We start from the raw sequence: 144,179 nt of genomic DNA, 5'->3' as shown, positions 1-144,179 counted from the left end.
ATGGGAATATAAAGTAGTCACTGCAGAAGGAGTCATTAGGTACCATGATATTGGCATATGTTAGCTAAGTGATTAGCAATGGTGAGGTTCAGCTGCAATGAAACCTAAACCCAGCTGATGCCATTAACACGGTGGATCTAATGAACCCCACAGACCACATTAAAGCAGAGAAAGCAAAACGACAATTGGAGAATGGCTTTTAATGAAATCATCAATCCAAAAAAGGAGGGGGATAGATGTCATTTAAGAAGGCTTTGTGGAACCACCGGACAATCACTTACTCAAGCACTAGTTTTTAAAGGACAGGCAGGTAACTTCCCTTCATTGTTTAGGAGACACTTTGGACGTTGTTTTTAAACAATTGGTCCATCTTTTTAGCTTTGCATTAGCATGCAGAAAATGAATTGCCCAGCTGATTGAGATTTTTCCACACCGTCGCCATAATGTGCAAACGCCCATAAGTCATAAAGAAAAGATCCTTTGTTACAAGTTCTTAATTGTATTGTACATGTTTAAGGGAATCCATAATTCACAGCCACTTGAACATTGGATCTTATCCTGTAAACATGTACTTCTTTGAAAACTGGGACCTACAATTCCATCTATACGTAGTTCTGCCCGGAAAAGATTCATTCATTCATCTTCAAGCTAACCACTTTTTCAGTCTGCCTCACACGTATAAAAGCTTCTAGCCTAATAACTACCAAAGCAATTAAGAGGGAAAGTTTTGAAGTTTCCCAACAGAAAGTAACTCTTAGGTTCACAAGCAGTATAGTGAGTAGCAAGGAATGTGGGTGCCAAAGCCACACCGCCTGGATTTAACTCTCAGCTCTGCTACTTACTAATTCGAAGGTTGTAATTTCTGCGGCAACATTGGGCCAGCAAAAAAAAAAAAAAAAAAGAAAAACTATAAGGAATTAGGGCAGACAAGGAACAACTGAAAGCAGCAAAAAGTGGTTTTTCTTCCTCTTTTGAGCATCAACCCTATGATTTCCACAATGCTGAAGTTAATATTGTTAGTTATTTACTTAGTGAGTTTATGAGTTGAGTTTTACCCATGGCCTTCTATGGATGTACACGGTTTGTCCTCTGCCTGAACCATCTAACAACAAATCTGAATCACTGTCCCTCGGGGCCAGCAAGATCCAGAAGGCTATGAATTCAAACTTTCAGAAACTGTGTTCAAAGCATGTATATCAACAAACAGAAACAATTAGCAAAGATAAACCATTACTCTTTAAAGCAGAAACACTCCACATCTAGAAAGGTTGCAATTTTATAAGCCACTTATAATGTTTCGGGGCAGCATGACCCAAGCTCAGAAAACTCCAGGTTCCTATTTAAGGATCCAAATTACAATAGATAGTTGCATTGTAAATTTTCAAATAGGCAAAGTAATCATCATTTTGCAACAAAGGGCATAAGCCCATTGCGGCACGTGTGGTTTCAAGGTTACTCTGTGTTCTATGAAAATATAAGCCTATTTCTCTAGGCTTAGGGGTTCAAGCTGTGATTCAGATTCCTGTGTTCTAATTCTATTTGGCCACTGACTAGCTATATACCTCCTTAGTTAATCTCTCTCTGCTTGATTTTTTTTTTTTCATGTAAAGTCAGAACAATAATCATGGCTACCTCATGGGGTGGTCGGAAGAACCGAATGAAATCATGCACACTGAACACTTAAAACACTGCCTAGTATGCAGAGACCCCACAGTAAGCATCAGCTGTTGTAATTTATTATGCTAGATATCATTGTACATGTTTATCACGTTATGTGAAACCCTCTCAATTCCAGACTCCTGGGAATCAATTCTCCTTCCTTTGTGTCTATATGCACATCAACTAACCTCTGTTGCAACTTCCAGCATGAAAAAGTCTTCTCCCAAGACCCTTCCCAATTCCTCCACATCGGTAATGGCCCTGAATCTTAGGAAGCCAATGAAAGCATCACCTCTTCTTTTTGCTACTTGCTCTGTCCTGCTTCTCTTCTAATTTCTTTGGTGACTGACTATGATTCTTAGTGATCCCTAAACTCAATAGTCATGCCTTGAAACCGAGGAGAACCTTTCCCACAGCATAAACATGTCTAGCTTTTTTTTAGCCAGCTAAGGCCATCAACAGATGATTCCAATGGCACACTTACTTTACAAGTTTGCTTTTGTGTTGGCTTCTCCACAAACCCAGTACCGCGGCCTAATCCCAGATTGCTGAAGAATGCCCGTAGGGGAATAGTCACCAAAGATGACTCTGATGAACAGCTTGCTGCAGCTCTAATGGTGAGACATATAAAATGCATCATACATTAAATTTAATGTTGCCTCATTAGTCTTAATTAGATTCCTACATTACACCAGGATTATGGTTTCTCCGTGTTTATGTTTTCTCCTAAAATTGAGTCTACCCCAGATAATACTTCAGTGTACTTTTTAAACCTTTGAATAAAAATGGCCAGTGATGGCTTAATATCAATAATATCCTCGATCTGATGAAAATAATATCAAAAGACAGGCAAACTAAATTATTATATGTCTAAGGAGTTTCATGTCATTCATAAAGCCCATAAAAGAAGTCTTGTTACTCAGAAATAAACCTAAAAACTGCAAACATTTGCTCACTAAGAAAAGTAATTGGTCTATTATTTCCTTTATTCCCCTTTCTATCGTTATGCATAATATGGAATATGTTTTTTTCAATAAAAGAATAGTTGTTTCCCTCCTCCTCTTCTCCCATTTCATAGTTTAGCCTCTCCTTTTATTGGCATCTACTATGAAGCCTTAGCACATTTGGTATTATCATGAAAGATAATTTGGTATTAGCTATGAAAGAAGAAAGGGACCTGAGAAACCACAGAGCACAACCATTTTTTTATAGTAAAGGAGTCATGGCCTAGAAGTTGTGGACACTTGTGGTGGCTTGGAGATCATGGGGGATCCATGACCAGAAGTCAGGTTTCCTGGCCCACAACTCATCATATTTCTGATCAGCTCCATAACGCATCGGAGAAAATAGTCTGCTTCCATTGTTCAAAAACACCCTGTAGTGCAAGGCTCTCAATTCCTAACTCTGAGTTCACATGCTCATGTCGCTGCACACCTGAACAGTTTCTGAAGTACCTGTTGTTTGGCTGCATTTTTGCCAGTAGTCACAAACTCATAAAATGAAAAGCCAAGGAAAATACAATGCAAATCAGGTCTGCCGAGAATTCTACAATTCCCTGTCACTGGATAACGAAGTGGTTGGTGGTATGGAAGTCTTTAGAGATTACATCTCATTGACATCTATGTATGAGTAATTTATTGATTTTAACCGACATTAAACAATGGATTAAGAAATTCAGTCCTGCTATAGTTGGGATGGACATCATTAGGTCTGATCTTATTCTCCCTCTTGTGTCCCTGGGTTACCCACTACCCTCCAGCAATTGCTGAGATAGGGTCAATGCCACTGCACAGTAACGTTTCATCTGGCAGGAAAAGATCAAGCAAGGAAGTTATCAAGATTAGGGGCTGAAGAAGGGAATGAGAGAGTGAAGAGAAGAATTCAGAACCAAACAATATTCATGTGCAATTTGCGAGCATTAGTTTAGCATGGAAAAAATTTAAAATTTGCCAACCCCGTGGGGCGCCTGGGTGGCTCAGTCAGCTAAGCATCCAACTTCAGCTCAGGTCATGATCTTCCAGTTCACAAGTTGGAGCCCCGCGTCGGGCTCTGTGCTGACAGCTCAGAGCCTGGAGCCTGCTTCAGATTCTGTGTCTCCCTCTCTCTCTATCTCTCCCCAACTCATGCTCTGTCTCTCTCTCTCTCTCCCACAAATAAACAAACTTTTTAAAACACTAAAAAAGAAGAAAAGAAAAGAAAAGAAAAGAAAAGAAAAGAAAAGAAAAGAAAAGAAAAGAAAAAAAAAGAAAAAAATTTTCTAGCACCTTGAAGCTGTGAGCATGAAGAACAGATAGCCATGGGGAGAGCTGGGAGGCTTGGAAAGAACCAGTGAGCACAAGAGATCAAAGCACATTTTAGGACATATAGCTTTCAGATAATATCATTACATTCATTTCTGTAATCTACAAAATTTGGAAATAAAGACCTATGTGCAAAACTAGCAAAGTTACCTATATGTTTGTTGAGGAATTATACCTATCATGAGTCACTTTCCATCCCTCAATTTAGGTAACTAGTTCTTCATTTAATGACCCCTTATAACAGCACCCTGGATACATATTCTAAATCCCGGAGTTCCTAAAAAGTGTTTAAAACTACCTCTAAAGCAATGTTAACCTTTGCAGGTTAAATAAAAACAAATTATATTCGGTGAATAAAAATGTTGCTTAGATAGTGGAATATGTAGGGAAAGGTTATATGACAGTTTTCCGAACTACAGAAAAACATTTAAAGAAGATGAAGACATATGTGGTATAACTGCTCATGGCTTAAAATTATGTAATTCAATATATAGTCATAGCATTTTTAGTTTTCATATTCTAGAAGAATGTAAGCTTTAAAAAGTGATTCATTAAATACCCCAGAAAAAAAAAAATCTCATGAACTTTTAACAAACTTATACCGTGAGAGCCGATTCTATAGGCATGTAATGGAAATGGACAGTAGCTCTGCTATTAAACTTTTGGTTTAGTAGCAAGCTATCAAACCACCCGCAAAACGTCAAAATATTCCATCCACCTCAGAGTTAGAGATGTCTGACTCTCTATGATTTATGGAAACATTATTTAAAACGTATTTTCTGTTCATTTCTGTCCAGTGCTGCACCTTTTATAAACCTACTGATTAATATCAAACAGTGGACAAATCTGACAAGCAGGATTACCAATCTAACAAAACTGTTTATAGTGTGAATGAAAAAAGCACACCATTTCCAGGCAGTGTACTTAATAATACAATCCTGTTGTACTTAAGTGGTGAAGGGATTACTTAACTGTCAGAGTTTCTTTAACTGTTAAGAGTTGCCACATTAAAGACAGGCTATTCAAAAGCACCAGAAGAATGTGTCATGCCACTTTATTCATCATTATCATAGTTTTATATTTAAATATAACATAATTGATGTGTATGGAAATAAAATAAATTCAACTGTTTGAAATTAAATTAGCTTCCCCTAAGGCATTTTTATGGTAGAGAATAAAGAATTTTCATACACAGATTTAAACTCCTTTTTTATAAATATTATATAATTTTGGTTAAATTATATGATATCAATATATATTATAGTTTATATTGAACATTTTTCTTTAGAAAAGGACCTTTGGTGCCTGGGTGACTCATTTGGTGAAGCGTCCCACTCTTGTTTTTGGCTCAGGTCATGATGTTACCACTCAGGAATTTGATGGCCGCCTTGGGTTCTGTGGTGACAGCATGGAGCCTGCTTTGTATTCTCTGTCTTCCTCTCTATCTGCCCCTCCCCTGCCTGCTTTCTCTCTCTCTCTCTCTCTCTCTCTCTCTCTCTCTCTCTCTCAAAATAAATAGCCCAAAGTGCTATTTCCATGATAATTTCAAATTGTGTTTTTGTTAGTATAAGGACACAAAATCTAATTTTAAGATGACAATTTCTGTTAAATTAGTTTAATGAGCTTAAACGTTAAGTCTATAGAAGCAAAAGAAGCTATAGAAGTTTTACAGAGTTTAAAGTATTGACTATTCTTTCACATCTACATGTTGTTCTTGAGTTTATGTGCATGGAAATCATAAGAGAAAAGATTTCTGTAAATTTACACAGTAAGAAACAAGAAGGATGTGGGGAAATAAAATCCCAGGGCCTAATTCATTTTCCCTCAGAATGAATAAAATAACTCCTGGCAAAGAGGACATCACCAAAAATGGTAGATTAAGGAGCTCCATAGATCCATCCCTCTGTGAAAGCCACCAGTAAGCTGGCAAAAATTTTCAGAATCAAATCTTTTAAAACTCTGGATACTAATACAAAATCCTACAACAACCAGAGAGTGCTTAATGAACAAAGAAGTTGCTAAATTTTGGCATTTAAGGAAATCCCTGTTAAGTCACTAGCTGATTGCTGAGATAGTGGGAGAAAGACTTCAATGACCACACATGACAAAGGATACAGTCTTTGCAAGAGTCATTTGGAAATGTTACTACACAAATGGACAATTGTAGTCCCCAAAAAGTCACAACAGCAAAACTCTGGAGAGGGAGTAAAATCTGATTTCCAGAGTTGCCAAATTTTAATATGCAAATGTCCAGTTTTCAACCAAAAATTATGAAACATGCAAAGAAATAGGAAAGAATGGCTTACTCACAGGATAAAAAGAATTATGCAGAAACCATAATTGAAGACGTCCAAAGATTAAACATACTAGACAAAGACTTTAAATCAACTGTCTTCAATATGCTCAAAGAATTAAAGAAGCCTATACACAAACAACTAAAGGAAACCAGGAGAATGATGTCTCAACAAATAGAAAATATCAACAAAGAGATAAACATAAATAGAATTAAATAGAAATTCTGAAATTGTGCAGTATAATAGCTGAAATGGAAAATTTACTACAGGGATTCAACACAGATTTGAGCAGGCAGAAGAAAATCATCTAATGTGATGAACAGAAAGAAAAAAATAATGAATACCAGTGGGGTGTCAATATACACAATATGGGATTCCCAGAAGAAGAAAAGAGAAAGGGAAAGAAAAAATGTTTGAAGAAATAATGGCTGAAAACACTCGCAATGTGGTGAAAGAAATGAATTTATACATCTACCGATTCTAAGTAGGATAAATGCAAAGAGATCCACACCGAAATATGTTACAATCAACTGTTGAAAGACAGAGACTCTTGAAAGCATCAAGGGAAAGATATGACTTGTCATGTACAAGGGATCCTCAATAAGACTAGAAGCCAGTTTCTCATCAGAAACCATGGTGGCCAGAAGGCAGAGGAATGACTGTTAAAGGGTTGAAAGGGAAAAAAAACCCTGCCAATCAAGAATTCTATGTCTGGCAAAACTATTTTTGAAAAATCAAGTAGAAATTAATACAATTCCCAGATAAACAGGTCAAGAGAGTTCATCACTGATAAATGTTTCCTGTAAGAAATATTAAAGGGAGATTTTCAGGCTGAAATTAAAAACATTAGATAGTAACTGAAAGCCATACAAAGAATTTTTTTAAATTAGTCATGATAACAACATAGGAAAATATAAAAATTAACATTATTATATTTTCATTTTACAATGCCTTTTTTCCCTATATAATTTAAAAGACACATATATAAAATAATAATTTCACATCCATTTTAATGGGCACACTGTATGTAAAAAGATGTGATTTGTGACAATAACAACATAAAATGGTAGGAATAGAACAATAAAGGAGCAGAGTTTTTGTATGCTATTGAAGCTATTGTAGCTTTGGTTGCTATTGGTATCAATGCAAACTGAATTATCATATATTTAGGATGTAATTATATTCTCAAGCATAACCACTAAGAAAATAACAAAAAGAAACTCAGAAAAGAAAGTGAGAAGAAAATCAAAACAGGACACTAGAAAAAAATTAACCAAACAGGGAAAAAAGGCAATAATAGAGATATTGGGGAACAAAGAATATATAAGATATGTAAAAATCAACTTAAAAATGGCAGAATGAAGTCCTTCCTTATAAGTAATCACTTTAAATGTAAATGGATGAAACTCATCAATTAAAAGGCAGAGATTGGCATAATGAATGTTTTTAAAAAGAAAGCATGATTGGCCTATCTGCTACTTACAAGAGACTCACTTTAAATATAAAGAGACAAATGTTTTGAAAGTGAAAGGATAGAAAAAGATATTCCATACAAATAGTAACCAAAGGAAAGCAGGGATGGCTGGAGCAATATCAGACAAAGTAGATTTTAAGTCAACTATTGCTACAAGAGACAAAGAATTTTACATATTCATAACAATTCTAATACATCAGGATATAAGACAACTTGGGCATTGCTAAAATATAGCAGAATTTATGAGACCCACATTCCTCTATTTAAAATGCAACATTAGCTACCATTTCCTTTATGGTAGTCCCTAAACTGCCAATGTAAACCACTTTGGAATATTTTTTATTGGTGTATTTCTGAAAGAGGAAGATAATTGATGGAAGTAGCATTTCTCTGGTTTCTTTTATTTTTTTTTTTGTTTTTTTTTTTTTTGGTTTGTTTGTCTATCAATCTTCATACCCCAATTTTCTCCCAGAGGCATCACCTGGCCCTATATAATCCTCTAGTCTAAATTTCCTTGGTAAATCCACCCAAAGAGAAGACTGATTTTCACAATTGAGTCTTTTTCTTTTATTTATGATTTTTATGATTTTTTTAAAAAACTGTTCTACTTGTGAAATATACCATAATATTTGTCATCTTTACTAATTGAGATCTTTGTACACTTATATTGCATTGATAACCACAGAACTAACCTACATACAATTTTTAGCATAATTAGTCTACTAAGTCATTTTATATTTATTAGTAGAATATTCACAAGGGGATTAATCTGAATCAAATATATATAAAGTAGCAGATAAAATTAAGTTGTTGATGAAATATTCTATCTCAGTTGAATTACCAATTAAAAGAATAACTACGTAAAAATTACTTTCAGTGAAGTTTATCTTCAGTTAAATTTTGAAGTTTGCTTCATTGTTCCTTGTCATTTCATAATAGATTCATGAAAAATATATTACTTGATTTTCTTCAAATTTCTTGGACAAGAAATTTCTTACCTTACATTTTGTTTCATTTTTTATTCATTTTAAGCAAAGTCATTAAAGCAAACTCATCTTGTAGATGACTAAAAGAATAATAAAATCAACTTCCCCAAAAAAAGAAATGTATTGCTTTAGGAAATGTTAAAATTTAAATTTTAAAGAAAGCCTAAATTTTTCTGTATTAATTCTCAAATGTTTGGACTCCCTTCTCCATTTTGATGGAATATATATTTAAGATTTATAGTTTGCCAGGTACAGGGGTTGGCAAATTACATATGTTGACTAGTTCTTATGTTTGTCTTGAATACTCTTACTATTAGAGGTGCCTGGGTGGCTCACTCAGTTAAGTCTCCAACTTCAGCTCAGGTCATGATCTCATGGTTTGTGAGTTCAAGCCCTGCATCAGGCTTTGTGCTGTGTCTGCCGCTCTGTCTGTCCCTCCCCTGCTCATGCTCTATCTCTTTCTCTCTCTCACTCAAAAATAAATAAAACATTAAAATTTTTAATAAAAAAATAATAATCTCAATTTTATAACCTTGAACACCTCAGTAATATAGACTATATTACTCAGTAATATATTCACAGTAATACAGAGTAGCCAAAACCACTTGAAAATCATATCATGTGAGTTAGTATTAGAAAGAGAAGCTGTGAAGAAGCTTTTTTCTATGCAGTTTTTTTTGTGGTCTTTCTCCAACTATAATCAAACTACTTCTCTAGAGCCCAGGAGCTTCTGGGCCCTTCAGGATGTTGCTTCTGTAGGTATAATATATCTGGGAGATACAGGGAGAAGAATTGGTCATGGCAAAGTCGTTTCCTAGAAGAGAAGCCAAGAGTTGCTAAACTTAGTTCTCTCTACCACTGTAGAGAAGACTAGAAATGGAATGGCCTCCATTTATTGCCCTAAAAGAGACCAGAATTCACCAGCAGAACACCACAAACTTGCAGATGTGAACTACACACCTTTCCATCATGTGAGGAATTGCCACTGTACAAGGCAACCAGAAGTCAAGCTGGCACCAAAGGGTAAGGAGAGTAATAACCTGGCAAATAAAAATTACAGTGTTCCTCAGGGACCATCTAAGCAAACACAGGAAGCAGTTTCTAGTAAAGGATAATCACAAAGGATTGATGAATTTATCCACCACAAAATAAACTGTAACCGCACACAAAATGATCCAGTTACATTAGGAACAAACAATCTAACTAGGAAACGAGGTTATTGAATTTTAAAGTTCAACACAAAAATTTAAGGTGAGTATGTTACTGAAACTTGAAAAACTTTCATGAGAGTGCAGAAAACAATTCAAAAAAAACAGAACAAAAACCAAAGACATGGAAATCATAAAGAAAAAGCTAACAAACTTAGAGGACTTCCCCAGGAGATATACAGATAATGCTATATAAAATATTTTCCATATGAATTATAGAATTGAGTATAAATATAAAACAGTAAAAATAATAGAAAAATTTAGGATATCACGTATTTTACACAGTGTTAGGCCAAATGGTTGAAAAGGGGGGAGAGAGGAAGGAAGTATTTGACTATGCAAGCTTATCTTAGGTTATACAGCAAAAAATAGCATAAATAAAGCCAATTGTCACATGTTAGAGCTGGAAAATGATCTGCAAATAATATGAAAGTTTATAAATAAAAACCATAATGTAGCAGTTACAAACCGATGCGAAAAATATAAGTACCCTATACATAGTGCTTATTTATTGCTGTAAAACAAATCGCCCCCCCCCCAATTTAGAAGCTTAAAATAACAACATTCATTTTGTCACAGTTTCTGTGGGTCAAGTATCAAGGAGTGCCTTAGATAATTCCTCTTGCTCTAGGTCTCATAAAGTTATAACAAAGCTGTTGTCCATTACAGACTCATGATGTCTCAATTAGGGAGGAGAGGTCTGCTTTCAAAATCACTCATATGGCTTTTGGCAGGTTTCATTCCCTTGCCACATGGGCTACTCCATAGAGCTGCTTCATGACAGTACAGCTGACTTCTCACAGGGTAAACAATGCAAACTGAGCAAGAGAGAGCACTCAGGAAGAAGTCTGCAGCCTTTTTGTAACCCAATCCCAGAAGTGACATGCCATGGTTTTTTCTGCATTCTATTTGTTAGAAGCTAGTGACTAAATCCAGCCCATATTTAAAGGGCAGAGTTGACATGAGGGTGTAAATATCATGAGGCAGAGATCATGAAGCCACATTAGAGGATACCTCCTACACTGGGAGGTGGATTAATAGGCAAAGGATTCATAGGATGAGCTAAGGATTCATAGGCAATTGACAGAAGAGTGAATCTAAATTGGAAAAAAAGTAATAAATATATTAATATATATATATATATATATATATATAAAGACTTTTAAAGTGCTAATTGAGGAAAGACATATTAAAGTAATTAATAATGAGTTATCACTTTATACCTATAGAATGACAAACTTTGTATAAATTTTTTAACGTTTCTTTATTATTGAGAGACATTGAGACACAGAACGTGAACAGAGGAGGGGAAGAGAGAGGGGGAGACACAGAATCTGAAGCAGGCTCCAGGCTCTGAGCTGTCAACACAGAGCCATATCATGAGGCTCAAACTCACAAACCACGAGATCATGACCTGAGCCGAAGTCAGACGCTTAACCAACCGAGCTACTCAGGCACCCCGAGAATGGCACTTATTTTTAAAAATAAGTGTAGTTCCTACTAGAAATTTGAATTTTTATAACTAAAAGTTTCTAAAATCTGTATCTATATATCCATATTTCAAACAGAAATTCTACTTCTCTTATTCCATCTTATAAAAATAAAACCAACGGTATTTAGAGGAATGTGTGCAAAGACATTATTTGTAATAGTTCAAACCTGAGGGAAGGTAGGGAGTAGGATGAATGATTATTTATTAGGAGCAATGGCTAAATAAATTATGATTCATCTTTATCATAGAATATTAGGTAGTCTTTAAAAATAATTAGTTAGATCTGTACCAGCTGTCTTAGAGGGATTTCTGATGAAATGTTATACAAACAAGTAAACATAATGTGATTTCATGGTGATAAAATAATTGCAATATCTAATTATCAATCAATTATATAATTGCATATATTTATATATAAATTTACTATATGAGAAGGGGAAAATAAAGAGGGATAAATACCAGGTTGTTTACATTGGTACTCCTGGCAAAAGGAAAAAAAAAAAGGTTGATTTGGAAAAGAGAATGGGGTAAAAGCCAAAAAAATAGCTGCATTTATATGTATATTTAAAGTCAACAGGAATTTTATATGCATACAAGTATATATTTATATATTTAGCTGAATATATATTTATTTATTTTAAAGTTTGTTTATTTATTTTGAGAAAAAGAGAGAATGGTGGAGGTGCAGAGAGAGGGAACGAGAAATTTCCAAGCAGTCTCCATATCCAACACAGGGCTCAATCTCATCACCAATCATGACCTGAGCCAAAATCAAGAGTCCGACACTTAATTGACTGATCCACCCAGGTGCCCCTAACTGTATATATTTAAAGTCAACAGAAATTTTTAAAGTATGTCTGTGGTTACATTTATATAAAAATAGAGATATAGATAGATAAATAGATGATAGATAGATAGATAGATAGATAGATGTCTATGTACCTATGCATATATTTGAGCGTGTACCTGTACATATAGAAATAAAGGAAAGGATGGACAAAAATGAAACAAGAACGTGTCACTCTTACAAGCTCCTGAGAACCTAAAAAAGAAACAAGCAAAAAAAGTTGCTGTGTCTACCACATTTTCAGTCCAGCAGCTCTTTCTTGTGAGTAATTGTCTTAAGCAGGAGAGTTCGACCATAAATCACACATGCATACGCCATCAGAGCATATTGAGTGGGAGAATCATCTCCAAATAATATAGGTGAGAGGCCTGTAGCACAGATTTGAGCACATTGCCCTTTTACCGGAAAACAGTTCCCCTCGGTTTTATGCATTCTTTTATGCTAAAGCACTCCAATGTGGTTTGGCTTATGAGCTGATGGATGATATGATTTTTAGAGTAAACTACAATTGATAAACAGGAAAATTGTAACAGCTAGAAAGGGTACGACTTTACTAGGCAAACAAGAAAAGACAACACAAAACAAAGATATTTAAAATCTGTGATTATTGCTTTTCTTGTAGAAAAGTAAAGCGTTTTTAAATCACAGGTAAGAGGAGCCAAGATTATCCACACTATAGAGCATAGAGCTTCACATCCCAGCCATAAATAAAGAAAGAGGTAATATCTTGTGTTTCATACCAATCCAAAAATAAATTTAATTCCCACAGTTAAGGTATAATGCCAAAGTTTATTTACAAAGCATGTGAAAGTTTAAAAATAAGTAAGTAGAGGTGAAAGGATATTCCTAAATTGCAATCTAACCTCAGAAAACTTTCCCTGACCACATCACATTCAGATCATCTTAGCCATCTTTGGAGAGAGGCTTTGAAAACCACCAGTTCCCACAATGCTGTAAAACACCAAGAAACAAATAATATTTTATTATCCAACTTGCCATTAAAAAAGATTTCTGTCTTAACATATTTCAAGCTCTCATTGACTCAAATGAAAAGGGCCTTTTTACTGGTGCTATTGTGGAAGCAATTCCTCAGTCTCAATTCACTCTTGAGCAGTCTGCTCTTAAATGCTTTTACATTATGCTATCTCCTTTCAATATGGTCTATTTACAATAGAAACAGAGCATGGTAACCAATTCCTGAATCTTTCTCAGAGACAAAACATTCTCTCTACACAGTTTCCCTTACACTTGACGCTACATCATACCGCCTCCATTAATGACAGGCCACACCTAACACTTTCCCATAGACTGCAATTCCACTCTAATTATGTTACTTCACATCGCGGGTGAATGGAACAACTAAAATTTATATGCATACTAGACACTACTTCCTATGTATCCATTCTTCAGAAAGGTTTTCAGAGTTGTTAAGAAAGAGTAAAATGAGTAAGTATTGACCATGTAAAAAACTTCATTACGTAGGTCACACACTAATAAAAGAAAAGTTCTAGGAGATAAGTGTAACCCAAAGAAAAACATTTCCTAAGTAAATGGAAAGATGAGTAATTCATAAAGACCTTGCAAACTCAGAAAAATATTCATCCATGATTAGGATATTCAGAAGCAAAGCCTCAGTAATAGAAGGAAGAAACCTGTAAACTTTATATTTACAAAAGTATGGTTAAGCACAAGTATTTACAGGAAAAATAATTTGTGGTACATCAAAATTGAAGATGAACTTTTAAATAATGTTTTATTTATAATATTGTCTAGATTTTTTTAATACAGTAATAAGAATACAAGATCCAGATATGAAACAATTATAACATACACGGAGAAAATTCCTTATAGAGGAAAAAAAAAACTACAAAATGTTAATTCTTAGGTTTGAAGAAATTCCTGGAAAGTGCTGAGAATTGAGCCTTGGAAATGACAAAGGTATGAAAAGTGTCACACAGCTAGCAAATCACAGAACTAAGATTCAAGGCTGGCTCTGCCTTCCATGCTCTTAACTACTCTTCCATGTGCTCTGACCCTTGGATCCTGCCAAAAAATAACTTGAGATAGAGTAGGAAGATAAAATATGGCTATTAATTTGGATCTATAAATAAAGGAGGAATGACAGTTTAGGAGAGTTTTAGGATTTTGAATCTGTATAACTGGGAGAATTATAATGCCATTAAAGGATAATAGAGAAAAAGAGGTGATTTGAGTAAAATGACCAACTGCTTTTTTCCTTTGTATAGGCCCTCTGCTCTCTCAAATGCTGCCAGTCACTTTCATACTCTCCATTCAGGCAAATAGAAGTTATCTCCCTGGGAAACATACCAAACCCACAGAAGACCCAAGGGTCTGGGGTCCGCAGACCCAAGGATTCTGGGGTCCCCTCATATTCCCCAAAGAAATGTCCCAGCCAGATAAACTTATAGAGGGAACCACAGTCAACAAACCCCATCCACATGCTCAGAACTTTCTAGAAACCTGAGTGCCCCATTCTAAATATTAGCAGATAATTAAAAATATCTGAGCATCTAAAGAAATAGTCTAACATGAGAAAGACTGAAATAATAACAAGAAAAGTGGAAGCACTTGAGGATACACATTTTATGCACAAGGAAAATTTGTTTAAAGTTTTAATTAATATTCTCACAGAGATAGAAAGAGATACTGCATTCATGAAACAACAGTAAGTAGCTATTAAAAAGGAATATTCAGGGGCGCCTGGGTGGCGCAGTCGGTTAAGCGTCCGACTTCAGCCAGGTCACGATCTCACGGTCCGTGAGTTCGAGCCCCGCGTCGGGCTCTGGGCTGATGGCTCGGAGCCTGGAGCCTGCTTCCGATTCTGTGTCTCCCTCTCTCTCTGCCCCTCCCCCATTCATGCTCTGTCTCTCTCTGTCCCCAAAATAAATAAACGTTGAAAAAAAAATTTAAAAAAAAGAAAATTAAAAAATACAATAGTAGAAATTAAAACAAAAAAGTGTAGAAGATAAGGTTAAAGAAATCTCTCAGGAAATACAAAAAGACAGAAATTAGGGGAGAAAAGTAAGAAAGCTAGAGGGTCTGTCCCAGTGATCCACTATTATTATATATATTTTTTATCCAAATAACTGGAGTTTGCAAAGAAATCATCTTCAAGAAAATATTCATAAGTAGATGACATGACTCTCCAAGTTGAAAGAACCTACTACATGCCCACCATACTGGATGCCATTAAATACACAGCAAGGCAAACCACTATTAAATATCAGAATATGGAAAGCAAAGGAAAACTGTTACAGTGTCTAAAAGAAACACAAAGAAGCAAATAAAAGTAAGACTTTGAATTTATAGCGATGTTGGAAGATAAAAGAAAGCAAAATGATACTGTCCAAATCCTAAAAGAAAGTGATTTTCCCAACCTAGAATTTTATAGAAAAATATTACTCACATAAACAAATGTTTATATGTGAATATTCTCAGAAACCATTCTCTCTCATGTATTTCTTCTCAGAAAGCTCTTAGAGGATGTCCTTCAACACAAGGAGGGAAAAGTTGGCAGAGAAAGACATTGAACTGAAAACAGAATTAACACAACAAGAGAGCAAAGGGCACCAGGTACATAAGTAACCTCCTCAGATGGGAAGGGGTTAGAAGCCACTGAGAGAGTGGGGAGGAGGGAGGGAAGCATGGAGGGAGGGAGATGCCACTAATAATATTACTGATGCCCTCAATGATATGGGAGGAGATTTCATCAAATGGAGTTAAATTTGGGATTGAAATAATGGTAAGTACTTACTAGCAAAAAACTAAGCAGAAGGAAAAAAGGGGAAAGAAAAATTGGCATATATACATTATCATATATATTACATATATACACACACACACACACACACACATAAAATAAGGTCAGATGTGGATAGGATTTACATAGCCATAATAATATAAATACTATGTACTGATCTAACTCAAAATATTACAAGATTGAGAGTAGGATAGGAAGAACCAAGGTATTGGTGTGGGAGGAGAGGAATGATAGGAAAGAGAGAGCTAAATCCTATTTCCCAGAGTTAATTTCAGAGCTAGTACCTAGAGCTAAATGTATGAGAAATAAAACTATGTACATATTGTTCATACAGAGATAATAGAGTTGGGATTCATTGCTTTCAGGGGAAGAAAGTCAAAATGGATAATCTGACTCTTAACAAACATGAATTATTTGATGCTTTAAAGTATATACACCAATCTAGCACCAACAGAAATAAAAACTTCAGAGCAAGAGACAGAAATGCCAAGCCTTCTCCCTGGAAGAAGTCAATGATGTTGACTTGGATTTTCAAGGAAGGCAAAGATGAGATCCAAGAAAAAGGAAAAAGGAAGGCATTCTAGTGGAGCAGCCCAGATCCAACTGCCAAAATGCTAATCTAAGTACTTTGCTAATATCTACTCTTCTTGGTTTGCTTTTGTATTTTTTAAAGCTGATTTTTATTTATTTTGAGAGAGAAGCAGAGCATGCAGGCAGAGGGAGAGGGAGGCAAAATCTCAAGCAGGTTTCTCATTGTCAGCACAGAGCCCAATGTGGGGCTCGAACTCACAAACTGTGAGATCATGACCTGAGCTGAAATCAAGAGTCAGATGCTTAACTGATTAAGCCAACCAGGCACCACTGCTTTTATATTTTTTATGTTTGTGTGTGTGTGTGTGTGTGTGTGTGTGTGATTCTTATTTTTCTCAGTTTGAATCTTTTCACTGACCCAAATTTACTTCCAGTTCATTTTCCAAATCACTTAACAACATAACTTTACCACCAGAAATCACTGCCACGTACCACGAAGTACTGCAGTGGGAACCAAGATTAGGTTCTAACGCACCCACTTAAAAATTCTATCCATCATTAAACTCCTCATTGAATTTTCTTCCCTGAAACTTCATACAAGGGGTAACTAATTGGTTAAACTAATAGTACAAATAAGTGAAATATAAGGCCAGTTTCTTACCACTTCTACTTATATGAGCTTCAAACCAAAAACCTTGAGGAGTCAAAGACCTCAAATATTTCAGACACTGGAATAGGTATGTACATAATCTTTATTTTAAAACCTTCTAGGAAATTAAGACTAACAGCATTATCTCAAGAGGGTAATTAGGAAGATATTATAAAATTTTATTTATTTGAGTAAAAAAGAAATACATGTTCTTAATATCACTCATAATATGTTTGTAGACTCTTGATGGATTCTAAAGGCAGTCCTTTCAAGATAGAGGACGCAAGACAGACATCCCTTTACCCTCTTAGAAAAGGTGTCCCCTCCTTGCCTGAGGTCCTTGGCTGGTCATCAGAACCAGAAGAAGAACAAATGGTCTGATTTCCAGCCCAGAGCTGATACCTCTGATTAAAAAATAGACTTTTCTCCAACTCTCTAACCAAGATGCTTTCTCTGTTCTCTAAAATATGCTATACATTCAGAAAAAAAGAAATATAAAATCCATGTGGAGGGCACCTATTTTATTTTATGAAAAGCTATTATAACATGAATACAATAATAATAAGAATTTAATAAAATAAACATAAATTAGAAATTAACAAAAAAAACTGTCGAGTCCAGTGATTTCATTCTGAGTAATATCAAAGAACAAAAAAGATACAAAGAACACAAAAGATACAGATTAAGTAGGCCCAATATTTTACTACATGTACTTAGTAAAGTCATGAGAGTTTAAATACACCCAAAACTAAACATTCTCCACTTTTCTAATTATTGAATCTCAGAATGACCTATTTTTTTTCCGGATAATAAATCTTCATATTGAGAACTGTATTACTTTAAAGGAACTTAGTATTATATGTAAAGATAGAAAGCCACCAAAGCATGTAAGTCATTGATTTTAGTATATTTGTGTCTTTCAGAAAAACTATAATTCACCATAAACATTTTTAACGCAAACTGGTTTAGTATTCTTTACTTTACCATATGCTTTATTAAATTAGTAAAATGAATGCATAAGAAAAAGATTGATATGGTTAAGTATTTTAAAAGTAATAGTGTTGATCATTTAGCAATTAATAGCCTAGATTTCAACTTATACTATCATATTGTGCTTTCCAGAAGCAATGCAAACTCTAGATACTTAGAATGTAAAGGACATTGAGGAATTAAACTATAGTATAAAACAAAAAAATGTTTCAAGAGTACATTTAAAATGTGTTTGAGGGGTTTGATAACTAATTAATACTGCTAATTCCCCGCATTTGGAATTTTCCCCATAAATACACACATGTCTACACATCTTTGATAAGTCTTCACTATGATTATTGCACAATAGAAATTGTAAGAAATAAAACAGTAATACCAGTGAGAAAGAATTTCACAGAAAATACTGATTACATTTGATATGGTTTGAAAACTGGCTTTGAGTGAGTATCTGCTTAGAGAAATGCTTGGAGAAAGAATGTCCTTGGGAACAATCATAAACAGAAAACTCTATAGACTGGATTTACAAAGAAATAAATATATACATAGTCTATAAAGGCAATGTCTTGAGAGCTATGCTGGCAATTTTCCAGGAGCCCTGGGAACATGCCTAATTTCCATCTAAATTTGCACACATCTTTATTGCAATCTCATACCCTGTGAAGATTTACTCACTCTCATGTCCTTTGGCACAAGGGGAGAAATGAGATGTTTCTCTCTCTCTCTGTCTCTCTCTCTCTCTTTCTCAGAACAGTCAAATCAGTGATGTCCTTGTAGACCATCAGGAGTCTAAATTGCATTCCTTAAGACCTCTCTTCAGCATCACTGATATTTAAAAAATGGAAAAAATGCAGTCACTTCACAATTGGGAATAACAACAAATAATTTCCATGCTGGGAATTGAACTATGCAAATGAATCACTGAATGAGGCTACATCCCATTGTAATCTCTCTGTAACTCATCCCACCTGTGCATGAAAACCCCATATTATCAAATAATTTTGTTATGAGATTTCTAAACTTGACACCCCTTCAAAAGGACCACGTCTTGGGGCGCCTGGGTGGCGCAGTCGGTTAAGCGTCTGACTTCAGCCAGGTCATGATCTCGCGGTCCGTGAGTTCGAGCCCGGCGTCAGGCTCTGGGCTGATGGCTCGGAGCCTGGAGCCTGTTTCCGATTCTGTGTCTCCCTCTCTCTCTGCCCCTCCCCCGTTCATGCTCTGTCTCTCTCTGTCCCAAAAATAAATAAACGTTGAAAAAAAAAATAAAAAAAAAAAAGGACCACGTCTTGAATGTCCATTTGAGAGAGTATTCCTCTCGGTTTTTTCCTATCTTCTCTTCTGTTGCCTTCTTCCTCTCAGAGTCAACTGCTCAATCCTGGAAAAACCCTTCTGGATTAGCCACTATTGTTTCATGGCCTTCTACCCGCACATTTACTGTGAAGCTTTTTGAGAAATACTTCAGGGTTTCTTTATCGACTTCTTTGACTCCTCCCACTCTTTTGTTATCTGTTCCTGCTCCCACAAAGTATGGAAAATATTTACTTAAATGTCACCAAAACTTGTAAGTCATCAAATCCAAGTGTGTCCTTCAATGCTTATCAACAATGATGTCAAAGGGTGTCTATTTCAGCCCAGATCATGCATGATCTCACAGTTCATGGGAGATGAGCCCAGGCCGGGCTCTGCACTGACATCACAGATCCTGCTTGGAATTCTCTCTCTCCCTCTCTCTCTCTACCCTCCCCCCCTCCCCCCCCACACACAAATTTACAAAATTAAAAACAAATTGATGATGGTGAAGATAATTATGATGCTGCTAACAACGATCCTGATAGCTGGCCTCACTGAAGGAAGGCAATGCCTGGTGCTGCACTCAGCATTTTCCACATGTTAGCACATTCATTCCACCACAACCTTTCCTTTAACAACAACTTGTAAACAGTCTTGGAAACACACAGAATCTTCTTTTACACTATGTCTTATCTGCCTACCCCCCTTTCGTTTCAGTTGTCCAAGGGAAGAATCGCATTATTTTTACTGGATTTAAAAAAAATTAATATTTATTTATTTTTGAGAGAGATACAGACAGAACACGAGGGGAGGGGCCGAGAGACAGGGAGACACAGAATTCCAAGCAGGCTCCAGGCTCTGAGCTGTCAGCACAGAACCCGACATGGGGCTCCAACCCACAAACCACAAGATCATGACCTGAGCCAAAGTCAGAAACTTAACCGACTGAGCCACCCAAGCTCCCCACTTTGACTGGATTAATTGCAATTCTCATATATTAAGAGAAAAAACTAAAACCAAGAACTTAGAATCAGAAAGTCCTAAATATGAACCACAGCTTGGGCCCTTACTGTGTGTTCTTGAACAAATTATTTTACCTTTCCATATATCTTAGTTTTCTCCTTAGAAAAGTGCACATAATAGTGTTGTGTGGATTAAATGAAATCATAGATGTAGCTCAATAATAAAGTGATTCAGAAAAAAAAGCCTGTATTATATTAACAACCTCAATTCTTGACCCCAGATTCTTCCCCAACCCACTTATCATGAAGCAATTCAAAAAATTTTCATGACTTCTTTTCACGACTAACTTCCCTTAAGCTTCCATGATTTTATCCAGAGCCTTCTTCTCCAGATTTCCTTTCCGTTATACTGTCTCTCATTTCTCCATCCCACCAGTAACCCTAAATCCCAATGGCTCATTTGACATGACTTCCCTTATACCTCCCTGCCTTTTCTTAAATATTTCTCTCCCCTCAATAGTTCTCTCAATATACTTTGACCTCAATATTTACAAATCAAAATTCAATCCTTCCTTTAGGATAGAGATAAAATTTCAGACAATCAGAATTATTGTTTCTTAGAATCATCCAGCTAAGATGAATTTCTCCTGCTTCTGTGTCCACATACTAGCCTAAGCTCTATTTATGAAAATCTGCCCTTGATTGGCATTACTTACTTAACTGTATGTCTCTCCACAGACAGAAGGACCCAGACATTACTGGTCCTGTTTCTGTTCTCTCATTTTACCTATCCCGTGCCCTACACAGAGTAAGCACTTGATAAATGTTAGATATATTTAAATAAGTTAATCTTTTCAGACTTAATATCCTCTATAAACGATGACAGGAAAAAAATTCATTTTTTTTTAAATTTTTTAATGTTTATTTGTTCTTCAGGAGGGGTAGAGACAGAGAGAGAGAGAGGGAGACACAGAATCTGAAGTAGGCTTCAGGCTCCAAGCTGTCAGCGCAGAGCCTGACACAGGGCTCAAACTCACGAACAGTGAGATTATGACCTGAGCCAAAGTCAGACACTTAACCGACTGAGCCACCTAGGTGTCCCCCAGTTGCAATTTCCTTAATATCAGAATCTCCTCCCAAGAAGACTTTCGTCTTTGCTGAAGGCATACTTTGCTGTGCTTAATGGGATGAGGCACCCATACAAGAAGTATGAGACCCATAAGGGGGCATATTTGGAAAAACAACAGATGATCTAAAAACTGCTTTCTAAGGATAGTTAGTTTAGTTAATTGCAGGCTTTGTCAGTGATTAGAGCATAGGAACTTGAAAAAGGAGCTGACTTTCTTTTTTAAAAATTTTTTTTAAATGTTTATTTATTTTTGAGAGAGAGAGAGAGAGAGAGAGCAGGGGAAGGGGAGAGAGAAACAGAGACACAGAATCCGAAGCAGGCTCCAGGGCCTGAGCTGCTATCACAGAACTGGATACAGGGCTCAACCCACCAACCATGAGATTATAACCTGAGCTAAAGTCAGACATTTAACTAACTGAGCCACCCAGGCACCACAAGGAGCTGAGTTTCTTATGCCAAGAGAATATATTTGAAGGAAAGAGGGTTCGAGGGAAGACAAGGAATCTATCCATCTGGGAAGAAAAGAGATGTTTAATGGCCATTTTTTCCACATGTTGCCTGATGTAGTCCAATATACATTTCCTTTCCAACACGTCCCCACCCCTCACCTCCCACCCCCACCATGAAGTTGTCAGTAAAATTCCTTATCACCTCCAAAGCATTGTAAAGTTCAAACTGGTTCAGCAGGGATTTTGTCGATGAACTGAAGCCTCCATCAAAATGGACACAAGATAAGAACTGAATGGATCAGCCATATATGGATGATATTTATATAATGTTCTATAACTATACTGTGTTTCCAGGAGATGGGGATATAAAAATTTAGTGTAATGATGACCATCATCTGGTCTCTTTTTTTTACTTTATGCCTCAAATCCTATATTTGCCTGAGTTGGTATCATCACCACTTAGCCAAACATTTATGGAGAACCTGCGAAAGATAGTACTCTATTAAGTAGAAAAAAATCTACTATTTTTACCAATAAAATCTCCTACTGACAATATGCCAGGTACTGTTCTAAAAGTTTATTATCTCATTTAATCCTACCTATAACTCAGTATTACTAGTATTCCCATTTTACAGGCTTAGAGGCTTAGAGAGGTTGAGTAATTTGCCCACAGCTAGTAAGAAACAGGGTCAGGGGTTAAGTCTGTTTTCATCTACTTTAATGCAGATGTTTTCAACCACAGTATTTACTGCTATTAAGGGGTCCCAAAGGTGTGTAACATATAAACCCTACCACCAAAATAGTTACAACTCATTTAGGCAAATTAAATAAATATTTCTTGAATGACAACCCAGAATGTTTGGATTTGAGGTCCTAATTTCAATTTTCAAAAATAAAAAAATAGAAAGATACTTGAGACTTAAAAATTCTGATTGCCTCAAAGTCGAAGTGTAGCAAGTATTTTCAACCAAGCGTGGTGGGCCTGATCATCTTTAGACAAAAGGAACACCAGATTGACCACTGTGCTGAATAGCATTAAGTAAACCAAATAGATTGGCTGCTTTGGTGAACCACGTATATGCAATCCAAAAAGGTATTTGGATATTTAAGAATTGTCTACCTTATTTTTTTGGCCTTCTAGTAGCCTTTTAATAAATAACTTACTAGATTTAGAATACTTTTTCCCCAACTGCCCACAAATAAATACTGTATATAGTCTAATATAATTTTTAATTTCCTCTGTTGTTCTGGGTTAAATGGCTATTATATTTTCACAATTTCATTTCGAGGTAGTCCTAAATTGTAAGCCAGTAAATTGTTGTGTTTCTACATTATGAATTTCCTAAGACAAACATCATAATTGTGTTTCTTTTCCTACTAAACAGCATCACAGTTTATTCTTGGGAAACATTTAGATGAGAGGAAATCCCTAGGAATTATGCAGAAGTGAATTTAAAGTTGATATTGTTCAAGCAAAGGAAAATCAGAAACTTTGATTGGGAATTAGCACAAGAATTCCTCTCCGGACAGACTTATAAATTATATAAATAAATAAAAATTAATTTAAATAAAGATCAGATTTCCATGAGAACACATAACCAGAAATTCAAAGTTAATGTAGACATTAAATATTGCTTCAGGAATAAAACAAAGGCCAAATGATCTGAGATAAAGAAATGCCAGTTGCATATTGAATTTAAAAACAAATAATGTCCTCTTATTCAATCTGTACCAACCTTAATTGCATAATGGGATTTAAATTTATATGACAGACATAAGTAAATTCACATTGTTGTACCTTGTCACTTTATTCCAAAAGCAAATATGGCTTTCACCTGAAGGAAAGAAAGTTACCAGAATGTAATATTGGAGAATGCAATCTTTTACATGAGAAATCTTAGTAGTTTATATTAGGTTCTCAATATGTTGGTATGGTATGCAATTACCTGATTAGATAGGTTTGTTTCTTAACCCTGTTTTATGTGCCCAGTAGACCAGAATGTCTCTTTTGGAGCTTAAGATACAAATTACCTAATTAAGACTTACACTCTGTAATAAAATCACATATACGAAATCTATTCAGTACATAGATGATTATCGTAAATATTCCATTGTTTTGTTTTTTATAGAAGGAATAATAAAGGAGCATTTGGGGAATTATTTTACCAAATTTTGCTTTTTATTTTTAATTTTACTCTAATTTACTTAAAAATATGTACTTTCATATAGGAGACATGCACATTAAATATATATTACATAAGAGAATATTTTGAGAACATTTGTGTGAGTATGAAGGATGTAATGAGAATGTTTATATGGGCACGAAGAATTAAGAAACAATGATTTGCGTTATGTTACCATGAAAAGTTTCTTTCCTCATTTATTTGAAATAAAGAATTAAATATTTTATAAAGGTGAAGTATTTATAGTCATTTGCTTCCGAGAAACCATCTAGCTCTTCATCCCAGATTCTCACTCTACTCTTGTCATCATACCTTCTCCATTTATTTCCTTGTCCAAAAGTGTATCAAATAGCCTTAAATTTAAACTTCAAGCCAAGCATATCCGCTATTGTCCTTTTTCTTGATGAGGTACTTTGTGTCCATGATGCTGTCATAAATGAATCTATTAAATAGAAATGATTATTCCGTTCAGGTATTAATTCCACAAATAAATTCATATCTGCTGTATATCACATTCTCTTCTAGGTTCTAGAGATACAGCAAAGCATACCGGATAGTAAGATCCCCGCCCCTATGCATCCTGACTTTTCATTAGTAATTGTTTCCTTTGAGTTGGTCAAATAAGCAAGCCAAACCTGAATCTTCACTCTCAGTTATCAGTCCAGTCCTAAGTGTGTTAACATCAAAGAAATTTTAAGCTTTTCGGGGTCATCTGAAAGGCTTCTCTTCATTTCGAAAATATATGGGAAAGATATAAGAAAACATTTGCTTTCTTTGGGTGACTTAAGGACAGTAGACTCCTGGTATAAAGGTGGAATAAATGGCAGAGAAGCTCAGGGGCCTTCTGACTGGGGGAGCCTGACACCCCTCACTAAAGACTCACAGCTAAAGAGATTTGGTAGCAGAATACAAGGGGGCTGGGACCAACATTTAGAGAAAGTGATGCCAATAACCACAAGGGAGACATCTCCAGGAACAGGGTAGGTTTTTGGGTTGGTGCTTCTAGTTCCACGAGTTGGTCTCACAGATTTGGGGGCAGAATCGATTCCGACATAGCACAGAGAGAGAACTGAGAGCTCTTCATGTTCCCGCCCCTACTGTATGGAGTTTTGTCCTGGGAAACTATGACTGAGGATATATATGTGTGTGAAGTCAGATATCTATCATTCTGGAACCCCGTCATGTGGCACCACTGTGGGCTTTGCAGGGGCCTTGACAAATGGGGCCTAACTAAATGTCAGGTAGAGGCCTCAGATTTTCTGCTTGTCTCAGCAAAACTTTGGGAAGCAGGACACCTAAACCACACCACTTTCATATCAGCCAAGCCCCTGGGGTTCTTGAACAATTCAGAAGGTAGGAGGAGGCCTCTCCCTACAGTAGATTTCCTGCTAATAAGCTTGTGTGGGAGTGGAGTGATGTACTGAAAGAAGGAAATTATTACCAGACTTGTACTTTGGGATATTGAAAAAGTACATTCAGGTTGAATTAGATTAATAGCTAATCAGTATTTGCCATTTGTTTGACATTCTTTATAATTGCCCTTTACACTGAGGATGAGAAAAGTTTACAAGACAACAAAAAAGATGCTTAAACTCTGAATTTGAAAGGGAACATCCAATTTTAAATGGAAGGTTTGAAACAACTCTTCTTCCTGACCCTATAAATATAAACCAAGACAGAAAAAGTTGGAAAAAGAAATGTGCTGCTTCCTGGCTCTACTCAACTTTCTGCTGCATTTTACAACTACTCCCCACTGTGCTATCCTCAGAGGAGATAAAGGAGAGCTGTTTATTACCAGACTTTTCCCAACCTCCATCTTCTTTCTTATTCCCTTGGGTCTGTATACTTGAAGACTGTAATTGTGTCTTAACTGAAATAAATCTTTTATGGAATATCTAAGTTCAATAAGGAAGCTAAAACACCACCATACCGCTCTTTGATAGAATGGACAAAATAACTTTTGCCTCTGAGGACTTCCAAATGTCAGACAGGTAAGAACATCTAAGGCAACACACTCATTAACCCTGCTTTCAGGGTCCTGCAGGATCAGGTTCCTACCCACCTGCACCCTATCTCACTCCATTTCCCTGCATATCTTTGACTTTTATATACCGTGTGCCTTTATACACATTATGCTGTATTATGCCACAAAAACTTTCTCCACTGTCACCTATATACAGCAACTTCTCTCTTCACCTTTTCATTAGTTAACTCGTCTTTCAGAGCTCAAAGCAATTGTCATTTTTTAGAGATAGATCAACCCCCCTATTACACATTCTTATGGTGGGAGAAACTTGCATCACACTATTTTGCACTATGATTATATTTCAATGCCCGCTCCTCCCTCAAGATGCTAAGTTCCAACAGAGCTGCTAAGATCCTTATTTTATTGCTCTCCATTGTATATCTATGCCTTGTGGAAGGTAGATATTTAATTAGTATTTACTTAATGACTGAATGAAGGGAGGAAGTGAGGATCTCAATAACCTGTAATAATTGTGTCAGCTATCATAAAACCTAATGTAAAATGAATAAATCCAAATTCCATCATTTATATCCGTGGACCCAACAACACAAGTATGGAATGGGGAGCATGAAACATGAGGGTAGCCCATAAAAAGATATGTTTCAGTGTTCTAGTTAATTACAATTTCCCTGTGAATCACCAATATGACATGACTATCTGAAAACAAAATCATTAGCAGTGTAGTGCCCAAAATCATAAGAGATTTTCCCTTTATACTCCAAATCGATCAGCATGTATCAAGAAAACTGTGGAATGCTGTTTTTATAGGAATGCCAACAAATTGGAACATATTCAGAGAAAAGAAATTGCCATGAGGAGAGATGGGAAACCACCACAGTCACAGAAAAGAATTCTCTTGCATTTGCTGATTCATTCCCTCATTTGATTCACTCAATGAACACAATTGAATGTTATCATACCAGGCACAAATATGGATAGTTGAATATACCGGCAAGCAAAATAGACTATGATCCCTGCCTCATGTAGCTTGCCTCTTTTAAGGAATGGCCATAAATATAATAAACAAGGGGGGAAAGAAGGTTGAATAATTAAAGGGGATCTGGAGTGCTAGGGTGGGAAGAGGATAGGGTGACAGGTCAGGTCAACACGTGAATACTGTGAGGAGGGTTGGTTTTCCTGAGAGGTGATACTTGATCAAAGAATGGAAGGAAGAAAGGGAGTCAACCAAATGGATATCTGGGAAAGAATGTTTTAGGCAAAAGAAGTGGTCAAGTGAATGCCCTGTGTCAAGATGGAGATTGCCTGGCACATTGGAGAAGCAATAACAAGGCCGGTGTGGCTGAGGTAGAGCGAGTCAGTGGGAGAAGTAGCAGGAGGCCAGATCATGGAAGGCCTCATAAGCCATTGCGGGGTAGAAGTGCTTACTCCGAGATGAAGAGCCAAATGAGACTGGGTAAAAATCTATACGTAAAATGAACCAAAGCATGGAAAGTATAAAATGGCAAAATGTAACTCTACTTTAAAAGTATTACTAAGAATTGACATCATGAAAAAATAGAATAGGCTATCTCATCATGGGAAAAAGTATCTTTTTTAGTTGACATCTTTAATAAAATGGATCTTGAATGTATATTCTTTAATTCATGTCCAACTTATTTATGGAAAAATGGAGGCAAAAGACAAGAAATTCACGTAGAATGAGATTTCAAGACCTCATAAATTCTATTTAATTTTTCATTTTATCATATTCTAATGTAAAATATTTATTCCCTCACGGCCCAACAAAATTAGGGGAAAAGTCTCCAAAAAGCAGAGTTTTAGTGCAGTTAGCATGTTTTAAATAACATATAACATAAAACATTATGTTAAAATGTATAATTATATGATTATAACACATAGGCATATATGAACATATATAGATATATGACATAAATATTAAATACTGTAATATTAGTACATAATACTATGTTTTAAGCACTATATCACAAACATTGTGAATATATGTCATTTAAGACCGAGCATGATTTGCTTCTTATCATTTTTTATCCTCATGGAGCATTTCTTGTTATATGAGGAAAGCAGTAAGATTTCCAGGACATACATTCCTTTCTCTTTCAGAAGATTTCAAAAAAAAATTTAATGTTTATTTATTTTTGAGAGAGAGAGAGAGAGAGAGAGTGAACAGGGGAGGGGCAGAGAGAGGGGGAGACAGAATCTCAGAGATTTTAAAAAGTGAGATTTTTTAAAATTTATCTTTAATTTTTTTTTAATTATTTCTAAGTGTTACATAGTTTCAAGTTGTTTTCCTAGTTGAAAATAGCTAGAGGAATTTAACTGTAACACCATTCAGCTTTTTAAAAATAAAGCTACTTCCTATATTTAAGCAGTATATCCATACTGTGACTTCTTTATGAGGGAAAAAAATATACAAAGAAACACACCACACACACACACACACACACACACACACACCTTCTTAAAAATGTTTCCGTTATTCCTCAGGAGTCACCAAATAGCAAACCCAAATGATTAGACTAACTCACCCAGATCACTAGTCAATTTAGAAAGAAGGAGGTCTTCAGAGTGAAGTAAGTGGACAGATTGAAGAACAAGGAGGGGGGTAATGTTTTCTGCAAGTAGCTCTTAGAAATCCTGTTCACAGCCTGGAACTGCATAAATTTTCTCTGCATATGTTATTGCTACCTTGGGGGCCATGATAGCATATGCATTTTGGTTTTTTTCAAAAAATAGATATATGTACATGAATATGTGTGTTTAATGCATAAATATTATGATGATTTTTCTTCCATGGGACTCCCTGGTCCCTTCAGACTGTACTATAGTATATACAGTAAATAAACAGTAATCCATTGAGAATGCATATATTTTTTTAAGAAAATACAATGTAGGGTTGAAGGGGGGCTGAATATTATTGCCCAATTTAGAATATCTCAGAAGTGAAAAATCATCAAGCAAAATAAACTCAGCAAGACAATATACACATTTGGGGGCAACTCTGACTCCAGCAGAAGAATAAATACTAATATATAAACTGGAACACAGAATCTTGGAAAAGCAAGGGATTCACAGTTAATTAAGCATTGGTGTGACAGCTAAAAAAGTTAAAAAAGTAAACTAACGTATTGTTACAATGCCTTACGTAATATGCTTAGAAGAAAATGTAACTGCTGGTCAGGTGATTTTAATAAAACCAGTAAGTTTAGTTTCTCAAACACCTGTAGGTTATTACTGTAAAAAGAATGCTATTATTTGAATATAAATTTAGTCCTTGATGTGTTTTGATTTTTCACAAAAAGATATATGTTCAGTGTACTTAGTCTTACTATTCTGTGTATACACGATAGAACAGGATGATAAAAGCAAATGATTGTAATATATTTGGTTTCTCAGCAAGTTTCCTCAAACACGGACTGACAAATCTAATATGAATCCCAGAAATTCAGTTACTTCTAAGCTTCAGTACTCTGGAATACATAAAATAAATATATGATCAATGAAATGAAATATGACAAAATGTTTCATATTGATGTTTTCTTCTTTCAAAAAATGCCTTTTTGGTTAATGCCCCAAGTCACTTTTTCCATACATTTTCTTTTTCACAATGTATAGATTTCCTAGTTCTGATCTCAAGTTCAGGGAGTCTGGGGAGAAGTGGGAGATTTCTTCAAACCAGGGCTGTTCCCCAGCCTTTCACATGAGAAAATTGTTAGGAGCATTAAAGTATTTCTGACTATGCCGCATTCCTTTGTTCAGAGTGAGTTTTGGGAACACATCCTTTTCTCATTATATTTCCATAAAATATATTTGATCTATTCTATTCTTAGAATACCTCTGATGTGGTCTGTGAGTGGAGCACAGTATAAAAATATTTCTTTTTTATATGAGACAAAATGTTTCCATTTCTTAGACACATAAAAAAAATTCACTATATAGCACTCTAAGAAAGTAAAACTTGTCCGATACATTTTCGTAGTGCTCAAAACAGACCACAGCGGCCCCCTCTTCCTCTATTGTAGTTCGGAACCTCACCCAAGGCACGGAGCCCTCTGCAGAACAAAAGGAAATCGGGAAGAAAAGAGGAGCCAAGAGAACCAAGAAAGATCCTGGATAATCCGATGAAGAAAGCAAATTTATATTTAGAAGAAATAAAATAAGTTAACCTTCTTCCTTTAAGACTAAATGAGCTCAACTAAATTTGTATTAGGAACTAAAACATTTTCAAAAATTCTAGGTTTAATGTGAACAGTTAACATGTCCAACTGGTGGTGAATAGTTGAAATGTTTGCTTGGTTAATTCAATTTAGAAACCACTAGAATCCAAACAAGTCTTTCTTTCCTGCAGTTTTCTACCACACTCCCTGGGTCCACAGCACCAGGCCACACATCTACAACATAGCCTGGTTAGGGCTGTTGATCATTCCAGGAGCAAGCAATTCTTTTTGAGAACATTTTCTTCAAATACTTGTCTTTGGCATTCCTTTCTAAGAGAACAACTATCTAAATCTAGTTTGCCAGGGTCCATTAAAAACTAAAAGTTAATCCTGAAGGACTTCCACCCCACAAACTCACTCCAAAACCAAAGATATAGAATAAAAAAAAAACAGAATAAATCTATCGCTAACTCTCTTTGATTGCTCACATGGTTGCACAGTTTCCATCTTTATGGTAAATATAAGGTCTATGAGGGCAAGAATTTGGTGTCTCCAACCACAATACCCAGCACGTCTAGATCAGTGCATGGTACACAGTAGTTACTCAATAAATATTTGCCAAAAAAATGAATAAATGAATTAATTATTTGGGAAACTGAACCTCATTCTCTATTCCCTTTATTGCTGAAAGGAAAATATACAAAGTGACAATAATTGGTCCAGTTAAAGTAAGAACTGGCCGATTATCCAAGAAGATCGTATCTTTCCCAGATGAGATCATTGACTGCGTATTTGGGAAACAAAGTCTCCTTGCAAAAGGTACTATGATTGCAAAAGTTACAGACATATCTGACTTCTTTTCATAAAACATAGTGCAATGTTCCAAAAATTATAAATATTTCTGTACTAGAGTAAAATAGTGAATATTGCTACAGTTTAAGCTTTCATATCATTTCCACAGTATCATAGATTTTTTTTACGTTTATTTATTTATTTTGAGAGGCAGAGAGAGCACACATGTGCACAAGCAGGGGAGGGGCAGAGAGAAGGAGAGACAGAATCCCGAGCATGTTCCATCCCATCGCCATCAGCGCAAAGCCCAATGCAGGCTTGAGCCCATGAACCATGAGATCATGACCAAAGCCAAGATCAAGAGTCAGACGCTTAACCAACTGAGGCCCTCCCGCATCCTACAGTATCATAGATTTAACACATCTGGTATTACTAGTATTGATTTGGACCAAAAGAAGCCAACATATGTACAGTGAATTCTGCTAAATTGAAGTATATGCAAAACCATACAATAAGACAACAGACTTATGATGAAAATAGTGTTGGGGCATGACACCCGAAAATTTTATCAGGAACTCATAGAAATCTAATGAAAAGGGTAGCACAGTTCTACACATGACAAATGATGCATAAATACTACAGTAACTGTCAATTTACCTTGAAAAAGACCTGAAGTTTGCTTGTGGAAGTGAGTCTCAGAAGGGTTGAGCTCATGTCTTACTGGGAAGAGGTGAAAGAAGGGCTACATGGAATGACATAGAACATTTTAACACTAGAAGCGGAAGGGCGTGGCTCCTGCCACATGCAGTGGACAAGGTGGCTGGTAGATGTGAGAGATGTGTATGTGTGTGCATTGCACATATTCCTAAACAGCTTGATTTTGCTGCTTGCAGTTTTCCCTGTTTACTCCCCTTATATTTCTCATAGACAAAATCACGCATAAGCAAGTACAAAATTTGCATTATGCAAATTGTTCCCAATATATTAATCACATTGGAACAAATTCGTGTTTTCAAATATATTTTTTTTTGATTTTTATTTTACAGAGAGAGAGAGCATGGGAGAGGGGCAAAGGGAGAGAGAGAGAGAGAGAGAGAGAGAGAGAGAGAGAGAGAATCTCAAGCAGACTCCACGCTGTCAGCTCAAAGCCGGACCGGGGGCTCAGACTCACAAACCGTAAGATCATGACCTGAGCCAAAATCAAGAGTCGGCCGCTTAAGTGACTGAGCCACCCAGATGCCCCACAAATTCATGTTTTCAAAATCCAACAGAATGAAAGAGAAACTATGACATAAATCTCAGCCTATTGAACATAGGACTATCTCAACACAGTTCACATTTGACTCTGATACCCTAAATAAGATATACTTTAGATTTTAAACTCCTTAGAGCAACATATATTCAGCAGTGTATCCAAGAGACCTTTCTCCAACTATATTTAGTATAATTAGATTAAGTAAATATTGTTTGGTAAAAAAGCCAATCATGTAGTCTTTGACTGCTAAGGGAGCAGAAGCAAAGTGTACAAAGTACAGTATAAAACAAAGACACTGTAAGGTCATTGGAGTTTTAAGTGGAGTTTGGACCTTGAGACCTCAAAACTGATATGCACACATAATGCATTTAATAAATTACACCACAGCTCTGTATGTAATTAAAAAAAATAGGTGATGTTAAATCCCCACCATTCTACATAATATTGAAATTTACTAAATCTTAATTTTGAAATTCTTTTGAAAGTTGATTAACATAGACTGATATTTTGCTTTTCTGCTTGCTATAAGTTAAATGGATATATAGATCTTTACCTACAGTTTCACATTCTGATTATTTGGGCTGACAGATCTGCAGAAGGGATTGCACAAGAATTAACTATATTCATGCCTCCAATATATGAATCATTATTCAAAATCACACCCAGTATATTGTTTCAAAACCTACTCCTCCTTTTATGTTACCTATTTTAGTTAATTATGCCATTCTCCACTATTATTGAAAAGATGAAAATCTCTTTTCTCTTTCTTCCATCCTAACCACTGTTTCTTCCATTTTCACAGAAAATGTATTTACTAATTTAAATAGAAAGCATCTGCTTGTACCTCACCCTGAACAGTTGACAAAAAAGAAAGATGCTGTTGGGGCACATGGGTGGCTCAGTCGACTAAGCATATGACTCTTCGTGTCAGCTCGAGTTTCTCAGGGTTTGTGAGTTCAAGCCCCACATCAGGCCCTGTGCTGACGGTGTGAAGCCTGCTTGGGATTCTCTTCTCCCTCTCTCTCTGACCCTTCCCCACTCAACCTTTCTCTTTCAATAATAAAAAAATAAACAAATAAACATTTTAAAACTTAAAAAAATGAGGGGCGCCTGGGTGGCGCAGTCGGTTAAGCGTCCGACTTCAGCCAGGTCGCGATCTCGAGGTCCGTGAGTTCGAGCCCCGCGTCGGGCTCTGGGCTGATGGCTGGGAGCCTGGAGCCGGTTTCCAATTCTGTGTCTCCCTCTCTCTCTGCCCCTCCCCCGTTCATGCTCTGTCTCTCTCTGTCCCAAAAATAAATAAACATTGAAAAAAAAATTAAAAAAAAAAAACTTAAAAAAATGATGCTATCTAATTGAGACAAAATAAATTTTATCTATATGCATACAAAAGAAATATCAACCGAAAGAAAAATTCAGAGATGCCAAATTAAAGAATGCAAGGATAGGAAAGGTACTTGTAATCAGAAATCCCAATATTTCATAGGAAATACCTTTGAAATCAGTTTAGGCAATAATTCTTTAAATAGATTATTTAATCTGAAAAATTATGAACACAGTTCAAATGAGGTGGTAATAGATCAGTAAAATCGTTGATGTTTTCATTTTTCTTTATGCTCAGAGACTTCTTTTTCTAGTTATATGTGATATTAAGTCTTTAAGTACGAGAAACTGTGCAGTTTTGCCCAATTCAGAGCTTACCAGATTCCTCTTAGTAGATGTTAAAGAAGTGTTATGCTGACACAATTGTGTAGAAATTAATAGAATAAGTAAATATTTAATTCTTTAGAATTTCTATTTTTTACAAAAAGGGAGGAAGTAAAGTTGGTACTTCACCATGGTAAAATTTGTTTCCCCAACTTCAGTTATTTTTACCTCCCCTCTCATGTTTACTTCAAACCCACAGACCACCGTGTATTATTTTCACAATTGTTTCCATATCTGCACATTAGCCATCTTGTTATTGACTTAATGTTTTTAACTATTGGTTCTTAAACAAATAGATTCTAGAAGTAAACTTCATATGACTATGACAATGGAAAACCAGAATAAGACCTTAAATAAAGAGGGTCATTGTAAAATTTGTCCCAATGAAACCCAAAAACTTTTTAAAATTCCATCTAGATGGCCAACAGACACAGGAAAAGATGCTCAACGTCGCTCTTCATCAGGGAAATACAAATAAAAACCACAGTCAGATATCACCTCATGCCAATCAGAGTAGCTAAAATGAACAAATCAGGAGACTTTAGATGCTGGTGAGGATGTGGACAAACGGGAACCCTCTTGCACTGTTAGTGGGAATGCAAACTGGTGCAGCCACTCTGGAAAACAGTGTGGAGGTTCCTCAAAAAATTAAAAATAGATCTACCCTATGGCCCAGCAATAGCACTGCTAGGAATTGACCCAAGGGATACAGGAGTGCTGAGGCATAGGGGCACTTGTACCCCAATGTTTATAGCAGCACTTTCAACAATAGCCAAATTATGGAAAGAGCCTAAATGCCCATCAACTGATGAATGGATAAAGAAATTTTGGTTTATATATACAATGGAATACTACATGGCAATGAGAAAGAATGAATTATGGCCTTTTGTAGCAACGTGGATGGAACTGGAGAGTGTTATGCTAAGTGAAATAAGTCATACAGAGAAAGACAGATACCATATGTTTTCACTTTTATGTGGATCCTGAGAACCGTAACAGAAGACCATGGGGGAGGGGAAGAAAAAAAAAAAACAAAATGGTTAGAGAGGGAGGGAGCCAAAACATAAGAGACTCTTAAAAACTGAGAACAAACTGAGGGCTGATGGGGGATGGGAGGGGGGAGGGCGGGTGATGGGTTTTGAGGAGGGCACCTGTTGGTATGAGCACTGGGTGTTGTATGGAAACCAATTTGACAATAAATTTCGTATTTGAAAATAAATAAATAAATAAACAAACAAAATAACAAAATAAAATAAAATAAAATAAAATAAAATAAAATAAAATAAAATTCCGTCTAGAAATGGTGACTATCTAGAATAGCCTAGAGCCTGAGTCCTGATTGCTCTTTATTTTCTTTTAAAGAAGAAATTTGCAATTGCTAGATAGGAGTTAAAAATATACAATTAAAGGGGCAGCTGGGTGGTCAGTCGGTTAGGTGACCGACTCTTGATTTTGGCTCAGGTCATGATCTCATAGTTCACGGGTTCAGGCTCTGCGCTGACAGCAGGCTCTGTGGTGACAGCGTGGGACCTGCTTTGGATTCTCTCTCCCTCTCTCTCTGTCCCTCCCCTGCTCATACTCCCTCTCTCCCTCTCTCTCTCTCAAAAATAAATTTAAAAAACTTATATATATATATATATATATATATATATATATATATGTGTGTGTGTGTGTGTATGTATATATACATTTATATATACAATTGTATATACAAAATATATATAAATGTGTATACATATATATACAATTAAAGACACAGTAGCACCAGATAATTTTTTCTTCTGTAATCAAAAGGAATGAAAGAAAATTGAAAAGAGATGAATTTTCTCTCATTGTGATTCATTAGTATTTAAGGTAATATTCACATCACACCTAAAATCATGTCACGATTGTCAGTGGTGCACATTCCAAATTTGGAAAATCACTAGTATACTGTAAAGAATATACTACCCCAGGTAGCAGATACTGATTTGAGGATCAACTCTCTCCACCTCATTTGAGACCATAGGCAAGCACTATGGTTTCTATGGGCTTCAAATTTCTGAATAAAATTGGGGATTTGGATTTTGTATCAAACAGGGTAGTCTAGGCAATGCTGTGAAAACAAATCACCACCTAATCTCACTGGCTATGTTGGTGTTTGTTGGTTGGATTTGTAGTTGTTGCTCAAACAACAAATTTATGTTTCCTTTCCTCCTCTAGTTATGTGCCAGTCAGCTGGGGTCACTTTCTTACCACTATCTGGAACATCACTGGTTACACTGACAAAAGGAAATCATGCCCAGCCTCTTAAAGTTTTTGTCCAGGCATAACATTTCAATCTGACCTTCTGCTGTGGTCTGAGAAGGTGAAAGTGTGAAGGTATTTGTGAACAGTCATGGTAATGTCCATCAACTTAATGTTCTGTGAAGTTCTTTGTATTGATTAAACTCTATAGTTATTGTAAAAAGGGAACACTTTGCATTTAGTGTATGAGATTTCTGAAATTTGTTGGATTGCTTAGTTTGGAAGCTTTTTAATTTAACATTGATATTATAGTAATGGGCCACATTTTATTTTTCAAAATCTATTAATCATGGTAAAACTCTCAGGAGATGAAAATTTGATATAGGGGCGCCTGGGTGGCTCAGTCGGTTAAGCATCCGACTTTGGCTCAGGTCATGATCTCGCAGTTTGTGGGCTCAAGCCCCACGTCGGGCTCTGTGCTGACAGCTCAGAGCCTGGAGCCTGCTTCAGATTCTGTGTCTCCCTCTCGTTCTGTCCCTCCCCCACTCGCGTGCGTGCTCTCTCTCTCTCTCTCTCTCTGTCAAAAATAAACATTACCAAAAAAAATTGTTTTAAAAAAATGTGATATAAACTCTCCAACAAGGATTTTAATGATTAAAAGTGAAGAAATGACTTTTTTTTGGTTTTGAATGCTATTTAGATAACACAAAAACACATGACTCAAATCATTTTGATGGTAGTAGGAATTGTGCAGAATAAAAGAAAATAAATGTGTTTAAAAATGTTAGGAAAGTTTTATATTCGTTAAATAGCCAGGGTCTGAGGTTAGCGGAAAAACATGGTATGATCTCTATTAATGTGCCCTCATTCTAAATGTACAGGCTCACATGTCAGCCATGGACTTGCCATGCCTGGTTAGATTTGTCTTCTTCAGTTACCACTCAGTTACTAACATAACCAGGCTCAGCGCCTCCTCCCCAGCATGGCTTGGCCGTCACATGTAAAAGTGATCTGGTTTGTTTAAACAGAATATTTTCTTACTGTTCTCTTTGCTATTATATATCAGAGCAGAAAGCTTTGAGTTAATAAACCAACATTTCACCACTGCCCACATGTCAAAATAGGTCATAGAACCTTCAAGGGAACATCAAATCAAAAAATCGATAATATCACCGTAGCTCGTGCCATACACTCTGCCTTTTGGTCCATCGCCAATATATTCTGTCTTCTGTTAGTCTCATATTCTCTGAGTATTGGTCTTCTCTCTCCAAGTTGATTAAAAATGTCTTTAGCACAGAAACCAAGCGGTGCGTTTCTTTGGGATCAACCACAATACCTTAAACAGTGGTAAGCCCATAGTTAAGTCCCTAAGACTTTTTTTTTCTTTCTTTTTTTTTTTTTTCTGGTGACACCTATTTAAAACACAGGGAAGACAGAGGCCTTTTAGTTCTTCATTTGAAAAAGTATGTTTGAGGAACTACCACACACAGTCTGGACTGTGTAAAGTTTGGGTAAATGACAGAAAACAAGCTACAAACACTAGAGCAGCGGTTCCGGTCAGGGTCAGTTTTGTCTCCTCGGGTACATTTGGCAATGTCTGGACATAGTTTTGGTTGTCACAACTGAGGTGGGGGCGCTGCTGGCATCTAGTGGGAAGAGGCAAAGAATGTTGCTAAACATCTTACAGAACACAGGACAGCCCCTGCAACAATTATCCAGCTCAGAATGGCAATTGTGCCCAAGTAAAGAAACTTTGGCTGCAGTAGGGTAGTGGGGGAGTCAGAGAGTGAAAAACAATTTTAAAACAAACTTGCTAATAATAATACTGCCATTCCCCAAAGTTTTTAATGGCAATAATTTCAATATTTGTGTCTCATTAAATAATAGAACCCTGATAAGGACAACTCCAGATGCAGACACATGACAGAAACTGTATAAAGGACTTAGTGAGAAGACTTTTGTGGATGGGGGTATAAACGGTTGTTTCCATTATGTCCTTAGAATAGAATTAGCATCTTCTTCATTAACGGAAAAAAAAATAATAGTAGGTGACGTTAAGTTTAGGAAAGCTATGTTTATCCTACAATTGTATTTCTGAAACCCTGATAACTGTGGCCACTCCACAGCTTGGGATGTAGTTAAGATTGGCTAAGATTCAAATTCTCTTTGCTCAAGGGTCTTGAGAAGAAAAATAATCCCCTATGTAATAGTAAATATAATACGATACTAACATTTCATTGAGTAAGCAATATCCACTTCACGTACAGAGACGTTTTAACCAGATAAAGTTGAATTATAGTAGGGCAGAATCATGGGAACTTTGCAGCCTGACCGTCTTGCCTGCCCTCCAAACTTTAGTTTCAAAATGCTGGGATCAGTAGTTTCATACAAACTCACATTTGTTTGACAGTAAAGATGTCCACTACTAGAGGTCTAGCCTAGAGTTGGGGAATGTCCTGTGCATGACCTAACTGTATCTAACCTGTGGGGCAAGTGCCAAAAGGTAATGCCCTATAATGTCTATTACTGCAAAACTTCATTAAAATGTTGACTCTTGTCCACCGGAGCTTCAGAGAAGTACAGCAATAAAAAGTTTCAAGGATATCCATCCTACCTTCTTTCCTACACGAGAGCTGCTAAGAAACCTATTTATGGCTGAATGGTAGTGTCTATTTCTCCCCCCCCTTCACCTCCCTCACCTCTTTTTTCAAGTGTCTTGGAAAGTATAGACAGATGGCACAATCTTCTCTTTGTATCTTTAATTTTCTACCTCACCTAGAGTAGAACTAGCAAACTCCTCATCACTCTGTCTTTATAGTTGTTGAACTGTTATTTCATACGACCCTTTTTTTGTTCTTCAGTTATATGTCTCTTTCATTCAGCTGACTATTCTTAAGAACCAAACAGATCCTGGGGCGCCTGGGTGGCTCAGTCGGCTAAGCGTCCGACTTCAGCTCAGGTCATGATCTCACAGTTCGTGGGTTCGAGCCCCGTGTCAGGCTCTGTGCTGACAGCTCAGAGCCTGGAGCCTGTTTCAGATTCTGTGTCTCCCTCTCTCTCTGACCCTCCCCCGTTCATGCTCTATCTCTCTCTGTCTCAAAAATAAATAAACGTTAAAAATTTTTTTTTTTTAAAAAAAAGAACCAAACAGATCCTTTCCTTGTTTTGGTAATCGAATTCTTTTACATTTCATTTTAAAAGTTCATACATTTATTCGCTCGATTTGTTAACATATAATTACTGAATACCTGCCGTATTCCTGGTTCATGTTAGGAACTAGGAACACGATAATTAAAACATACATTGCTTCTATCCTCACATGTCTTTGGAGAAGACGGATAAGTAACCTGTCAATGATATCCCAGTGTTATAAGCTCTTTGACAGCGTGAGTACAGTTCTATGAGAGAAAACCAGGAGAGGCAACTAAACTGGTCCTATACAAGCTAAGTCTTGAGGGTAATCTGCTGGCGGTTTTAACATCTAGGCTCAAATGTGAGGGATTAGGCAAAATTAGAAGAGTGGTCATTCCAAGAGGCAATAGAAGAGTGGTCATTCCAAGTGGGGTAAACAGTATACAGACAGTGGCATGATCAGATGTGTATTTTCAAAATATCACTCTTTTTCATACAATACTCCAGTGAGGGCAGGATTGGAGACTGTGAGACCAACCAGAAGCATAGTGTGGTTGTCCCTTTAAGAGTGACACCATCTTGCTATAGATGAGAGAAAGAAGAAATTGAAAGAGATGAACGTAATTATTGTTAGTTGGGGATAAGAGTGGGAGAGGTGAGGTTCACATCAAGGTCTCTGACTTGGTCAATTAGTAGACGCCGGTACAATTCCTTGAGCTGGAGATCACAGAAAAAGGGAGCAGAGACACAGATGTTTGAGGGGAGAAAGAATGGGATGCATTTAATTTTAGCTGCATTTTGTTTGAGTTACTTACCTAGGGGATATCTTCATGGGTGTGCAGTTGGCTATAAGAGTCTGAAACACAGGAACAAAGCAAGTGTGGTAAATAAACTTTGGAGATAAGATTTTTTTCCTTAATGGAATGAATATATCGTGTATATGTATTAAGGTAATCATCCCCAATATAGATCCAGAAGTAAAGGATCTCTGGTCGAGTTCTTTATAAGTATCATCAAAGGCTTTGAACATTTTCTCCTAATCACCATACACCTGCATTCCTTATTGGTGTCTCTGTCGAAAGGTTGAAGCAAATTAATTTTATTAATCTCTTATACTTGCACAGGCCTTCATGATTTAGTAAAGTTCTTTCCCATACAGTTCTGGACAAAGTCTCAGGTCTGTGAGCTGGCGTTGGAGAAGCAGCCTAGGGCCAGGAAACCAGGAAAGAACCACAGACCAGGAGTTCTAATGAGGTTGCTGCAACTATTTATTCTGGGGTCACAGCCAGTGTTCAGAACCAGAAGTCACAGAGTTAACCAAGCCAAGGCCCAAGATCCAAGCCAAGAGTCAGAGCCAAGGCTATGGGCAAAGCCAAGAAGCAGTCACAGGATTAGCACATCGGAACAAGCCCCAGAACTGCTGTTGAACCCATAGTCCTCCCTCAGGCCCCGTGTCCTTTGGAGGCATCCTCTTGCCACGCACTGGCACTCTCAGAGGAATCCCGTGGCTGAAATGGGAATGGGACAACTGAGGATTTCCCCTGCTTTTATAGGAGCTTCGCTTTGGAGAATACATCCAATATCCCACCAAAAGCATCTTAGCTACCTTCTGCACATTCTTTTAAGACAGGTAAGGTTGTTCAAAACAAAACAAAAACTTTGAGTATTGTTTATGAATTTATTAAAATTCCTGGATGCAAAAAAAAAAAAACCACAACCACATTATTTTATATTATTTTAAAATCAACAGGAGAAAATAATCCAAATTTGGTTGGATTTCTTTCCGAGAATCTTAAAAACAGAAAGTTCCAAATTCTAGTTTCAATAATTTCCCATGACATCCTATGATAGGTTTTCCTTTATTTGTCCTCTTCTGAAGAACTTGTGTCATAATCCCTAGATTATTTCCTTTATCTCTCTTTCAGCTTTGATGTAGCCAAAAGACCCTAAGATCCACACAGGTAAGAAACCCAAACTTCTTCTAGACCGGTATCCTCAGAAATAAACTTGGCAAAATAGATTTGTCTTTTTAAATATAATTTTAAATAGATATGGGGCGCCTGGGTGGCTCATCGGGGTGAGTGTCCAGCTCTTGGTTTCGGCTCAGGTCATGATCTCATGGCTTTGTGGGTTCAAGCCCCGCATCGGGCTCTGTTGGCAATGCAGAGCCTGCTTGGGATAGTCTCTCTCTCCTCTCTCTCTCTGCCCCCCTCATACTTGCACTGTCTCTGCCTCTTTCCAAATAAATAAATAAGTAAACTTTAAAAATAAATAAGTAAATAGATAATACAGTCAGATGGTTCAACAATTTTAAACATAAATTTGAAAATTTACAGTGAAACTTCCACTCTCAGGTCACCTCCTCTGTTTAGTTGTACACCACTCACTGCCCACAAAGGTAATCCTCATCATTAATTTCAATTTATTTCTGTAGGGCTTTGTTATGCACATATAAGCACAAACAGATACATGTTCTCATTTCTCCTCCTTCTAAGTAAAACAGCACACTCAGCATATTGCTGTGAACCTTGCCCTTTTCCATGAAAGTAAGCACAGAAATTTCTCATTTCTTTTTAGACTTGTGTAGTATTCTATTGTATGGGTGTACCATAATTAATTTAATTTATTTTATTTAGCCTGGACAATAACATACACATGTATTTGTTTCTAGTCTTTTACTATAACAAATAATGCGGCCATGAAAAATATGCTGCTTACATCATTTTGCATATATACAAATAAGTATGTAGAAAAAAAAAGTGACCAGAAGCGAAATTGATGAATTAGGTACTTACATTTACAATTTTAGTAGATATAGCTAAGTAGCGTTCTATAGCGTCATACTAATTTTCACTTCCCTGCAGCCTCACCAACAAACTTTTAGACTTTTGCCAATCTGTAACTGAAAAGCTCTGCTCCCTGATACCGTTTAATTAGTTTTTCCCTTATTGTGGGTGTTCTTGAGAGTCTTTTCATATATTTAAGAGTCAAATGTGTGTTTCATTTTCACAACCTTTGTCCACATTTAAATTGTTGGCATTTTTTAATCATTGATTTCAAGAACTTTTTTCAATTGAGGTATAATTGACATATAACATATTAGTTGCAGGTGTACAAGATAATTCAATAAATGATCACCACAATAAGTCTAGTTAACATCAATCACTGCATAGAGTTACGTTATTTTTGTGACGAGAATTTTTAAGATCTAGAATATGTTTATGACTTTAGCCTTTTTTCTACACTGTGAGTTGCTAGTACTTTTCCCAGAATTTTATCTTTTGGTTTTTTTGTATGTTATTTTTGACTGCACACAAATTTTAAAAATTTTATGTGTCAAATTTATTAATTTGTTTTTGGCTTCTGAAATAAAATAGGAATAAAAGTATACCTTAACATGATAAAAAAACAAAATATCTATTTCTTCTCCCAATCTAGCATTGTATTTTTTTGGAACACACCAGGCATGGGAACGAAAAAAGAATGCCCAGTATCACCACTATGATTAAAACTGTATGGGGCGCCTGGGTGGCGCAGTCGGTTAAGCGTCCGACTTCAGCCAGGTCACGATCTCGCTGTCCGGGAGTTCGAGCCCCGCGTCGGGCTCTGGGCTGATGGCTCAGAGCCTGGAGCCTGTTTCCGATTCTGTGTCTCCCTCTCTCTCTGCCCCTCCCCTGTTCATGCTCTGTCTCTCTCTGTCCCAAAAATAAATAAACGTTGAAAAAAAAAATTAAAAAAAAAATAAATAAAAAAAAAACTGTATGAAATGTACTGACCAACAAAATTTAAAAAAGAATGTAAATGAAAGTATGTCTTTAACATACCTAGGCATAAGCAAAAAAAATTTTCCAATACTTATATGAAGAAAGATTGTAAATGCTACTGAATGACAAAAACAAAAACAAAAACAAAAACAAAAACTTTTCTTGGACTGAGGAACCAACAACATAAAGATGCCAATTTGCTTTAAATTCAATAATATGGTTTCTCTATAACCCTCCCCAAAATAACAGCTGGGTGTTTTTGTGTTTGTTTTGTTTGGTTGGTTTGTTTTGGTTTTGGTTTTCTTGTTTTGTTTTAAGAACTAGACAAGATAGACGCACCTGGGTGGCTCAGTCAATTAAGCATCTGACTTTGGCTCAGGTCATGATCTCACAGTTCAGGAGTTCCAGCCCTACATCAGACTCTGTGTTGACAGCACAGAGGCTGGAGCCTGCTTCGGATTCTGTGTAACTGCCCCCTGCCCCTGTTCACACTCTGTCTCTCTTCTCTCAAAAATAAATAAACATTAAATTTTTTTTTTTAAAAAATAACTAGACAAGATAACTATAATATCCATATGAAAAAGTACATAAGAATATCCAGGAAAACTTTGATACAGAAGATCAAATAAATTAGCTTTACAATATATGAAAACGCATTCTAAATCCTCAACGATGAAAAGACTATGTTAGTATCATATGAATACTAACAGAGTAGTAAAATATTATAGTAAACCAAAAATAGATCTAATATGTACAGAAAAGTAGCTTAGGATAAAGAAGTCATCTCAAATCAGTGGATAAAAATGAACTATTCCATAAAAGCTGCTGGATATACCTAGCTAGTCATATAAAGCCAATTATATGTATATATATATATATGTATGTGTATATGTATGTGTATGTGTATATGTATATGTGTATGTATATATGTAAATATCTATTATTCATACATTCCAAGCAGCAAGTAAATTCAAAATGCAACAAAGGAAGAGGAGGAGGAGGAGGAGGTGGAGAAAGAAAGAAAGAAAGAAAGAAAGAAAGAAAGAAAGAAAGAAAGAAAGAAAGAAATGAAGGAAGAAGGGAAGGAAAGGGGGAAGACTATGACACTAAAAAGACACTGTGAGTTATTTTACAACCTTGAAATGGAAAAGACTTCTATCTATGAAACAAATACATATTTAGATATTTTTTAGAAGTTTCTGTACAATTCTAAAATCTTTGGGAGGATTTTTTTCTTACATAATGTCAGCTGGTGTTAAACCCTCAGCACACATTTTTGAGAAAAATATGAGTAATCTCTTTCTTTCAAGTAGAAAGATATATACCAAAATATCAAAGGACTATAAACACAGGGAATAAGATTTTAAAGGGTCTCTGGTTGAAATGCAGAAAAAAAAATTCAAGTGATCTTTCAAGTTAAGTATGTTAAGCTCTTGTATATTCTTAAAAGAACATGAATGATAGTGGTTTATAGTTAGAAGATACATGTTTAAGATTCTATTCTCTTTCATACCAACCATTTGACCTTGGAAAAATTACTTAATATTTCTGAAATTTAATTTTCTTTTTTTTAAAGTTTCTTTACTTATTTTGAGAGAGAGAGAGAGAGAACAAGAGCAGGGGAGGGACAGAGAGAGGGAAAGAGATAATCCCAAGCAAACTCCACGCTGTCAGCAAGGAGCCCCACATGGGGTTTGAAATCATGAACCTTCAGAACATGGCCTGAACCAAAATCAAGAGTCAGATGCTCAACCAACTGAGCCACCCAGGCACCCCTGAAATTTAGTTTTCTAATTAACAAAAGGGGTTAATGAAAGAATTCCTGTCAACCTCCCCAACTTATTGTTTTGATCAAATAATCTAATCTGAAAATATTCCATAATCTGTAAAAACTATATAAATATTTGTTACTTAATATGTTATATTTTTAAGCACAACAGATGTATATCTATTTTAATATAAGAAATTCTGAATATTCAGGTATATGGAGATGCTGTCTAGAGCATCCTAGGAGTCTTGCAATTTATAGGATACAAGTTAGAATAAGTTTATCACTGGCTATGAAACTCCACTTTAATGAATGATTTGAGCCTTATTATTTAGAACTAAATAGGAAGAATATGTAGAAAAATCATTACTCCAAACGGCATGCTATACCTGCCAGAGGCCAATTCATAGAAGCAATAGTACCTCTCATGAGGAATTATGGCAAAGGCAAATAAATACGCGATGCCCATCACCGAAGCCAGTGTACGGGGCAGAGCACTCAGTAGTCTTGGCAAGGGCACCTGAGCTCCAGAAGAAGAAAGGAAGGAAGCATCTCTTCTCATTCTGAACTGCCACCCCAGTATCCGAGCCTTTCTATCAAGGGTCACGCTAATGGCAAAACAGGAAACGATGGCCTCTTCTTCCCTCTGGGTTTTTCTAACACAGAGGATGGAAGATTTAGAAACAATGTGTGGGCTGGCTGGGTGGCTCAGACAGTTAAGCGCCCGACTTCAGCTCAAGTGGTGATCTCACAGTTCGTGAGTTCTAGCCCTACATCAGGCTCTGTGCTGACAGCTCGGATCCTGGAGCCTGTGACCCAGATTCTGTGTCTCCCTCTCTCTCTGCCCCTCCCCCCATCACATTCTGTCTCTCCCTCTCTCTCAAAAATAATAAACATTAAAAAAATTTAAATAAAATAAACAATGTGTGACTTGTATTTCTGACAAGAAAAATTTTTTTTTATTTTTATTTATGTTTATTTGTAAACTTTTTTTTATTTTGAGGGAGTGAGGGAGGGAGAGAGAGAGAGAGAGAGAGAGAGAGAGAGAGCTCTGTCACAGAGAGAACTGTCAGCACAGAGCCTGACTTGGGGCTTAAACTCACAAACTGTGAGATCATTAACTGAGCTGAAATCAAGAGCCTGAGGTTTAACTGGCTGAGCCACCCAGGTGCCCTAGAAAAAATTGTTTTTAAATAAGGATGCTGGGAAGGGGGAGTGGCTTTGGTTTTGCTTAGAATTTTAACTCTAATAGGCAGGTAGGGCCAATTTGATCAAGGGTACAAATACCCAGATGGACTGTTAATTTTAGAAAAAACAAAACAAAACAAAAAAACATGACTCACTGAGAAGGATTAGTAATGAAAATGACTAATAATGAAAAGAGGTATATAGGTTGCTAGACATACAGTCTGTGAAGGACAGATAGTATATGTTGATCATAGTGTCTGTTCTCAAGAACAAAACAAGTTAAAAATTAAAAAAATAATAATAATAAAATAAAAATTTTCCCTTTCTCCCTCCCTTGTAAAGAAAGAAAATAGAAAAAGAAAATCTTCTGTGATCAAGAAAAATTTTTTGGCTAAAGTAGTCTGAATCCTTTCACCGTGTGTCTCAGTCTTCACATCACATAGCTTGTGCCTTTCTTCCTAGTCCACATTACTGATTTTAGAAAATTTTTCTCCCGTGTTTATTTGCCCAAAGATAGCCTTCATCAAATGCATTAATTGAGTAGCCATCAGCAAATGCTCTATGGGATTAAGCTTCTCTGGATACGCTGCACAGGTTGTTCATGCCTATCTTTCCACCTAGGAGGATAAGATGTAGCCCTGACCCGAGGGTTCTGCCTCTTGGTTCCACCCACCCCCAGGGGTACGCTGGAGTTGGCATGCACCACTTGCCAGAGTTGATTATGTACACCTCTTCCCGGCCCTGAAAACAGCAGCGTCATAGTAGTAGCTTGAAATTGGCTATGGCAGGAATATTTACACCACAGAATTAGCAAAAGCTGAAAGCTTTCTCCCTTCCACCTCAAGAAAGCCACTGTTAGTCATTTTCCAGCACACCAGACCATCTACTATGTTCTCTCCAGGAGACCACTGTTCTCTGACCAGTGTGATGAAAAGGGCATCTTAACCACATTTCGGTAGAATGATTTGCATCCTACTTGCAATACAAACTGAAAATGAGTGCCTACTCATACCAAAACACAGAAACCATATTGAGCCAGGTATAATACCACTTGACATCCCCCCAAAAGCAGGACCTTGAGCCGCTAACTATATAATCACTTCATGGCACTATTGGGAACCCATTCTTGACAGGCATTCATATTTCTTTCTGACACAAATTGACTCCAGTCTTTTTTGTAGGGAGTGGTTTGGATTTGCAAAACTTCCCCAGTGCGCTAAGATCACCAGGACTCAGGGGTAGCTTGCTCAGGCTGAAGGCGATTGGCTGAGTGAGTACAGCCAGATATGAGAAGGTAGCATAGTGTGACTATTTTCCATGCCCTATTATTTGCAGCAGAACAAAAGGTCAAATGGTAACTTTCAAGACTTAGAGTTGGAGCATGAGGAGATGGGGTGGCTGGGGGAAGAGGGGACCGCTGCTGTTCAGTGATCAGCTCATGAATCAGGAACCAGCACTCTGAGATAACAGCTTCCAGCAAATATGGTGGGTAGGATGGCCCCAAATACTTTCCCTCCCAGGTGTCTGGCAATTTGAAATCTTCTTTCAACAGTTGTCCCAGAGCATTGTCATGAACTGAATTTTGTCCCCCTGCAAATATATGTTGAAGCCCCCACTCCCAAGGTGACTATATTTGGAGATGAGGCCTTCAAGGAGATAATTAAGCTTAAATGAGGTCATAAGGAGGAAGCCCCAATCTGATAGAACTGGAGTCATAAGAAGAGGAAGAGACACAGGGATTTCTCCCTCTCTGCACATGCACGTGAGGACACAGTGATAAGGTGGTGTCTACAAGCCAGGAAAAGAAGCCTCACCAGGGACCTTGCCAGCAACTTGATCTTGGGCTTCCAGCCCCCAGAACCATGAGAAAATAAATTTCTGTTGTTTAAGCCACCCAGCGTGTGGTAGGCTGTCCCAGCAGCCCTCACAAACGAATACACTCTTGCTCCGCGTGTTTTACTGCTGCGTGGTTACCAGAGCATTCATCAGTGAATACAGTTACCTGTGAACCTAAATCAAAAATGAAATTGGAGAAGAAAGTCATGCCAATTTGTTTTCCCAAAACTTCAAGTGTATTTCAAATAAGGAATTATAAGGAAAAGTTTGCATATAATACTTCACTAGCCTATAGTTTTCAGCTTCTAAAGGCTTCATTCCCCAAATTAGAAACATAAAGATTAGAGGGACATTGAGTTACTGGTAGACAGTGACCCTAAGTGAGGCTACCTATTCTGCTCATGAGGCATAATTCTTCACTTAAGTCACCCAGCAACACCGTTATTTAGGAGAAAACACGAACACTTCCTGACCACTAGGTTATCATGTGGTCTACCAATGTCAGAGTCATCCAAATGTATGGTGAGCTCCTGCGATGCCCCCCTCAGACTCTGCACTCTGGAAGACCCTCAGCTGGAGCATGCCAGGCACTGCAGAGGAAATTGGAAAGAGAGCTTTACTGAATATTCTTCTTAGCCCTTCTATTTCTACCCTCTCCCCCTTTAAATCCTGCTCTGTGCCTTGGGAAGTGACCAAGGTAGATAGCATCAACAAACCGCCTTTTGCCCTCCAGCTTCCAGTTTACCAGCAGAGTCTGTCTAAGGACTACAGGAGAGTGAGGCTAAGGCATTTATTCCTCTGCCCCACCTTCCAGATCACTGAGGACGGACTGTGTTCCTCTATTGCAGACCACAGCTCCAGGGAGCAGCCCTCTCCATTAAGTACCCTTGCTGAGCTCTGTGACCTCTCTTTCTCCTAGCCTACATTGCAAAGAGTCCCCCTTCTTCCTGGTGACTGGGTACTACACAATCCTTGTTCATTTCTCTCAATACTGCCCACAGCTTTGTAAACAATCCCTTTATTAAGTCCTCCTGAATTAATCAATTTGAGTGAGCCATCTTTTTTTCTGCCAGGACTCTGACAGGTACTAGAGCCAGTGAAGGTCAAGTATGTGGCTGAGCCAAGTTACATTAAAGCAGCGACAATAACAAAAAAATAAACAAACTTCTGCACGACCCTATCCCAAATTACTATGCTCTAATACATTCCCAACCCTCAAGTCTTTGTGCTTAGTGTTTTCTCTTCTGAAGAGCTTTCTCCATTGTTCCTCACATGGTTAGCTCCATCTGATAATATCAGAGAGTCTTTTCTGTATAAAAAACAAAAAAAGTCCTTTTCTTTCCTTGTCATTGCTCTATTTCATTTCATTCTAACATTTATCAGAACCTGAATGTATCTTTATTTAGTTTATTGTTTCTCGCCCACTTCTATTCCACAGGCTCTAAGAGATTAAGGAACATGGCATTGTTATCACATCTCTCATGTCCACAACTGTCCGGGACATAGTAGGCTCTCAGTAATTACATACAACCACTTATCAGTAACTCCCCACTCCCTCTTTCTCTTCATCCACGCGAATACACACATCCACACACCTACTTCTGCGATTATTCAAACCCATTTTTGATAGCCAACTTCTACAGGATGCCTCAGATACTGCATTAATTGGATTATGTATAAAAGAATTTTTGAGGATACCACATGATTGCACTAAATCTAGGTCTTTGAGGCTCCCTAGAAATATCCTTGGACTAAGGCAATGAGCAATGAATTGCTATTAACATGAAGTGCTTCACTCCCGGGGAGGGACTTGGACACTGGGGAGAAATAGTCTCAATTGTTGACTTTTTTGGCCCATTTCTATTTCTTTAAATAAAAAGTGGTACATCAATGGAAAGTTTAAGGATAATGATGGAACATTTAATATTAAATGAAAGAAAAACCAAGGAGATGTGGATGAGATATGAAAGACTTTGAAGTCCACATGACGAGGGATTTGGTCTTTTGCCTTCCACCTAGAATACATAATTAAGATGGCTTTGGCTCCAATGGGGCACATGGGGACTATAGAAGGATTGAACATTTTAAGGATTTAGAACATGTCTACAGTTGTCTCTGCCTTAATTACATAAGGGGAAAGCTTTTATTTTAACTCTGTCCAAGGAAACCCTAGTCATGAAACTGTTTTTATTTGATGAAATGTTTACTCTCACAGGAAAGAGGCAGAGTGCACAGTTGATGAGACAATCCTGAAGTGGTTATACATGAGCAAAGGAAGAGATCCGAGGAATGGGCATGGAAAAGTTGCCAAGATTATCATGACATCAGGGTCAAAGATCAAATCCATGACCTTCCTGCAAATCTTGGGAAATAAATGTTTACAAAATACATGGCATAATCGTGAAACTTCTAAAGGGTATTCTCCAAACAGTCATATATTCCAAACTGCTAAATTGTACATCACAATGAATAAAATGTTAATGTTTCAAAGACTTTGAGAGCAAACATGCTCATCTATGCAGGTTTCAGCTATAGAAAAAACCCTTGTCCTAAATCAGCCGTGCATACCTTTTTTTGGCACAAATGTTGCTAAATAAATTGTTGTAGCCAGGCAGCTGAAAGATAAAGACAAACACTGAGAACAAAGCAAGGGACTAGAGCGAAGACGGACTTGATTCATGTTCTGAGGGTCCATGTCACTCCTAACTGCTATGGGATGTTTACTATTCATGAAGGACAGAGGGAGTGAACACTGATTATGAGCTCACTCAAAAGTCTCTCGCACCCAATAAATTGTGTTGCATTTAGGAGGTCTGATTGGGAACGGCTGACCATCCCATCAGTATGCCTCCTCTGAAAGTTCTAAAGAATCTTGCAAGGTCACAAATATTATTACTTGATCAATAAAAACCTCATTTTGGAATGGTAGATTGGTGAAGATAAATAATACATGCGCAGTTAATGACTACGGCAAAGGACTGGCATTCAACAGCCTTGAGGTCTAGAGTCAGTCTGTCTTGCTTTACTCTGAATTCCAGGACACTTAAGCTCTTTCCCTCAGTTCGTTGATTCAACTTCCTTTACCACCACGTTCCAGCCATTTTGCTAGAAGATGGGAGATACCAAAATTAATAAATTCACCGTACCATAAAAACTCTAGCCCAGTCACAGTAACATAAATTAATACCTACAGAATGGGAACCACTAGGGTTAACTGTGTAAGGAGTCACCAAGTTTTCAAGCTCAGTGAAAACAAAGGATTCATATATCCAAATCCCCTGTGTTGAGTTCATGGGAGATAGTACAAGCTAAACATTTTGTTTTTGCTCTTGATTTGTATTTATTGATTTCTCACATATGCTTGATCCTTTTGTGAGAACTGTTTTTATCCTTGTACAAATCTAGTTATACAGAAGACCAACTTGGATTTCCAAGAGGTGTAAGCTATACCATTTCTGCGGGAAATAAAATATGATTGAAGTTTACAGAGAACAACACACTTGTACAACTTTGTCCATTGCTATTATGGCGTGGCATTTAGAACTTCGTACTTCTTTCACTTAAATCCCTAACTATAAGTTCTCAGAAGATAAAAGTATAAGATTTACACTGATGGGTTAATAACACCTAGCACTGAAAATTAGACATACTGGATGCTCAAGAACAACTTTTCTGTAGAGTTGGATTCTCATGTGAACCTATATCCACCAGTGTAATCTCTGATTAAGTTGAAAGCAAGAAAAAGTGTTAAACTTCAAGAGAAGTTCAATGAGTATGGAAGGGGAAATTGATTACACATTAAGAAACAGAACAATAAAACTCGTGAACCATGTCTATGTGCACATCAGAGTCCTCAGTACCTAGAAGAGTGGCACCCTTGAAATATTTATTCAATGAGTTAATGAATTGATAGTCTCTATGACAAAATGGTGAACACAGAGGGTCTCAGATGTCAAGTAGTTTGGCCATGTGTCATGAGAGGAATCACATGATCTGTTTGGTCCAAATGACAATATGAAGTCATCCAGCCATCATTCACATATCTAGAACAGAAAGTGAGTGATGAGGGGAAGCAAATGGGGGGAAAGAATAAACTTCATGGAGAACTTATGCGTTAAGCATTATGCAAGCTCCTTTATACAAGAGGTCTTACTTAGTCCCTAAAACATCCTATAAATTAGATACTATTTATTCATTCTAAAGATTAAAAAAAACCTTAGAAATAAGAGCCACAAGCAGACCCATTCAAAAGAAAAAGGGAAAAGTAAAACACAGTGTTTTTCAGGTCAGGGACGTAAAGTATCAGAAATTAAATTATTGTTCAAAATGTTGATATATTAACACTTTTATTAAAAATAACAAAACGATGGGGGCCCTGGGTGGCTCAGTCAGTTGAGCCTCTGACTCTTGATCTTAGCTCAGGTCTGGATCTCAGGATCATGAGTTCAAGCCCCACACTGGGATCTGCTCTGGGCATGGAGCCCACTTAGAAAAAAAAAAAAAAAAAAAGAAGCAGCAGCAGCAGCAAAATGCTTACTTAAGAAGTGTATGTGTGTGTTTGCATACATATGCACATTTCCATTGGATGATAAAACTAAAGCACCCTTGGAAAAATATAATGAACAAATCCAGAAAACTGTTTTACCAAAACCTTCTATAAATGATCTCAGTTCTGTTTTGGAAGGAACTGCTCTCTAAGGAGAAATGAAATAAGTTTTAGTTTCAACATTCACTGTCTTTGTGTTGTTCATGAATAAATTGGGCTAATTGTTGGATGTGAGAAGTGATGGTTTTATGATGCATATTACTGCCCCCAAATTATTGGTTGCTAAATTCGTCATCTCTAGCCAACAAGTTAGGCTGAATCTAGAAGACAGAGATAATTCTTAATGTGGGGTCTCCTAAGCAATTTGCAGTCCCCACATGTATCTGCAACAGGTAACCCAGTTATTGAGCACACAAACTTGAAACGCTGAAGGAGTTTCATATATCACATAACATTTCAATATTCAATATGTATTTTCAGCATATCGCTTTCTGCATATAAAAAGCGACTAGCACATCATGCATTACATTGTCATACTAGTTCTGAAGAACAACGGCTTTCAATTTAAAGAATAAAACACCCTCCAGCTGAACAAAATTCTCACATTACAATATGTTTAAAAGAATCTATTCCAGTTGTGGTTGGTTGTCTATGAGAAATCTTTTTCATACGGGGAAAAAAATTGAACATTCCCATGTGAAACTCTTTCTTGCAAGTGGAAAAAAAAACGTACGTTGCATTTTATACAAACTAGGTGAATTCAAAATGATGGATCATTTCAAAAATATTCATTATACTATTTACTTACATAAATGTGGTTGTATAAAAAGTAAAAAAGGAATGCATTCACAATTGGTTTAAGTAATTTTCTCTTGGCAAACCACCATATAAAACAGGGGCGTCATGGCGCCACAGAATTCTGAATTGTGGTGGAGCATCATCAGTACACATGGCATTAATCTTTGTCTCGTTGCAGGAGACACCCTTGCTTGCATTAGCAAGCTGCCTCTTAAATGTAAGATGGTGTAATGTAACTCAGGTTTAAATAACACAATAAATAAGATCTATTTCTCTTTAGTCCTTCTTACCAGTCGCTTCCAAGCCCTCTTTGTTAAAGTGCTTCATTGTTTACAGATTTTAATGTAAATAACAACTGGGGGGGGGGGGTGGAATACTTTTCCAAAAGAGCCTGGTAAAGGAAGAAGCTCAAGATGGTAAGATCATTTTTTTTATTTAATATGTTAAGCAATTAAGACTTTAAAAAAAAAATCAACATATGTATGTGAACATAGCATAATTATTTACCCTACTTTCTTACTTGTCTTTTAGCAAACTGACAGTTCCAATATTTTGGAAATCTCACTGTTTTATATCACTTCATGCTCCCCATGACAAGGGGAACACTTAGCTGTCTTTAATGTCTTCTAATTAAATATTCAAAGCATTCTTAAAGTCTTCTTTTTCCAAATATAGATATATTTTAAAATAACAGACTTTTCCAAATGCATTTTTCTATTGAGCTGAGAGGCTTTCAGAAACTGTCCCCACTGAATATAATAACTATTTAAGGAAACAAGCTATTTATGTGGAAATATTAAGAGGGATGATTTTGATAACCCACACTCAAGGCCAAAATGAGGATCATTGGGACTTTTACTGAAGAAGTTAATGGAGGCCAGGCCATTGGCAAATGACCTTGAAATCCCTCGATGTAGCCTCAAATTGGCTTCAACACAAGCTTATTATTAATGCAGACAGCTAGTTTATACCATGAAAAGCACATGGTATCTCTCTTTGAAACCATAGCTGTCACTCAGGCACCCCCAGATAAAATGTGAGCATCTATGTGACAGCACTTTTACAAGTTTTTAAATAAATATCACAAATTTATTAGCCATACTTTATGTTAAGAAAATTAGACTTCATCTGCTTAATTGCAGCCTTACATATATGTTAATGAATTATTATATAAAGGTATTTAAATGAAACATATTACAATACTTTAATCGGATTCTAAATTGTATTTTCCTCTCTGATGTGTAATGCCCTAGAGACACATACCCAAAACCTTTTATTTTAGATATCTCAACATGTTAAAAGTGCTTTCCCTAATGTTTTTGAAAATTGATATGATATAGTTGAGAACTTACACACACACACACACTCACTCTGCCCAGTCAGAAAGGAACTGTTTGCCTGGTTTGCAGATATGAAATCATTAGGGACTGGCTTTTACTTTGGGAAATTTGAGTACCATGTATTGTTAATGTAAAATAAAGAAATAAAGCCTGGGAAGTTAGAAGATTATTTTTTTTGGAAATGCATGTTTAGAACTTAAAAAAAAAATCTAATGGTAAAGCATTAACAAATACTTTTTCATATGAATAAAATCTGTAATCAGTTAGATAAGAGCAATGTGCCTTTTTTTGGCATTTAATCAAACAATGAAATCATATACACATTTCCTGACACAAAAGACAAATGATGTAATAATCTGAAGGAGTTTCTCTATCTCCTTGGAACTTTGCATACTTGACTTGTTTTCCATATTTTGTGACTTTAAATGGTGGGAAAATTATATTAAAATGCTTGTAGCAGTTCCTCTAAACTAGCATCCTTTTTGTTTTATTGTATTTAATATAAAAGCAGCAATTATTTGATTTCAAAGTTATGAAAATATGTACCTTATGAGAAAACAAGCAATTTAAGCTTTAATTGGTGTCATTTTTCACAGAACTGGCAAGATTCTTGCATCCCTGGCACGTTGTTTTTCTATAAAACTGCAGAGCTGCCTTCAATGAATGTTTTACGAACGCAAAAGTTGTTATATGAAGGTAGATGCATAGATGCCTGGAAATATAAGATTTCTGGTGGGAGTTATTTACAAAAGATGTATTTCATTTGTTACTGTGCGTGTAACAACTCCTATTATTCTAAATGTTTCTCTCTTCTCAATAAGACCGTTCTTAGCTCATGTCTATGAAACGTGGGGGCTGGTGTCTGAAGCAGAATAAAAGGCAATGCTTTCGTGAGGTGAAAACATCACACTTGTGAGAAAACTGAAAAAGAAATGACAATTTTAATTGAAAGGAAACAAAACTGTAATCTATTGAAAGGCTAATTCTGGTTTTAATCAGAAGAAAAACAATATAGAATACACACGGAGAGGCTCGCCTTATGTAAGTTACATACATGAACCACAAAACTTTCTATTTTCTGAAACGTTGGTTTACCATAAATACTTTGACCTATTCTGCTCAGATTATACATCTCCCACGTGTTTCAAAATTATGTTTTGTTCTGAGGGACAACAGTTATATATGTATTTTTGAGAGATTTTACAACCTAGCTTCTCTAAGGATATTTGCGGTTTTCACACCTGGGGAGGTGTCTGTCTGTTTGTCATTTTCGATCAAGTTCCCAGAGCTACAGCCAAGGTTTTCAGAAGGTCAGGATAAAGATAAAGATCTGCATTTTTAGAAACATGTCTAAATGGTTACTATGATCAGCCAGATGTTTGGGAAACCTGCAGATCAGTGTGCCTTGTGCAGGAAGCTCTTGTTGGGTAACTGGAGAGTAGGATAGACAAGTATTCTTTGTATTCTATTTACATCTTTGACTTCTGCTTTATATTGGCAATATTTATTGACAACCATAGCTAACATATGCTAAATGTTACTATCTGCCAGGCACTGTGCTAACCACCGTATACGCCTGTATCGCAACAGTCCTCTAAAACCAAGATAACCGCTGCCTTTACAGATGAAGGGATTATGTGTTGGGGAGTAATTTAGAATGGTAAATGAACAAGGAAGGACAAATAATGAACAAGTAAAAACCAGAATCCAGGTCTGTGTGACCCTAAAGGTCATTTTCCTAACCACTGCTCTATACTAAGGACATACACAGGATCCTGAGTGGTCTAAAAGCCTTTTTATGTTGGCTGCCCAAGTTAAGTATTAATGCCACTAGGGCTGATGTGACCTGTACTATTGACATCCTTGTCGTTATTATCATTATTGGTTTGGTTCAATTTTTATTCAAAGTGAGCCATCCAATGTGGATTGAATTGCATCAGAACAAGCTTTCCATTCTTGCTACTTTCTATGAATATCAATATTAAAAGGCTTTAAACAGTGGTCCAGTGGGAACAAAAGCATGTTCAACGCATGTATAATAGTCATCTACTAACTCACGAATCCATGAGTGCATTAAAACTCTACCAGAACATGACCAAAGGTACTGGTAGGGAAGTTAAAAAGACTTTTTTTCCAGGAAACCAACAAGTTCATTTCCAAATGGATATCGATGTCTTGTGCACCTTTGACAAATGTCTCCTGCAAGTTTCTCATGATTCTTCCAGGTGTCTCCTTGGTTCCTTCCAGCTCTCTTGGCTGCCTCCTATCACAGCACTAGCCTGTGAACCTCTAAGTTACAGGGCTTCTGCTGTTTGTCTCTCCATCCCCAGATGGGGGGCATATTGTTCTGAGCATACTCCAAGCCACAGTCCACAAATTTTTCTTCTGGGCCAGATGATAAATATTTTAGGACTTTAGACCTGTACAATATCAGTGGCAAATACTCAACTCTGCTGTGGTAAAGGAAAAACAGTGGTAGACAATATGTAAGTAAATGGGTGTGGCTGTGTTCCAATAAAGCTTTATTCATGGACACTGAAATTTGAGTTTTGTATCATTTTTATGTGACACAAAATAATATTCTCCTTTTGATTTTCCTCATTTCAAAGTGTAGACTATTTTTGGCTTATGGGCCATATATAAACAGTCAGCAGGCCAGATGTGGCCCATGGCCCATTGGTTGCTGTTCTCTAGCCAATCAATACACATTTGCTGACTGGTTGAATGGCTAGGTAATTGTCTAATCTCTGTTTAGGCTGAACACACAGTGAGAACACACAGTGAGACTATGCATATGATAAGTGAAAGCCTGTGTCATGACATTCAATTTCTGATTTAGAAATAATTAGAAAGCACTGAAAAAGCACTTCTGAAGTAGCAATTAACAGGCAAAGACAAAGTGATGCAGGGCCGTATATTTCATATGAAAATAAAGATTTCTGGACAAACCCAGATTGCATGTAGACTTACACAACATAAATCTACTATCGTCCACTTTCACCAACAGGCAAGGAATTTGGTGGCTTTTTGGCTGCTTCCGTGGTATCTTGCTTGCAACCCCTCTGATCTGCCGTTGGGGATCAGGGAACATCTATTCCCACATCTGGCTCTCACTCTGTGCTCCTCATCCATGTCATATTGGTTATTTAATCATTTGAGCACTCCAGCTGCCTTGCTTTCCAAACTCTTGTAGTGACTGTTTTGAGCAGATCTGTTGTCTTTCACATATAATTGCACTGCTATGCTCTGGCATTTTCCATGTTTCTGTTTCAGCACTTCAAGTAACTTTTAGCTTGCGAGGAGAAAACATCTTACAGGAAAAAGTCCGTCCAGGTGGATCTAGAATGGTAACTGCAGGATTTTCCTAGTGTCAAAGGTGAGGGTGAACTTGAGGTAAATATAGAATTGGGCATGCTTTGTCCTTGCCTGCCTTCAGAAATCCCTAATGTCAGAAGAAAAATCTGTGCCTCAGACCCATTAATCCTTTGGAAGAATACTGAGCAATATGACTTTACATTAATGCATTCCATGACTTTCCAACATGGGCTTCTTATAATTGCCAGTCCTGATGGGCACAGTACCCTTTTCTTCTGACATCGCTGAGATGCCTAAACATCAAGAAGACAGACAGCCATGCCCTTGGCCCTCGCCCTGTTGGCCAGGCTGGGTCAATCCCATGCTTCACATGCCATCACTTCTCTCCAACCCAGACCATTCAAAAGCAGAGAGTGCATGGATAATTACTTGGTTTACTAGTTAGGAAAAACAACGCGCCTGGTTTTAGAAGTTGTTCTTTGAACTTTATGAAGTGGTATCTGACTTGGTTTACAAGTAAAACATTTAATCTCTGGCCTAAAAATACTTGACTACAAAAGGAAATGGTGGATGGCATTATGACATAGAAGATTCAAGACTAGTGCTCATAGCAGCCCTCATAACACGTGATCATAAGATTTATCTGCTAAAGTACTTGTTTCTTGTCACCCCTACTGGACTGCAGACCCACAGGAGTGAAGACAATTCCTATTTCCACAACAGTGTAACACAGGGCCTAGTATGCAACAGATACGCAGTTAAAATGTATTAAATAAATAAGGTGATCAGAAGCCAGCTGAAAAATGATCATAGTTGTTTACTTGTAACAGGAAATAAAAAGATACTTTCAATCCTACACATACCACAGTGGCAGGTAAAACACTCAGTAAATGTTCCTGCTGTAGTCCAAGGGCTACACACATGTGTCAGCTTCTGTTCAACTCACGCCTTGTGTGATTTTGGCCTTCTGCCCCATCCCTGTCATATTCCACTTTCCTTACTGTGGCCGCACTACCTCACTGGCTTCCTTTTTGCCCCACCTCCATCTTTAGGTACTTCTACAGCCCCCTTACGTCCGAATAATATCCCCTGCTCACTGAGCTAACACCTGCATCGTGTATGCCAGTAGTGAGGACATTACTAGTCATCCTAACTGCCATTTCTCGTAGAGCAAAGAGAGTGATACACACACACACATACACACACACACGCATGCACACACGCACATAAGTGTACAAACATATGTACGTGCGTATGTATACATCTCACTCCCTTTAACACTGAATTAATGCTGTCACCTGATGGTATGTACCAGCTAGACTCATCTGCTTCTAAACATTGGTCAAAAAGTCTCATTTCTCTTTAATGTGACAGGAGATCAGGAGTACTAAGTAGTAACTGGATTCTTTGAGACCTTATGAATGTCTACGTTAAGAAATTATCCATAAAGGGATGAGGGTATAAATGTACAATAGATTGTAAAGGGAAAATGCTATCATTTGCCAACCATTACATGAAAGTAAGTTAGTTAGTGCACTATGCTCAACCATCAGAAACCCAAATTTAACTATCTTTGACCAAAAAAAAAAAGTATTATAAGGATACTAGGCTGTTTTGTGAAACCCAAGGCTAGACGTGTGGCTTGGTTTCTGGGAAAAGACGCAATCAAGGACTTACAAGTATTAGATCTCTGTATTTCTCATTCATCTCTCTTCTCTGCATATGTGTTCAATTCTCCATTTCTCTGCTCTGCTCAGTTTCTTAGACCATATGGCCTACTTTAATGACAGTAGAGAAGCTGGTCCAACCACTTGAGTTTCTAAATCCAAATTTCTGAAAAGAGATTTCTTAGTTCAAGTGTTTATTCCTGGACTAGTCCACTGGTAAACTATAGGCATGCAAAAGAGGGTGGGTAAGTGGAGGGAAACTTCTGGAAAAGGCGCCAGGTGTGTGTTATTTGGCTGACAATCTCATGAAGAGTGTAGTACACAAGGGTAAGTATGAGTTAAATATGCCTCCAAAACCTCTGACTTTAAGACATTACAGAATTCCTCCTGTGAATGAAGAAAACTAAGAAGTAGAAAAGGTCACAAGGGACAGACAAGTAATTCTCTCTGACCCATGTTGAAGTGAAGGGGAGTTCTGACTTGATAGTTTGCTCTAAGATACCAAGAATTGTTATTGGATGAATCATTAGACTTTTATGGGCTAGGTCATCATGTCTTACTCTATTCCAGGTGAAACCTAGAAATGATGGAGAAACAAATATTAACTGGACAAAGTGAATAACATCGGGTAAATCTGGGGAGCTTCTCATTGTATGTTAAACTAGACAATCCACAGATACCATTTATTGGTTCCACCTTTAGGTACCGTGTTCAGGCACTGTCGTAAGGACTATACATATTGAATTAAATAATATGAGGCCCCTTCCTTTAAGAATCTCAGCTCCAAAAAATACCTATGAAACAATGTTATATAGACATAAGGGAATTATGTACAGAGAGTTATGGTACATGATGGAAGGCAATTTAATTCAGGTGGACCATCTATGATGATTTCATAGAGGAAGTAGCATTTCACACAAGTCTTTGCAAAACAGCAGTAGTTTACCAAGAAAAGACAGTGGACGAAAGCCATTCCACACAAATGGCACAACTCAGTGTTTGCCATGATCATGCTTTCTAGGTTTGTTCACTCTGGAGACCCAACACTTGATAAGGAATAATTAAATCTGGCCAATTGAAGGTCAGATATCAATCTGCTAGAGTTAGCACTTTATGAAGGTAACAAAGAGGTAGATGAAAATAATTGAAACGACTCCATGGAACCCAAAATATATCTATAACTCTCTAAATCATAATGCGATACAGCAATCTCTAAGTGATAGCCTGGATTTTCTGTCATGAATGCTCAAAGACTTATTCCCATTCAAGGCTGGACATCTCTGCTTCTACCTATGCAATTGCTGCTGATTCTATATGAGCCCCCAGTCTTCCTGACCCTCACTTGTTCTCATTTGTTGTTATTTATAGATTTCCTATTTTTTTGTAGTGCTCAAATTTCACCAAGTTTGCCATGGTATATTAAGGAAGTCAGGTTTCTTCTAAGACATTCTGGGAATGACTTGGCCCCAAAGACAATGTCCCTCCTTTGGGCCCATCCTGTGTCTCCTCAGCTTCGAGTTTGTGTATTGTATCTATTTGGTGAGGTAGACATCCTGCCCCACCCTGAGAAGGCAGACTCTATTCTTTCTAGTATGGATTTTGTCCCTTTGTGCTCTATGCGGCAATAAGTTTCCAGACTGAAAACAAAGCTCTCATTAGGCAGAAAGAGAACCCCCACCTCATTTCTGGTTAAATGCTATTAAAAATCCTACCTGGCTGCTATATTTCAGCCATGTACTTTATTTATAGTTATGCATTCTCCTTAAACATAATTGAAAAGTGATGCAAATACCTGTTTGATAGAAAAAGTGAATAACTGTAACAGTATCTTTGGGTATTTGTGAATTGCAGAGGAAGGGGGGTTTTCCAAGACGGACAAGAGAGGTAAAGGATTTGAACACTGATTTTCAACTATGGAGAAAAGGGGTGGTGAGATGAGACTTCAGACTATCCACAACATGATCAATGATCATACTACCAGAATTGGCTAGCTCTAAAATTAGATAAGAAAAAAAAAGTAGAGGTATGATTTTTGTGTATGTGTATGAACGTGTGTGCGTATGCCCACAGGAAAATAAATTTTTTACACTTCAGAGACTTTTAAAAGAATTTTTCCTTCAGAGGGGAAAGTTCTCATTTCTCATTAGGTGATCAATAGGTTAAGAGGAATAAGTTGTAATCTTGACATTAACACTGTAAAAGAAGTCCGTGAGAAAGGAGCAACTAACTGAAAAGCACTGCACCAAGATTTAAAAGAGTAGGAAAAGATTTGGGCTGAATTCTGCTTTGTTTTATTTTTTATAGTCATTCCTTTTCTGTAATCACTGCCATGAATCTGTGTGCATCTAGAAGTGAAATGTTGTATATTTTCAAAGCACTAAAAATTCCTCGAAATAGCTCCAGTGGTTCAAAATATGCATGATGATCAAAATAGCCACCTATAAATACTGTGGGTCTATCACGTGGTAAATAAAACATTATCAAATATTTGTACATTCACATATGTATATATATGGAGTGGAAAGGAGAGAAAGCAGAGAGTGAATATTTCTGCTAATGCTTGCAAGTAGTTGGCAAATATATACCCCACAATATGACTACATTGCACGGGACTTATGGGAATATGTCTTTCTGTATTGTATACATACACATAAACGTTGAAATTGGAATGTTCACATGTACACATGCATATATATTTTAAATAACATTTTAAATGCTGTTTGAAAATACATATGTATATACATACTCACACACATGCTGAAATGCCATCATTCAACATAATTCATGATGTGTATTGAAATGTATCAAAGCAGAAACACATTCCAGAAAGAAATACTCACTGGTGCAATTAAATCATAAAGGAGTTTAATTTGTTCGCTTAGTAGCTAAATGTTTATTTCAACATTTTGGCCAGCAGTTTCTTTAATGAGAATGTACCTGAAATGAATTAAATTTGGTTATTATTTAAGCTCATGAGTTAAAGTATTTCTTTGGGGAGTGCACTTATACCTTGATGCATTTCAATGAATACTGTTCTTGAAAATGCATTTCAACTACTTTAAACTTGAAACCTGAAAAATCCTCATGATAGTCTGGTTTATGAAACTGATCATGAATATCAGTGGGATACACAGGCAGGATTTGCAACTCACTCCTTTTTGCATGACAGCATTATTGCGATATAACTTACAGACACAATTTACCCATTTAAAGCATACATTTACTAATTTTTAGTGTATTCAGAGTTGTCCAACCAGCATTCCAATCAACTTTTGGACATTTTCATCACCTCTAAAAGAAGGCTTGTAGTCATCAGAAGTAACTCCCCATTTCCTACCAGCTTACCCCACCTCTAGCCATAGGCAATTTCTAAACTACATTCTGTCTCTATGGGGTTTCTTATTCTGGACATTTCATGTAAATTGAGTCGTATGTTATGTGGTCTTTTGTTCTTGGCTTCTTTCTCTTAGAATACTGTTTTTATGGTTTATCCATGGGATGGCACCTATCTGTACTTCTTCCCTTTCTTTCTTTTTTTTTTCCTGAATAATATTCCATTGTATGTATTTATCACATTTCATTTACTCATGCATCAGTGGATGAACATTTGTGTTGTTTCCATTTTTTGGCTATCACGAATAATGCTGCTAACCAGTTTCGCATGGACAAGTTTCTTTTGGATATATAACACTTCCTGGTATATCCCCAATTTCTTGGTCATATGGTAACTCTATATTTAACTTTTGAGAAACCAAGAGTGTTTTTTTCAAAGTGGCTGCCCAACTTCACATTTCTACCAGTAGTGTATAAGGATTTTAATTTCTCTGTGGGGAATTCACTTTGATGTCTGTCACTCTTCCTAATTCATCTTCCTAATTCATCAAATACATGTGTTCCCGAAATACTGGACTCTGTCCTCTCCTCGTTCCTTCCAGTGAACATACAGGAGGATAGCCACAGAGATAAGATATGAGCTCTCTGATGAACTACTCTTGTATGCATAGCCAAAACATTTTGTAGACCCATAAAGACCAGCCCTCCTTCAAGCACACCATTAAAGTTGTCCCAAGAATACTATACACACTGTGTTTCATCAACTGTAAAATGAGGGAGATTGATCCAGAGTGAACTAGGTCACTTCCACATTTGTTTGTGGAACAGACTGTTTCTGCTTGAGACCTATTTTGCACATTCAGCCCCATGAGCAAGCCAGGTATACAAGGAGGCACAGATACTCTTTTGGATCAACTTAATGCATTTTAAAATACTAACTTCAACACTACTTAAACAATAGCCCCTTGAGAAATACATCAGTTCAGTGAAGGAAGATAATTCTATAAGTTGTTTAGGTTTTTTTGAACAAGTACCGTGCAATGTTCTCAAAAGAGAATTCAGTCTTTCACTGCTAGAGTAATTTTAGATGCACTGGTGTTCCTTCCTAAAATTATCATATGGCACATGCTTTAAAATTTTGAATGAATTGTAACTTACTGGATTATGTGGCTGTTCCAACTTGTGTTGCTCTATCCAAACAACCTTGAATAGGGCTTAATAAGAGAAACATTAAAGAAAGTCAGTAAATTTAAGGAACTGAACTGTTTAGTTTTTCATGTTTTTAGCATACTGCAGACACACAATCCCAGTGCATAATAATATATATGTCAACCCTTACCATAGTGGAATAGTGAAGGTTAGCAGATTCATAGCGACAAGAATAATTACAATAATGATGGTGGCAACAGTAACATCCCTGAGTGCATAGTGTGTGCCAGGAAACCTAATAATTATTTTATATTTATAATTTAACTTAATCTTCACAGCAAACCAATAAAGTAGTCATCATTAAATGTCTCCAATTTAAAGATGAGAAAATTTAGCCTTGGAAAGTGAAAGTACTCATACTTTGTTAGGCACTGAGAAATGCTGGGCCCTGAGCAGAACCCGGGTTTGTCTGATTCCAGTGTAACTGCCAGGCCACACTACATCTAACCCCGCCCACCCAAAACAGTTCTGAAATATATTTGCTACAGCTACAAGGTTCAGCATATTAAACTCCATTGGAAAGCCCATTATTTCAGTGAGTCAGTGGGAACAAGGGAACAAAACACTGTCTGTAGGTTAATAAAATGGTATATTTCTTACACACATTATTTTTCAGAAATTATGTAGAATAGTTTGATAAAATACAAATTCACTACTACTAAATTATACTAGACTACTACTACATAATATTTCAATCAACAGATAGTGAAAATACAACTCTCAATATGTTAGGATCTATAAAATTGTATTATACTGGAAAAAAGGAGTTTCAAAATTGAAAATGCTAATACCTACAGGTCTAAAGACTATTCATCACCTTAATGAATGAAATGTACTTCTAAGCATAGAGAAAGGAGTTATATATGTCCATTGATAGTAAAATGTTATAAAATAACAACTATAAAATAGAGTATGTGCTTAAAAATCACTTGGTTATTTTAATTTTATATATATATATATGAAATATAATACACGAAAAACTATTTTTTCTTAGCATTAACACATTAAAAATCATTAAAATAACAAATAACCACAGTTAGACTCTTCACTCAGAGCCCAGCTCCTGGAACACGCCAGAAGTTTAGCTAATATTTTTAAATAAACATTCAATTTGTGAACTGCATTCTGTGCTACCCTCCAGACACCTTTTTATTTATTTTGCTAAAACTCAAATGTCTTTCAAGGTTGCTAAATTTAGAGTACCAGTATTAGCGTTGTCCTTAATTAAAATTCAATAAAACCCTTTAATTTAAAAGTTATTGTGGTCAAAACTGTGGGTGAGCTACAGAATCCAGAGATAAAGGCAGTTAAAATAGATTTAACCACCTGAGAGGTATAATAATCATGCTGAAATGCATGGCCTGGAGTGTTTTCATTGCCATTATAAAATAAAACGTATACATAAAAATAAGGGAAGTGTTCACATATGACCATTAGTAAATAATTATCACATAATTGACAGTAAATAAGGAATCACTTAGTAATCCAGTGTTACCCAACATTTAAAAACAAATTCAAAACTGTATCTTAGAAAATTCATGAATTTATCAATTGTACGCATGTAAGAATGTTAACGATTATCTCCATAGCACATTCTCAATGTTAGAAGCGAAAAGATCTACAGAGATCATTGGGTCCAGAGAGGACCTGCATATGAATCATTCCAAAGTATTTCATACAGAATATAAGACTTGTACAAATATAAAACCTTATGTAATTCCACATTTTGCTTAAAAAAATCATATTCTACTTAATTATTATTACCTAAATTTAATCTATTAATAGTCACTCATCAAATATAATTTTATGCCAGATATACCTTTATTTGAAAAAAAAAAAACATACTTGGCCTTGAACAATATTCCTTGACTAACAAATATTTATTGCAAATATATAGTATATTACTACGAGGTGAATGGTTTTTTGAAAGACACTGGCCTAGAATCCAAGGGTATGTCTTTGCACTTAGTAGTTCTGGGTATTCAAAACCTAAATTTGTTACAATTTTGTTTTCTCATGTGTAAAATAAATTAATCCTACCCATCTCATAGGGTTATTTGGAAAATTAAATGCAATGAAAAAAATGTAAGTGAAATTATCTTGTAAACTGTGAAATAAATCACAAAATTGGCCAAATCAGTTATCTGGCATCTATTTACATGAAAGATAGCATTGCCTAATTTTTGAAACATTTTTTAAACATCTATTTTGGCAAGCATAAACCCAAATATATTTTCAATAAGACAAAATGATTACTATTTATAAAAATTACTAAAATTTATAGTCTTAATTCATATTAGTAGGGAAGAGTGGCTTTGAATCAGCTAATTCAAGCCAAAATTCATCAGTCCAAATATGTCTTGAGTACTGACTACCACAAATATCTTGTATGATGACAATAGTATGGATATTATCTTAACTTCTCCAGTTTTCTTTTGTCTACCTGATATCAAAATGTTCAGTTGTTTCTCTTATTACATATAACTAAGAATAATAAATTAATTTACATTCTGGCAATTGATGACATAATTTTTATGAGACTCCATAATTCTAGATTACTGAACAGAGTTGTGAAATCTTCTCCAGGGCTCTCTTCAGTTCCTTATTTTCTATATAATTGGTAATAATTTCGGTATAATTGGTAAGATACGACTAAGCTGACTCAATCTTGGGAACAATTAAAATGTCGAATTTCCAAGTGACTTTCCAGATACCATCTTTTGAAAAAAAGGACATGGATGATCAGGAGCTGTGGTCAAAGGACAGTTTTCATAAAGAAAAATTAAGCAACTAGTATCATCTGCAAAACTCATGTAGATGCATTTAAGATACACAAGTATTAAAACTCTTAAGCGTATTTATTTATTCACTCGACAGACATTTGAAGGTTTTTATGCATCAAGCAAAGTGCTAAGATCAGTAGGGTTATAAAGGTAAATCTTACCCAGACCATGCATGTAAGAAATATGCGTTGAAAAATACAGCCAAGAAAGACACATCAGATATAGATAGATGTGGTAAAAATACGGATTCAAATATAGCTGAATGTGAGAACTATACTATAAGATAGAAATTGGTGTGCCACAAAATATGTACAAATATAAAAATATCATAAGTGGTGACTTAAGTGAAATGATCAGGGAAAACTTCTTGGAATCAGTCAGAGTCTTGGGTCAGCCTGGCTCAACATCAAACATTACAATGGAGACCTAGGACCAGTGACAGCAAAGACTTGAGAGTGGGAAACTATGATGTGAGTTAGGACAACAATGAGGACATTTGACTAGAATAAGTGCCCCTAAAAGTAATCATTTGAAGATGAGTTTGTAAATAAAGTAGAGCTATGTTATAGGAGGGCATTGAGGGTAAAGTTAAGGATATTTGCCTAATATCTGGCGAACTTTTTGAAACTGCTGAGAAAGGACGTACCGTTGTACACTGTAGGAGCACTTGCCTGGGAGTATTAAATTGGCAAATGTTCACGAAAGGAATTACACTGAGGAGAGGCTAAAAAGGGGAAGAACACAGGCTACTGTAGCAGCAAGATTCAATGTAAATGGCAAGTGAGAAGTTAAAGAGGCCTGCACTTAGCTACAAGAATGAGAGAGAGAAAGAATGTTGTAAAGACATTTTAGAGACACGATTGGCAAGCAATAGTAACCATGTGGATTTAGAGTTAGAAATTCTATTTTTTTTTCCCTTTGGCAAGTATTATCTGGCATTTATCCTGTAAATTTCCATGTCTGCTAGAGCTATTGGGGTAGAAGGATAGGGAGGAAGGAAGGAAGGATGATGATTTACCTATTCTTCTCCATCTTTTTAAGCAGTATTTGACAGGGTGTATAACCCCAGAATGTCACGCATTCACCCTCCATTTAATTTTCCATCTATAAACTGACTACTGACTCTACTCCCCCTCCCCTTGATTTAAAAACATCTGCTGATGAGCTGGTGTTCTAGAATCCCCAGGAAATCAATAGAGGAGGGGTTCCCACAGCTCAGGTTAAAACACAGGAGTTTGCAATAGCACCAATAAGAATTTAAATGACAGAGTTTCAAACTATGTTGTATTAAGACATGTTCACATCTTAAACTGAATAATGAGCTGAGGACAACTAAAAGCTAAACATACCAAAGTCATCAAATCAATAAGAGGAAAAGAAAAAAGTAATATGAAACCCCATAACAGTCGCTAAATTCGACTAAGTTTCAAATTAATTTCATTACATCAGTGCCCCTTTGCCCTAAATTTGCACTATCTGCCATGTTTCCAACCCACATTTAAAAATTTTTGGTTCCTTCGTTGCCTTGATACTCTAATTCTTTCGTGTGCTCTTATTTCCTATTGCTTATTTCCTACTCTGCACTTACCGATTCTTTAGACTGGGAAAGAATTTCCACATTTGTATTTACTCCCCATTCCCCACTGTATTCCTGTTCCAGTGACTCATTCCAGATAGGCCTATGAACACCTGAACACAAGCAGCCTCAGTGGTTTTAACCAGTGATGTAAGCGATCAAAGTGCCAAATGTATGGTCGGTGTCTCCTTAGGTCTAACAGTCTTGATGTCTTCCAGTCTCCTGTATCCTCTCAGGTCCTTATGTCAGAGGGTTTTCATTATTTTTGGGGGGAAATATTTCAGATTCATATTTTAAAGCTATCCATGGGTTCAGAGAAGACTAGTAAAGTCTAAAAGTCATACTGGCACTCCAGCATAATGGGGAATTAGTCATCCAAACTGATAGATGGAAACTATATCTAAAAATGAAAGAGGGAAAGTATGGAGGGGTAGAAAAGGGTTGGGATAGGCATGGTGGACAGCAAAGAATTGTATTCTATTAAATCTTTCCTAACAGCGCATCTTGTTTGGATCATGTGATTTGAGCTGAATTTTGGGGGTCAGTTTTTGTTCTCCTCTCTCCCATTTTTAGAATTGGTTTGCCCAACATTATGACACACGTGTTCTCAGTTACCATAATAGACTACATATGTAACGTCAACTACATCATTTCAGAGCTCCATTTGCAGATTCTACATTTTATTTGACTCATAATCCACCCCCCCAACCCCAAAAGAGACAGGCTGTTAATCCCCATCCTCTGTGGGAAGTTTAAGCTACGGCTGGCAGAATGTGAGAAAAAAAGGCTGTGTGTCCCAGTTGCCGTGTTAGCTGTGATACACACAAATATACGTTTGATCTCCAATGTTGTTCTTCATTCATTCATTCTGGAATTCACAATGCCGCACTTCAGCATTGTCTTAGGGAAGCTCAGAGCAGATTTTTCTAGATGTGCCATGCACTCCCTTTACAGTGGAGTTTACAGCTATGGTGAATAGGGGCATCTAAATTTGTACTCTTTTTTTTTTTAACGTTTTTTTTATTTTTTTTTTTTTTTGAGACAGGGAGAGACAGAGCATGAACAGGGGAGGGTCAGAGAGAGGGAGATACAGAATCTGAAACAGGCTCCAGGCTCTGAACTGTCAGCACAGAGCCCGACGCAGGGCTCGAACTCACGGACCGCGAGATCATGACATGAGCCGAAGTCGGTCACTTAACTGACGGAGCCACCCAGACGCCCCTAAATTCGTACTCTTTAGGCTGAATCTTAAACTTTTGATAAGCCCTGTATGGAAACCCAGCCTCAGAATTTGTCACAGAGAATCTGTGTCTCAAAGCACTGAGGGGAACAGTTGAAAGAGATTGGCTCTTACCCTCCATATACCTGATGGGAAATCTAGGTATAATAAGAAAACAGGAAAGTTTAAATCATTTGAATGAATAGAAGAAGAAACTCATTCATGGAGAACACCACATTATAATTTCATATCGATACTTTCCAGCTATGTTAAAATTACATATATCTTTCTGGGCGAGAGTAGAGAGTTTGTGAAAACAACTGCTTGTTTCTGTGTAAAAATTGATAAAAATTGTGGTTGAAGAGACATGTATCAGGAAAAGGGAATATTGAAACAAACTGATTGCTGCAGCTGTGACTCTTACATTAAAACATCAGCACTTTGTATTTTGGTACTTTGGAAAGAAATTCAATTTACAAAATAATCTTCATTAAGCTCGTTCTGTTACAGCTTTGTCCCGGGGGACAAAAAAAAAATGCTTCATTTACGTCTTCTAAGAAAATTTATACAAAAATGGAAAGGGTATAAAGAAAAATCATTCAAAATAGATTTGTCCCTCCAACTAAGGAAAATTATGTATACAGTTTACACATATGAACACTTCAACGGGATTAATGCTTTCATATGACAATATTTCAGATATAAGTGCAGTTTTCTAAGAAAAAACTTTTTCATAAGACAATGTCTGCATGTTTTTCTCTAAAAACTTATAAAAGGATCATTAATTGTTTCCATCTTCATTTAATCTTTTCTTCCAAGTTCACCTTTATAAATTCTTTCAATGGACAAAAATGACCACTTTCTTTTTAAGTAGAAACTTCATAATTTCTAAGTTTAAAAATACTCTATTAATATGTGATTGTAATTTGATGGAACATACTGAAAAACCTATACTTTCTCTACCTACTTTTGCTTATCTCTTAGAGGATTCAACAAAGAAATCATTATATTAAACAGTATGATATCTGAGAACTTGAGAAACAAAAAATAATTTTTTTCTTACTTTAAAATTACAAATGTTACAACAATAGGTGCATAAAGAATACTTTTCATTTGAAAGTGACAATAAACAATATATAAAAACACCAAAGACAGCTTCTAAAACTTTAAACATGAGCAAAATGAAAGAGCAACTTTCCAAAGAAAAATAAAAACTAGAAAACATGATTATAAGATATCAAATTAAAAACAACTAATAAGGGGAGCCTGGGTGGCTCAGTCAGTTAAGCCTCCGACTTTGGCTCAGGTCATGATCTGGCAGTTGATGAGTCTGAGCCTCGCGTCAGGCTCTGTGCTGACAGCTCAGAGCCTGGAGCCTGCTTCAGATTCTGTGTTTTGCTGTCTCTTTGCCCCTCCCCTGCTCACACTCTGTCTCTCTCTCTCAAAAATAAATAAACATTTAAAAAAAAAAACACTAATGAAAGTACTGAAAAATTATTTGAAATTTATTGGATTATTTTTACTTTCAAATTTAACGCTCATACAAACAAGAAAAGTAATATAAATATACACACAAAAGTCACAGTTGCTTAAATCAACTTTCCTCTCTAAATGTATGTATAACTCTGATTTATCATATCTGATCAATTTCATGTGCACCAAGAAACTTGTATTAAAGATCGCATTATTCTCTTTCTTTTCAAATACTGCTTGGAGATTGACAGCATTCCATATTGTACTATACATGCCTTAGATCTATCACTCTCATCTATCACTCTGCATTTCATATCAAATTGATTTTGACACATCATATTTGAATAAAACAGTGGTAGAACATGCATACTCATTTACACTTCAATATTAATTGTTACACTTTTTATGCACTAAATAAATGTACATAATTGGTAAAATGCAAGGGAATCAAGTCAAATTAGCAAGTATGCATTGTAAAAAAAAAGGACTTCCCTAGATGATGCATTACTATATAGCAAGATATAGATAGATAGATAGATAGATAGATAGATAGATAGATACAGTAAGGTATATGCTAAATATCAGTATAGAAAGATTTTACATCTCTGTGTAAAGTCATTTAAACAAATATTCTCCATAACCTAGTAAAGCAGAATAAACTTTCATCGAGATCAGATTGGCATTCAGGAAATATAATTTGCCTTTATTCTAAAATTGAAAGAAATGATTTCCTACTTCAAGCCCATATACTGAGGAGGTCAGAACCTGTATACTTGGCAGAGTTCAGGCAGCCCCAGACCCTAGCAGCAAGATTCCCTTTGGGGTCAATGACCTCTAACTATTGGAAAACCTCTGAGAAGAGGTGAAGAAATAAAAGATTACAGTTAATCAACTGGCTTTCAGTAGAAACTCCTTCAAAAAAAGCTATGTCACTATAGACATTTTATCCATTTGTCGGTCAGAATCAAGTTTCACCAAAGAAAATGGTTTAAAAAAAGCAGGGGGGAAAGGCCTAATTGGTCACCAGTTTTCCCAGTAAGATCAGATCACAGCAGAAATGACTTAAGCAATCAGCATATGACTCACACAATTAGCATAAAAGTGGCTGTAAATAGAAATTTGGAATCCCTTAGACACATACTACTACATACCACAGTATTTATACCACAGCGAAAAATCTTTAATGTAGCAATAACATTTGAGCCAAATAACTACAGAAGAGAGAAAAAAAAAAAATGCAAGCTGATCTTCCTTAAAGGAATGTAGTTTGTGTGTGCAAACAGGTGTTGAAGACCTTAACTTAAAGTCAAATACTAACATCCCACTCAGCTAGAGGTCAAAGGACCTCAATCCATGAAAATAGTTTTGTTTTTAAAAAATAAATGAAACTGGCCCCTGACCTTACCAATGACCATGCACCAAGACATACTTTTTTTTTTTTTTAACATTAAACAAAGCTCCCAGATTCTCCTTTAGAGCTATTCACTTTTTCCACAATCCTAGAACAGTGTTTCTAAACCTGGCCACTGTTGACATTTTGACCCAGGTAATTCTCTGTTGTAAAGGTCCATCTTGTGCATTGTAAGAGGTTTGGTAACCTGACTTCTACTCACTAGATGCCAGTAGCATCCCTCGTACATTGTGACAATTAAAAATGTTGCCATACATTGCCAAATATCCCCTGGGGGGAAATTGACCCTGTTGAGATCTGCTGTTCTCAAGAGAGAGGAATAACCTTTGTTAAAGGCAAGCTCACGGAAGAAAGCAAGAAGTAACAGCTGACAGCTTTACAGAGAGGGAAAAGATTGAGAAATGAGACATAACAATCGTAACTGCTTACAGAGCAATCTGGAGTCATCTAGTGTAGAGACTTCGATCACTACACTAAGTATAAACATCACTACAATAAATATGAATGGCAAGTATTTTATTCTGTATCAACATAGAGATGCCCTACGGTGAGAACATCCCTAAGTTAGTGCTGAAAAAGATAAATTATGTTCACTGTGTGATCCCAAGTCATTAAGAAATTGTTAGAGTTTCTTCAGTGTACCTAATCAAAGAAAACAGAAAACTATAGTACCTTTGAGGAAAATTTCTATCAAAAGATCGATCTTTTCAAGATTCAGACCAATTAATATTTATTAGCAAAAAAATACTTCTGTGTGGACATATATCTTAGATTTTCCAGACAATGTTGATTTGGAATATTTTCTTTCATTTGTAGCTGTTCCTTAACTGATGGTTCAGAAAAAAATATCATCCATAAAGGTTTCCTGGTAAAAACCCTTCTCTATTATGGTATGAGCCTAGCCCGGCTCACAGGTCTTGCCCAAGATGAATGCTGTTAGCCCCTTCCTGGTCAGGTATTCCCATGAGAATGTTACTAGAGGTATGAGGGTGTGGGTAAGAACTGGCCAGTTTCTAAAGCCTGGGTCAGAGAAATCTACATTAGTCTGGGTTCTCAAAGGAAACAGAACCAATAAGAAATATATTTATATGTATAGGTACTTAGAAATATACAAAAAGATTTGTTGTAAGGAACAGGCTCATGCAATTATGGAGGCTGAGAAACCTGGAGATTTACAGGCAGAGAACATTGGAGACCAGGACAGCAGATGGGATAGCTCCCATCTAAGTCCAAGTCCAAAGACAGGAGGAAACTGATATCTCACCTCAAAGACAGTCAGCCAGAGAAAGGGTGAATTCTCTCTTACTCAGCCTTTTGTCTTATTCAGGCCTTTACCACATTAGATGAGGCCCACCCACCATGGGCAGGGCAACCTGCTTTACTCAGTCTACAAATGCAAATGTTCATCTCATCCAGAAACACCCTCGTGGATATACCCAGAATAATGTTTAACCAGCTACCTGGGCACCCTATAGCCCAGTCAAGTTGAACATAAAATTAACCATCATAGAACGTAATGTGGAGAAAGTCTGCAAAGAAAGGTCATGGTGGAAAGTAGGAGAAGGAAAACCAGAAAGGACCAGAGGAGCCAACTACCCTAAACAAAACAATGGAAACAAAACAAAACAAAAAACAAAAAAACTGTGTGGCTACTATCATCAGAACAGGGGAGGGGTGAGAGATGAAATGGCTATGTAATTGTCAAAATCTTCTTTTGTAAGAAACTTCAGAATTTGATATACCCATGAGAGTAGACAAATAAATGAGCAAGCCCAACTCTGAAGTTTGAATGGCAATCTGAAAGTGGATCATGGGAGCTGGAAACGAGCTAGGACAGGTGTCAAGTTTCTCATCATGATGTCCTGCAGACCTCACTTCTCCCCGAGGCCATAAGGAAAGGGTTCGGATAAAGGGATTCCAGAAAGAGCAGCAGAAGGGACTGGAAGGAAGTCAATAGTTATGCTCTCTGTTCAATTCTATTTTAAGTATTAAAATCAATCAACAAACATTCCTAGAGACAAACTGCAGTTTGAAAGCTAGCTCAATCACTAATAGCTCTCCATGTAATTTTGGCAAGTTAGTTAACTTCTCTGCTATTTAGTTCTCATATGTGATATAAATACACAGATTAAGTAAAACCCTAATAAAATGAGCATTCATATTTGATCTCCCTACTGGTAACTGGCCACCAGTTTTCACTCAGTTCCCTTTCTCAAACGGAGGTGGGCCTGGTAGGACTGGGATTTCATAAGTGATCACTCGGGGTCATTTTGGGCTCTCTCAGGTCAGGGCACTGTCACTTGTTCACAGCATATGTCTCAGTATCTTAAGTTTTGTGCTTTTTTTGTGACAGAACAGACCAACTTAAAAGTATAATTTTTCTCTTTTTTTTAATGTTTATTTATTTTTGAGAGAAAAAGAGAGAGAGAGAGCAGAGGAGGGGCAGAGAGGGAGACAGAGGATAGCAGAAAGCCTGATGAGGGACTCAGACCCATGAACCATGAGATCATGACCTGAGCTGAAGCCAGACGCTAAACCAACTGAGCCATCCAGCTGTCCCCAAAAGTATCATTTTTCATTAGCTTTGCATTGATATGTATTTTCTGTGGTTAAAATATCTGAATGTACTTTTGATATGATGGCAATGTTTTCCAGTATCTACCTTATAGGGCAAGGCAAGGCAGGTCTAGGGTCTGTGGGTCCGGAGGCTTATGTCATTTGGAGGACCTTTTTATTTTATTTTTCAATGTTTTTATGTTTATTTATCTTTGAGAGAGACAGAGACAGAGAGAGACAGAGCATGAGCAGGGGAGGGGCAGAGAAAGAGAGAGACACAGAATCTGAAGCAGGTTCCAGGTTCTGAGCTGTCAGCACAGAGCCCGACACGAGGCTCTAATTCACAGACCAGGAGATCATGACCTGAGCCAAAGTCAGACGCTAAATCAGCTGAGCCACCCAGGTGCCCCTGGAGGACCTTTTAAAGAAAAAAATACATATATGTATATGTATGTATATATGTATATGTATATGTGTGTTTGTGTATATGTATATGTATATGTGTATTTGTGTGTGTATGTATATACACACAATTACTATGTAATATATATGTATATGTATACACAAAATTCCTAATACAAAATCAGGTATGAAAGAGAATGCTTCACAAGACATCTACTTCTGGGGTCGGATGAGAATTAAAGATCATGAATGAAAATACTCAATGCCTGGTATTAAGAACTTCCCTTCAGCAGGGCACCTGGGCGGTTAAGCATCTGACTTCGGCTCAGGTCATGATCTCACAGCTTGTGGGTTCGAGCCCTGCATCAGGCTCTGTGCTGACAGCTCAGAGCCTGGAGCCTGCTCCAGATTATGTCCTCCTCTCTCTCCACCCCTCCCCCTGCTCACACTCTGTCTCTCTCTCTCAAAAATAAATAAACGTTAAAAAAAAACACTTCAGCAAATGTTAACATTGTTATTCTTATTATTGTCAAAGTGATCAATAATGATTATATAACATGTACCAAGTCAAATGACACTTGAAGATGTGAGAGGTTTGGGTGAGGCGGGGGCGGTGCGGTATTGGTGATGGGTATAGCCTTCCTACATCCTCTTTTTCGTCCTCTCCCTAAGACAGCTGCCCTCTGCACCCTGGCACATGGTAGAAAGAGACGTCATTTGCAGAAGTATCAAGTACAAAAGGCATCCCAGCCCTACTGGCCTAGCTACCAGTCAAACTTGTGAAATCAGATGTCAAAGTCATGTCCGGCTGTAGATATAGGAAACTGAAAACAGAACTATTCTGTAGGGATAATAGTCACAAATATAATTATAATACAATGTAACCAGCAAAATACACATATAAACCAACAAAATGAAAGTAGGGACAAAGTACCAACAAAATGAAAGTAGAGAATTAATTCTGTCTAATAGCATGAGAGAAGTCTCCTAGAGGAAGAAACACTTGAGTAAAATTTTAGACAGGAGGAATGACACCCAAAGGGAGGTGTATGTGAACAGGTGTGAGCCAAGTGAGACAAGTAGTACCTTGAACTTAGGTAGGGTGACAGGAGACAGGAACTGCAGAGGTAGTTTGGACTGGAGTTTTCTGTCACATTAAGGTGTTTTGGCCTGAGAGAAATGGAAGCTAATTGAGCATAAGTTTTATGGGCTTTGTGAGAACAACCTCAGGGGTAGTTGTGCAAGGGTCACACACAGAGGGGTAAAGGGTACTGTCACAGAGAGTGCCTTTGTGTAAGGTTGCCCAGGTTGTGTACTGGACAACTCTATGGGAATATCATTCTCATAGATTATAGTAAGAACAATACTCCGAGTTTTTACATCACTCGCAAGAGCAGTAACCCAGATGAGAGATCATGAAGAACTGAACAAACACATAAGGATACAAAAAGAATGAAGAGAAAATACCGGCACCAAGAAATATTTCTGAGAAGCCATTAGCAAGTATAATAGACCATACTTTCCTTCCATTTCTGATTGTTGTTGATGCTTTAAGGAAATACAATTGAGGTTGGGGCAAACTTGAAATTTAAAACCCATTTCAGAAAAGAATCATGCCTTCTTAGAACTTCGCGTCGACCAGCCATCATTAATGCTACACAAATATTCAGAATTAAACACTGCAGCAAATGAGAGCCTGGAAATTCAGGCTGTTTCACAGCGAATGCTCAGGATACTTGTGAGCACTTCCCCACCCAGACACTTCTTGTTTGGAAAAACAAAAACAAGACAAAATAAACCGACGAACAAAAACATCATTTGTTTCCATTTAGGCAGAGTTCAAGAAAATAGCATTCGTCTTATTTTTCTCACCAGTTTCATTTACTACGGATTTATGGAATTCATGTTCACATTACCTTTAGGGCCCAAAGAAATCCACAAACATAATAGAATGCCAAAACACAGAAGGAAAGTATCAAGTGTCTGTGGACACCGACCATGCACAAAACCACCCTGCCTGTTCAGTTCAAACCAGTCTTCACCTCCTCTCCGTCTATTTCTAGTCACCAGTTACCTGGACCAAACGTTAACTGCTAACAAAGCCCCAAAGCAATAATATGTCAGAGTACTCGAGATTTTCTTGTGACATTTATATCAAAATGGAATTCTCTTGTCTTAAGCTGTATCACCCACTCAAAATAAGACTAATCTGTTTATCTATAATCCCCAGCAAGTTCATGGTTCATGGTTAGTCATTTCTTCCTTATCAGATCAATTGTCAACAACCAGAAAAGAGTATCAACTGCTTGAAAACGGTGGTCTTTTTGCCTCCCAATCTTATAGCCTTTATTTTCCTATCAGCACGTGACTGTCTGATATTTGAGAGACCTAATAGAGGTTACCTATTTATATTGTAATCTTGTGGGAGCTTTTCAAAGATACAGAACCTCAGGCTTCACCCCAGACATACAGAATCAGAATGTACCTTCCCACAAGATCCCAGAGGCCTCCTGTGCACAGTAGGACTCTGATCTGCTTCATGGTAAGTGACGCTCCCCAGGTGCAGGGCTGACGAGCCGCGTTCGTGAAACCACCTTACACACACACACACACACACACACACACACACACACACACCTCATAAGCCAAAGAGAGGGCACAAATTTTCCAAACAGGAAGAATCTGGCCGGAGGACGGTTCAAATAAAATGATGAAAGGATGAGACACACTCCGAAAAGGAAAAGAGACCACCAAGAACATGGGAAAATGCAGGCTCCAATTAGAAGCACTGAAGTTTCCAAGTTTGGAGGCTGATTCCAATAATTCAGCTCTAAAAGCCTGCCCACAAAATACACAGAACTTGGTTCCTTCTTCTTATTTGCATAAGTAAATACCTTCCAAGGAGGGCAATATTCATCTCATATCGTATTTTAAGATGATTATAGGCAACCTCAGGTGGTTAAAGTCATTTAGCCTTCAGCCTTGTACCTTATACCCCACCTGAGGCGTGCTGAGCTCCTTGCAAGTGGGCTGCCTGTTGTGCCTTACTGCTTAATTATTATATTAACATACTGAAGCTTCCTTTGAATTAGCTCTTCTCTGTGAGCATGTTTATTCTATAGAAAAGCCCTTCAGTGATTTGCAGTGAAGGTAATTTTTCTTGTCAGCTTACTTCAAAAATCCAATAAGTATAAATCCAATGCAATTTGAGTTTTGCCAACATTTTGCTTCCATTTCATTCTGTTTTGTTTCCTTCACAAATTCTTTTTTCCCAAAACCCCAAGTGCAGAGCTGCATCTTCTGAATGCAAAGCAGGCTGCAGCCTTCCTCAGAAGACACGGTGCTGTTTGGCCACTCTGGCTCCCGTCACACTGGGTACCTTCGCCCACAGTAGGCAGAGTCCAGCCTGCCTAGTAGGAGTATGTCAGAGCGCACTGTGAACTTTGGCCCACTCGGCAGAGGTTTGTTCATCAACTAATTGCAAGTTGACCAACGTTCATATCTGTAAGTATAAAGCAAGTGAATAAAAAGCTTTTGTGGACCATTGCACGTATAAAGCTGTCATCCCCCAATTCATAGGCTTCTTTATACCTGCTCCCTAAATCTAAACCCGTGGGGGTGCTGGCAGGCATACCCTAGCTGGAAAAAAGAGAGAGGGAGAGAGAAATGGAATATTCTGTGGCATTCCAAGTCAACATCCACTTCTTCTCTGGTGAGAGCCCTTACCAGTATTAAGCCCTGTTTCTAATTATTTTAGCCACACCCCCACAGTACGTCCTCTTTTTTAAAAGTTTAGCATGTGGTAAGGACGCAAGTTAAAGAATAAATGTTGATTTTATTTGAGCCACATGCATACCCTCATGATTTTTTATTGTTTAAGATTCAGGGGGAAGAACTGTCCCCCCCAGCAGGCTGAACATTTAGTCAGAGCAGGAATCAAATTTTAGTCATCTTGGTAGCCTCCTCCCCCAAGCACTTGGACTAGAGATTGGTACCTAATCTTGTGCTCAAAAGTTGCTGAGTTACAAACCTACTACCAACCTTGCATCAAGATGCTTAAATTTCTTTTTAGCTAAATCTGACAGAACAACAACAGGGGGAAATGGAAAAAAAAAATAAAAAGAAAAAACATTAGCAAAGGCCTCTACTCTATCATCAAAGAAATTAGGTACTTTAGTTCATTCGTTTATACCTGCCACCAAAAAAAAAGAAAAAAAAACCTTCCTAATTGCTCTGTCCTCACACTGTAAAGTGTTTCCAGAAATTTCTCCCTGTAAAGATGCCTTTTTTGTAATGCTTATTTATTTTTGAGAGAAAGAGAGACAAAGTGTGAGCGGGAAAAGAGTAGAGAAAGAGGGAGACACAGAATCCAACGCAGGCTCCAGGCTCTGAGCTGTCAGCACAGAGCCTGACACCAGGCTCGAACTCACGAAGGACAAGATCATGACCCGAGCCAGTCAGGTGCTTAACTGACTGAGCCACCCAGGCACCCCATGTAAAGATGCCTTCTAAATGAACTATAACCTCGTTAACATCAGTTATGTGTAGATTTTTTTTCAACACTTTCTCTTGTTTCCTTTTCTCAGCATTACAAACGCATCCCAGCACCTCACCTACGTGAGACGGTGCTTCAAATGTACGATGTCCTTTTTTATGACGAAGGGCTACTGTCAAGTTAGACAAAATGACTTTGGTAATGCACGATCTCAGGGGAGAAAGCAGAAGACAAATTAGCAGTGGCTACAGAACCACAATGTAACCTCATTTTAATCACAAGTGTTCACCCCTCAATGTGCAGAGCTGATAGGTTGGTGAGCAGACTCAGAATAGGTCAGTTCCAACCAAGTTCAAATCAAGTGGTGGCAGCTAGAGATATGGCGGTGGGGTTTGGTGGTTACAAACACTGGCTTTAAACTCAGACAAGCCTGTGGTCCCCGAGTTATCTTGTGTGGCACGAAAAACAAAACACAAAGGGAGATTAAGAACAGAGAACCCTCGGGGAGGGTTATTTCAGTGAAAGAGAGATGTAACAAGTCCGAGGCAACATCAACAGCAGGATTCATCGTCAACCTTGATATTCCACCTTCAGGTTTCAATTCTCAGTTGACTATTTTTTTATTCCTATTTCAGGGCAACTGAATAATAATTGAATGCCTACCTTCTGCTAGGCATTAAGGTGTCTGAGCTCCACAGACTCTGGCTAGGAAGACAAGTAAACTGGGATGAAATAACTACAGCAAAGTGATGCAAAACTTGGCAGAGATGATAGGCATAGAGTGTAAAACACAATAAAATGCAATAAATTTGATTCTAAAGGAAGGTCACGTTCAAGGTGGGCCTTCAAGCAGAGGAAGAGTTTGCCAAGAAGACAAGGAAGGAAAAGGATTCAAGTGAAATAACTAAAAACAGAGCGTGAGAAAGGTTAGAGGTCAATGCCCCTAACCCCCACGTGGTTTGAGAGTCAACTGCAATTAATTCAAATTTAAATAGCTACCTGTGGTTAGTGGCTATCATATTGGACAGTGCAGGCCTCAGATTAACATTTATTCTTTTACTTTGTTTTGCTATAGTCCTGAAACATAATTAAAAAAAAAAAAAAAACGAGGTCTTGAAACAAATAAAGATCTCTAGAGTCAAATTAGTTGAATTCAAACTTAGGCTGTTCTTTTACAAGTGATTTGACCTTGGGAATTGTGTTTCACTACTCTTTGCCTCAGTTTCCCCAATTGGCAAAATAAAAGTGTAACATAGTTACACTGTAACATAGTGCCTGTAACATAGTGCCTGACATATAATATTGGTAATAAATGTTAGCTGTAATTATTATTTGCGAACATATAGTCTCTAATACCATGCTACTGCTTGTGAACATACAATCCTATAGAAAGAATAATGCAGTTAGTGTAACACGTGCACTTCCTACCAGGCAGCCTCAGAAGATTTTTCTTTGAAAATAGACAAGCCATTAGCTGGAATATCGTTTTCTTCCTTCAGTTTTACATCAAAGTTTTTAGGATTTTTTTTTTACGATATTTCAGTCATAACTTTGATGACCATTATCATGAAAAACACCAGGAGAGCGGCGTTAGCTAAATTTGTAAAGTTTGTGAGTGTTCATTTGACGTTATTGTTACTTGAAAGATGAGGATAATATGGACTTGTTCCTAAGGAAAATAAACGTTTCCATCCCCTACCTGTATGAAGATGTTTTATGTGCACAGGGCTACACCATAAACCTTATTAGCCTCCTCTGGGGTCATAAGTATAGTTTAGTTGCTGGCATTAAAAGTAAAGCCGTCTTTTCATTTAATACAGACTGAGATAAATTCAGATTAAGTGCGTATTGTGTAAATTAAAATGGTGATAACATTTATTATAAAAACACCACACAGGACTATGACTTCTCTATACTTCTATCATCACACACACATACAAGATTTTAAATTGTGGGCTCAAGTGAGCACCATACAGCATATTTGAGTTACACATCAACCTCTCACAATATATTATTGATCCACTCTCACTATCGTTTATTTTCTGCCTCAGGGAAAACTAAAAACTTCCTTATCAATTTGGTCAAAGTTTTTATGACTACCATAGCTTTGCCTGACTTTAATATAACATAATATATTCTAACACATCAATCCATAGTATCTTGCCCATCTCTGTTCTAAATATCACTCCTCCTCATAATACGATTCAATTTAAAGAACCTTCCCAAAGATCAATCTAAATAAATAACAGGTAGCTTTCAGGCAAACAAATGAATTTGCATTGCTTTATATGCATCATAAATTTTTCACCTAATTACCGAGGTACCTTGTTCAGAAACACAGAAACAACATTATAAATTAATTAGCACCGTCCCTGCTGACTTTTTAGAACTTCTGTGCAACGTAAAAGTCAAAAGTAAAAAATAGCCTGCAAAGCCCAACCAGAGGACACATTATATTCAAATACTACAGTCCACAAACGTGTCATAATATTATTTGTGGAATACATTTTGAACCACCAAGATTTTGTCACTGATCAGGTGGTACTCTATTTATTTTCACACTCAAGGTCAAAAAAAACAAACGAACCCTCCTCCCTTCTTTTTCTTTTGTTATATATGATCCAGACAAAAACCCATATTCTCTTGAAAGCAATTAAGAGACTTACTTTTCTCTCATTCTCTCATTACTAATTGTAATATTAGTAAAATGTAACAACATATTTCAAAAAGAGGGAAGGTCATTGACATGAAATAAATGTATTCTCATTATGTAAATATTACAGCCTTTAGTATCAAAATTTTAAGTCTGCTTAATATTAACCAAAAGAAAAGGAAATACATTTTTACTTAGCCACTTGTAACTCTTTTCTTTTCTTAAATTATTACTTCCAAATAATTGATAACGTATAATGTTTCTAAATGGAAGTAACATAGCCTCAAAGGAAATAGTAAAAGCTCATAATTTCTGAGCAGAAATCTAAAGTAGCAAGGTGTCTAAATTTTATTAAATACAACCATAATATTTTGTGAAAAAATGAACTTAAAATTCCTACAGAATAAGGGATACAAATATCAAATTAGTTCCCTAAACTTAATGCTAAAGCTCATTTAAAAATTTTAAAAGCTTCAATATGTAACTGTTATTTAGGTTTTTGTCAAATCATTTAAATTATATATAATATTATAATAATATTAAAATATAATATAATAATGCTATTATATATATCATTATAAAAAATTTGGACTTTTTCATTATTAGACATTGAAGTTCTGCTAATTCTTTTACTGAAAACTCAGCTAACGCAAGTTGTTTTCATTCTTGGTGAACTAACAACAGCCTGAAGGAATTAGTGCTGAAAAGAAAAAGTCAAGAAAAACAAAAATATTTTGTTTGACCAAGTAAAAAGCACCAAAAGTGGTCTGGTTTAAATGACGTACTAATTCGCAAACTAGGTCTGATTCTGCCTGACTTCAACAGCTGGGACATTTTTCCCCCCGCCTGAGTAGCTGGGGAATCAACCTAAATCCCTCTAATGCAGGCATCATATCTTCAACATGCCTTTTTTGGCAATACCAGTGAATTTTTATAAAAGGAAAATAGTAAAACAGAATGCTAGTTACCTGGAAAAAATTATAACATGCATGTTTTGTATAACGTGTACATACGTTAGAAGTGAGCATATAGACGACATTCTAATGAAACTAAGGAGCAAACTGTAATCTCTTTTCTGAATTGAGGCCTGAAAATAATAACACAACAAGGAGAAACCCCTGGTCACACTCTGGACTGACACACTTCAACCTGCTGAAACAGGAAAGAGTCAATTGGTAGATTTCTCAACTGCAGTTTCACAGTAGTTTACCCCACTGACCGTTGGTGAGCCATCATGCTGACGGTTTCAGAACTATCTTTCCCAGGCATATATGGAATGAAAAAATCAAATAAATGGTTAATTCCCTTAATTAACATATTCCCGGAGCTTTCCAAGTAGTCACTATGCTCTGGTCTCAGAAATACCAGAAGCCCATCCTCAGTGTGCATATCTTCCAACTTCAAATTCTTTATCCTGTCATGTTATGTCTTTGGGCATGTGGCTTCTATTCTGCCAATGGTCTGTATGGGGCTGCTCCATGAAATCTAAGTCATTCTGCCCTGATCTTTCTTAGTTTCAGGTTGCTGTTACCCTTCCAGTTGTTTCTGGTACAGAACAGCCTGCCAAAACAGGAAAAAAAAAAAAAAAAAAAACTTGAATCGTATGAGTATGTATGTGAATGTGTGTGTGTGTGTGTGTGTGTGTGTGTGTGCATAAAAATGAATGAATAAGAAGCTCGAGATATTTATACTAATGATTGAGATAATAGGTATTTTAGACTATCACTGTTATAAAAATGTAAATTGTTAGTAGTAAAATTTTATACTACTATTTAATCTTAACGTGTTTTCCTTGTTTAGTGGACCATAATCTAACCTAAATAATCGATAGAGATGTTAAGTAATGACGGGCAGACAACATAAGTAATAATCTCATTGAAAGGAAAAGTAATTAGCCAATGATAGAGCTATCATATTGACCATAAGGAGGAATTATAGATTATTTTCCCTCTGGAAGGGTAAAAATTGAAATCTATGAATCTATGTTATAAAAATAAATCTTAAATATCTAGGTAAATATAATGCATATATATGTATGTGTGTGTGTAGAGGTATACACACAGATGTATAGTTTTATCATATGTAAGGTACATTTGAGAAATTTTCCCCTCTTCCTAAAAAACAGAAAAACACCCAATGCTTAAATGGGATGAAGCATAGATTGTTAGCTGCAAGGGTGTATAATATAGGATATTTCATGTTTCATATTATCCCCTTCTTTAGTATCTTTGAGCCTTTGCCTAGCTCCTGAGGAGGAGGTCAACATGTGATTTCTGGGTCCATGACAAAGCACCACCAACCAGTCCCACACACTGAACAACATTCTACCAACTCACCCGGATCCTCTGCTACTCAGAAATATTCCCGTTCATTTCTCCTGCACTGCCATTGACCATAGCTGTACTATCTTGTCTGTCTTAAATCTTTAAACCCTTCAATTCACTTCCTTCTCCATACTGTGACTCTATTTCTTCCTTTCCTGAGAAGAGTAAGTCCATATGACATGTGTCCTTAAATTCCATTTCCTCCACCTTAAAACTATCACAGTGTCATCTTTCCCCTTTGGCCTCCATGCCTCCAATTTTAAGGGAAAAAGCATAAAATATTTCTCAAAATTCAATTCTGTCTCTTGTGCTTTTTTAAAAATTTAAATCTAATTTAGTTAACATATAGCATAATAAGAACTGCAGGAATAGAATTTAGTGATTCATCACTTACAAACTACACCCAGTGCTCATCCCAGCAAGTATCCTCCATAATACCCCACACCCCTTTAGCCCTTCCCCTCACCCAACACCATTCTGGCAACCCTCAGTTCGTCTCCTGTGCTTTTAACCCATCTGATCCCACATTGTTCAATTCATTCAATTCATTCATTCATTCATTCATTCAATCATTCATTCAGTCAGTTGCTTACTAGATCAGTCAACAAATACTTACTAGGTACACATGTAGTACAGTAGTATGAAGCCAGAGGTGGGTTCTAATACCTCTCCTATCATTTTCTAGCTAAACAAGTACAGACAAGTTTCTTAATCTCTCTGGCATTCAGTTTGCTCAGCTATAAAATGAGTTATAACTTCTTCATGTACCAGTATGAAGACAAAATGAGAAATGGCAGATTAAACATTTAATACTGTGCTTAGCACATAATAATCTTTGTGGCAAGCAAAATGCCAGTTTCTGTGGGTTTAGAGTTGAAACGTATAGTTGAAACAAATGGCCCTGGTCCTTGAGGATGATATGTACACATATCTACCATATATATATATATATATACACATATATATATATATATAGAGAGAGAGAGAGAGAGACACATATATATGTATCTATATATATATGTATATGTATTTGAATGTATGTATGTATATATGTGAGAACGTATATATCTATATATATACACATATATATGTATATATATACACATATACATATTTGTATATATACATATATACATATATATACACATATACATATATATGTATATATATGTATATATGTATGTATATATATACATATATATGTATATGTCTGTGTATATGAATGTATGTATGTATATATGTGAGAGTGTATATGTACACATACACACATCTATCTATATCTATATATATCTATACCTATATACATTTGTAAAAATGAAACCTCCTCAGAGTTGAGTAGTGCAAAATAATATGGAATACCTAGTGGAATAGAAAAGTAGCAAGTGGCATAGCTATTAAAAATAAAAAGTAACATTTATCCTCATTTGCAGATTTTATGATCGTACACCTGGCAAATTCAAAGAAATCAACTTTAGATTATAATTAGTAAATATCTAAGCTGAGAGACCAAGTACAAATAAACTTTAAAAAGTTTATAGTGTTTCTATATTATTTAATTCACACTTAGAGATAAAAAGATTTTACTAATACTTATTACAAAAATATAAAAAATAGGAAAAAACTTGACATGAAAAACATGAGACCTATATGAAGAAAACAACCAAATTTTGCCAAAGGATATAAAAATTTGCAATAAATTGAAAAATAGCCCCCTTTCCTGGATATTATAATAGCTAGAATATCCTGAATGCAGAACAAAATCCCAGTGTGATTTGTTTTATACTTAAAAAAAAATTCTAAAATGCATCTGAAAGGATAGATATGTGGGAATGAAGTTGGAAATTGGAAAAATGCAGGCATATGATGGGAAACTTTTCCTACTAGATATTAAGAGGTATTATAGAAGTATAATAATTAAAGTAACACGGAACTGTGCCCCAAATCAGCAGACAGAAAATGGAATAGAACAGATATCTCAAGGGCAAATCGTAATTCATATGTAAATCTATAGGATACAAGAAAGGTAACCTAATTTTTCAGTGGAGAAAAATAGAATTTAATAATTAATTCACTATCTGGGACTTTTTATTTTTTTTTATTTTTTTATTTATTTTTGGGACAGAGAGAGGCAGAGCATGAACCGGGGAGGGGCAGAGAGAGAGGGAGACACAGAATCGGAAACAGGCTCCAGGCTCTGAGCCTGACTCGGGGCTCGAACTCAGGGACCGCGAGATCGTGACCCGGCCGAAGTCGGACGCTCAACCGACTGCGCCACCTAGGCGCCCCTATCTGGGACTTTTTAAACTGAAGTACATATTTATCCCATCAATAAAATTGACCAGAAAAATATTTTTTTTAATTCTCACATCAAATATATCTAATAATACAAAAAGCAAGAAATAAGTTGTAAAAATATTTTATACATATCAATTATAGTCCTAGTATGTGAATCCCTCATGCTAATCAATAAGCAAAACCTAAGACCTAATTACAGAAACAATCAAGTGACAAAAAATGTACAACACGCTAATAAGCATGTGAAAAACAATGTATAATCTTACCAAAAAGGAAAAGGAACCGTAAGATATGCTCTCTGCCTGTCAAAATTAGAATGAAATAAGCATTATACAAGATTCCATGTCCGTTATGGGGAAGTCAAACTAACACACTATATAGCTTGGAGAGTAAATTGGTACATGCAGCCTTTTATTTGTTCATCCATCTATCCACACAACAAATATTTTGTGAGTATTTACTCTTTGTAAGGAACTATTTTTTGGTAGTTGGGAAGTTATCACCAAAGTTTTTTAAATGTTCCCTTTTTCTTTTTCAGGGATTACCTCTCTCACATCTACCCCTGAAGAGATGAGCAATGATGAGTGAGCAATAGTAAACATGTAAAAGATATTTATCATCATTTTAATAGCGAAAAATTTAGGGGCCCTTGGGTGGCGCAGTCGGTTAAGCGTCCGACTTCAGCCACGTAACGATCTCGCGGTCAGTGAGTTCGAGCCCCGCATCGGGCTCTGGACTGATGGCTCAGAGCCTGGAGCCTGTTTCCTATTCTGTGTCTCCCTCTCTCTCTGCCCCTCCCCCGTTCATGCTCTGTCTCTCTCTGTCCCAAAAATAAATAAACGTTGAAAAAAAAAATTTAAAAAAAAAAGCGAAAAATTTAGACACACCAAGTCAACATTTTTTTAAAATGTTAGGGGCCTTGAGGATGACTGACAGGAGTGCAAGTTGCACACAGTACAATCACAACTTTGTGATACAATAAAGATTGAGAGAAGTTGTCACTGGATGGCAAATTATAGGTTGTTTTGATTTTCTTTTGTATACTCTATTGCTTATAATAAGCATGTATTACTTTACTGTTAAAATAAATACTATTCAATTTTAAATTTAATGGAATACTAAGGAAAAAAAGACATTATTTTCACCTAAAAAATATGAGAAGTCCTCAAAGTCATCTTTCAGACTTTGCTTTATCATTAGGCCTTCTCTTTTGCATTTTTTTTTTTAATTTTTTTTTCAACATTTATTTATTTTGGGGACAGAGAGAGACAGAGCATGAACGGGGGAGGGGCAGAGAGAGAGGAAGACACAGAATCAGAAACAGGCTCCAGGCTCTGAGCCATCAGCCCAGAGCCTGACGCGGGGCTCGAACTCACAGACTGCGAGATCGTGACCTGGCTGAAGTCGGACGCTTAACCGACTGCGCCACCCAGGCGCCCCTCTTTTGCATTTTTATCTTTACTTGGCCCACAAGGGAGCTCAGTCCTCTCCTATGAAAAATTTACATCCTCCTATAGCTCTGAGCTAGCCTATATCTTCCCCACCTGTTATATTACTGCCAAATTTCTTGAAAAAAAGCAAGTCAATGTATCTTTTTTCACTTTGTTGCCACCTATATATCCTTTTCCAACACATTTCCAATATATTTATTGGCCCAGCTCTATCTCAGATCACTGGTAAGTCCATTCCAAATTCAGTTACCTCCATCCTTGCTGTAATCCTTGCTCTGCCTACCTTTTTTGATTTTTAGTTTTCCTCTAACAGTCTTCTCATCAACGCGTCATTGGTTTTTCTTTCCCTTCCCACTTTAAATAGATGCTTTTCTCAATATTTCATCTGGAACCATGTTCTCTTCTCACTTTCTATGCTCTTATCCTTGAAAGTGTTACCCAGTGTCACATATTCAGTTGTCACATATGCATAAAACTCATAAATCTCCAGTTTTCAATTTTCCTTAGAACCACATCTCCCCTTCTTCTCAGCTGCGTGCTAGAGATTTCCATCTGGATGTTCTTCAAGCATCTCAAGCTCAACACATATAAAATCAAGATATTCACCCTGCCCCTAAAATGTATTTCCCAACAGAGGTGCCTGGGTGCTCATTTGGTTAAGCAGCCCACTTGATTTCGGCTCAGGTCATGATTGTGCAATTCGTGAACTCGAGCCTTGCATCAGGCTCTGCACTGACAGTGCTTGGGATTCTCTGTCTCCATCTCTGCCCCTCTCCTGCTCATGCTCTCCCTCTGTCTCTCTCTCAAAATAAATATACTTTTTTAAAAAAATGTATTTACTGACATGACTTCTCTACTCCTATTTAGTTTCCCATAATTTTATGCATACCGAGCTCAACATCTTAGACTACATTTTTGTCTTGTTCCTCCTCACCTCATTAGTTGCCGAAGGCCTGTCACTCTTGGGGTTTTTTGTTGTTGTTGTTTTTTGCTTTGTTTTTTAAATAGCTTTTCATTTCATTTTTTATTCTTTACAGCTCTGATTTACCCATCCTTCCCTTCCCTTCCTTTCGCGTAACTTGGTCTGCTTTTAGAGGAATAATTCCCTGGTCATTAGGCTTAACTTCTCCCACACTCGCCTGCTGCCCAGCACATGGCCAAATTTATCTTCCAACAGCACTGCTGTGACTTTATCAGTACCTACTCAAATGGCTCCCAGCTGTCACTCAGAGTACATGTTCTTTACCTTGGCATTCAAGAATCCTTTCAATCCAGTCCTAACTTTTTTTTTCTTCTACTAGTGTACAGATTTTCTATGCTCTGATATGGACCACTTCCTATGCGGAAGTTGTCCTTTCTGAAACCAATAACACCTGTCCCAAAGAAACAGCATGATACAACTGTAAGACTACAGTCCTCCCTGTTTTTCCCCACTGGCTCCTTATTTTCATCACTTATATGGCAATTATCGACTTCTTTTTGCTATTATTCATGAAAATGCCTTTCTTCCAAGCTATATTGTAAGGTCCTTGAAGACAAAAATTGTATGAAATTTGCCTAGAATACACTGCAGCACCTGGCAGGGTGTCTTGCATAGAACAAATACTCAAATACTCAGGTACAAATTCATACATTTATAAGCAGCAAACTAACACTTTTGGTCATTATTGTATTTGTGTATTTATGTTAGCAATATGACTGGTTTGGTATCCTCTGTAAAACTGTTAAATTCTTAAGAAAAAGAATACCATTTACCCTCCAATAACAGATAATCCATTGTTTACGAAAGCCTTAGAAACCTGCTATATAAAAAGGACTTTTAGCAGGGGTTATATTCTTTACCCATGGCTTTGTTAAGGAGGAGGTATATAAAATTAAAAAAAAAAGATGATATTGTTACATTATGATTTGTCAGGGATTAGTCCATAATTAAATCTTGGTTATTAGGATTAAAGCCATTTTTGATCCAAATAAACCTTTGCAGAAAAACACAGGTGAATGTACAAGTTTTTAAAAATTGGCACAATTAGAGACCCCCGTGGTATATGAATCAGGTAACTCTTATTTAGCAAGTTTTTGAAGGGAAAAAGGCATCAAATGAGCAGTCATCTCCCTGAGCGCCTCTCTTATTTTAATAGCTATTACTCTCCATCCATTCTGATCTCCCTGGAGATACCCTGTTGCGTTCTTTTCCTGGAAAAGTTCTTCAAAAAATAAAGATAAATACAAGTCTCAGAATACCAACAACATTTCTCTCTGAGACATTTTCTTACATATGAAACCAAAATGGGATGATACTAGATCCCAGTCTTGCTCAGATCAGGTGAAGCTTTCCCTGGGTAAATCTATTACACCAGACCATTCCCTCAGCCCCGGGGCCAAAAGAAACAAAGGGAAAATCACAATAATATGGTAATATCATTCCAAGATCCCAAACGTATCTGTAAAACCTCAGCTGGAAGTTGGTTTAACCCCTCTGGTATTGTCATGTGACCCCCGAGGTGGTACCTTCCCTTCTATAAGTGAACAGAGCGATTACCATTACCCGTGGAAGCCTGAGTTCCCCAGTGACTCAGAAGAGTCTTGAGAAGGGATAAAGTTTCATAGCTTATAGCAGTTCCTCCAGCACTGAAATCTCCTGGAGCCCAAACTCATTCAGAAATGATGAGGCATTTGAAGCTGCCTGAAATAAGGGCTTTCTACTAAAGTGAGATGTGGCCACTCCACATCCCACCTGAGAAAATGATGAAAAATCATGTTCAGAGAGAGAACAAATAAATAAATAAATCCCAACAATGGAGCAGAGACAGTGGTTATTAAGCTGACTTAGATTCAGGCTTGTTGAACTCTTTAGATTCCGAATAGCCCATCTGCACCAGAGGTTTTCAATGCGGCACTCATCTTTTAATTTCTCCTATCTGATTCCTATGATAACTCCTGTACTCTGGATAATTAGGGAATGGAGCAAACAAATCGCCACCCTTCCGATACCAGGGTAAATGCAGTGCTACAGGTTTGCCAGCCCTTACAGAAAGCCAAAGCGCAATGTCACCAAGGTTTGTCTCTGGGCGGTTCCCCACCCTGCAGACTAGAGGGGAGAAAGTTAACGTGGGGACTTAACTGAGGCTAACCCAGAATTTGGCTGTCATCCCACAAGAAGCAAAGCAGGAATGACAGGACTCTTTCGCATTCACAAAATACTTGCTGCCACGTCTGCACGGATTTTCAAGTGTCATGGTGATCGTTGGCTCCTGAACCTCCTTCCCACTGGCTTCATCGGTTACATGCCGTGCGTATTTTCAAATGGGCATTCTTTGATCAGGCTGATGAGAGAAGCATTTTGCGCAGCGCACTTACAGCCACGGGACAAACTCTACGAACTGGGGGAGACTCTCAGCAGAGGCCATGTGTTGGGGTGGGGAGTGGGGCTACACAGAGAGGGGCTTGTAGCGACACTGGGGAAAAAGAAGAAAAGATGGACGGGGACATTCGCAGAAGAGGAAAGCGAGCCACTGACTCACACAAAAACGGTAAGTGAGGAAACTGAACATCTCGAAGACGTTCTAGCAAGCAATTGAGAGTCACTCAGGTGGAGCGGGACGGCAGAAGAAGGCTGAGAATGCATCTGAGTGCTTCTATGGAGAGCAGCCCAGCTCCAAAGGGAGGTGCTTTGATGTTAGTTTGCCCACTGGAGGTAAGAAAGAAAGGCAGCCACAGGAAATGGATGTTTAAGGCAACTTGCAAGCCCACATAGGAAGCGGCTGTTCCATTGTGGCTGTCCTGCCTTCTACTGGCGACCCTCTGTGGGCACCTTCATTGGGGAAACAAGCAACAAGCTGGCTCCAAGAAAACAGAAACATTTTCAAAGACACACAGAGATCTGCCTATTTTTTTTTTTTTAAGAGCATAAATGCAAAGGACAAACTAAATGGGTTAGAGGAGCACATTCAACTTTTTCAGAACTGTGAAATGAAAGGCAGGGGGAGAGAGCACAGGAGAGAGAACCGGAGGAAGAGCTCTAGAGAAAGAGGAGAGCCTACTAAAGAAGCCAGCCCCCCTGTACAGACAGCCTGACGCCAGATGGCTTCTTCTAATAAATATTCAACCTTAACTCTGTTCCCATGTAACTTTGTTGTAAAGCTGCCAGCACACCCACACAGATCTGGGCCAGCAAAATGATTACAGTAGTACAAACAAAATAGTGCAATAGAGGAAACAGACAGACAGGGTCTTGTCCACAGACAGGCAGGGCTGGAAGATGTGAGCGGATGGACCTTTAGATTTAATGCTTCAGAACTCCTAATAAGTAGCACTGAAGGGGAGGGGACCTCAAAGGAAGAGAAGAAACATTTAACTCATCTTCTCCCTGCTTCAGGTTTCAGCACTGAACCATGTATACATTTCCCTTAGAGATTACATATGAGATGCTGTATCTCAAATATCATTTTCCAATATAATCTCTACATTTAGCCTAATAGTAACTTCACTAAAGTCCTTCCTTTTTTTTTTTTTAATTGCTGCAAAATATGGGATTTTGTCCTTCAAGAGTTTCCAGTCGGATTAAAAAGAGAATGATTCGCCGTAATTTTTTCTTTGTAAAACTTTGAAGTAATTCTTTATCAGTGCCAACTTCTTCCTCCCTAATTTGTATTTAAATTCTATGTAAATATATAGATGCCTCTAGATTCTGCGGGGAAGGGGATTCAGTATGTGTTTCAATGTTTCTTTGGAGATCATCTGAAAATAAGGATGCCAGAAGATAATGCCATTTTAATAAAGTAATGCATGGAAATTTTGAGCCAAATGATGCCAACATTCAACTTAAAGAAATGGTGATATGGTGACCTATTATTTTAGAAATCTATATTTTGGAGCACATTAAAATGCGATGTTAGCTACAACTATTAGAGAACTATATCAAGCTTTTTCAATTTCAGCTTTCCAATGATATATATGAACTTCTTCTAGTTAGAAATGGGCTAAACCAACAGGGTAATAAAATATGGCAACTTGGAACAAATCATCTAAAATGGTTGTTATAAAAATGAGCTCCTAAGTATATTTTACTTTTTATTTATTGATCTGATATCTAAAATTGTCCAGAAAAAAAAATCCCTAAAAGAATTCATCATCAGCCAAGGTTTTTTCTTACCTAAATTCAAGAATATATTTCATAGGGTTCTTTGATAACGCCCCATGAATGGAGACGTAAGAAAAACCAACAAAACAAAAAAAATTAAACACTTACAAAGAGCTAGATAAGTTTTGTTAAGTGCATACTGTTGTTTTGACAGTTTGAGAATCTGCACAGATTTTACATTTTATTACACTGACATCAAAAGCTGTATTGATAGGAAAGGACTATGTTTCTAACAAAGAGAGACAGATAAAAATTAACATTTATCTTCTAGTGATATTGAGCTAAGGGTAAGTCATAGTTTTTTTGGTTTTTTGTTTGTTTGTTTGTTTTTTCCCATCCCACAGAGAACTGTCTCAGGGACCTAAAAATGCATTGGAAGGTTAAGCCTTCCTAGTTAAGGATGTGGTGGAGAGAAATCCTTGAAAAGATGTGTACACGTTGCAAACACAAAACACAAACAATGCAAATATATCCATATACAAAATATGCAGTTGTGCATTCAAAAGAGGTAATGGCATGCAATAATAGGAAATTATTTGAACATCTGTTTGCACATTAATCTGCATATTTTTGCACATGCAATCATCCATTTGCATCAGCATATTTTGCATGTCGCATGCACACGTTAGACACCTGTTATTAAAAACCAGGTCCATAATAGGCTGCTAATTCCCTTAACTATAATTCCACTTTCATGAGATTTATCATAGAGTCCAAACGGTTGTACTTTTTAAAGAAAGTGGCCAATATACTCAGGAGCATATTAGTTCGAAGTACGTGCACTTCTCCCTCATCTTTGCATAGGCAGTAGACTTCAGGTTTCAAAGAGGGAACCAAATTGGTAGGTAAAGAAAGCAAGACAACATGGCAGAGACAAATCATGACACAATCCAGTTAGTTCCCTTCTTCTGATAGAAAAATGATCAACCTCTGAGGAATAAATTGAGAAATCATGCTCATCAACCAACCCCACCACCATGTTTACCTAGCACATAATACATGGTCAATTAATATTCTCTAATTCTTTGCTTAATGAAGGATTACAGAATTTAATTTAAATGTCACACTCAGGAGTGCCTGGGTGGCTCAGTTGGTTAAGTGACTGACGTTTGATTTTGGCTCCGGTCATGATCTCACTGTCATGAGGTCAAGCCCCAAGTCGGGCTCCATGCTGGATGTGGAGGAGCCTGCTTAAGATTTTCTTTCTCCCTCTGCCCCTCCCCTGCCTGTGCAAGCACACACAATAACTAAATAGATAGACAGATTAATTAATATCACACTCACTAATGGTTTCTGAGGTCAGATAGTATGTAACAATTAGATGATGTATCCGACTCTATTCTGATCTGCAGGTCTATCTCATTTAATCCACATGGAAATAGCCTCTGAGCAAATATTGAAAGACTGAGCTAGAAAGGCTGGGCTCTGTTTTTAACCAGAAACATGATCTTGGACGAATTTCTCTAGTAATCGATTTTATAAAATGGGAGACTGGCTTGAGCCGGCAAATATAGGGGACATGTGGTGCTGCTAGCCCCTTCTTTAACCGTGGTAGACACAAAAAAGAATCCACGCCGCCACATTTTCCCTCTGAGCCTGGACTTAGCCATAAATTCTCTCTTAACACAGCACTCCAGGCAACCACCACCAACTGATCAAATTTGGCACCCAAAATGAATCTATTTTCTATCCCCGGACTATATTATCTCTAAGACCCCTTCCATAAACGGAATCAAGAACTCTTACAGAATGCAAAAATCCTGTGTTTTTAAAGAAACTATCCTAACGACTTCATTGTTTTCTAATTACAAGGTATCAAATATGCTCTAAAACTAGTTGACCAACTGCTTGCTCTGTGCAGAATTTCGTTGCTATAGTATTTTAAATGGATTTAACCCATAAAATATGCTGAAGCAAAATAATGTTCAGTCTCTTTCCCTGTCTTGGATTATCCGTAAAGTACTTTCTTCCAGGCAGCTATGCAAAGCGGATCAGGGAAGCCGCATGCAGCAATAGCACAGCACAGCACAGCACAGCTCTTCAGGATGGAAGAAAGACAGCAGCCGCGGTCCCAGCTTCTGCCAGACAGAGCGTTGGTGGTGTGATAGAAAGCACAGAAACCTGGAGGCACGTTAAAAGGACATACTCAGACAACTCAAGTGATATGGAAAGATGGGAAACAAATGTAGCTCTCAGGGAGGATGGGTTTTTGAGAAAAATCCTGGGAAATCCTTCAGTGTGATAAGCATTGCAAACAGCTGAAATGAATCCATCAAAAGTATATACCGAGTGTTTGCTTTGTGTCCAGCACTATGCTATATTCTTAGAGAAGTACAATAAAAGACTATAACACGGTGCCTGCCTTTGGAGAAATTGCATTCTAGTTGGAAGAAATAAAACTTATAGATAACATTACAAAACGGCTCATAAGCCAAGGATGCTTTTTTTTTTCTTTTTTTTCCCCAGCTACATCTATACCCATATGGACAACATTTCAATCAACTATATCACTTTGCATGGCAAGGCTCCAACAAAGAATTCCCAGAGTACTTTTTATGAGGGAGCAAAATGCCCCTGCTGTGATTTTGCCTCTTGGGTCATTTTCCTAGCTATTTATTGGGTCATGCCTCTTCATTTCATAATGGTGGTAGCATGTTCTTTTTGCCTACATATCACACATAACTCTTGGTTCTAGAACTATCAGCCAGATTCCCTGCAAGGAATCACCTCTCTCCCACTCTCAGTCTTCGAGGATTGGGTGGGGTCAATGTTTGCATCCTAGCTCCAAGTGTGGGCAAATGATCCAAGATGGAGGGGGTCACAGTGAGTCCCAGCATTTGACTAGCATATGACGATGGTGAAAGAGAAACTCAATGTAGGATTGGACTAGCTTGTGGCCACAGGTAGAAACCGACTGACCCCCAATAAAGGAAGCAAGGCTGAGAGGTGGAAATAGGCAAATCCCTAGTGGCATAATAGGAGCACTATTACATAGCAACTTCTAATTCTAGCTAAATTCATGGACTTTTCAGGTTTCCAAACCATCAAATTCTTCCTTCCCACCCACCACCCGGCTTAAGCCAGTGTAAATTGCATTTTGATCACAAGCAACTTGGTAAATTCAATCCAAATCACTGGCATCCATTGAAGCAGTCACTTGGTCCCATTATCAAAATATATGTGAAAAGAATTTAAACTATTTTCCCAAAATCCCGTAATGAAGGTCAAAACAAATTGCAGAAAGCAATGTAAGGACAAAATAAGTTGAAGTACCACACTATGATAAACTGCTTTCTATAACTATGTTCTTACTCTTGTGGGGACTGATAACCAGGTCCCATTTCTCTTCACATTGCCCAAGACCCTCCTAAATATATCCTTCTGGGAAATATTAGGAAATAAGATCACCACCATAAGGGCCCTTCACTTGAGTCTTCGCTTGAATTAGGGTTTGTTTTTGTTTTTGTTTTTCAAGCTGGTAGTACGGATCTTTTATGGAAACAGAGTATCTAATTATTGGGAAGAATTATCAGGATTCCAAGAAGTTCATTTGAGGTCTATTTATAGAACTCTAAGTATTAATTCTCAACTTAGAGCCTCTTCTCCTTCTGCTTATTTCCCCTACAAGTCCAGCCAGCTCTCACTGGGTTCCTCAAAGAGAAATACCTAAATAATACAAATTTCACCCCAGAATTTAGGGTAATACCTAGGGATAACAGCCAATGGTCACTCTTTTTAAGTTTATTTATTTATTTTGAGAGAGAGAGAAAGAGCAGGGGGCGGGGCAGAGAAAGGGAGAGAGAGAGAATCCCAAGAAGGCTCCTCACTGTCAGCACAGAGCCCGACCCGGGGCTCAAACCCACGAACCACTATATCATGACCTAAGCTGAAATCAAGAGTCAAATGCTTAACTAACTGAGCCACCAAGACACCCCAATCCAAGTCACTCTTAAAGTCGTCCCAGGATACTGGCGGGACACTGATGTACTTTTGCCTGACTCCAGGAAGTACTTTATGTGATGGAATTATCTAGCTGGTAAAAATAAGTAATAGAGAAACAACCAAGATGAGGAGGGGTTAAGTGTCTCCCACATAATATCAGAGTAAATCCATAATAATGGCCCAACTGAACCACCAAGTCATTAGCTCATTGCCTAACCTAAGAAGTGACCCTGCTGTTTTAATGAAAGTTAGCTGTGGGAATATCTCCATCACAGCATCCCTACTATGGCATCACTTTTAAACTAAGCATTTTGTTCTTTTTAGTCTACTTCCTGTTTAGAAATCACTTCTATTTTGAGTGGAATGTTTACTTTTTCACCTTTTTGTAAGAAGAACTGCATTTTATTAGCTAGAATTCAAATACAGCTAAATGAGGAAAACCCAATAAAGGACTAAAAATTTTTTTCATCCAATAAATTTGCTGCGAAATGCCAAGTTTGTGGCTGTGCCTGCAGTCATTCTAGTTATAAGACACATAGTAGGAAACAGTTTTGGGGTTTTCAGCCATTCATTTATAAATTGAGTAAGATCGATGTGTTCATTCATATGAAGTAATGTAATTTTTCTTGGGAAAGTTTAATATTATACAAATCCATTAGCATATTTACAAATTAATCTTCCCTTAGGAAAAAAAAAAAGATTGAAGATTTACAAAAGGAAGGGCTTTATTATTTTTAAAGAAAATAAAAGAAAAAGCAGGAAAATTATATTGAACTATAACTGCCTTTTTATGACTAACAGTTTTGTAACGCCAAAATTTATGAAAGGAGAGGAGAAGAGCGCACGATGTAGAAAGCGTTCTCAAGGAGTTCACAGAAATTGCAACTCCTCCTACATCACCAGTTGCAAACCCCTATAAAATTAGGCCCGTTGATGTGAATATACGCTAAATGGCACTAAATTCATTAGATACTTAAGGCTATTATTGTGAATTTCCCCCCTAAATTTTTATTTTTTGTCTAAAATCTCTAGCTACTTGTTCTAATTTTGACAAGGTGGGATTTTCAACCTTCACAACACAGGTGACGGTAACAAAAACCTACATTCGGGGTTCAGTTTCTTCCTCAAACTTTCAGTGACTTATTAATATTGAGCAAGTCACTGACAACATAACTAATTCCTAACAATCCACTTTCATAAAATAGACTTTCCTACCGAGAAACACTTGGAGTAGAGGGTAAAGGAAGTCTCAATTTACACACAAATTCCTGACATATTATTAAGGAAAACCAGTGATTTGATTTTCCCCCGGCAGTCTCCTTTTGGTCATCCCTAGCATTGCTTTGTAAATGCCATTTTTTAAAGGAAGGGCTAAATGGACTTTCTACACAAAGAATGCAGCCTAATAGTAACAGCTATCTTGTAAATAAGAGGCAAAAGTTAGTGACTTAGTAATAACCACTTTTTGCAATGTATCTAACTATTGAAAAAAAAAAATCAAAGTATTAGTTATATTAAGATATTTTTCCACAGGAAAAATCTGCTGCAACAGTTTTTGAATATCACAATGCATAATTCTTTAGGCTGAAAATCATACACTAATAATTAAAAATAAAAAATAGATGGCTCCTATTTATTGATCACCTCATGTAATCCAGGTTTGCACTAAATGTTTTCAATGCTTTGTCGTATTTAATATTCACAGCAACCCTATCTGGTAAGTACTATGAATATCTGCATTTTACAGGTGAGAAAATTAAGTTTAAAGATATTAAATATCCAAAGACATCCAACTACTGAAGGACATGGCCCAGGATGAAATTCCACTCCCTCTGATTCCTGAGTCTACACCATTAATTTTACTCTATACTTTGAAATTCAAGTAATTAAACTTCCTTCCCAAAGCTTACTTAATAAACGAACTATTAATATCAGCCAGAATAATTTCAGTGATATGGACCTCCCTACTATAATTTGGCAACAACAGATATTAGGAAGTTTCTTTCCATTATATTCAACCAAACTCTACTTTTATAATGTATATGCACCGGTTCTGTGTTGTTTTTCATCATCCTTTTTTATGCGTTGTTTTCTTCTCGGGAACATTATCCTATCATTGAGCTACCATGGTTCCCATAAGGCATCTCCTTTCCAGACTAAACATCTCCATCTTGCAATAGCAGTCCCTGAAAGGATATATCAAGTTCTCTCACTACCTGTTCTCCTGCCCGAGGCTCACTGTTCTTTCAAGTCCCTTTTTAAAAAGGGTGCCTCAACCGGGCAGGACCCTCTTAAAGGACTTGACGACCAAGAATGGTAAGGCTTCCAGTCTTAGTTCCAATCTCTTTCACCTCGAAGTTCTAACGTTATGTGCAAAGCCATGGCAATTCCATTCTGGGATTAGTGAGATGTAGCTTTGAATAGGAAAGAAACCTCTGGGGCAATCCTGCAAAGCCAAGACTAGGACAGAAGACCCTTCCCTCACAGTCCTTTTAGCGATGGTCCTGAAATCAACGAGAAGTCAAAAAAGTGATCTGTTTGGAGCTGCTCAAACAAGTTTTATCACAGTGATAGAATGGAAACCCCTTCCCTATCCTATGTATGTGGAGAAGAACTGAATTCACCAGATTTCACTGGAAATACTTGAAGATAAGCCTGAAAGTATCTGAAAGCCTTGTTGCCCATAGTGAAATACCACATTCCCATGAACAGTTGGTGATGGAGTCAAAACCTCATGGAACACAGATATAAGCATGTAGTGCAATGCATGTTTGCATAGAATTTCTGCCTTCAATGTATCACTTCATCTTAATAGGCAAGGTAGAAAGGGGACAGCTGTTGGTTCTCTTCATTCAAGAGAGAAATTGTGAGCTGGAAATGTTAAATGGCTTTTTACATTTCACCCTGTAAATGGCAGTGGAGCTGAGAAAAACAAGATTGGCCTTCCAGATTAATGCACTCTTCAAACTTCCTCTCATGAAATGTGCTGCAGTCCATCACACTTAACCTACACTTTCCACACCTCCAGAAGGAGATATCTATAGATATACCTATTTACTTTGGCATGAGCTCAAAGAAATGAGCTTGCAAAGCGGGTCTTTTCTTTGTGCATTAACTTTAATTTTGCCTTTCCTCACATACACTGCACGAACATCAGGTAGATCCATTTACTTCCACCCCCTCATCCCACTGCTCCTCCTAAAGTGACATATTAATTATGGCTCGTTTGAAATGTTCCCTTACAAATGTAGGCTCAGACTTCAACACCTAAATGAATTATATATACACCGTGCAAGCCTGTTTGTTCCAGATTTCTCAAAAGGAGAAAATGAATGCAGTGTATTAATCTTCAAACTGATGTCCCTGATTGAAAAATAAATTATTTAAATGAGCAACACTCCGGGTTTTTTAATATTCTACCTTCTAGATTTTTTTTTCAGCGTGCAAGGTGGGGAGAATGAAAGAAATGTCCAAGTTAACTACCAAGATGATACAGGAGCCAAATTAAAGCTGTATAAAGGACACATCATCATCATCAGCCCAAACTGTTGGGTCCCACTATCAAATAATTCAGCAGTTATCCATCAAATTTACTGGATATTCCAGATAACTTGTAAAAAAGGGCTAAAACTTCAGGTGGACAACTATACACCTAAATACATTTTATCCCTTTCACACAGAAAAAAATTAATGCATCCCCTAATATAGATTTTTTTTTTTTTAAGAATCTTAACTTCCGGGTGTATGGAATAGGGAAGACAAGTGGGATAGCCATAATACATGTTTAGCCAGTCTATATTCTCTTGGATTTAGCTTCTTCGTGGGCAAATTTCTCATGTTTCCCATTTTATTTAAAATCAGATTTTAGATACCACATGTACAACTAAAAATTACAGGGATGAAACTACCAATAAGATCAAATACAAGAAGAAAGACATAAAACTCAACAAGAGAAAATACACCTTGAATAGAATGTAAGTAGTCTGAGTAGTCATTGAAACTGCCACATAGAGTGTGCATGAATCAATGAAAAAAAAAAAAAAAAAGAATACCCAGTGAGCACAATTTATTAAACTCAGCAGGTACAGGGAAGGCATTCAATGATGAGAGTTATATTAGTCAGGGGAGGCTAATTGCTTTAAAAAAAAAAAAAGACTGAAAATGTATAATGGCACAAAATCAAGAGAGTTTTTGTTAAATAGTGGCACTGAGAGGAAAAACGTTGATGGGGCTCTCCTCTATGTAGTTACTCAAGGACCTAACTTGATGGAGTCTCAGCCATATTCAACACATGGCTTGTAAGGTCACTATGGGGATTCTCTCCCTTCCACCCAGCAGGTAAGGGAGAAAGGAATGGAAAAGTACTTGCAGTGATTTTTAATGAGCTGGAGCTGGATGGGAGGCACATCTCTTACACTTATATTCTATTGGTTAGACATTGTCACATGACAACAATTAAACATAACACAGGCTGAAAATGCTATAACTATATGGTCATGAAGAAGAGAAATCTATGGATTTTCTTCCTTTTTTTAAAATGAGTCAGTGGTTTCTGCCACTGTCTGCCCTTCTGGTCACCATAGTCATATTGACACTTCTTCCCACACATCAAACATTCAATAGTACTCTAAAAAGAGACAATCTACTTAATGCATCCAGCTCAAGTCCATTGGTTATTGAGTTATTGTATTTCTCTCTATTAAGATAAGAGGGTTTTTTTGTTGTTTTTTTGTGTGGGCCTTGAGCTGTAAACTAAGGAGAAAAGTTCTTCCTCTACCCTATACATATCTCTACATCAATAGTAGAGTAGAAATAAAGGTAACTCCAGGGGTGCCTGGATGGCTCGGTCGGTTAAGCCTCCAACTCTTGGTTTGGCTCAGGTCATGATCTCATGGTTCATGAGTTCGATCCGGGTGTCAGGCTCCATGCTGACAATGTGGAATCTGCTTAGGATTCTCTCTCTCCCTCTCTGCCCCTCTCCCGCTCACTCTCTCTGACTCTCTCTCAAAAATACATTAAAAAAAAAATTTTTTTAAGAAAAAAAGAAATCAGGTAACTCCAATAAAGACTCCAAGTGTGAAGAGAGGAAAATGGTAGACACACAGTAATCATAGTCATAGCAATGATGAAACCCTGCTAAGCAGGTATAGTGAAGCCACAATTCATGATAGATTTATAAGTTCCAAGAACCTGATTCAACTCTCTAGGAGAAGCTACTGTGTCCACTATTATTCATGCCTTAGCTGTACCCACTGTGGTATTTTTCCTTGCCCATTGTCATCAATGGCCATATCTGAAGTAAGCACTAAAAAATGTACTCACTTTTAGAGGTTAAAATCATTACTGTCCATTTCCTACTAATGTAAGTTTGGGGAGCTGAGGGTCATTATTTCATCACAGAGTTTTACAAGGCTGGAAATGTTTTACTGGCAATACAATTCCCTCAAATTCTTAGTTGGCTTCTATTCTATTTGTTTCCAGTCATTTCTATGAGTGAGTAATAATCAACTAAATTCTTTTTTGGATTTAAGACTTGGGCCTCTTTTATTGGTTTGTTTGTTTAAATGTTTTGTTTGTTTATCAACTTAGTTTGCTTTCTTTCTCTCATGCCTTCCTCTCAACCTAAGGCAGCTGCTCTGGGATCTAAAACAAAACAATAGACTTGAATGGGAAGGTAAGCCACTTAATTATTTAGATATAATTCACATACCATGCTATTCACCCACTTAAAGTGTACAATTCAGTGGGTTTTTTTTTTTTTAGCCTATTTACAAATATGTGCAGCCTCAAACAATTTTAGAGCATTTCATCACCTCATAAAGAAACTTCATCCCCTTAGCTACCATCCTATCTCTAGATCTGACCTATTCTGGATATTTCATAAATATGTGGTCATAAAATATATGATCTTTTATGACTGTTCCCTTTCACTTACTGTAATGTTTTCAAGGTGCATGCATGTTGAAGTATGCATCAATACTTCATTCCTTCCTTTTTATGGCTAAATAATTCTGCATTAGATATAGATATATCACATTTAGGCTATCCATTTATAAGTTCTTGAATATTTGAATTATTTCTAACTTCTAGCTATTATAAATAATGCTATCACAAACATTTATGTATGACCCATTCTGTGAACATGTGTTTTCATTTGTTTTGGAGCAGAATTATTGAGTTAAGTGATAACTCTGTGTTTAACCATTTGAGGAACTTCCAGACTGTTTTCCAGAGTGATTAAACCAATTTACATTCCCAACCGCAGTGTATGAGGATTTCAATTCCTACACATCCTTACCAACAGTTTTTACTATCTGACTTTTTGAGTACAGCCTTCCTAGTGGGTGTGAAGTGGTATCTCACTGTAGTTTTGATTTGCATGTTTTGATCACTAAAGATATCAAGCACGTTATAAATGTTTATTGACAATTTAGTATCTTCTTTGGAGAAATGTCTATTTGGCTCCTTTAACCATTTTTCAATTGGGTCTTTTTATTATTGAGTCGTAGGAGACCTTTATATATTTTAGATACAAGTTCCTTACCATATATATGATTTGCAAATATTTTTCCTATTCTGTGGTTTCTCTTTAAACTTTTTTGAAAGTCAATTTTAATGAGTTTAATTTATCCATGATTTTTGTAGTTCTTCATGCTTTTGGTGTCATATCTAAAAATCCATTAACAAATCTGAGATCACGATCATTTTTGATCATGTTTTCCCCTAAGAGCTGTATGGTTTTAGTACTTACATTTAGGTGTTTAATCCATTTTATGTTAACTTTTATATATAGTGTGAGGTAAAGATCCAATTACATTATTTTGCATATGGCTATCCAGTTGTCCAAGGTACCATTTGTTGAAAAACCTATTCTTTCACCATCAAATGGAAACTCTTGTCAAAAATCAGTTGACCATAGAAACATTTATTTTCTGGACTTTAATTTTTATTCCATAAATCTATATGTTTATTCTTATACTAGTACCACATTGTCTTGATTACTTTTGCTTTATAATATGTTTTCAAAATTGAGAAGTGTGAGTCCCTCAAATGTGTTCTTCCCTTTAAAGATTGTTTTTGGTTATTCTGGGCCTCTTACAATTCCACATGAATTTTAGGACCAGCTTGTCAATTCCTACAAAGAAGTCAGCTGGGATTCAGATAGAGATTGCATTGAATCTGTAGATTAATTTGGGAGTATTGCCTTTTCAGCAATATTAAGTCTTCCAATGCAAGAACATGAATGTTCCCCCCATTTATTTGGATTTTCTTTAATTTCTTTAAACAATTTTTTATAGTTTTAAAAGTAAAAATTTCATTAAATTTATTCCTACACTTTTGTTTATGCTTTTGTATAATGAAATTGTTCTCTTAATTTCCTTTTATCCTATTCATAACAAGAAAATAGAAATACAATTGATTTGTTTATATTGACTTTATATCCTCCGATCTTACTGAACACAATTTCTTAGCTCTAAATATTTTTTAGTGGATTCCATAAAATTTCCTATGTACAAGATCATGTCATCTGTAAATAGATATTGTTTTACTTCTTCCTTTCCAATATGGATATCTTTTATTTATTATTCTTGCCTAATTATCTCTGGCTAGAATCTCTACACAATGTTGAAACAAAACAAGGGTGAATATCTTTGTCTTGTTCCTGATCTTACTCATACTATTAAGTATCATGTTGACTGTGGGTTTTCCACAGATGCCCCTTAACTGGTTAATGAAGTTTCCTTTCTACCTTGTGGAGTATTTTTGTCATGAAAGAGTGTTAAATTTGGTCACATGCTTTTTTCTGAATCTATTGTGATGAGCACATGGGGCTTTTTTGTTTTTCTTATTCTATTAATATGGTGTATTACATTCATTGATTTTCAGATGTTAAATCAACCTTGTGTTCCTGGAATAAGTTCCACTTGGTCATGGTACAATTCTTTTATATATTACTAGATTCAGTTTGCTAATATTTTGTTGATGATATTTTAATTCACATTCAGAAGAAATATTGGTTTATAGTTTTCTTATGATGTCTTTGGTGTTGGTATCAGAGTAACACAGCTGGCATGATATACTTTTTTATATCCCTGTACTTTCAATCTATTTACATCTTTACATTTAATGTGTATCTCCTATAGATAGAAAATAGTTGGTCTTGTTTGCTCAGCTAGTCTGACAATTTCTACCTTTTAATTAGATTGTTTATTCATATTTAGTACATTGTGATATAGTTGAATTTATGCCTGCCATTTCATGTTTTATCTATATTTAAGATGTGTTTTTTGTTCCCCTACCTCTCCTTTCCTGCTTCTTTTTGCACTATGTAAACACTTCCTACTGTAACATTGTAATATATTTAATGATTTTTTTTTTTTACTTTTGCTTTTAGTTATTTCCTTAGTGGTTGCTCTAGGGCTTGCTGTATATCTCTTTACATAGCAGAAAAAGCTTCAAATTTATATTAACTTAATTTCAGTGAGATAGATATAGAAATGCCACTCCTATATAGCCCTATTCCACTTCTACCATTTTGGGGAGCATGACTGTTATAGCTATTACATCTATAAATGTTATAAACCCAATAATACTTTGAATTTTACGTATAATATTATGTTCTTCAAAGAACTACATGGAGAAAAGAAAGTGAGTAAGCATTTATCGCTTTTGTTATATTAATCTTGTTATCATTTCTGGTTGTCATCATTTGTTCCTGTGAATTCAAGTTACCATCTGGAGTCATTTCCTTAGCCCAATACAGTTTTGCTCCCACCCACCTCCTTGTGCTATTATTGACAAATATATTACATTTCTATATGTTACAGGCCCAACAACATATTATATACATATGGCTTTATACAATTGTTTTTAAAATCAGTCAAAAGAAAAAATGAGAATAAATACGCATTTGTATAGTCTATTAAAATTATATCATTTCCTGTACCAGTGCTCTTTTTTGCTTTATTTTGTTTGGATTCTAATTACCATCTAGAGTCACTTGCTTTCAGCTTGAAGAAATCCTTTCCGTATGTCTTATAAGTCAGGTCTTCTAGAAATAAAGTTTTACTTATCTGGGAGTATCTTTTCTTTTATTTTTGAAAGACAGGTTTGCTGGATATAGGATTCTGGGTTGACAATGTTTTGCTTTGAGCATTTTAGAATACGTTATTCTACTACCTTCTGGCCTCCATTGTTTCTGATGAGAAGTCAGGTGTAAATCTTATTGGGGTTCCCTTTGCAGTAAGGAGTCACCTTTCTCTTGTAGCCTTCAAGATGTTCTCCTTGTCTTTGCATGTCAGCATTTTACTATGGCTGTGTCTATTTGTAAACTTCTTTGTGTTGATCTTCACTGGAGATCATTGAACTTCATAGATGTTCAGGATAATGTATGTCAGTAAATTTTGGAAGCTAATAGCCATTATTTTTGAATATTTTTTTCTGTTACTTTCTCTCTGTTTTCTTTCCTGGTCCTCTCATGAGGTATATGTTGGATGCTAATGGTGCCCCACATTTCTCTAAGACACTATTTTTTTCACTCTTTGTCTCTCTGTTCTTTGGTTTGCATAATCCCTATTAATCTACAAGGTGTTAGGTTGTTTCTTCTGCCAGTTCAGATATACAACTGAGCCCCTCTAATAAACATTTTTATTTCAGTTATTACATTTTTTTGACTCCTGAATTTCCATTTGGTTCATATGTATATCCTTTTTTTTCCTATATTTTTACTGATATTCTGTATTTGATGCATTATCATCATGATAAAGTTTTGGGATGATGGGGGATTCATGAGGTCCAGAGCCGATGGCCAAGAAATAATTCTTAAAGATACATTTGGTGCAAAAAATGTGATTTTATTAAAGCATGGGATAGGACCCATGGGCAGGAAGAGCTGCACTTGGGTTGGAGGGGGGTGCATTTTATGGAGTTAGGAGAGATAAAGTCCAGAAGGGAGTTTCCAAAGAAACTTTTACATGCTAAAGACTTACTGGAGTCCTAGCTATTGTCAAACTAAAGTTGTTTTTCCCTCTAGCAAAGCATTAACATTAAGACAGAAGGGAGTTTCTGGACTTTAGGCTATGATGGGATTGCCTTTTTCTGGTAAATTGATAGAGACACTTATCAGTTTAACCATTTGTTTGTTTTTGTCCTTTCCTGTTTTGGGGTAGCTGGGAGTGTCCAAGGAATATCATACATGTCCCACCTGTGTGTGTGTGGGGGGGGGGGGGGGGTTGCTAACTTGTGCTTTTCCCCTCAGCCTGCCTCATGCTCCCTCATCAATCATATCCTCTTTTTAACTTTTTTTTATTTTTAATTTTATTTTTATTTTCTTTTAATTTACATCCAAGTTACTTAGCATATACTCCAAGGAGTAGATTCCTTAATGCCCCTTACCCATTTAGCCCATTCCTCCCTCCCACAATCCCTCCAGTAACCCTCGTTTGTCCTCCATATTTATGAGTCTTTTCTGTTTTGTCCCCCTCCCTGTTTTTATATTATTTTTGTTTCCCTCCTCTTTTTAAATTTTTAATCATGGTTTCCATAATTCTTTGAATATATTCGCAATGTCTATTTTGAAATCTTTGCTAAATTAGACTTCTAGCTCTTCTCATAGATAATTCTGTTGACAGTTTTGTTTTGTTTTGTTTATCATTGGAAACTGGATATTTTAGATTATATATTATAGCAAATCTGAGTATTTGGTCCTCCTCCTTTAGGTCTTGTTATTGTTATTTATTTGTTTATTTGTTTACTGACTGGGTGGAATTTTTCAGTCTACTCCCCAAGTAAAGTGTTGCTCCTGAAGGGGTACAGGCTTGGATCTGCCCTTGGGATGCCCCAGGATGTCACTGGGTTTGTCAGAGCTCTCTTTGACTATCTTTTCCCTGATCACACTCTTAAGTTCCACTAATTGCTGTCTGATTACTCTACTGTTTTCAACAGTGCCCTGGGGATAAATTGTTTCACCAACTAACACAATGAAGTTCAGGCTCTTTTGAAGGGACAGTTCCTAGGTCAGTGTTTGAGATTTGTTCTGACACCCAGCAGGGCTCTTCCCAGCTGTCTCTTTCCTTATTTCTCTCCAGAAAACTAGACAGCCCACAATTTAGACTACATCTCCAAAGAATCTATCCATCTCGTTTCACTACAATTTCTATCATTTCAAGAGTGTCCTTAACCTTAAACCTCTCCACACTCTGTTACAAAATAAAGTCAATTTATTGGAGATAAAGTTTGGAGATATCTCTTTCATGGTTTATTTCTTCTACCTCCGCATGTATCCCCTAAGAAAATTCTCTGAGCCATAGCTGGGATGGAGAGGATAATGACATGCTTATCTCTAAATAAGATATCCATTTCAGGAGCTTAGCATCCAGCAGAGGTGTGGGAGTAGCAGCCCCAGGTCTTTTCAGCTTGCCTCTTTGAGTGTGGATCCTCACACCACATGAACTAGGACAAGACTATCAGGGCCTCCGAGTCCTTGATGGTGCCACATTCATGATAGAGCCTCCAGCCCATGCGTGGAAGCTGGACAGAAAGGGATTTATTTAGCCACACTTACCCAGAACTTAGCCTCACCAACAGGTAACTGGAGCAGGATAAGGAATGCTGATGTCCTGCCCTGCCCAGGAAGATAGCCCTCCAACTGGGAGATAGAAGGGAAAGTCTATTCTTCCCATAATGTGAACCTTCTGTTGCTGCCCTTTGTTCTTAGCTATAGCAGTCTGGGTAGAGTTTCTGTCTTTCTGAGCTAAGAGGCAAGGGAGGGCATGGGTCTTGGTTCAAAGACCGCATACTCTCCCCAGTTGTAATAGATTTTCTTGAATAAATATTTCTTCATTTGCTGTATGTCCACACTGTCATTTTCAAAGACTAAGTTTTAAAAATTTTTCATCTTACTTTACTGGGGAGAAGATCTGAGAAGTTCCTCATACTGCCATGCCAGAAGTAGAACTCCCACCGCCCCTTAATTTTATCTTTGCTCTAGTGGTGAGTCAGTTGTTTTTGTTTGTTTGTTTGTTTGTTTTTTAATTAGAGCATTATTGGGGCTTTGATGTCAAAGTCTTTTCCAGCCTTTTTGCCTGCTGTTTGGAGTACAGAAGCAGCCTTTCCATTCCTAGGAGGTCATTTATACTTATAAATCTTTCTTTCCTGATCTCATCTCATCCTTATAATACCATGTTAAATGCAGCAAAGAGCAACACACAAATATTCTTGCTCTTTCTAACAACTTTTCCTAAACTAGCTGGCTCAGTATATTTGCCTTCTCAGTTGTTGCAGGCAATCATTTAACCAAATTTTTAGCCACTGTGTAACATAGATCTCCAATATCTTTCTACTCCCCAATATTTGTTCCATTACTTTCTGAAGACCAACTATTATAAACCAATGACCCATATTTTAAGTTTTCGATATGGCAGCAATATACTTCAAAATACTAGTTTCTATTTTAATTAGGTAAGGCAGATCATTAAAACAAATAAGCCCTATTAAAGTGAATTTCTTGTTCAAATAATCGTCCTGGCTTGGAATGGCCTTACTCAAACTAAATATAGAAATAAAAAAAAAGAAACTACTTTTTTATGAGGAATCTGCAGCATATCTTTCAGACAACACACAACCTAAAATATATTTTTATCTTATTCAAAAGTGGGAAACCTCTCTAGTATAGACTTAAGAGCTTTTCATGAGCATTTACATGCACAAAGGAAATTTGCAAGCATGTTGAGAGGAGTGTTTACAAAACATTGAAAGAAAGTTTTATTTCCTGAGGTCCTTCTATTTTACACATTGTGGGAGATAAGATTTGGAGGGAGAGATACTGGTTCCCCGTTCTTATATTTTCACAGAGGGATGGAATTTCCACTCCAATCTAGAAGGGAAAATTAATAGGGGAAGAGGCATTTTAAGCTTCTCTCTGCTCCTCACTCAATCCCATGGTGTTTTGGGCTGAATTGTGCACACAGACACCCCAGTCAGAAGTTGACATCCTAACCCCTCAGTGCCTCAGAATGTGACTGTATTTAGAGACAGGGTTTTTACAAAGATAATTAAGGTAACATGAATTATGTGAATTCATATGGGGGCACAAGTCCAATATGACTTTGTTTTTCCAAGAGGAAATTAGGACACAGACAATATGGAGACAGAGAGACAACCATAAAAGGACACAGTGAGAAGGTGGCCATCTTCAAGCCAAGGAGACAGACCTCTAGAGAAACAACCCTGCCAACTTCTTGGTTTCAGATTTCTGTACCCTAGAACTGTGAAAAAATAAATTTCTGTTGTTTAAACCAGTCTGTGGTATGTTGTTATGGCAGCCCCGGTAAAGTAACAAATATGGTGAGAAGGATAACATGTAATTGGTAAGTTTTGGAGAAGTAACAGGGCACACTTACTACCTTCTGACAGTGAATAGTAGCTAGTGAGCAAGGCACTTATTCATTTATCCAGAAGATAGCTATTAAGTACATACTACAGACTGGGTGCTGTGTTAGATGCTGCTAATTAAGTAGTCAAACATTCAGATTTGACCCTTGCCTGCAAGAAACTTACAAGCTAATAGAGAGGGGGGGGAATGAAGAAACTGTGTATACAAGAGACCCAGAATATGGAGAAAAGCTGAGTAGCCCCGTTTCTTCCTAGGGAAATCAAAGGAGCTGACATCCATATCGATCTACATTGGGTAGCAGGAGCTGGGGGAAAATGGAGACTATGGGTCAAAGTAGCCAGCCAAAAGAATTTTCTCATCTGCTGACCAGATTATTTTGATCCTATGGTTTTGAGGGAAGCCTACCCTTGGATGGTATTAACAGATGGAACAGGGCCTTGGATATGGGTCACAGAGACAATTACTGGCTAAGGGTTTCTCTTGTTTTCTATAAATCTATTTTTTTAATTTTTTGTGTTTATTTTCTTGAGAGAGACAGAGACAGAGTGTGAGCAGGGGAGGGGCAGAGAGAGAGAGAGACAGAATCTGAAGCAGGCTCCAGGCTCTGGGCTGTCAGCACAGAGCCTGATGTGGGGCTTGAAACCACAAACTGTTAGATCGTGACCTGAGCCAAAGGTGGACGCATAACCGACTGAGTTACCCAGGCGTCCACTGTTTTCTAATGACTGGCTTATGGCTATCACCAAAACCTTACTGATAAACTAAAGTACACAAATATATAAAGCAAACTCTAAATAATTCATGGTCAAACAAAACAAATTTCAATCATTGCATATAGTTCATTACAGAGTATGGAAAATAATAATGAGGAGGAGAGCACAGGCTTTGGAACTGGAGGCAATGTCAAACAAAATATACGCATGAGGACTGGGGAAGTGTCAACTACTAAGGAGAGGATAGTGAGGAAAAAAAAAAAAACAGATGTGGTCCCTGTTACTTATGAACTTGGGAAAGTTATTTAATCTCTTTGAATCAATACTCTTATATGATGAATCAGGGTCATGTTAGCTATTTTGGAAAGCTCTTGTAAAAAATACATGAAAATATAAAGGCATTTAAAATCATTTAGCACAGAGCCTGGCAAATCGCTACGTGTTGAATGTTATTTTTTTCTCAATTCTCTCCACCTTTGCTCTCTACGAAAAGTACCAACTTAAAGAGTCCCTTTGGGTATTCTTCAGTGAGTTACCAAATATCATAATCTTCATAGCCAAAATCTAAGGCTTAGAGAAAGATGACAAAAAGAGGCTGGATTTTTTTGTTTGACCAAACCCTTGAACCACCATGGATAAAACTTTTAGAATCTTTAGTATATTCTTCTAAAAGGTATGTGTGTGTGTGTGTGTGTGTGTGTGTGTGTGTGTGTGTATTATTCTCTATTTTGCCAGTTGCCTCATCCTTATCTCTATAGTACTAAACTCAGAGCAAAGAGCAAAAGAGAATGTCACAAAGAATAATCTGCAGGCATTGAAATCAAAATAATTCATCCTCTTAAAGCATTAAGAATGATCTTATATTTTTCCATGCAGAATACTAACATATATATTCCATAATATAGAACTATCTCCCCTTTCTCCAGAAAAAGATAAAAGCAATACAAGATAGAGTATGAATCAATCTCTGTAATCTTTGAAGCCATGCTGAAAATAGCACAGAACATATAGTTCAGATAACATATCAATATGGGTGTGTTATCTGTACTGTATTGAGTCAGATGCTCCACGTACCCAAGCAGCTGCCAATTTGGTTAAGCACTGTAAGAAGAACGACTCCTTCCTTTTCATACCTTCAGGTAATAGCCTCAAGTACTCACAGAATCTACTTTACTTGCTCATAATCTCCAAAGATTTCATTTGGTGCGCTATGACCCCAAATTACGCTCACATCCTATAGTCTAATCTCTAAAACTATGAAGTCAAGAAATTGCAGACTGTAAACGGAACATATCCCTTTCTCTTATTTTTGTCACCCTTCCGATTAATCCATACCCCATGAATCAGAAGAATTTTGATTTGGGATAAAATGCTAACTATTCCAGTGGACTTCCTGCTTTTATTTTAATCCCAAATTCTCCCCCAACATCTTTGCTAAATTTTCACTTGAAACAAAATTGGGCTAGATTTAGATTTAATCTACTATCCATCATATTGATCACTTATTTTCTTCTATGCAAGGTACCATGTTAAGCTCTTTAGGGATTGCCAAGATATAAAGCAGCAGAGTAATTGTTACACTGGGATATAAAACCATACAATACCAAGTAATATCCTCTATACTTTCACTCTTGTACATAAATGTGTACTCCTTTCATGACCAAGTAAACAATGCTAAAAAAACCTTTTGTCTTTAACTCATTTGGCTGCATGTAAAATCTCTATAGCTGTGGTGTATAATGAAACCACCCTCTGTTTAGAGATCCCTACAAAATCTGCACTCAGCGAGTTCATTTAAGACAGAACATTCCCACAATTTGAACACAGTGTTAGCAGTATAATAAGCAGAGAACAATCTTCTGGGTAATACCAAAGTTTACTTAAACAGATTGATAACATGCTCACCAAAAATAACAGGCATGGTTTTTACGGTTTGTTCCCTTCTGTATGACTTACCCACCAAGCAATAAGTACAATTACTGAATTTCATTGTAAATGCCCAGACCCCCTGATGAGTTCTGATAGGAAATCATCCAATAATAGCAATGTCATTTCTCTCCGTAACTCACAGTTTTTGTGGCTGTCAGAAAATATATACACTTCATTAAAATCAAGAAATAAAGAGGGTACATGTAGAGAAAACAAAGTTTAAAAAAAAAACATGCAGTTATTTTCTCTACCCTTAATATTTTCCTCTTCCCCACAGATCTCTTTACAAACCCTTCCCTTGATGCTCATTGATAAACTTGGCCAATCAAAAGGTGTCAGCAAGAAGTAACTGGTCCCACAAAACCCAACATGATTTCCGTAGCCACAGCCATGACCTTTCACTTTTCCTTTTTGGTTACAAAGCTGCCTTAGTGGTCATTCAAATCCTGAAAGTGTTAAGTGGGAGTAGTCATAAATCAGCATTTTAAAGTCTGCTGCCAGCGTGAACTCTCTATATTTAAAAGGGGAGGGGGAGATTTAAGGTCACACTCAATAGGACTTCACAGTTGTTAAAAGTCAGCTTTCTGGTGATCTGGTTAACTCTGAGATATGAAGACCTTTTTAAAAAAATCTAGTTATATATATGAAAATCATATACAGATATAAACATACACCTATGAAATATTGGAAATAACAAACATAAAGTGAAATACTTACAGGGTGAAATATACCAAAATTTAAAAAAAAAAACACATACATTTCAAGGACATTTAAGTACAGGATTTTATTTGAAAATACTTACGTGGCTTTTTTCTATATATAAAATTAGGTATCAATGCTTTTGTTTCTCTATTATTAAAATTAGAAATAATAACAAAAAGCAGAGGGTTATATCAAATTCACTTGTGACTTGAACAATCAGGTGAAACTGATTCATGCATTTCTGTGATGAATGCAAAACGTATAAGGACGTGTGCTCTGTAAAGATTCAATGTTTGTAGTGCAAATCTTGAAATAAATTAATTTGAGCTAAAATATTCCTACCTCATCATGCAAATAGGTTTGGACATAATATTTTTTTCAGTAAATTTGGCCAAATGAATAGTTAGGAATTGGGCACATCCAAAACAATCGGTTATTTAAATGAAGTCTGTTTTTTTGGAGGACACACTTTCTAACATGTCTAAGCCAGTAGAAATAAGGAGCCAGATTATAGTGTCTATCACATCTCCAGACACACACATAGTTAGTTGAATATGGCAAAAATTCTCTAAAACAGGGCTGGTCAGACTTTTAGTAGAAAAGGCAGCCGTCTACATGACATGCGTTGGGAAATACTAAAGAGCATCTCTGCCAAAAATATCTGTTCCATTCCCTATGTTCTTATTACCATTTCTCCTGTAGCATTTAGAATTCTAATCACAAGTCATTATTTTTGCGCATCATTAAAAATCTTTACCAGAAAGCCAGGATATTATCTAAGAAGCCATTAATAAGTCATTAACACCTTACCTTGAATTAAATCAATCAGACCATACAGATAGTTTACTTAAAGGCCCTGAGGGAGTATATATAATACCAAACAGGTAATCTTGAAGAGAGCAGGGATTTAAAAAAACACAAATGTTAGGCCATTTTGCAAGAAAAGCCCCTAAAACACCGGGTGGTTTGTCAGGAGAGGCAGAATTACAGAGGGTCATAAATGCGAAGGTTAGAGAAGATGTGGTAGGGAGAAAGCCTATAGCATCACTTCCCTCCCAACCAACCGATTAAAGCCTGAGTATGATGGACAGCTGTTAAAAGACAGTAACAGCATGTGATTTATGCTCCCGGCCTAAATAATACAGGCTTCGGTGGCAGCTCCCAATGCTGCAGTCCTGGGACAATTTTGAGTGAGGTCTAGATTTCCCAGCACTAGCAGGTACCTGATCTTAGTCCGAACCAAAGCGTAGAGAGTCTGCAAACATATGTTAACATTTTAGAGGGAGACACAAAGTGAAATGGAAGACTTGGGTACGATGCCATCAGCCACATTATTCATAGAAATCATACAGCCAATTACTGAATTATTAAAGTTGCATCCAGATAGTTCTGAGGCAAGTAATTAACGTCAGCTACCTGGAGGGGTGAAGCGAGGGAGGACATACAACACAGCGGATGATTGATTGGAGTGCCAGCTCCAGGCAGATGGGCCTGACAGTCCGGGCAGGTAACCTTGTGCCCACGCAGAGCCACACCCTTGCTCACAGCCCAGCGTTCAGCATCCCAAAGGCCTTCAGACTGTTGGCCTAGAATCACATACATCGCTCTTGTATTCAATAAAGGAGACTTCAAAATAACAGTATTTCGTTGAAAATTACACTAGTGGAAATTCTCTGAAGTAAATTAACGATAAAAGAATAAAGCTGCTGGACGAATGTATTTTTCATGCTTCGGGGCTATGTGTTTAACAGTTTTCTAACTGTTCATTCATTTATAAAAAATACTTCAGTTATTATCTCCTAGAGTTGAAATTAGATATTTCATTGACTGGAGGGAATGAAAGTCGCTCACTTTTACATACGACAACTATTTTAAAATATTTCTATAAAATGCTTCCAAAGACCACCATCAGCCCAAATTCTTGGCAAACATTCTTGAGTGTATATATAGCTGTTTTATAAATGCCATGCTGTATGAGCTAACTCCTTCAGAAACATGTTTATCTTAATTAGGAAAGTCAACAGACTTCTAATGGGAAGAAATGGGTATTTTTCTCTGTGGTATCCACGGCATCAAAGGCCCAGTGCTTCTGCCAAACCAATCTTCCTTCCTGCCTGCCTTTCAAACCCAGGTGATTGCAGACAGCTGAGCAGACATTTTCCCCAAAGTCTCTATTGACCTGGATCCAGTGTTTGCTCTTTGTGCGCCCTCTCTCTTTCTCTCTCTCTCTCTCTTCCTCTCTCTGCCTGTCCCTCTGTCGCTCTTTCTGTGTGGATTTTTAGTGGTTGTTTTGTTTTGTTTTGTTTTGTTTTGTTTTGTTTTGTTTTGTTTGTGTTTTTGCCTCAGGAAACCTAGGGATATTCATGGCACTGAGGCAAATAATATGGAATTAAAAACTAAATTCTTGAGGCCTTATCCTAGCAACAAGACCATCACCATCTGTTCAGAAGACAAGCCAGCCATTATCCACTGCATTCTTTATACAAACTCCATCACCTGTGAGTGGAAGAAAAAAAAAAACAAAACAAAAAACCACTATCCCTTCCTGGGTTCCGTCTTTGTGACAAAGTGGGGTGTTTCCCTCTGATGCAGTAAAACCTAAATCAAACAAATGTGAGTGGACGCTCTTATAGCAAACTGAAAGCTCCATATCCAAAGGCCGTAAGTGGCCATTTCAAAATATCTGATAATTGTCATCTGTATGTAATAAAACCTGACAAAAATATATTGTTGATGTATTTAGGTAGCTTTTTTTTTTTTTTTACTTAAATTAAAAAAGAACAAACGGGATGTATCTGTATTTTTAGTGGTGAAATGCCTTTTTATTTCATTTACTTTTAGCTTCAAATTCTTATCCATTTTACCTTTCAAAAACCACATCAAAATTTATATTTTGAAAGTGGCATTAAAATGTTATTTCAGTGACTTTGGGATAAGAGTCAATGTATTTAGACAGCTACTTTAATTCAGGATAAAAAATTTTTCCTTGGGAAAATGTTTAAAACAGGGAAGACAGTAGCATCCTTATATTTTATGCAGTAAAATTTATACTATTAGGAAGAAACAGGATCTGTTTCCTCTCCTAAAATAGTTCAGTGCAAAGGCAGAGAATATCTGTAGATAGAGGATTTGAGAACCCTAGCCAGAGTCTGAAGTCCAGATAAGGGAAAATATGAGACAATTCTGGATGATTTTCCTGCTAGAAGGGAGCACACATGAAGACGGAATCCAGTAAATTAAGAAAGAATAGATATATTGAATGTCTGTCATGCGCCAATCACTGTGTAATATGCTATTGAGTATTATTTTTTCATTTGTCATGGTTTTTATGAAAAGTATATTAATAAAAAGTTTCCCTCAAATCCTAGAACATATTAGTTCTGTGATTATGACTAACATTTGGTTGATGTATTACTTTAAAATCTCTTTTTCCTACATGATCTCATTTGATCCTGATGAAGAGCCTATCAGGCAGACTGAGCAGTGATCCATTTAAAGATGAGGGGCCCCTGGGGAGCTCAGTCGGTTGAGCGTCCGACTTCGGCTAGGGTCATGATCTCTCAGTCTGTGAGTTCGAGCCCCGCGTCGGGCTCTGTGCTGACCGCTCAGAGCCTGGAGCCTGCTTCGGATTCCGTATCTCCCTCTCTCTCTTCCCTATCCCCGCCCCACTCTCAAAAATAAATGGACATCAAAATAACTTTAAAGATGAGGAAACCCAAGTTCAGAGGGGTGTGCTGCTTGCCCATGGCTCCCAGGAGCCATGGTCCAAATTTGTGACTTAACTCTGTCTTTTAAAAAAGGCATCATTTATATGTTTACCATCCAAAAGGAAACACAAATTAATGTAAAGACTCAAGCTTGAGCACCAATAGCTCTTCATTCTCTTGGACAAATTACTGACATACCTGTTGGCTGATGTCCAAAAATATCATTTGCGTCTTACGTAGGCTTCAGTTTGGGAGTCAATGTCCCCAAAGTTATTTGTAAAATATGAACTAAAGTTATCCGTGTGGCCGTTAATTACCCTCCTTCTTAGACTGCACATTGTATTCCTATCGTCTGCATATTGGGCACTAAAAATTTCCTACATGTTTCCCGCATGGTTTTCGCTGAAATTTTCCTCATCACAGCCACAGTTGAAAATCCTTGCCTATGAGATAGGAATTCGGAGAAACAGCAAAATCATTCTCTCCATCCCGTCTGTGGAGAGGTTTGATCTGAGGAGAATGAATTACCAGTGTTGGCCTAGTTTCAGTGGATGGAAAAATATATCTGTCTGGTTATAACATATCAGAGTAGGACAAAGGCACACATTAAAATGGTAACAAGAGGGGTACATGGGTGGCTCACTCAGTTAAACGTCTGACTCTTGGTTTCCACTCAGGTCATAATCTCAGGGTTTGTGAGTTCAAGCCCCACATCCAGCTCTGTGGTGACAATGAGGAAACTGCTTGGGATTCTCTCACTCCCTCTTTCTCTGTCCCTCCTCTGCTCACTCGCTCTTTCTCTCTCATTCTCTCAAAATAAATAAATAAACTTAAATTTTTGTTTTTAAATGAAAATGGTAACAAAGTAAGATGTATAGGGAGATCATGGCAGGATACTATGATCCCATAAATAGGTATTCAGATGGTAAAAGAAAACCTCTTATATGTCAAAATAATTGCCTTTAGTCAACTGGGGCCACCTGATTGTATTAAAAATTATAAAATGAAATATTTACCAAGATATAGTTCAAAGATATGTGCAGGATCATAGATTCTAGGTATATGTCAAGTGGAATGAGAACTGAGTGGTATATCTTTAGCAATGCAGTCAACTCAGTTTCAAGCCTAAAAGAAAATGATTTTTCAGAAGATTATTTTTCCCAGTAAGATACAATACAAATATAAAAACATTTATGTAGACATCATTATTCCCAACCCGTATGTTCAGATTAATTTAAAACAGGGGTTAGTGATACTAACAGCGATGTTTCGATCCCCATGTGGCCTGGTGACCTCATTGTTTCTATCCTTGAATATACAACATAGTCTTTCCCATGTAGTCCTTTATAAGCATGTGCTGGTGGTCACAAAGGACAAGAAAGGGAAAATAGAATGGATCAGGAAACTAAGGAAATTGCATTTACACTCCTCAATTATAAAAGTCAACATAAGATATGCATGTCTTATAAGTAAAAAGATTCCTTTTAGCTGGAGTGACCAACCATTCCCGTTGGCACAAGACTTCAGACGGCCCTTGAGACGAGGAAACTTGAGTTCTACAACCGGGAAAACCCTGGGCAAACTGGAAGGCGTTGGTCACCCCACTCAGCTAGGAGACATATGCGCCCGAGCAGAAGAAATCTAGAGCTTCAAACTTCTTACTAAATTTATGCAAGCCCTTCTGCAATTTTTGCCAATACCAAGATGATTGCTTGTTTTCCCTCCTGTTCTCATCTTGCACTACAATCAGAAGTGATGTTTGCCTTCTTTGCCTCCTGCCTATTGTTGAGTTATCCATTCACCCCATTATGCATCTACTCTCCTTTACTAAGCATGAGTGCCTGATAATTTGTTAGTAAGGTGAAAATTTTTGTATCAAGTTTTTGTATCAAGTTTTCGTTTAACTTCTAGTTCACATATAGTGTAATAGTGGTTTCAGGAGTAGAATTTAGAGATTCATCACTTACATATGACATCCAGTGCTCATCACAAGTGCCCTCCTTAGTACCCATTATCCACTTAGCCCATCCCCTGCCCACCTCCTCTCCAGCAGCCTTCAGTTGGTTGTCTATCATTAAGAGTCTCTATGGTTTGCCTCCTTGTCTTTTTTTCTTCCCTTTTGTTCATGTTTTGTGTCCTAAATTCCACATATGAGTGAAATCGTATGGTATTTGTCTTTCTCTGACTGACTTATTTCACTTAATATACATTATCTCCATCCACATCATTGCAAATGGCAAGATTTTATTCTTTTTGATGGCTGAGTAATATTCCATTGTGTATATGTGTGAATGTATGTGTACGTGTGTTTATGTGTATATATACATATAAACATATGTATATATATATGTATATGTGTATATACATATGTATATATATCTGTATATATGTCTATATATATATACATACATATAAACACATACCACATCTTCTTTATCTTCTTTATCCATGCATTGGTTGATGGGCATTTGGGCTCTTTCCATAATTTGGCCATTATTGATAATGTTGCTATAAACACTTTTTTCCTAGGCTCTAGGGAGCCTAGAGCTGCTCCCCTACTGTTTAGGGAAAGAAATAAGATGCAGTGGATCACTTTGGAGGTTGTTAGAGAACCAACTCATTACTCTGTAAATTGATTTTTTAAAGGAGGGGGGAAAAAGTATAAAGAATTTTATCCTGCCTTTCATTACTTTGAGATAACTAAATAGCTAATGAAGGAAAGTTTTTCTTTTAGAAAAATTCCAACAAGTAAATGCAGAGAGAATGATGGAGTGAGAAAAATCACAAGTTTAAAACCCTGAAATAAATGATGAACACAGGCAGTGATCATCAATGAAGGTAAAATCATTATCGAAGATTGTTGGAGAACTTTAAAAAGGGGACATGACCTTTCAGGCTTAGAATCATTTAAAATGGAGCAATCATTGAGTGCTTCACACAGAAGGCATACACAGTACCACGTATGAAATGTTCTAGTGTGAAAAAGTAAAACAAAAGTCTGAAGCTAATTGTAACAGGTGCCTCCTCTAGCCTCCTCTGACCTTAGGAGTAGCTCAGGGAATAGCCCCAACTCACTGTATACAAGCATCACCTTCCAGGAAAACCTTCAGCCAAAGGGAAAGGAAAACCAGTGGTAAGTGTGAGAGGCATTTTCTTAGCTTCCAGTGAATGGAGCCCCACCATCTATAGCAGATACCTTGAAAACACAACCTTTTCCTTCTTTCCTGGCTCACTCTCTCTCCTCCCTCAGTCCCATCTTGTGGAGTTACTCCCCAAATAAACCACTAGCATGGGTGCCGGGGTTTTTGTTGCAAGCCTGCCCTCTGAAAAGCTTTAAGTAAATCATTAGTGAAACCTAGATCTAATTACCTATTTACAGGAAATACAGGAGATAGAAAGACAAGCTCACTGTTGACTCAAGAGATATCCAACCGTCCTAGGACAAATGACTGCTATTTCCAAAAAATTGACTACAGGAAAAGAAAGGGAGGGAGAAAGTGAGTGAGAAAAGAAGAGAGGGAAGGAAGAAGGAAGAAGGAAGAAGCCTTTTATAGAGCAAGAAAGACCTAAAACATAGTAACCAAGTACAGTATGTGGACTGTGTTGAAATCTGATTTGAGTAAACCACAATTAAAAAAAAAAAAATCATCGTGAAAGTAAGTGGACAAATTTGAATATAAACTGAATATTAGGTGCTGTTAAGAAATATTTGTTAATTTTGTCGGGTTGGTTAGAAAAATAATAACGGTTACACATGAACAACAACAAAAAAGCCTTATCAGATGAAATATATACTAAAGTATTCATAGGTAAAATAATGGTGTTTTGTCTGAAATTGCTTAAAAATACTCCAAGGAAACAAACAAAAGAAATATTTGTAAGTGGGGAATTGATGAAATCAAATTGTTAAAATATTGGCAGTTGATAACATTACTCTATGGGCCATAGTCAGTAAGTGTAACCAGTAAAAGTTTCCATTCTGTTAAAATTTAAGTCATTTGATTTTTAGCTCTTTGGCAAAACCCACCCCACAGAAAGAAACGTATGCATGTAGCAAACTCAAACTTACTATAGGTAAATGTCAGCGTATGTTATTTGAAAACATAAGGACTTTGAAGAGTATTCGTAACCTGCTTCCTCTTCTTGTGGAAGCCCAGGGCATTTCTTTTTTTTTTTTTTTTTTTTTTTTCAACGTTTATTTATTTTTTGGGACAGAGAGAGACAGAGCATGAACGGGGGAGGGGCAGAGAGAGAGGGAGACACAGAATCGGAAACAGGCTCCAGGCTCTGAGCCATCAGCCCAGAGCCCGATGCGGGGCTCGAACTCACGGACCGCGAGATCATGACCTGGCTGAAGTCGGACGCTTAACCGACTGCGCCACCCAGGCGCCCCCCAAGGCATTTCTAAAGCCATAGTCTCCCACATCATCCCAAGTTAGTCCTAGGAGAAATGTACCTTTCCCTCCTCTCCTTGATACCATGCCTCCCGTTATCATCATCCAGATGCTTCTGTGTTTCTCGCACTGAATTATAAATGTGTGAGGTCAAGATCTGGCTCTACCCACATAGCCTGGAACACAATATATCCCATAGTTCAGTAATCCCTGACTGAATTCTGTGATCTGCTTTTTACATTGGACGCTGGGCAAGGCACTAAACACAAAGATGAACACGACCAAAAACCTGCTCACAATGAGTTACCAGGGCAGCGAGGCATATAACCTCTGAACTGAAGAGAATTATGGCCCATGTCTTCCGCATTATTGGTAGAATCTCGGCACTTAGAGAAAATGTGACTTTTCAAAAATCATCCTGATGAGCATATTAGTATTCATGGGGTCCTCATGACTCGCCATAGGTCCCATTGTTGTGGAACACATTCCATTTGAAAAGAAATAACCTCCTGAAGGGCAAACGTTTTAAATCTAAATAGTACCCTTTCTCTTTGAAATTTTAATTTTTGGAACTTAACAGAGTCCACTGTTACCAGAACGACCATATCCACCAAAAACCATCTTAACGTAGCTACAGAGTCCCAAAAGGATAATGAGTTCTTACAGAGTTTCCCTAGTTATGAAGAGGAAATCGTTAGTAACTTAAGACAGAAATAAAGAAATCATCTAATTAATGTATTCAGAGATGAATCTTAATGTCCAATTATTCTCTTGATTTGACACAACCTAGTAACAACATAACATAGTCAGCAACATTGTATTAATGTAAGAATTAAAGGGAAGGTAGCCAAGTAGGGGTGGGTGAGATTTTTTTTAATCCTTCCTTTTCTCTTCTTCTAACATACAATAAGCAAATCTTCTGTTCATCTTATTTAAAAAAGAAAACAAGGAAAACCACAAAATAAACTTGTGCTGAAAAGTCAGAATTCTATTACAATTAAAGCTTATAAAACATCATTTAAACAAAGGTCTGCCTGTTCAATTCATTAAATATTAACAAATGATTTTCCTATCATTCAATATAGGCTCTTAGTTCAGCTTCATTGATTGATTTAACCATTGTCTATTTAAACGTATATAATTTCCATAGTTTGTAATCGGGCCAATATTAAATGTTACTCAAGAGTAAGAAGTTAAATGGTCAATATTACGTCCATATTTACACTTCCATTTCCTAAAGGGTTGCAAATCAGAGATGTTTTTTCAAACTTTGAGTATTTTTGATTAAACACTACATAGTATTTTTTTTGTACTTGAGAGCGTACAGAGGTATTACAGTACAATCTACACCCACCTCTAACCTCCACTCTCCCAGTTCTCTACAAAACAAAACAAACAAACCAAAATCCCTACCTCTTCTTTTTTCAGTTCTTCCAAAATTAAAATACTCTACACTTGGGGCAGCTGGGTGACTTAAATGGGTGAGCAACCAGCTCTTGATCTTGGCTCAGGTCACAATCTTGCTGTTTCATGGGATCGAGCCCCATATGGGTTCTGCATGCTGAACATGTGGAGCCTGCTTGGGTTTCTCTGTCTCCCTCTCCCTCTGCACCTCCCCCCCCCAAAAAAAAATAAATAAGTAAATAAACTTTAAAAATAACAAATGCACTATGTTTTAAATATTAATAATTTATAAAGTGCAATATCCATAATCAATAACTAGCATGTTTTAAGATCACTTAACCACATTGTACTTTATCTCCTTAAAACACTCTAAAACCAAATAAATGTGTTAAGCAAATAAATTTCAGAAGACGAATTCAGGAGTGTTTTAAAGTGTTTCAAAGGTAAACTTAAATTCTCTGCTTTTATACATATATATATGCTATATATATATATATATATATATATATATATATATATATACATACATACACACACACACACACATATATACAGCCAAGTGTCATTGTTCTACAAAATATTCTCAAATTTCTTTGTTAAATAATCCCTCTTTATGTCCTCTCCTTCCTGAACACTTCTAAATGATTTTTGCTTCCCCATTATTAAAGTTTTGAGCAAATGTCTACCTGCTTTGCCCCATCAGTCTGGTCAAGGCTGTGGTTTTTTTGTAGCATGCCATTCTATTCTGACTATTCAGAGTCATAGGTGTGTTTGAAATGACTGATGTGTAAGTAAATGTCTGAATAGTCTGTCTATCCATTAAGAAGTAGCATTGAGCTTGCAATATATGCAACATCCCTTTCTAGGCACCAGATGGGATACTAAGAAATACAATGACATCCCAAAGTATATAGAAGACAAGGTATCTGACCTCAAGAAGCATCAAATCCAATTGAAGAGATACAGTGCATGCAGATGACATACATGTGGTACTCTTGTAATTATTGGACAACAAAAAATGCAAGGGCTTGAAGGAGAGAAAATGACCGCAGTAGGCTAATTGTCGAGAGGAGGTTTTTTTGTGTTTTGTTTTGTTTTTTTCTTTTTGGGAAAACAGATTTAAAATAGGCCTCAAAAATATGTGTAAGAATCAGACACACATTTAAAAAACAAGCAGAATAGTATGCCCAAAGGCATGATGATGGAAACCTAGCAGGTAATATAAAAGACAGTGAGGGAGCGGTATGTCTGGAGTAAAAAAATAATAAATGGGGGCAAAGGGACATCAGGTTAGAAAAGCAGCTTGGGATTATATGATAGAAACCCTAGAAAGCCAAGTTAAAGAATTTGGTCAGTATGTGTCAGTGGGGTACAGTTAGTGTGGATGTTTGATAAGATGGCATGAGAAATGATGTTTTATAAAGATTAGTCTAGGGGGTTCATTTTCTTCTGTTCATTCATATTTTCATTCATTCAACAAATACTGATTGAAAATCTAGAATATCCAGACATTGTACTTAAAATAGAAACAAAGACAAGCAAGATACATTTCCCACCCTCGAGGTGCTTTTAATCTAGAGGCAGAAATAAAGCAGTAAGTGCCATATATTATGATATACGGCATAATGCCGCACCACCCTGAATGCTGTGGGTGTCCAAAAGAAAGACTTTCAGGTAGACTTGTGACCCGGGGATAGTTCCCGGCAGGGCCGATTCTGGAACTGCGACATGATGGATCAATATGAGTTAACAATATGAACTTGGAGAAAGAGAAGCCATGGACACATTTCAGGCACATGGGAACAAGTCCTGCAAAGACACAAGAGCATAGCCGAGGGAAGCCATCTCTTCGTTGCCCTATGTCGTGTGCCCTTGGCCCATCTGTGGTTTCAGCAGCAGCTGTGATACACAGTTCTGCACAAACTCAACAAGCATCCCGAAGTATTTTCCCATTCAGGGACTTCTTTGAAGTTCTAGAAGCCACTTAGCCCTCGCATAAATGCAGCCGAGGTGTTGGGGTATTACACCCAAAGGCATCCTTTAACCAGTGGATGAATGAGTCGGCCTCTTGTCCTTCTGATAATTCTGGAAGTGTTATAGGCTTCTCAGCGGTTTCAAGGAATGAAACCTTGTTTTAGGGACTTCAACAACATACCATGGGGTGACAAAAACACCCCATCTCACTCCTCCTTCCTTATTTAACCACACAAGTAAACTTTTTGCCACCAAGTCCTTGCCTCAGGCTCTGCATTTAGTAAAACCTAAATCGAGATAAAAATTAATTTATTCAGGGTGTCTATAGAGAAATGTGGGTAGTGACAAGAGGGGTCAGGGTAGATGGGGGAAGGAGAAACTATGATTCTTGAAACTGGAGAGTGCTTTGGGTGTCATTTAAAAGCTTGCATTTTATCTAAAAGATCATAGGAAATCATTCAACGATTTGGAACAAGACAGTAACATGATCCAGTTTTTTGTTTTACAGATCTCCCTGGCAACATGTAAGAATGAATTGAACATCCTAACCTGGGAACTGAGAGGCTGCCTTGAAGACATTGTACTTTGATCCAAGCAAGATATTTTGAGTATTCAAGGTATTAATTGTAGGGGTAAATATGGCAGGTAAAAGCCATCTGTTTTTAGTTTTTGTTGGAAATATGGAGTGAGAAGTAGAAGAGTTTCTAGCTTGAGATATTACCTGAGTAGCCATGCCGTTCATCCAGTGATAGAACCCACCAATAGTAGACTACAAGGAGAGGGGTGGCATGCATTTATTCTTCAGCACGTTGACACCAAGGACATGGGGTACAATTCATAGGGAGAGGTAGGTAGGTAGGTTGTTATTTCTTGATCGATGTCTGGAGGGCAGACACAGACATACGTTGAACTGGCTTATGTCAAGCCCTGTGGTACATTCTTACAAATATGTGTTTTTTCACTTAAACTTCAGAGCAATCCTACAACATGAAGATTATTTTCGTAACTTTTAATTTGAGAAAGTAGATTCAGAGAGATCATGTAATTTGTTTAGGATTACAAAACAGGCGAACAGTGGTGATGGAATTCAGACTTGGGCCCGATTACCTGCACACTGTTTTTATACTATACCACTCTGCGTCCCCCACCCCTCCCCACCACATTGCCTGTTCTGTCATCTTCCTCTCAAAATGTCTGTGTATTATAGAGCTGCAGTTTTCAACGATAGCAGATAATATGGTAACTGGTCCCACAGGACTCACACCTCAACTATAATGACTTGACCCTATGCTAAACCATCAAGCTAATCTATTACCCTACCTGCACGTGACTCACACTTCATATTGCTGTCATATGGCTATAAGTTGTTTTAACTGATATGCTGGAAGTCCCTATGCAATATAATACTTTTGTGAGTTTACAAAGCATGCCACCAGCTACAATTTAAAAGCAAGGAAAGAACAAAAGTGCTCATCTTAAGTAATACTCTCAAGATCAACAGGATGAAGGAAGGGAAAAGATAAGTGTATAACAGCACAAAGTGGTAGGTGGTTATTGTCATTGGAATGCTTCACAGAACAGATGGGCTCCTAAGAGTAAAAGGGTGAAGTATCCTGTGGCGTGTTCAAGAGAACGCAGTTCCGGGTATAGACTAATGGCTTGGAAGAACACACATGCAGCTCTGAGTGGGCGAAGATTCGAGGCCGTGATTGTACAGAAAAGCTCAGATGTAAACGTACTAAGAATCAAGGTTTAACAAGTAATAGAGAAATAGAGTGAAATTGATTATACGTATACACGTATGTCTGTGCATATATAGACATTTCCATAAGAGGGACGGGGAAAGCTAGCATTAATCAACACAGGCTGCCAAGGACAGAATAACAAAATACTCAGACTCAAAGAGATCTGAGAGAGGATCCCACCTCACAATGCCCACTTACACCCTCGTTTTGCAAAATAAGAAATAAGTGGAAATGTTAAGTGATTCTTTTCAAGATTTAAATCCATGAATGGGCTGGACATTTATGGAACGCATATCTGTCTAGCATTAGAGCAGACTCTGGATTTTACTATATATACAATAGTAACACTTCCTTCAAGCATTTATTAATATATAATTCTATCTTAAAAGATAGTCTTTCAATATTCATGAAACAATAGGCTCACTACAGAGATGTGGCAAGACCCATGGAATTTGTAAGATTTTCATTAAGATCTTAAATTTTTATTACAATTTTAATCAATACTATACTTCGTGGCCATAAACCTGAAGGGTTAATATTTGTAAAATCTCGATGTTCTACATGACTGTAACTCTCTTAAATGGAAGTATCTTCTTGCTTTGTAATCATTTGGATATAAAGCCAGATATTAATAGTTGAAAATAGTTTAATTTCCCCACACATCTGGTGGTTCTCAACGTCTAGGGAACACCAGAAGCACCTGGAGGGCTTGTTAAAACATAGATGACCGGGCCTCGCCCCAGCGTGTACAATTCAGTAGGTCTGGCAAAGGCCTAGAAAATCTACATTTCTCACAAGTTCCCAGTGATGCTGATGCTGCTCTTTCGGAGACCTTAGTTTGAGAACCACTGCGTTCATTAGCCCACGAATACCTTGTGGACAGAAATCGTGTCTCACTCACTTCTGTTTGCTCACTGTCTGCCATATAGTAGAATCTCAACAAATGTTCCTGGGAATGGGTGAATGAGTAAATGATGATATAAATGATGTAACTAAAAATTTTAGCTAATTTGGGCTATTAACTGCCCAGTTCAAGAGTCTTCTTGTTACTCCCACTTGTGAGGAAATTAATAAATCAAGAAAATATTAAGTAATTGCTGCCCCATTTGCTGAAAATGGAAAAGCTGAACTCTGTGTTGTCATGGAGACAGTATTCTATTTTCGGTACTAGTCGTGTCCTACTTGTTAATGACTGTTACAGTAACCAATAGGAAAATAACACTTCACTCACCACATTTCATTAAATTTAACACCTCATATTAAGCTTAATGGGACAATAAGAACAAAGTTCTGCTTGCCAATTGTTTACTGAATTCCACCATTTCCATGTAGTTAGTGACTTGCCCAGCATCAGTCTTTATGAACAGCTCCCAAAATCAAAAGGAGATAGGAAAATAAAAGCTTTCTATTTGACTTCACAATAATGACCTCTGGGCCGGACATTTCCTGACATTTAACCAATAGCTGAATTAAAAGACTCCACTGTCTTTGATTCAGGGTCTCTGCTTCTACCATAGATTATTACCTCGCAGGAAATGCCCTTACTTTCCAACATTATAAATTTAATAGAAGGGAAAGCAAAATACTATGAAATCTGAGCACCAGGACCTTCAAATCCTTGCATTATACGGCGGTAAATGCAAATAGGGGAGGAGCAGAGACAAAATCATTTAACTTGAATACAATTCTTCACAGTTTGATCTTGATGCCAATCACAACGAAATGATCACCTCCATCACTGAAACCTGAAGTCATGTTACTTTATTTCCAAGGAAAATTGCACTGTGAGAGTAAGAGCTCCATGATGCAGAGGGAGGGAACAGATTATAAACAAATAGTCCAGGCTCCAGAAGAAAAGAAAAAAAAAAAAAAAAGGTAATTAAAGGCATTTAATGATGCACACATCCGAGCAAAAGATCAAGGAAATATTGGAAAATATAACATCATTTAGAAGTCAAGGGAAATAAATGGAGAAGGAGAAAAGGACAGATAACTCAGAGGGACTGAATAAATCTCAGATAGGATATAAAAGACTGGAAACAGATGTTTATATTAAACTGCCAATGGAGTGATGAAACCATACAGATTGTGGTACCAATTTAACTGGAAAAAGCTATGGCGAGCAGACAGAGATTTGAGTTGGAGCTCTATTTTCCACCAGTCAACTAAAGGAGGTGACTGCTGTTGCTACTGCTAATGATGAATACCATATGCTAGCAAGAGACATAGCCAGTGTGCTCTGCTGTGTGTGTTAGTTTGGGAAGATATGTGTAATTTTCTTTATCTGATACAAAATTAGTGCGATTTCAAATAACTGCATGCAGAATGCCTGAAGAAGAGCCCATACTGCTTCTCGTTGAAAAGTCAAGAGTGAGTCATTTCAAAAAAAAAAAAAAAATTCATTTTGATTCACTCACTCAGTTAAAGTAATTTTACCTGATTCAGCTATGATCCTGCCCTACTTGTCTATTTTATTTTTATGGTGGAGAGGAAGCCTACGACAGAATCACCATGTACTCAAGTAGTCAATAGGATATTTCACAAAAATAATAACAAACTTGCTGCTTACGGTGTTCTTTACCAAAGCAGATTAAGTGTCCGTGTACAAATATTGTAATAGTTGACTCAGTGTATCAGCAAAGAATCCAAACTTTTGTGTTCTCGTCATAAATTGAGTTTCATATTTTAACATGTCAATTCCCCAGTTTAAAAAAAAAATCTTCCAAAAAAAAATACTAGAATTGGCAATTTGGGGTTTGTTTGTTATTTTCTTTAAAGGAACACTGGTCCAAACCCAAGGTTAAAATAAACAAATGGTCAAGATAGAAAAAAAATAAAAGGACAAGTAAGAGAAATAGTGTGTAAGTGAAAACAGCTTTAACTGTCTTAATTCTGAGGCAAACGCCTAGTTAATCTGATCAATTCAACAGGAAAAAGAAATGATTTGAATTTTTTATGTCCCCATCACTATATTTATGTTATACAGACATGCTCTAACTGTTCTTTTTTTTTTTTTCCCCCAAAACTTACTAAAATATGGAGAGGAGAAAGGGAGAGCCACAGAATAACTTTAAAAATATTTTGGTAGTCCTCATTAAAAAGAGTTTAAGTACCTTGGATTTTATTTTATTGCATGGTAATAAAATTTGGCCAGAGGAGAGATGTTCTATCTGAAACTCAAAGGCCAAATGTAAGTGCCACTAACTCATAACCAATGAGCCTTTGACCCAGTAGACTTAGAGCTGACAAAGCCTGTTGTCCCAGAAAACCATCTGCACTACTTAAGCTACTGCCTTTCTTTTAAAACAACCTCTGTGTTACCATCTGAAGTTTCTTTTGTACCCAACATTATGGAAAGAAAAAAACAAAACAAAACAAAACAAAACTGACACACTGTGAGCCAAATAGTAACAAATAGCATCAGATAAATGTTAATATGCTATGCCTACTGATCTATTCTGAAAAATGAAATTAAGAAAAGAGAGAAAGGAAAGAAAGAAAAAAAAAAAGACAAGCACAATATACACCAGAAAACTGAGGGAAAGAAGGAAAAACAGAGGAAAAGTAACTGTCAGTAGAGACCGATTATGCTGCCTTTCAAGCTACTGTGATTCCATTCCCATCTATAGGCCTGGGATTTATTTTCACCGCTGAAATTGTCTTTTGGATCTCTAATATCAAGGGCAAACGTGTATTACTCGACAGCATTCCAAACCTGTCTGTTGGGAAGATTGAAACCACCTGATTCTGTCTTCTGCTCCTGGTCTGATACTGTTGGGCATATGCGTCATAGGCCTGTGTGCGCAGTTCTTCCAGGAGACTGTGCGTGATCAAGCCTAGTGCCTCGATGAGGGTGAGTTCACCTTCAACCTCTCCGGAGTCGCATGGAAACTCCCAGCAAAGCTTTGCATTCCTCATTAAGAAGAGCACTTGCTCTCTCTGGAAAACCTGCGAATGCTCGCTGAACTAGCAAGGGACCTGGGGCTTACTTGAGGAAGGCCACTAGACACTGAGCTCTGCTCCATTCCACGCCCTCCCCACCCCCCCACCCCCATCCTACTTGGGTTCCAAGAAGCAACAACGAGCTAGGCAAGCATGGAAAGAAATTAGAATTGTAGAAGTGCCAAAGGTATCCCTTGGAGCAGTGTGAATACCATGTTGTCATGTAAAAGAGCTCTTGAAAGATAAAGGCACGAAGTTCAAGTATATTACCGGTTCCAGCCTAACATCAGACTTCCAACGATATCATAGTGCCTGCAATAATTAATTCACCTCTTACTTCCAAAAACACTTTGAAAAATTAATTCCCAATGCTAAAATGAATTTGGCAGAACACATTACAATTTTGCAGGTTACCTGGCAATCATTTTGAAACTTACCTTGGGTAAAATGTAGACTGGTATCTTCCTATCGATGCAGGCTGTCTGATCTGTGGGCTTCAATTTATTTCTCGTAACATTTAAGAAAACACACCCCCGTTCGATGTTTTCATAAAGGAATGCACGTTATCTTTCATAAACATTTATACAGATGCAAAAATATGTTTTAACTACAAGAACAACAATACTAATTATTAACTACAAATAAGCAAGGGTAAGTATTACACTCATAAGAAACCCAATTAAAATTAAACCTCATAAATAAATAAGTTGGAGATAAACTTTGTTGTTATTGCATGGTTGTTATTGTGGTTGATCATGGAAGGTGCCTACATAATAATTTAATCCCAGCTTAAGGGCAGCCCAGACTGCAGAGGGCTGTACTTTAACCAGAACACAAACTCCTGGATTTGTATATCAGAAGCTAGGAATGACCATTTAGATACCACTCAAATCGTAATCTATAATCTGCAATCTATCAACAACTAAGAATACCAATTGAGACAGAAACAGTTACAAAGATTGAAATGTAGGTATAATAAAATAGAGATGTTTTTCAACACATTAAGTTTTTTATGGGTTTTCATGTGTGTGCTTTTTTTTTTTTTTTCTTTTCTGAGTGAGGCTTCAGAATGTACAAATCCAGAGAGAACCCAGATTCTCTTTGATGGGTTCTCATGTGGGCTAGTACAGTCCCAAGAAGAGACTATTTATGCGAATACTGCAGTAGAGAGAGAGAGAGAAAGCTGGATACAGCTGGCCCCTCTTTCCTTTGGCAAAGAACAGCAATGGCCTTACCATCCTTCTGTTTATGGCAACAGGAACTACTTTATTTGAAAAGTCACTCATTTCTAAAATTGCAGTGGACATGTTTTCATCAACAGAGCAGTTCAGGAGGAAAAAATTATTTTATTAGCTAATTTTCCTTTCATGAATTAGGGATTTTTCTCTGCACAGAGAGAAACTTCAAACCCTTCCAGAAATGGAAGCACGCCCATGGATCGACTGCTGCAGATCAAGTTTCCAGTGGGCTAATAACCTGCTCCAGTGAAAACATATTTTTAATTTGCTTTTAGGGTTATTTATTTTTTTATTATTACGCTAAGGGTTTATAATTTAATGTCAAACATAATTTTGCACGAATTATGTGACTCTACTATGATGCAGTAGATAAGCTCAGTGTGCCTGGTTGGCGTGGTCTCAAACGATGTTTTTGAGAAAATGGATCACCATTTGGCAGGTTGCCATTCTGTAAACTGCTTGGTAGAACTTGAAAAGGAAAAAGTTGCAAAGATTTTCATGTTTTGCAAAAAATATTCCTAGTAATATTAGAAGCAGAAAAAAAAATAATTACCCTCCTAATGCTTTCTACTAGGTGTAACATAAATCGTATGAAGCTAATTAAGAAATTAAGAGGTTTCCAACTAGAAATTGCAACATCCTATTTATTATAAATTGTCAACCAGGCAAGTAGAATAACATTTTTAAATGAGAATATTTGTTTAAAAATATAGTAGTCATCATAGTGTCTGCAAGCTTTATGATCAGTTTGGTAAACATTTAAGAGCATGGACAACGTTGCCAAGCATTATCCTGGGAATGAGAGCTACAAAAATAAAAAGTGTATTGCAACAGCTCTCAGGAACTTCACTGTCGAGTAGAAGAGACAAGCAGACACATATCCTGTCAATGTAATGCAGTAAGTGCTATAATGCAGTTATGCAAAGGGTTCTCTGGGGCATAGATAAGGAGCACTTGGTCCAGATTTGGGAATGGGGTGAAAGGTCAGGAAATGTCAGCAGGAGGAAACTGGGAACAGATTTAGCGGAAGTTGGAAAACAAAGAACCAAGAGAATTGACTTGCCAAATAAACGATTACTTATTTATATATTTGTCTACAAGTTTAAACAAATGTAAATATAACATTGTATGTCATTAAGCCATTTTGACATGCTTTAGCTACTCTGTTATTTACATTGACCTTATGAGCTTCACTATGGAGACTACTAGTATATTCACTTTACAGATAAGGAAAACAAAGCCCAGAACCAGTAGGTGACCAGCCCAAGGTCACTCAGGTAACACATGCATTTGTAGGAAAGCCGGGAGCAGAACACAAGACTCTTGACTTTCAGCTCAACAGTCCTTCTGGTGTCCTCCACTCTGCCATTATCCTGCTCATTGATCATATCATCACTAACAAAACCACAATAACTTTTAGCCATGGAAACGTATAATTAAAGAATAAGGTGAAATATCTTTTTGGCCTTTCCAATTAAAACCAAAATGTCATCACATTAATGTAATCAGTAAGAATCACATCTTTATTTTAAATGTCATCCAGTCATCAACCGCAAAGTCAAAATCAAATCATAGAGAATATGAAATCAAAACTTATCTGCATCTCTACACTTATTAAATACAAATATTTTGGCAGAAAACTAAGAGAAGACTGAGAGGTTAAAGCATTCCAGTATACAACTGTCCTACTGGGCCCAGTAACTATACAAGTTATCCCACCGATGATAAGGAAGTTGCTACGATGTTGGTTGGGTGGCTAGGCCATTACTCCAATTTTGTCATTATTGTAAATGAAATAACTGAATTACGAAACTTTCATAAATCATTTTTTTTTTGTAAATTCAATTGTTGTTACAGACAACATGCAGTAATGAACAGTTCTACACTTGAGTTCCCACTCTTGCTTCAAAATATTTATTTTTGACTGTACACAAGATGTGGATCCTGGATTAGACAAAGCATTAACTTCACCTATTATGATGTAACTAGTTTTTTTTTTTTTTATTCAAGAGTTGTACACCAAGCATGGGCTGCTCTGAATCAATGTTTAATCCTATAGCACAATATTCAGTATGATAAAAGGTTTGCTTTAAAAATGTTAGAAAAAAGAACACCTGGGTGGCTCAGTTTGTTTGGCAACCTACTGACTTCAGCGTAGGTCATGATCTCACAGTTCATGAGTTCGAGCCCTGCATCAAGCTCTGTGCCGACAACTCAGAGCCTGGAGCCTGCTTTGGATTCTGTGTCTCCCTCTCTATCTGCCCCTCCCCCGCTCGCACTCTGTCTCTTCCTCTCTCTCTCTCTCAAAAAAAAAAAATACTTTTTTTTAATGTTAGAAAAAAAATTTTTGTCTGTCTCTAAAGAACCACATTATTCCTGGCAACAGTGACTTTTCCTATTAGTTGTCTACTTAGACTACTTGGGCAATCTATTACAACTCCTCTTAATATTTTCTAGCTACCTGTATGTATCCCTATCACATAAAAAAAAAAAAAACAGACTTCTCCCGAGGCTGCGTGAATTAGTAACATTAGCTTAGGCTGTGTGGCAATCACAAACACACCGCAGAATCTCAGGATAATTAAAAAGGTTTAGTGATTGCGCAGACTAAATCCTTTGTAGGTTTGGTAGCTTCTAACTGATGTCACAGGAATTTGGGCTACTTTTATCTTGCGGGTATGTCAGGAGGAAGAATCAACATCCAGGGAGGGAGCTGAAAGACCACATACCAGCTCTTAAATGCATTTTACCTAGAAGAGATCATGTTAACTCCCCTCACAGCCCATTGGCCAGAAGTAGTCAGATGGGTCTGCTTGGATTATGAAGGGAGGTGAATGGAGGAGAATGATTGAATTTTCTGGAGACACTAAATTTCTCCATCATACTGGACATGGTCTTAGTGTCACTTCCATTTCCAACAGCCACAGAAAGTCTGACATGGTCCCTGGTTCAAATACACCATGATGTAGATTATGTGTGTACAGGTAGAATAAGTATTCAGTGATAAATAATGACAGAGATAATATTTTTAAGCTTTGAACCAATTAGGTAGAATGGAAACTAATTTTCCCAATTATCTTGGTACATATTCCTTCACTGAATCTTTATAGAAATCATATCTTCTGGGAGGCTCAGGGAGACACTAAAATGTGTCGGAAGCAATGACGCCACAAGTACTGGGTCCAGGATTTGAATCTGCTTTGATCTTACCCTGTACGTTGGCTTGTGCTACTCTGTCATGCTGACTTCCCAGGTGTCAATTGATTAGAAAAGTGATCAACATCCCTCTCCAAATCAACTAAACAACAATAACAACCCCACAAATAGAAGGTCCCTCTAACACAAGGTTTCTGAGTCTTTTAAGAACAGTAAGGTCAGAGCTAGGCTCAAAGGTAAGAAATCGGCCTGTTCCTTCAAGATAGCCGAATGAAGAATGGGCACTTACCCTTAGTTCCAATTAGAAATGAGAGCAAAGGTAGCCAATGAGATAGAAGGATTTTTAAATGCAGAAGGAGTTAAGGCTTGATACCTGTAACAGACAATATAGAGCATTGATTAAGAATAGGCCTTGGTGTCAGGTTGGTCTACAATACTTTCTGATTTCTTGATAGTTTCTGATGCCTTGATTTCCTTTTTCCATAAAATGGGCATAAGGCCTACCTTGTTAGATTATTATGAAGATTATATTCAAGGAATTAGCATTTGAGGTGTTGATCACAATGTATGACAATGCATTTTACTGGAAGAAAAAAGGTCTTGCAGGGTCTCGATTCATACTATGTAGTATTATATACAATACCCTAACCTCTGTGAGAGTGCCCAGATCAGTTTCATATGTGATTTATGGGGCTTTTATGTGGATTTCTGGGTCATGAAATGAGAGACACATTATTATAGAATGCGATGTGCCATATGAGACCTGCATAGCCCGAAACACATTCTAAATAACACAAGCAATATGAATGCAAACCCACCCTACAAAATACACACTCAAAAAATTTTGACACAAATTCAACAGACCTAAAACCACTTATCTCATTTCATACCACCTCAAGAAATTTTCCCATTCTATCGTCATAGTTGTTGATAAGCTTGTCAGTCATTAACATGGTGAAAATAATTCATGCCCTAATAAGTCACTAAAAATACAGCTTCAAGATATTAACCCAACTTAAATCATCTGTGTGATTTCAATAGTTTGGTTTTACATAACACCATTTAGCATATTAATCCTGGTTCTATTCTCACAATGTAAATAGCCAGGTACATTGATTTGTATTTTCCACTTATTCAACCCTATCTTTTTTGTGTCATGTTAACATTAAAGTAAATGATACAACTGAAGTCAAAATTGGTTGCATAACCTCTAATAAAATCCCAGAAATGTGTTTCCACCCTAAGTATAAACCTCTTGTTTTCAGCAGTGGACTACTTAAGTATTTTTTTCCATTGCTTTTCGACTCTAGGATTAAAAAATGTGTGTCCATTCATTTTAGGCACTAAATGGACAGCAATGGAAACTGAAGTTCACTATTTATCCTAGAGAGATAGAGCTTTGGTGGTGATATCATGGCAATTTTCGCAGGGAGCTGGGGTTTTGGGCCACCTCCAGATATGCTGATGGAACCATGCTTGATGGCACTCTGAAGACATTTAGCATTTCCTAAGTACTGAGTAACCAAGAATGACTTAAAACGTAAGCTAAAATGAGAAAAATAAGTTAGGAGTAACCCAGACAGCCATCAAGGTTGGAAAGAAGACCGTCTCATCACTAATCATTAGACTAGACCTCCTTTTTATAGGAATTTATAGAGTCAAACACTCGTTTCTAATAACTGAATAGTATCTGAAATATTTCAAATAAGACTAGTATACCTACCATTTGTCCTTTGGAAACGGCATTCAATATAAGAAATTTTTATATGGGTACATTTAAATGGATGTTTCATACAATACTCAAGGAAATAAGGATTGTCAAGAGGAGCCATACGCTACAGAACCAAAAGTCAAGAGTCCCGTATTCCGGTTACAGCTCTAGTCATTTTATCAAATCATTGTATTCCTCTGATTCCCAGTGATATCATCTGCCAGATAAGATGTTTATACAAGATGATCTTGTGGATCGCAGGTGATAATATCAATCTCTTCACTTACATCCAATGCTATTCTTAGACTAGTACATCTTTCTACCATGTACAAAATGCTTCCCAAAATACAGCTACCAAAATATGGCTTCTGACTCCACGAAGTCTATTTAAAAAGCTAAACCAAGGTTATATCTTAGGAAAAACAGCATCACGTAATGTAAATTAACAGATAATTATCTAACATTGTGCAATGAGAGCCATCTTAGACCTTATCATTCATGGCAATTCAACCAACCATTTCAAATAGAGGTATCCCAAATTACCTTGACTCTACTAAATGGTAAACCTATATTTAAAAAAGAGGGAGGGGTAGCTTTGTGTGAGTTGCAGGGAATCAGAATAACTAAAGACTAACAACAATTCTGATTGTAATAGTTATTATTTCTTGAATCCTTACTAAATGTCATGTAGTGTGTTAAGAAATTTGTAGTTATTATCGTACGTAATCCTCTCAACAACTCAAGGTATTAGATAATGTTATTCATATTTTACAGGGAAAAAATGACTCTAGACTTTTTATCTAAGGTTGTATTATTAGTATATGTAAGAGCTAGTATTTGAACCCATTTGTTTCCAACTTCAAAGCCTATGCTCCTAACTACTGCCTTATTTATATATAACTTTCCTGTTGGAACCCTACACTGAATCTCCTAGTAGAGTCTAGAAAGACTATTTTAGGAGGAAAACTATTATATAAGGTAGGGTGGAATATGTATAATTCTGTTGCTTAGGCAAGGGTTATTTTAATAGCCCACCTTAAGCCAGGATTCTATTTGTCATTTTGAAAGTAAGAGTTTTGTTATTTAATAAAAAGGGTCTAATTTCACTAAAAGATACAAAAAGTAAGATGAATAAAAGTGATAATATGTTTCTTCCAGAATTAGCATAACTATTCCAAGCTTAGACAGATTTGCATAAAATTCAAGTTTCAGATTACTGTCATAATTTTTAAAACTGCCTTGAATGGAGGTAGATTTAAAAATAAGAATTCTGATAAATGTTTCTGCCTTGTTAAATTTTGCCAGTAGAGAAACACATATCTACATTCAGCTCTAAAATAAAACATTTTAGAGCAAAACTTTCTGTCTCCTACATTTCTTTTTCACAGTATGCCCCTTTACCAATTCCACTATATAACCCACAAATCTAATTAAGAATGTTTGAGCCAGCAAGAGAATTGTGCAAATGATTTTCTATCCCAGTTTTCGCTCACAAATAGACACTATTTCATTTGCTATATATTCAAATAATTCTTCCTTTAAAAAAAAAAGTTTTAGATTCTAGAAGTGTTCACAAACTAATTATGCCAAAGCTCTCAATGAGCTCAACTACGATTTCATCATCGCAGGAAACACAATTGTACCTCTTGTGGCTCGTAATGGTAATGGTAGACTTCTGCATCACTGCTTTGACAATCTGCCACTGATTCTCGTGGTCTTCATCTTGGTCTCTAAACACTTAAAAACAGCTGGCAATCTTGATGGAGAATTACATTCTCACTTGTTGGTCCTTGAGCTTCTTAACAACTTAAACTATTGTCATAATGATGTGGCTATGCCCTTGGGCTTCGGTCTGACGTATCCACCACAATCCCTGGTTAAAGCCTCTTAGTAGGGTCCTGAAATATATCTTAGAGTTCCAACCTAAACACCTCTGGAAAGAAATACGTTCCTTAAAGGCTCTTGCCTTCATTTTGCGACAGATACATGTGAACAATGGAAGTGAGAAAAATCAGTACCATCAACCAACACAATGGTAGGCATGTGATTTTTTTTAATGAGTATTCTCTTGAATCCACACTTCGAGAATTGCCTTACTTAGTGAGACTACATGGCATTATTACGGTGTTATAAAATAAAATTGCATTAAGGAACGTGATATGAGTAAGCAGGGGGGAGGGAAATAGTAAAAGAGAAAAGTGAAAAGGAGGTAATTTGAGAAGACTGTGGAAAAATGAGGAGAAAATAATCCCCAATTTAGATAAATGGCACTGAAACCAAGAAGAAAGAGATGAGGAAAGCTATCATATATGGTAAAAGATTGTAGATTATTATAGCACTCTGTTGAGTTGAATTACAGTATTATAATACTAGGATAAAATGTGAATGGACCACAGTTGTGCGATTCAGTAAAAAAGGCCAAAATCATTACGTGAGTTTTGAAACATAGAATATAACGTGTGGGTTGTGGGTCATTTTTGGATGGGTGAGAGGGTCTAACCCTATCAGAGACTGAAATAGCAGAGGTTACAAAGCTTACATTTTCAAAAATAAAAGGTCATTGCTATTTTTAGAATTCACTGTTAGATTATTATTGCTTTTAAAAATCAGTGTTGACCTCTTAATCTCTTTTTTTCCATATGTCCGGAGGCAAATCCTTATGGCATCAGTTGATTTTGCTAAAATGCTATGGGTACTAAAGAAAGATGATGGCATTAATGACCAAACATTATATTCATAAAACATTGGGTTTAACAAAGAAACGGTTATGTTTCCTACAAACCAGCAGATATTTGTCTTGACACCTAATTTATGGCTGCTTTAAATCTCAACTCCATGCATGAATCTTTAGTCGCAGAGTCTCTATACCAGATGAACAACTAAACTAGGCCCATCAAGAACTTAATCCCTTTAACACAGCTCTAAATAAAGTCAGGCCATTGTTTTTTCCACTAACCTGACAAACCTGTGTTCCTGGTATTGCAGACCATTGTATGGTTATTGCATGGTTAAAAAATAAACTGCTCACACCTTTTACATTGTTATTAGAATTGAACTAATAAAAATTTATACCAATGAGATGCAGAAATTATTTATTCAATATTTGATGTGTCCAAAGTTAGCAAGCACAAATCATTCTTTTTAGGTGCCTTCTTAGTAATACTGGGGCACCCTGAGTTTCACACCTATCTTTCCACTTTAAGCATCTAATAGCACTTAATGCTCTGGCACAACAATTATTGGGGTGCCTGGGTGGCTCAGTCAGTTAAGTGTTCGACTGTTGGTTTTGGCTCAGGCCATGATCTCACAGTTCATGAGTTCGAGCCCCACATCAGGCTCCACACTGCCAGTGTGCAGCCTGCTTGGGATTCTCTCTCTCTCTCACTCCCTCTCTGCCTCTCCACTGCTCGTGCTCTCTTTCTTTCTCTCTCAAAATAAGTAAACAAAACTTAAAAATCATTATTGAAACTCTTGTTTTCAGAAGTAGAGATGCTGGGGCGCCTGGGTGGCTCAGTCGGTTAAGCATCCAACGTTGGCTCAGGTGATGATCTTACAATTCCTGAATTCGAGCCCCTCATCGGGCTCTGCGCTGACAGCTCAGAGCCTGGAACCTGCTTCAGATTCTGTATCTCCCTCCATTTTTGCCCCTCCCCCACTCTCTCTCTCTCTCTCTCTCTCTCAAAAATAAACAAACATTTAAAAACATTTAATAAGGGGCGCCTGGGTGGCGCAGTCGGTTAAGCGTCCGACTTCAGCCAGGTCACGATCTCGCGGTCCGTGAGTTCGAGCCCCGCGTCGGGCTCTGGGCTGATGGCTCAGAGCCTGGAGCCTGTTTCCGATTCTGTGTCTCCCTCTCTCTCTGCCCCTCCCCCGTTCATGCCCTGTCTCTCTCTGTCCCAAAAATAAATAAACGTTGAAAAAAAAAATTAAAAAAAAAATAAAAACATTTAATAAAAAAAAGTTGAGATGCTAATAAGAAATGGTAACGTATCAAAAATAATAAAAACGAGAGAGAGAGAAAGCCTGCATCATTATCATCATGCCTCAATCACGTAAGAAAAAGTGCAAATACATAGGTGAATGTGGAAAGTACAATACAATTTAGGAAGGAGAAGAACCCATAGAGAACACGGTGAAGACAAGCTTTCTGATTATTGCCTACAGCCCTTAAACAAGATTACATAGCAATCTACCAAAGTTGTTCTAGTACAAGAGCACAAAATTTGTTTTTCCTCTTAGAAGTCTCTGGTGAGGAAGACAAGTGCCTTTTCTGGACACAACTTGTGTTGCCTCTAATCACAGTACTGAAATGTACTGAAAATATTTACCCTTTAGAATTAGAACAGTGATGACCGAACAGAATGGATTTTTTTTTCTATGTGATGTATGGATCTGTTCACTTGCCTTTTGTTTGAAAATAAGCCATAATTTGGAACTTACCTAATTGTTTTCAGACTCTTCTCTATCTACCCTGGATGCAGTTTTCAACTTCCACTTTCTGGGTGCAAGTACCTTTCTCTACCTTAATCTTAATTGCCCGAAGTTTATGCCCTCTGCACATGGAGATCCAAGGGCGGTCAAAAGTGGCAGGGTAGCCTGCCTAATAAGCAACATTAGTCACAAACGAAATTTGAAGTTAGTGTTCTCAAGCCTAGTTCATTCCATCGCATAGGCATAAGATAGGAAAGGACATGTGTTAAATAGATCCATGGATGATATTGGATTATTCCCTCTTTTTTTTTTTCTCAAGACAACTACAGCCACCCACCCCACTTCTTATGTCCTTGGTCCCATCCTTCTCTGATCTGCTCTTGTTTTAATTTCTTCAATAACCTCTTCACCACTAGATCCTTCAGTCAGTCTGCAAACATCTTCACACATACATTATCTTAAAAAGAAAAAAAAAACATTATTTTACTTTTCTCTTTTTTTTTCAGTTCACTTTTTTTTTTTAATCAAGCTTTCATCTTGTGTTTTGAAAGGGTAAGTAAACTGTGTTCTCAGAGCAGATGCCACATTATATAAAGATAATCTAGATGTGGGTTTTGCTCCTTCCAGACAGCAAGTTTCCTGAGAGTAAGGGCTAGGTCCTATATCTCTGTATCTTCACCAGCTAGAATTGGTCCTAGTTACACAGCAGATGCCCACCAAATAGCACATGAACTAAATCAAGTCCCTCACCCACTTACTTCTCATCCTTTAAAAATATGTCTTCTGCTCTCACAACTCTAGTGAAGGTCAACAAATCAAACACCCTTTCTCCCCTTCTACATGCTTTACCTCATTGCAGCACCGAACAGTGCAAAAGCATGCACTTTGGGGTTGAATGGGGCTGAGGAGAGCTGTTTGCTGACTGTGCAACCTTGGGCATGTTACCCAACCTCAATTTCTTCCTTTGTAAAGGAAGTGCAAGAATATACTATGTCTCATAGGATGCCTGAGAAAAGTGAATAGTATTGTACACATCCAAATCTGATATCTTGGGGGTTTTTTTGATTTTTTTTTTTGTTTTTTAAGTTTATTTATTTATTGAGAGAGAGAGGAGGCACAGAGAGAGAGAGAATATGCCAAGCAGGCTTTGTACTGTCAGCACAGAGCCCCATGTGGGTCTCAAACTCACAAACCATGAGATCATGACCTGAGCCAAAATCAAGAGTCAGACGCTTAACTGCCACCCAGGCACCCCAAGATCTGCTATATTGTTAATGCTCAGTATGTGTTCGTTCCCCCCCCCTTCTTCTTATACCCTTCATGTTCCACTTCCCACAATACTACAGTCTATGACCATCTTTTCTTATTATCATACACTGTAATTTCTCAGACTCTTCCATTACGGTTCTCCCATCACCATGGCTTCTAAGAATCTGTCCTTCCTCATTCTTTCATTCTTCACCTTCTATCTCTTAATAACTCCATCCAGTTTTCAAATTAAAATATTTACCTTTGAATTGTGTTTCCTTCTGCTTACTGACTTCAAATCTCTCCAGCCTCCCAATCTTTTGCTCTTCCACAGCAGGCTAGTCATGTTTTGGCTGTCCATGAGCTCAAGCATACATTTCCCGTACAAAATATGCCACTGCCTCCACTCTCCCAATATGCCTATCTTCTTGGGTTTTCCATTTTGGTAATGAGATCACCACTTTATAGAGTCAAACAAGCCAGAAGTCTGGGCACCCTTCTTGACCCTCCATGTTCTAC

Source organism: Prionailurus bengalensis, chromosome C1, assembly GCF_016509475.1.
Source record: "Prionailurus bengalensis isolate Pbe53 chromosome C1, Fcat_Pben_1.1_paternal_pri, whole genome shotgun sequence".
Lineage (NCBI taxonomy): Eukaryota > Metazoa > Chordata > Mammalia > Carnivora > Felidae > Prionailurus > Prionailurus bengalensis.
Note: the sequence above shows the minus strand (reverse complement) of the source record.